This window comes from Vicugna pacos, chromosome 12, assembly GCF_048564905.1.
Source record: "Vicugna pacos chromosome 12, VicPac4, whole genome shotgun sequence".
Classification (NCBI taxonomy): domain Eukaryota; kingdom Metazoa; phylum Chordata; class Mammalia; order Artiodactyla; family Camelidae; genus Vicugna; species Vicugna pacos.
The window spans coordinates 24,977,509-25,097,502 of NC_132998.1; the positions used below are offsets into that span (position 1 = coordinate 24,977,509).

A 119,994-nucleotide genomic window follows, 5' to 3' on the forward strand; every position below is an offset into this window, starting at 1 on the left:
AAGGTTACAATAGGTTTTAAATAGTCAGAGATCAAAGCCTTTAATGTTTTTGTCATCTGCCATTATTACCCAGTCAAATTTCTATTTATAGTGTGGTAGTTTATGTCCCCTGGGAACACTGAGTTCAGAACAGGAAACTTACTGTCAGACTTTTGAGTGTGCAATGTGCTGGGCTTGGAGGAAAAGGGAGCAGTAAATGATAGAATAAACCCAGTCCCTGTTGGCAAGATGCTAATCTATTTGTTGGTGGTGGGAAAGGTCCAGGCAGAAAGTATCAAATGAGCAAAAATCTAATATCTCATATCTAACCGCAGAGAGTTCATGCTCCATTATCCCTGCTAATTCCATGTGGATAACAGTAAAAATTGTATTTTGCTTTAAAATGTATAGACTGTTTGATTTATATTTCTAGCTATTAGTTCTACTCAGGTCAGTGTTAGATTCTCTGAGCAAATCAGACAGTGATGGAAAACTACATGACTGGCAGGGAAAAAAAAGTCTTTTCATACTGGAAATGGAGCAAGATCAGATGGGTACAGTGTAGTGTGGATTGTTACCAGCAAACCACTGTATTGTTCTGAATGAGAGTAATATGGCTAAAGCAAAAGATTTTGACATCTGTGTGAAAGATAGCTTAGAAGATACAATGGTAGAGCTAGGATTAATCCAGCCAGTTCATAATAGCTGCTTGATTCTGTAAGCATGAAGTTATTAGGATTGGATCTGCAGTGAGGAGATCCCAAGAAGTTTTAAAAAGGAATAACTGGAGAATTGGTTAATGGCTTAGATATAAGGGCTGAAGGAAAGAGTGGAATACCAGATTATATTAGCAGAACCAGAGGGATTGAACACCAGTGATGATAAAATACAGAAGCCAGCAAGGAATTTTGGGTTTCAGTGCATGAGTGAAAACTTTTTGGTAAACAAAGTTTAAGTGAAGTATCTTAAAGAGTATCTTCTGGGAAAAGGTAGATTTTAAGTTAGACCTTGAAGTCTTTGACATACGAGAGGCAACTGAAACCATGAGTGTGAATCTAATTATTTTTATAAGGGTTAAGCATAGAGAAAGAAAAATAGGAAAGCCTGGCTCAAGTGGGATGGGAAGGAGAAAGATTAGAGTGTAAAGGATTGCTGTTACAAAGACAAGGGCAGAGAAGGCTGCAAATAGCCTTCTGTAGCCTGGCAGTGCAGCATCCTTGATGGCCAAGAGCAAGACAGTGTTCCCCTCTACTTGTCTTGTGCTGTGAGCTAGCAGTAATTCATTCTCTAGATGCATCATAATTTATATCTGTCTCTTCATAACTCCTTGGTGGAGAATTGGCTGCTAATCTAAGGAGATGGTAGGATAGTTTTGGAAAGACTATCCTCTAATTAGTACTAGGTCTATGGATGTCTGTGCAGCAACTACAGGCATACTTCGAATGAAAATACTGCAGGTTCAGGTCCAGACCATTGCAGTAAAGCAAATATTGCAATAAAGCGAGTCACAAACTTTTTTAGTTTCCCAGTGCATATAAAAGTTACATTTATACTATACTGTAATCTGTTAAGCATGCAGTAGCATTATGTCTAAAAAACACAATGTACATACCTTAATTTAAAAGCACTGTATTGCTAAAAAATGCTAATCATCCTCTGAGCCTTCAGAGAGTCATCATCTTTTTGCTGGTGGAGAGTGTTGCCTCAGTGTTGATGGCTGCTGACTGGTCTGGGTGATGATTGCTGAAGGTTGGGCTGGCTATGGCAGTTTCTTAAAATCAGACAACAGTGATATTTGCCACATTGATTGACTCTTCCTTTCATAAACAATTTCTCTGTAACATGCAATGCTGTTTGATCGCATTTTATCCACAGTAAAACTTCTTTGAAAAATGAAATCAGTCCTCTCTAGCCCTACTGCTTTTTATCAACTAAGTTTATGTAATGTTCTAAATCCTTTGTTGTTATTTCAACAGTCTTTACAGCATCTTCAGCGGGAGTAGATTCCATCTCAAGAAACCACTCTTTGTTGGTGCAAAGGAACAACTCCTCATCTCTTCAAGTTTTATTATGAGATTCCAGCAATTCAGTCACATCTTTGGGCTCCCACTTGTAATTCTTGTTCTCTTGCTGTTTCTACCACATCTGCAGTTACTTCCTCCACTGAAGTCTTGAACCCCTCAAAGTTATTCATGAGAGTTGGAATCAGGTTCTTCCATATTGCTGTTAATGTTGATATTTTGACCTCTTCTCATGCATCATGAATGTTCCTAATGGTATCTAGAATGGTGAATCCTTTCCAGAAGGTTTTCAAATTACTTTGCCCAGATCCACCAGAGGATTCACTATGTGTGGCGGCTATAGCCTTATAAAATGTTATTTCTTAGATAAGACTTGAAAGGCAAAATTACTTTTTAATCTGTGGGCTATAGAATGCATGTTATGTTAGCAGGCATGAAAACAACATAAATCTCATTGTACATCTCCATCAGTGCTCTTGGGTAACCAGGTGCATTGTCAATGGACAGTGCTGTTTTGAAAGGAATCTTTTTTTCTGAGCAGTAGGTCTCATCAATGGGCTGAAAATATTCAGTAAACCATGTTGTCAGCAGATGTGCTGTTATCCAGGCTTTGCTGTTCTATTTATAGAGCACAATCAGAGTAGATTTGGCATACTTCTTAAGGGCCCTAGGATTTTCAGAATGGTAAGTGACTATTGGTTTCAAGTCACCAGCTGCATTAGCCCCAAACAAGAGAGTCAGCTTGTCCTTTGAAGCTAGGCCTTGACTTCTCTCTAGCTGTGAAAGCACTAAATGTCATCTTCCTCCAATAGAAGACTGTTTTGTCTACATTGAAAATCTGTTGTTTGGTGTAGCCACCTTCATGAATTACCTGAGCTAGATCTTCTGGAGAACTTACTGCAGCTTCTGCATCAGCACTTGCTGCTTCACCCTGCACTTTGATGTTATGCAGACGGCTTCTTAAACCTCAGAAACCAACCTTTGCCAGCTTGATACTTTTCTTCTGCAGTTTCCTCACCTCAGCTTTCATAAAATTGAAGAGAGTTAGGGCTTTGCTCTGGATTAGGTTTTGGTTTAAGGAAATGTTATGGCTGGCTTGATCTTCTATCCAGACCACTACAACTTTCTCTATATCAACAATAAGTATGTTTTGCTTTCTTATTGTTTGTGTGTTCACTGGAGTAACTTTTAATTTCCTTTGAGAACTTCCCCTTTGCATTAACAGTTTGGCTAACTGACACAAGAGGCTTTTGACAAGCCTTCCACACTAAGCTTAATCATTTCTAGGTTTTGACTTAAAGTGAGAGATGTGCAGTTCTTTCTTTCCCTTGAACACTTAGAGGCCATTGTAGGGTTAATAAGTGGCCTAATTTCAATACTGTTGTGTCTCAGGGAATAGGGAGGCCTGAGGAGAGGGTGAAAAACAGGAATGACCAGTCAGTGGCACAGTCAGAACACATACATTTATTGATTAAGTTCAGGCCTATGGGCACAATTCATAGCTCTCCAAACAATTACAATAGTAACATCAAAGATCACCATAACAAATATAATAATAATGAAGAAGTTTGAAATACTGTAAGGATTACCAAAATGTGACACCAAGATAAAAAGTGAGCAAATGCTATTGGAAAAATGGTGCTAATAAACTTGGCTTTATATGGGGTTACCACAAACTTTCAATTTGTGAAAAAATACAATTTGTGAAAAAAAAAATGGGAAGTACAGTAAAGTGAGGTATGCCTGTATAAAGTCTTTCAGAGCCAGTGTTGACAAACTTCTTTTCAAATTCAGCTGCACGAAGTCCACAAGGCATCTTTCAAATATACGTCATTGAAATATTCCTTCACATACCTTTCTAATGATATAAATATTTTTGTTCCTCTTGTTTTTCTTAAATGGCAGTTTGGTGTTTTGCCCACAAAAATGTGTTAGAGAGGTAAATTACTGTTTTTTAATTGGGTTGTCATTTTGTTCCCCTGTTTCTATTATTTTCTAAAAAAAAAATACTGGTGTCCTAGCTAAACAGTATATGTTAGTTCCTAGGGCTGCTACAACATATTACCACAGATTTTGTGACATAAAGCAGCAGATACTTTTTGTCACAGTTCTGGAAGCCAAAAACCCAAAATCAAAGTGTTGGCAAGGCCTCACTCCCTCTAGCCGCTCCAAGAGAGAAGCCATTCCTTGATGCAGTATTCCTTGGCATTAGGCCACAATCACTCCTAACTGCCTCCATCTTCAAATCCCCTTTGTGTGCCTCTTCTCTCTATTTTAAGGACATTTGTGTTGGCATTTAGGGCCCACCTGGATAACCCAGGATAATCTCTTCTCAAGATCCTTAATCACATCTGCAAAGATCCTTTTTTCAAATATAACATTCACAGATTTGAGGGTCAGGATATGAAGTTATCTTTGGGAGCCATTATTAGCCTATCGCACAATTTTACTAACTTTGCAGTAACAACGACCAGCATTGATCTAGTCTAGGGTAAGCAAAAACATGCTGAATTGAATCAGCAGACCTAAGGGTCTCCTAGAGAGATCCTCACCTAGGAAAACCCCAGAATTAAACTACTCTGCAGAGGTTCTTCTAAGGGAAGCCTAGAATCAGATGAGACTTTCAGGAGTCAGTAAGAGGTCCGGTCTGGCTAGTTCATAATTCCAGAACCAATAGAGCATCTGTGAAATGTTGTTAACCATAATCCCACTGAATTATGTTCTGCTTGGGTTAGCATACATCTTGTCTACCTGACATATTTTATATTATTCAGTAATGGTGGAAAGTTCCTTCTTCCACTGATTTAGATTTAGGGGTGATATAACAGCAAACTTTACTTTCTCTGCTCTTCATTTTCAGACACATCAGAAAGGATTTTCCCTTTACCCCACCCCTCACCTTTAATCAGGTATGCATGATTCATAGTAGAAGAAAATGAGTGCTTCTCAGACCAGTGTTATGATTTAGAAGATTTTACTCAACTTCTGCACTGAACTGAGTGTTTTACTTACTCCTTGTTTGTTTTAAGAAACAAGAGTAATGGACATGCACAGGAATTCAAAGATTAAAAATTCATTTGGTTGGAATAAAGTACACTGAACATTCAAGCAAATTATGGATTCATTCCACCCAGTAGGATTTTGGAGTTTTGTATTTGTTAGTACATCCTGCATTAGGAGTGAGATTTCGGCCTGGGTAATCACTTTTAAAACTGAATTCGGACCTTTTCCAGATAGGCTTTATCTGTTAATTATTTCCGTTTACTACAACGGTACAAGGAGACAGTAACCATCTGTGTGATTTACATGTTCGAGATACAGATTTACAGTTTCCCAGAAATTGATTCAGTCTTCTACCAGAACTATTCTGGAAGAAAAAAAAAGATCTCCATTCACTCATTCCTTTGAATTTTCTGACTTCACTAAATCATGACGTGGATCATACAAGATTTTAACTGGAATCATAGTGTCTATTTTACTAGACTAAAAGACAGTAATGATTCCTGAAATAACATCTTGGGCTCCTTGTAGAAGATGGAGCAGCTGGTAATTACTATGTAGCAAACACCTAACAGCTAGCTCTTAATTGTTCAGAGACAGAAAGTTATCAGCCAATCGTACCACTAATTTTTTTCCACCAATGCTGTCATAGAGGATGGCACTAAAGAAGGAAGTGGCACCCAGCACCCCTCCCTTCATCCTTCTACTCCAAACCAGTACAGGATATTATGGTCAGGGCATTCTCCCCTTGGCAGGATGTGGGTGATGCTGGATACAGGATTGATTTTGTTGCCCTGGGACCCCTGCCAGGTTCTAGTTCACAGAGGGTAAAGAAGATAGGTCTCAGAATGTCATCTAAACAGGGTAGAAGTAAAATGTCAAACACGTCGGCCCTGGAAAGTGAAGGCAATTTACAATGCCACCTCCCCCACCACTGTCAGAAGAGAACTACATCCGCCCCAATAGTTTGTTTCCCTAAAGCTATTACATCATAAGGAAGGACTTTTCTTAGCTCAGTTACTTGTGAAACTCACTGAGAGGAACAGTAGAATTAATCACAATTGACTCAACTGCTCTATCTCACTTTAAAGAAGAAAGCCAACAGATTCTAGGAACTGAAAGATTTTGTGACAGGTCTCTAACCTGCACGCAATAAACTCAAACATCACATGAGATAAACCAAAATGTATTCATTATCTAGCGTTAAACCTAGTTTGACTATAACTTGTCTTTTTCAAAGAAAAATAGTCAGGAATAGTAATGATTCCTTAGATTGTTATGAAAGAGTAACAGCTGAATAATTATTATGTAATAATTTTTATTTATTAATCTGTTGTTATTACATAATGACAATCTCTGGAATCATCCCTATACATAGGCTATTTCTCTGCTCTCCTTTCCTGTCATCCTGTGAAGATGAGAGAATGACCAATAAAACTTTCAAGAAAGCTGTTAGCCAGGCTCCTCAAAACCAATTAAAGTGGAGAATGATGAAAGAATAAGAAAAAATGGCAAATAATAGTTGAATTCTTGTTCTTTGGCATGATGTTTCCATGAAAGATTTTGTTCATTTTTTAATCATGAAAAAATATGTTGCAACATAATATTTAGCATGTTAACCATTTTTCCCTTCCAGCTTTATTGAGGTATAATTGACATACAGCACTGTGTAAGCCTAAGGTGGACAGCATAATGATTTGACTGACATACATCATGAAATGATTGCCACAGTAAGTTCAGTGAACATCCATCATCTCATAAATATAGAATTAAAGAAACAGAAAAAAGATCTTTTCCTTGTGATGAGAACTCTTAGGATTTACTCTCTTAACAACTTTCCATGAAAGAGTTTAGATTGAAGAACTCACAAACTCTGACAGTTGAGAAGTAATAACAATGTTAGTTGTCATTTGTTGGACCCCCTACTATGTGCCACCCACTACTCTAACCTCTTTACAGGTATTTATCTTATTTAGCATTCAAAACAATGCTATGAAATGGGAATATTAATGTCACTTAATAGTGATAATGGGTACCTTAAGTCAATAGAATGAAACATTGATTATAAACACCAGAAAATGAAATTATTATAAATGAATGCCTCAGAAGCTCAAAATGTCTATTAGAATTATTCAGGAACTTGGAAATGTAGCTGGATACAAAGTAAATACGCCAAAAATCAATAGCTTTTTTTCTATATTTACAATAAGCACTTAGAAGTTGATATGAGGATAAATGTTTATGACAGACAAAAATTACAAATGTCTCAAAGAATAAAGCTAACAAGAAAGAGCTATTATAAAATCTTATTAAATAGAACATAAATCAAGATCTGAATCTGAACAAATTCTGTATTCTTGACTAGAAAGATTTTATATCAAAATATCAGTTCCCACAAATTAACAGTTTAATGTAGTACAATTCCAATTTGAATTTCAACTGGGAAGGTTTTGAAATTGAAATTAAACTAAATGATCATAAAGTTCAAGTGAAAGAAGCAACAACATTAATTAGTAGAATAGGATTGAGTCCAGAAGTAGATTCTAGTATATAACAAGGTAATATATGACAAAATTATATTTTAGTAAGAGAGAATATTACTTAGTAAATGCTGGCTGGCCCAACTAGCTAGCTATTTGAAGTAAATGAAAGTGCAACCCCTACGTCACACAAAAAGTAAATTCCAGATATTTTTAATTTTTCTGAGCTCTAAAACTAAACAAATCTAAGAGACTGGAAGTATAGTGTAGACACAGGGGAGACATTAGCCAATTCAAGAAATTTCAAAACTTTTAAAATTAAAATATTGTATGTTTAAATTAAAATAACGAAGTTAAAGAGTTTGTAAGTTTAAAACTTGTTTAGCAAGGTATATTACAAAGTCGGTAGATTTGGGAAAATAGAACAAATAAAATATGCAGAGTTAATATCTATAAAATACAAAAGGGTTCTTAGAAATTGAGAAGAAACAATCCAAAAGAAAAATGTGTGAAAGATACTCCTAAGCAGTTCAGAGAAGAGCAAATCCAGACTGCCCATAAATATAAAAAGGTGCTCAAAAAAAAGATGTTCACACCAACTAGTGGCAGAGAGTTACAAAGTACCGAAGAACCCAACACATGGGCAAAATTTGCAGAGATAGCAGTACAACCCCAGAAGGGAGGTTAGAGGGCAAGAAAGGAGTCATATATTGCTGATGGAAGGAAGTGTGCCGAGTAGCGCCTTTGGGTAAACCAAAATTTTAATTTGCTATCTGCTGTTACCTATTAAAATTCAAAATAGGTATGTTTGACCCAGCTACCCTAGTCCTGATAGCTACACAAAAGAAATAAGACTATATGTATGTATACATTTATACGCACAATACTATACGTGTGTGTGTGTGTATCTACACACAAGACTATTTACTACCACAATGTAGAAGGAAAAACAGAAATAGAGTGAATGACCATCAATAAAGAATGACAGAATAAATCATGATGCATTCATAACATAGAACATTTTGCAATCACTAGAAATGAGTCTGATGTTTAATGGTTAACTCAGAGGGATTTCTATGAGGTACTGAAAGTGAACAAAGAAGAATACAGAGAAGGAATGTGTGTGTGTATGTGTGCTACATGAGCCAGGAAGAGATACTGAGGAATACATACCAGGCTGTTAACATGGTCATAGAGGAGGGGAGGGGTGAGGAAGTTAGAACTGGGGGATCTGAGTAGGTAAGAGAAGAAAAGCAAAAATACAGCAGTGGGAAAGAAAAAACTGGAGTACAAAGGTACAGAGAATTCCTCATTATCAGTAGCAAGTAAGTAACAGTTTCTGAAATATAAATTTTAAAAGCTATATTAATCTCATTACTCTACATAAAGTATGAATCAACATGTAGGAGACAATGTTCAATAATAAAAATTACTGCCCTAGCAGTAGTAATATGGATGGCTTTTGAATTATTATTTCTTCTTTCCTAGCATTCTTATGCTATCTTTAAGTAAAAATAAATTTTTAAAAATTTAAGTAAGCCGTAACTTAACACCTAAATCAGAAAAAAAGTCATCTTTCAAAAGCCAAAGCTTAGCTTTCTTGCTTTCTTCTACTACCTGAAATGTAACCATTTTACATAGCTGAAGAACTTCAGTTGACTTTGTAAAGGACAAAAAAGCAGGAGTCCCCTAGGATGGCAATCAGTTTCCTAAAGATTCAACTCAATCATTTAAAAATTGCAAATAGGAAGCCAGGATAGATTCTGAAGCAGGGGTACCTAATGCCCTTTTGAGGCACAGACTCCAGCTTCCTAACAAGTTTCAAGGGCAATGTTCAAGACAGACACAGCTTTTTCTTGGCATATTGCACTGCTAAATACTTATATTATATCACTTCATGCTTTTAAATGCACTTGTATTTATAGAACCTGCATAGTTTGTTCTATAAATAGCTCAAAATATGCTCAAAGTATTTTAAAAGTAAATTCCTGCTCTTGACTTATGAACTACATATGCTACATTTTCAATCATTAAAATAATAAAATTTTGTTGTCATTAAAGAATAGATTGATAGCATCATGGATGCATGATGCATCCTCTTATGGATACATTTACATACAGTCCTCTAATTAGAAGATACTTATAGAAGATCACTGTGTAGATACGCTATCCATTCAAATTTTTTAATTATTTGTTACCTTTAGTAACATTTAGTCAGATAATGATGTGTGTTTGTTTTCCCTGTATTCTTTTAATCCCTCCCTGCCCTCTTCCACCTCACTTAGCAGGCAGCACCTGCCTCCCATCTTTCTGACATCTGTCAGACACTGAGGTCTGCACAATGACCTGCATTGAGTGAAGTGGACTGAAGGCTGAATGTCTTTATCTGTATTCCTAGCACCACAGAAACCACTCCATGAACTCTTACGCAAACCCCAGAGAAGAGGAAAGAACTCCCATAATGTGTGAGGTTGAATTTCCTGCCTTCAACCCACCAAACCAGGCAGGATGAGGGCTCAGTCAGAAAGAACATACAAGAAAAAAATTTAATGTGACTTTCTTAGCCAGTCAAATTTATGGAAGAACGTTCATGCTAGCTACCTTTTTGTAATAAAAGCTAAACAGAATATAAATCGTGTTGTTTAGAGAAAACAGAACAAAGCAATGCTCTCTTAAGGGCCCTAATAAATCATTCCTCAATAATGCAAATGTGTGTTTGATTTACAAGACTTCTATGCCAAGCAGAGAAGTATGTGAAAGCAGCACAGTAAAATGCATAAGCTGCAATAATAGTTTCATGGTTTAGCTGGAGAGTGTCCTGTATCAACAGAGAATAACGATTTTAGTTTTTCAGTTGCCCCCAAGATTATTTTCACTATTGATGACGCCTGAGATGTCTGTAGAGAAGCATCACTTCAATTGATTTATTTGTCTAGCAAACTTTTTGTCAGCAAATTCACCACTACCTTGAAAATGTCATTGACTGCTCAGTGCTTACGACACTAGAAGCACAAGCCGCAATGAAGCCTGTATTGAGCTAACTCTTCTGTCAGAATTCGAAGGAGCAATAACATATTTGTGATTGCATGTTCAAAATCTCCCCGACATCAATGTTTATATCACAATTCAGCAATAACAGTTACTTGAAATTACAGTTTTACATTCCACCAATTCTGTTTTCCTATTCACAACGAACACAATTTGAAAGAATTAAAAGGAGAAGCTACAATTTAAAATATTCATGTATGTAAAAGAGGAGAAGCTATAACAGATTATTTGAGGGTTCTTCCTGTTTTTAAGCTCCACGAGATTAAGATGATGAAGTCTTTCAAACTGGTAGAGAGTACTGTGAGATTTCTATATACGATAGAATATAAATAAAAGTGAAAATAAATTCAGTTTCACTGTACAAATGTAGATATTCTTATTATAATATTTGTTGAAGAATTGAATGCAATTGTATCAATTGGAAATGACAAATTGATTCAAAAAAAATTTGAGCACCTACAGAGTGACAACAGGTAGAGGTGAACAAAACAAATTACAATCCCTTCCTTAGAGCTGAACAAAAGAGCAAACACTGATACTGAATATTTACTATGTGTGGTGCATGATAATATTTGCCAATGTTGACTGAATGGTTATTATATACCAAACGCTCTTCTAAGTGATAATCTATGTAAACTCATTTAATCCTTATAATAAATCTCTGAGGCAGGTATTCTTATTTGTGTTATACAGAAGCAGAGAGGTAGTTTGTACAAGGCTCCACTGAATAGGTGGGGGAGCCAGGATTCAACCCAAGGAGTCTTTGTGTTCTGCACCACCTCTCAAATCGCTACCTAAATATTACTTAATCACCAGTACAAACTTTTGAGGACAATACTCTTATCTTAATTTTACAGAAGAGGAAACTGAAGTGTAAAGAGGTGAAATAGCTCATCAAATGTGAACTGACCAAGATCCTACCCACTACATTACACTATGTTGGCTGCTTTACTGAGAAGATAGACAAACAAGTGTCAACCGGGCTCCATGTTTAAACTTTGACCCCATTTGACCTCAAGGTAAAGCGTTTTCCTTCAAACCAGATACCACCACCATCACCACCACCATCACCACCCCCCCACACGCTCCCCCACAAAAAAAGAGTCGTATTTGAAAAGACATAATGTGCCCTGTAGAGAAGAGAAGTGATCTACAGTGTCAAATGCATCCAAGATGATGAGAAATGAAAAAAAAAAACCAAAAACTTTTACTGACAAAGAGATCATTAGCAACTTTGGAGCAGTTTTCATTTAGCAGTGAGGGTTGAAGTCAGACTGCGTTAAGTTGCATTGTCAATGTAAATAGAGACAAAAGGGAATGTTCTTTTTTCAAAATAGTTGGCAGAATGATGCAGAGGTGAAGGTATAGCTCACATGCTTAGCAAGCACAAGGTCCTGGTTTCAATCCCCATTATCTCCATTTTTTAAAAATTAAGGGGAAAAATGATGCAGATGAATAACATTTGATATGATGAGATGTTCATACAATTAAGTGAAAAAGCAGATTATAAAAGTGTTATAGTCTATTCCCACTTGTTCCAGTTATCTATTGCTACATCAAGCCACCCAAAAATGTAATGCTGGAAAACATTAACTTTCTTGGTTCTGTGGGTTAACTGGACTCAGCTAGGTGATTCCTGTTGAGGGTCTCTCATGTAGTTGTAGCCAGATGTAGTTAATGGAACCATAGAAATTTTAAATTTTCCTCCATTTGTCTCTGTCTATTTTCTTATCTTTCTCTAATAGTCACATCTACTGGATTTATAGTAAGAAAACCATGAAACAGCTATTTATAATTTACCAAAACAAGTTTGGCTGAGATGGGAAGGACACAGAAAAGATAACAGCTAGAAGGAGCACCAGGTGAAAGAATACTTTCGTTTGAGGGAGGAGGGAGTTTGGGCAGATTTTGAAAGAGCCAGTTGACCTCATGTGCCATCTGTTGTGACTGAGAAATACTCAGAAATACTTATGTAGTATTCCTGCACCTAGTCCCTTCAAATGTTTTTAAAACTAGGTTTTTTTAAGTGTTTATTTTATTGTAGTAAGTAGGAGAATGCCTTGTTCTTGATTTAGAAGATGCATTCTGAAGTATTTGGGGTGAAGGGTCAAGATATCTACAACTAAACTTTCAAATGGTTCAGGCAAAAAGCAAAAAAGAGAGCATCTGTGGGGAAATGTTAGCAATTGGTGATTCTAGGTGAAGAGTATATTAACGCTTATTTTACATCTCTTTCGTAGGTTTGAAATTTTTCAGTATAAAAAGTCAGGGAGCAGGGAAAACATGATGTTTGATTTCCTCAGCTGATGGGAGTGAGGGAGAGGAAAGGGTGCTCCAGGTTAGACACTTCAGGTCTGAGTGCTTTGGAGATGGCTACTTCCTGGTCTTTAGCTCCTGAGCAGCTGTACTTTCCCAAGCCTTTTCTCCAGCTTCTTAACAATTCCATGAGCTGCTGATAGGCTTCTGGTAAATTCTCCTTCTCTTAAGTTAGCCCTAGTGAATTTCAGTGATTGAAACTAAGAACCCTAAAAACAAGGCTAGAATGTATACAATATGCATCACACAGGAACTTATTCCAAACAGTTCTAAGGCAGTCAGATGAATATACTTTGAAATATTCAAGGTAGTATGGCGTTCATACCTACTAATCATTATGCCAAAATGAATCCCAGTGCATTTTTCAACAAGTGTTCTCTGCATATGAACTGAACATCGAGCTAATCCTTTGCCCATAACTGCGCTTCCTTTTTATTGTGTTCCTTATGGTCAACCACTTCAAGTACGTTGTATGAGTAAAACACGTTGGAATTCACTTGCTAAGGGACGCGTGGCAAGAACCTGAAACACTGTCTCATACTTTGAATATACCTGCCTCTGGCACGGACAAAAACCATTAAGACCACATTTCATTTCCCGTAAGAGAACAAGTGCTCTTTTTACAAGAAAATAGGAAGATGGGGAAAATGAGGAACCATCAGGATGGAACTCAAGTAGTCACTGAAGGAAGAGAAATTAACATTTCGATGACTACTGTGTGTAATGCACATTTGACATTTCATTTTAATCCTCCCAAGAATTCTGTGATAAAGGCGTTATCTCCATTCTACAGATGAGGAATCTGCAGTGCAGGGGTCTCGAGCTTAGATGGTTCCCAGAGACACGTTTTTTTTGAAACACTACGTTGTCTCAGCGAGAATTAGGTATGAAGAAGCCTTCCTGGAATGACGTTTCCCGGGATTAGAGCAGAATGCAAATGCCTAAGGCAAAACTTCGACTGATTCCTTCAGAGCCAGAATATACTGTATTTGCCTACCCGGCACTTGGAAATAGAGGACAGTACCACCATCTTTTATGCTTTTTAAGACAGGTGACCCTTTTCTGCTTAATAAGGAAAAATACCAAGTAAAGAACTAATAGCCGTTATGGAAAACAATTTTAAAAACTGTATGGGGGTTTACACTACAGTTCAAACAAGGTGAGTACAGTAAGAGAGGGACACCCGAGGTGTAAGGCAGTGCCTGCATGTCTGAATTCCAAATCCAGGCTGTTCCTCAGAGAATACCAGGAAATGACTTCACATTTTTCTAGACGATCAATATACGTCAAGTATCCCAGTAGGAGAACCTGGAGCCTGGACCACGCCCACAAATGCCAGTCAGGCCAAGTGGCGGCCGCCCATCACCGCTAAACCGGGTCATTGCCCCGCCCTCTGTCCCGCCCCTGGTTCTGCCCAGCCCGGCGCGGTCAGCCACTCGCATACCTTTGCGCCTGCGCAAACCAGACACGCTGCTGCATGCGGAAGTCGCGCATGCGTCTGTTGAGAGAGTTTTTTTCCCCTCTCCTCCCTCTCCTCTCCCTTTCTTTCTGCAGAGGCTTCTTGAGGACCTGCTTCCGGGTCGAAGGGTTTGCTTCCGGAGAGCGGGAAGGCTGAAACGCGGTGGCTAAACTGGAGCTGAGTTTGCAAGGTTCTCAGGGGAGAAGGCTGTAACCATGGACAGGTCAGTTCTGGTGGTGACTACTGAGCTCGGAGACTTGTCCCTCCCGCTTGTTGGAGGAACGAAATAGGTGAAACCCGACTTGCAGAGGAGGGCCCAGGTGCTGACCTTAGGACTCCTTTCCCGGTCCGGGAGACTGCAGCTGATGGAAGAAAGACCGCTTGGGTCGGGGAGCGATACGGATAATGATAGTCTGCTGCTTTCCCACGGCAGCCCGGCCGTCTGTGCGACTTTGGTGCGACATTTTCGCTTCTAGTATGGGCAGGGCAGGTGTTGGCCGGGCATTCGAGATGCTGAGTGACTTGCACGAAATCATAAAGCCAGTCAGTGACGGAACAGGGATCTTAGCCCAGATTTTCTGATTACAAGTTCTAGCATTAGATAGTTATTTAATGCCCTATGCTTGGCATTTGCGAAAAAAATGAGTTATTCAAAGTTCTTGGCCTTGGCCTCGGGGAAGGTGTAGTGGATGGGACAGCCGAGCAGTGCGAATTGATTGTTTTGTACTGCTCTGTGGGAAAAGAAATGAAGGAGCAATGAAATCTCCCTGTCATGGGAGTTGTCAGGAAGACCTCTCATAGAAAGTAACTTTCTTGTTGGTCTTTGAATAGTAACAGTAGCCTACATTGAGTACCTTAAATGCTTTAAACATATTATGAGCTAATTTAATCTTTCTGACAATCCTATGAGGATAGCTACTATGATCCTCTTTTCGTAGATAACATTGGAAGTAAAAGAGGTTAAGGAACTTGGTCAGTTCGGAAGCTAACAAATAGAACTAAGTTGCCAACCTGGATCCGGGTTTCTCTAGGCTCCAGGAGACCAGGAAGACTAATGAGGCAAATGTAGACCTCTGTAAAAGAAATAACATGTACAAAGGTGTAAAAATATTAAAGTGTAGCTAAGTAGTCACGTGCAGTATATGTTTATATGGGAGTGATGTTTGTGGCTGAATAGGAGGCAGAACTGGTTAAATTGGAGTTAGACTGTAAAAACCATGCTAGGAAATTTGGATTTGATTCTCTAGGCCGGAGACAGCTATCTGAAGATTTGAAGTGTGGAGAAAACGCGTATTAGTTTTTTGTCTTAACATACTGGTCTCTTAATTCAAAGAGTTAATTTTCTAGACTTTGGGCTGAGAATGACAGAGGCATTGTGACTACAATAGTGCTGGGACAGGAGACACCCTCAGTGTACTCTGGGGAAAAATAACTTGAAGGATCATTTCTCTCCAATTTACTAGAATTCTTTTTCACTTAGCCTTCCAATTCACCAGCTCAAGCAATATTACCTGTGGTTTGAAATATTTTGGAGACTACAGAAGATCCTTTTAAGAGAGAGTTCCTGTAATTTTAAGGACCTCCTGAGTCCAACGAGGAAAGATTTACCTTCATGAAGCAATTATCTAAAACAGTGTTATAAGGTAGATTTAGATTCCAAGTGTTAAAATAATTCCAAAGGAGAAAATAATAAGTGAATGCTAGAAAGTCAAAGAAGTTTTTGTGCAGGTAAAATCTGAGCAGGACTATGAGGGATAAGAAGGATTTGGAGCCAGAAGGGCATTGGCAACAAAAATATCAAAGACTTGGCTATTGGGTTGATCTACGCCATGACTGACTCAGGGTCCTTTAAAGCTCCAATCATGATGATTAATTTTCTTACAAATGCTACGTTCTCATTTCATTCACATGAGCTTGATTATGCTGTTTTAGGAGTGGCTTTGGAGAGATGTCATCCCCTGTGATCCGGGACGCGGAGGTGACTCGAACTGCACGCAAACAGAGTGCTCAAAAAAGAGTTTTAAGTATCCTTTGCATTTTAAGCATCCTCATAAAAATTGCAACATGTTTGGAATTAGGATTATAGAATTTTCTTTTTATAAGAGGTATTAAACACTAGCTATGATAATAAAATGCTGTGGAAATTAGTTTTTTTTTTTAACTCCCCAGATGTGTTATTTGGTAAATACAATACTGAAATTCAGTGAGATTCGTGTTTCCCTGAAAACAAAGATAATCCATTTTACTGTTAACTACCATATTGTGGTTGGCTTCTGCTGAGACTAGATTTTTTTTTTCTTAATTTGAAATCTGACTAAGAGCTCTTAGTCAGTGTGTAGTAACCTAAGACTGATAACTGAGAATTTAAAAGGGAGAGGGTGTTATTTACTCTTTACATAGAAAAAATGGTAGCTATAAAATTATTCTTGAAAAATGTTCATATATTTTGTGTAGTGTAAGTATGGTTCACTCTATCTTTAATGGTGTCTTTTCTACATGGAAAACTTTTCTTAACTTTTCCTGTAGTCCGGGCATCCCAAGATGAAACTTTTGCTAATACTACGCCAAGAAACCAGGTTATCCCCCGAACTCCCAGCTCATTTCGACCACCTTGTAAGATTTTTTTGTTTTGAAAGCATTTGTAATGATAATAATAATAGTAGTAACTAATACCTGTAATACACATAATAATTATAATATTTGCTTAGAGTAGCAGTAATTATGAACAAATAATAACAACTGCAGTTACTATTTGTTGAACTCTTATCATGTGTAAGGCACTGTATTTTATGTAAATACAGAATAACTATGACTTAGCTATCATTTTGCCAAAACTGAGAGGAGAATTAGAGAAGTCAATTAATGCAGATAACATAGCTAAGTATGTAAGTAATGGAACCAAAATTCAAACCATAATCTGCTTACTCCAAAACCCATGCCCTCTATACTATAATATACTTTATCAAATTAGACTATGACAAATTCATGGACTCGTTTATGTCTTTTTTTTTTTTCTCAGTTGTGTTATAATGAAAGCATCTCTGTGTGCAGTAAAATTTTTCCTCGTGGGCTCAGTAGTACCAAAACATATTGAGAAAAATTAAGTCAAATCTTCGTATCATGGAAGTATTAATATTGAAAGTATTTATTTGGTTAGAATCTAAGTGATTGAGAAGTGAAAAATATTCTTTATTGTTTGCTTGTTTTATTTTTATGATTGATGCTCATGCACTTTGAATTCTTTTTACTAACCTCTTGCTTGTAGTTACTCCCCCAAACAGAAGCTTCCTAAGGCAGCCAGATGTTTCCTGCATTCTTGGAACTGGAGGGAGGTCTCCCCGGCTTACACAGTCTTCAGGGTTCTTGGGAAATTTGTCAATGGTATGTAGAAAAATGGGGCTGAAATTTTCTTCCATTTTATAAAATTATGATATTTATTTAAAGGTTAGTATTGAAAGTATTTATATGATTAGAATCTAAGTAATTGAGTAATTTAAGTTAAAATCTTTTAATGAGAAGTGAAGTCTTTTTCATCATAAAAGTAACCAGGTTGTGTGGATTGAAATAATTTTAACCGTCTCCTGCTGTAGGTGGAAGATGTGACACCAGCAGCTGTTAGATGCAGGTAAAATGTGTTAATCTGACAGTTTCCTGCTCAGAATAAATGAAATCTGATTGGTTGCTGGTGGCTATAAAAGCTGAGTCCTGTTTTGAAGCATAGAAAAGAAGGAAGCCAAGAGTAATCAGTGAAGACTATTGTAAGGAAGAGAGCCAAAGCATTAAAGGAAAGAAAAGAGAAAATTTAGGGAGAAGTATATGAAACACTTTAGGAATCACTGTGGTACCAATAAATAGCAAAAGAAATGTCATGTAAACTGTGATACAGAATGACTTAATCTAGGTATTTAAAATATCCTGTAGAAAAAGAAGGAACTGTATCTCACTGAGAAGAGAACGGAAAAGTTTTGTTGGAGTAGGAGAGTATCATGGCCCATTTGCTTCCAAAAACAAGATAAAAATGGCTCTTTATTTGGCTCTCTGCTTATTAAAAAGGCACAGAGATTTTTACATACACTGAAATTGTCTAAATTATGTGTTTTCTGAGAAATGGTTTTGCATGTTAAACCTCTTCTTGTCTTAGAAGGTTAAATCAGTCTTTAAAATACATATATATAGTCTTAGAGATTTTTAGAGTGTTACTGTCTAACAGTGATTAAGTCATTGAACAGTTTTACTCTGCTTATGAAACTGGTTAATTTTTGGCAATGTTTATTCTTATTCTACTTAAAAACATGAGTGAATTGACTGCCTCTGGGTTTAAGCAAAGGAAAATGACTATTATTTACTGCTTCCAAACTACAAGATGAATAGTAAAATTGTTACTCTCTTAAAGGCCAGGATAGAGTAAATGTGCAGTGATTATTACAAAATGTTTGGAAATGACTTTGTAGTCAAAAGTATTTTCTTGGATTTGTTTTGCCAATTTTAATATCAGCTGTGGGAGGTGGTCTTGGGTACGTACGTTGCCCTGAAGGAAGTACAATTATTTGCTACGTTAATTTTACCATATGTCTACCTACCAAGATTTGATTATGGACCAAAGTATTTTTCTTAATGCAGAATGTCACTGCTGTGTAAGATTTTCAGTTTGATCTTTATGCTAATGATGATAAGTCACTTACAGGTACATTTTTATTGTTGCTCATACCTGGATTTTAAATAAAGGTGAATTTAAAAAAACTTTCTATTGATTTTTAAAATGTATCCAAAAATAGAATAGTAAAGTCACTCCTATGTGCTTTTTGTGCACTTTCAACAGTTATCAACATACGCCTGATCTTATTTCATCTATACCCACAAGCATTTCCCCCACATTACTTTACAGTTCCCAGATTTCATACCATTTTATCCATAAATACTTCAGTAGGTATCTCTGAGACATAAGGATGCTTTCTTTAACATAAACACAATATTGTTAACACATATAACCCCTCCCTACACACACATACACACACACACACACAGACACACAGACACACACAGACACACAGACACACAGAGTAATTCTTTCATCATTTCAAATAGCCATTTTATTTTTTTTTCTTTACAATACATATTTCATTAAGTGTTTTCATTTCCTCAGTTGTGTCAAATTTTTTAAGTTGGTTTCTTCAAATCAGGATCTAAACAAGCTCAACACATTGCATTTGCTCGGTGTTTCTCTAAAGTATTTTAATCTACAAGTTCCTCTGTCATCCTTTTTTTCATTATCATTTATCCATTGAAGAAACTGGTTTATTCATCCTGTTCTACTTCCCAAAGTTTAAAAAAATTGGTGTGAACTAGTCTTAGAGCAGTAGAACTTCCTTATTTTACTTATTAATAGCAACTTGAATATTACAAAATGCAACTTTATTGGCTTTTTTGTTTACAGTGTGGAGTAGTTCAGAGAAGAAAACAATCAAAAAAGCCATGATTTCCTTAACAAAATAGCTCTGTGGCTATCTTTTAAAAATGAGAAACACGTAAGGTTTTTAAAAATCTTAATAGTATTAGCCTTTATTCACTCAATGGTAATAACTCCATTGCTTTTCTGCATCTTCCCTTTTTTTTAAGGTAACTAACCTGGATGACACTAACTGGGCAGCTGCATTCTCGTCACAACGTGCAGGGCTCTTCACAAACACAGAGCCCCACAGTGTAACGGAGGACGTAACTCTCAGTGCCGTGATGTTACGTGAGGATGATCCTGGAGAAGCTGGTAAGATGGCCTTGAGCTGTGTTTGTGACACAGTAGCTTGCCATTTTACTGAGATCAAGGAAGTTATCTCCTATTCCTAAGCATCATTAAACAGTATTTTTGCTAAGCTAATTAGTGATGGTAATGGCTAAGCTATTTGAAGCAGTAGCTCTAGAACGTTGAGAACCTCACCTTAGTTCTCCGTTGGAGTAGCAGCTTGCCATTTTATCTTTCAGTGTGAATAGTAGCCTGTTAGGTTATTAGATAAGTCACTATGATTTTATTCTTTTCATATTTGTGCTGTGGAAAGAGCTGCTCTTTCTCTTTTGGTTGAAGTTTTGTCTGACACTGTTGACATGTTTTATTTTGGTCTGGATGCTAATGCTGTTTTTTTCCAAAGAGTGTTGTGACCATTCTAGCTTTAGGTTGATTATTACCATTCCCTTTTGGAAAAAAACATTTGCTTTTAGTGTGTCTGTACCTATACACTATGATATAGGTTCGTCATCATTCTATCCTAAGTTTACATATGTCAGTGCTAGTCAGTATGCTTACTACGGTGTGAACATTAACTCATTTCATGGCTATTAAATGGTTATAGTCATTATAGTTATAATAACTGTTCCCATTTTCATAGAAAGGAAACTGCTGCTCAAAAAGATTAAGTAACCTGCTTGAGTTCATCTGGCTAGGAAGTGATGGGCCCAGGATTTGAAACTAAGCAGTTCAATTCCAGAGCCCTTCTCTAAACATTGTGGTGACCACTGATTCTTTGTAGTGTACCAGTAAGAAGTACTCAGATTTTGAGGACTCCAAAATACTTTGTACTTAATTTATAAAATAAAAACATTTCATTTTTGGTATGAACAATGGCTGAGGCCTGAAATATATAGTACTGTAGCAGAGTGTATGCTTTTCCCCTGAGTAAAACATGTCGTTTTACTATCTGTCATAACTTTCTCAGCTATTTTGTACTTAAAATATAATTCAGATGTTTTAAAATTTGGCTCATGTTTTTATAGTAATTGTTGACAGACTAATGACCAATACATCTTTGGACTCTTTAAAGATTTATAGGTGACAAGAGAAAAAATAGATAAATTGGACTACATCAAAATTTAAAACTTCTCTGTGTCAAAAGATACAATCAATAAAGTGAAAAGGCAACCCATAGAGTGGGAGAATATATCTGCAAATCATATATCTGATACGGGGTTAATATCCAGAATGGAGAAAGAACTTCTACAACTCAACAATAACAGAAAACAAACAATCCAATTGAAAAAGGTCAAAGGACTTGAATAGATGTTTCTCCAAAGAAGATATAAATATAGCCAGCAGGCACATGAAAGGTTGCACAGCATCAGTGATCATTAAGGAAATGCAGATCAAAACCATAGTGAGATACCACCTCACACCCATTAGGATGGGTGCTATCAAAACAAAAACAAAAACAAAAAACCAAATAAGAAAATAACATGTTGGCAAGAATGTGGAGAAATTGGAGCTCTTGTACAGTGTTGGTACAGCACTATGATGAACAGTTTGATGTTCCTCAAAAAATTAAAAAATGGAATTATCATATAATTTAGCAATTCTACCTCTGGGTATATACCCAAAAGAATTGCAAACAGTATTTCAAAGAGATTTGTATACCCATGTTCATAGCCCCTTATTCATAATAGCCAAAAAGTCCATTGATGGATGAATGCATAAACAAAATGTGGTATATACTTACAGTGGGATATTATTCAGCCTTAAAAAGGAAAGAAATTCAGACACATGCTACAACATGAATGAACCTTGAAGACATTATGCTAAATGAAATACTAACATAAGGGATAAATACTGTGTGATTCCACTTGTATGAGGCACCAAGTAAAACTCAAAGGAGAATAATGGTTGCTAAGGTCTAGAGAAAGAGGGGAATGGAAATTATAGTTTTAGTTTAGTTTTTTTTTTTTTTTTAGATGAAATTGACATATAACATTCTTTAAGTTTTGGTGTACAACATACTGCCATACTGCTTTGATACATTTGCATATTGAAGTATGATTATTAGTGTTAGCGAACACCTCCATCATACCTTCACATCACATAATTACTGTTTCTTTTCTGTGGTGAGAACATTTAAGATCTAGTCTCTTAGCAACTGTGAACTATATCATACAGATTTTTTGGCTGTACTGAGTGCTGTGCATTACATTTCCAGAATTTACTCATCTTCTGACTGCAAGTTTGTACCCTTTAACCAGCATCTCTCATTTCCCCTACCCTCTAGCCCCTAGAAACTACCATTCTGCTCTCTGTTTCTATGAGTTTGGTTTTTTAGATTCCTCATAAAAGTGATATACAGTATTTGTGTCTATCAGATTTATCACACTTAATGCCTTCACGGTCTATCCATACTGTTGCAAATGGCAGGATCTCTTTCTTTCTCATGCCTGAATGGTACTCCATTGTGTATATACCATTTCTTTATCCATTCATCTGGTGAGGACACTTGGGTATTTACTCCTGTCTTTGCTATTGTGGATAATGCTGCAGTCAATGTGGGAGTACAGGTACCATTTTGATACCCTGTCTTCATTTCCTTTGAATATATATCCAGAAGTGATATTGGTGGATCGAATGGTAGTTCTGTTTTTTAATTTTTTGAGGAACCTCCATACTGATTTCCATAGTGGCTGAACCAATTTATATTCTTACCAACAGTGTATAAAGATTCCCTTTTCTCCACATCATCTCCAACACTTCTTATTTCTTCTCTTATTGATGATAGCCATTCTTTTTTTTTTTTCTTTTTCACTTTTTTCAAGTTGTTTTATTTACAGTGCCAACTTTTAAAAGTCACTAAAGTTAACTGGAGAATAACTAGGCAGAAATTGCTTTACAAAAAGAGGGAAAGCCCAAAATGCCACTTTCTATAGAGAACTCACAGTTCAATTTTATTCAGAGCAAAGAACAAAATAAACTTTTGATATACTAGAAGAAATTCAGCCATAGATTTGGAATCTGTACTCAAACTACACATGCGGTGAGGACAAAATTCTGCTGAAACAATTGATTTACTACTGCATTTGTCTACTGTTTTTCTAATATTAACGATTATAAACAGAGCAGTGCAGCTATTATTTGGAACAATCCTTACAGTGTTACAACATCAAGCACGAAAGTTCACTCTCCTCACACCACTCCTTGATGATAGCCATTCTTACTTCTTTTCTTTTTTTTTTCTAAATGGAGGTGCTGGGGATTGAACCCCGGACCTCGTGCATGCTAACATGCACTCTACCGCTGAGCTATTACTCTCTCCCCTCATGATAGCCATTCTTACAGGTGTGTGGTGACATTCATTGTGGTTTTGATTTATATTTCCCTGATGATTAGTGATGCTGAGCATGTTTTCATGTACCTGTTGGCCATTTGTATGTCTTTGGAGAAATGTCTGTTCAGTTCCTCTGCCCAGTTTTAAATCAGATTGTTTGTTTGTTATTGAGTTGTATGAGTTCTTTATATATTTTGGAGATTAACTTCTTAACAGATGTATGGTTTGTACATATTTTCTCTCATTCCATAGGTTTTGATTTCATTTTGTTGATTGTTTCTTTTGGTGTACAGAGCTTTTTAGTTTGATATAGTCCCACTTGTTGATTTTTGTTTTTGTAGCTTGTGCTTTTGGTGTTGTATCCAAAAATTGTTGCCAAGATCAGTGTCAAGGAGTTTTTTCCCTATATTTTTTTCTAGGAGTTTTATGATTTTCAGGTCTTGTTTAATCCATTTCAAGTTCATTTTTATGCATGGTTTAAGGTAGGGGTCCAATTTTGTTTTTCTTCATGGGTTTATCCAGTTTCCTCAGCACCATTTATTAAAGAGACTGTCCTTTCTCCATTCAGTGTTCTTGGCTCCCTTGTCAAATATTAGTTGACCATATATGTGAGAGTTTATTTCTGGACTCTCCATTCTGTTCCATTAGTTTATGTGTCTGTTTCTAAGCCAGTGAAGTGTGATGCCTCCAGCTTTGTTCTTATTTCTCAGGATTGCCTTGGCTATCCTGAGTCTTAGTTTTGTAAAATGAAAAGAGTTCTGTGGACGGATGGTGGGGATGGTAGCACAACATTGTGAAGGTACCTAATGCCACTGAACTATACACCTAAAAATGGTTAAGATGGTAAATTTTGTTATGTGTATTTTACCACAATTATAATTTTTTAAAAATACAGCAGTTTAAAAAAAAAAGAGGACTCGTAGCTATGTTTTTAAGTTTAAAAAAAACCAGAATTACCTAGAAGTATGTCATTTAACTTTCTATTTCTTTTTAATGTGTTCTAGCATCCGTGAGTATGTTTTCTGATTTTCTGCAGTCTTTTTTGAAGCACTCTTCAACTACAGTTTTTGACCTTGTAGAAGAGTATGAAAACATCTGTAGTAGTCAGGTAAGTTAATTTAATTCTATTGTTGGTCAAACTTCAGTACTCTTAGGTTTTTTTTTGAATAGCATCAGTTTGTAAATTTTCATACTGTATTTAAGGAAGATGTCTTAGGGGTGTAGTGGCAGGGGTGGCATGGTTAGCACGTCAGCCACAGCAGCTCTCCTTTTTACATGTTGAGAGTCCATATAAGATTTCTTTTGAGGACAAAAGGATTCTGCAACTTTGAAAAAGAAGATCTACAAATAATAAGTAAGTATATGAAAAGATCTTCAACATGGTACATCATTAGAGAATTGTAAATTAAAATAGGGAGATGCCACTAAAAACCTATTAGAATGACCACAATTTAAAACTCTAACAAAACCGATTGTTGGCAAGGGTATAGACCAGAAATTCTCATTCATTGCTGGTGGGAATGCAAAATGGTACAGCCACACTGGAAGACAGTTTCTCAGTTTCTTACAAAACTAAACATACTCTTACCATATAAACCAACATTCATACTCTGTGATATTTACCTAAAAGAGTTAAAAATTTAGGTCTACACAAAAGCCTGCACATAGATGTTTATGGCAGCTTTATTCATAATAGCCTAAATTTGGAAGCAACTCAGATGCCCTTTAGTAAGTGAATGGATTAGATTTTCATGAAACATCCAAAAATGATAAGAACTACTGTTCTAGAACAAGGAGGGATTTTGGTTAAGTTTTGGTTAGAAATGACAATACTTTGATACCAGTCTTCGGAAAATCTTTTTCTTGATTTTTCATATGGTATGAATTTTCAGATGTAATTTGAAGGTATCTTATTTTTAACTTTCATTGCTATTCTGTTGATTCGTGTTATGATTTTGTCAGATACAAGTTAGATTCATCTTATGTTCTGGGTTAATCTGCCGGGAGAAAAAAGTGTACTCAGGGCTGTTATTGTTGAATCTGAAATCTAGTGTATGTTAAACTTTACATATATATTCACATAAACACACCTTACTTCAAATTAAGGCCGTTTCTAGTGGAAGTATATTATGTTCAATTAAAAAAGAAAATATCTGGCAGGAAAATTTATAATATAAATGTATACATATATAAAATGTATATATGATTAGTTTTAGCACTGTGTACTTGAAGAATACAAAATTGTGACTCAAAATTATAGAAAACCTCTTTACATTTGTGTTTTTACTTCAGGTAAATATACTGAGTAAAATAGTGAGCCGAGCAACACCTGGACTTCAAAAATTTTCAAAAACAGCTAGTATGCTTTGGCTTCTTCAACAGGAGATGGTCACATGGAGGCTGCTGGCTTCTTTATATAGGTAATGTTGTACAGGACTCGTAAGAGAAATAAACATAAGGTAACAAACCAATTGGCGTATTAATTTAGAAGTTAGAGTAAGATGTGTTTGGAAATAGTTCTGCTATACTGAGATACTTGTCATTTCTAATGCCTTAGTTGTCGGACATGAGTTAGGAGGAAAGAGGGGAATCTAAAAACTGGTAGCTACTAAAAACTGGATATGTATAAAGAGTTAAGGAAAGTGCTAAAAATACTGGAATACTCAGTGAATAGATGAAGAGAAAGAAATGATGGATACACTTTATATAATGTATATAAGAGAAGATAACCAAATTTTTCTTCTCTCAGGTGCTCAGTGGTTTTGGCTCTCATTCTGTTGCTTTCTCATCCTAATGAGGAAAAATCTTGAGAGAAAATCGCATTCTTTCATTTTTGCCATGTGAAAACATTAAAAAGTTAGGGTGTGCATTACAGGTAGCCATTAAAGACTTTGCAATGTGTATTTTAGTAAATATCAATTTTGTTCAGATGTCAGTATTAGATTTAGAAGGCATTTACTATTTGTTTTTAAGCATGTTGGGCTAAGTTAATAGGAAACTCATTTGTTTACACTGGATGGAATGCAGATTTGTGCATGTATCTAGCTTAAAAGGTAATTTCATATTTCATGTGAAATAAGGCTTCTTCATTTTGTTACTTTCCCCCAGAGACAGAATACAGTCTGCATTAGAAGATGAAAATATGTTTGCAATTACTGTAAGTTTTATTTTAATTTTTTTCCTTTATAAATGCTTAAAATTTTAAATGTTTTTAGTAGTAGAATTTGATTTTTTACCCCATCTGAGTCTCTTCATTTTTAAAATTTTACAAGTGAAGGTGCAGTAAACGTATAATAATCAAATATTTATTTATACTGTAGACTACAAGGTAAAAGTCCTCTTCTGTCCCTCTTACCTTTCATTCTAACAATTTGGTATGTATCTTATAAGACATTTTTCTGTGCATCTCTATACATGTATATACACACACAAGTTTTGTTTTGTTTTAATGATCAGGTTGAGAATGTCACTGTAGTTAAACCTTGAAAAGATCAACCGAGGTGCTCTAGAGATCCCTTTCTTCAAACAAGGGGTCCCCTTGTTTGGCAATGATGGATTTGCCTAACGTTCCTCTCAATCAGACATTAGGCTTCTAGGAAATTTGAGGGCGATGTCCTTCAGGCCATTGAGCAGAAGTCTTTTTAAAATGCAACCTGGGTGAAGTGTTGCAGGATTCAGTGACTTGGCTCCTTGTAAAGGTATTAGTCAAGATGTTAAATTGTGCAGACTTCTTTGCTCTGGAATGCATTTTGTCTTCTAGAGACTTCAAACAGAGAGAAGATAGATCCTGAAGAGAATGAGTCTCCCAGCTCTGCCTCGTTCAATAAGTGGTCTTTCCATATTTTTCTTTTCCTCCCAGCAGACCCAGGGGAACTCAGCCACTTTGTTACCCTTCAAAACCCAGCACTTTATACAGTTGACCCTTGAACAACATGGGTTTGAACTGCATAGGTCCTCTTATATGCAAATTTTTTTTCACTAAATATATGCTACAGGACTACACGATCTGTAATTGGTTGAATCCTCAGTTGGTTGAATCCTCAGATGCAGAACCTCAGATTCAGAGGAACTGGTGATACCAAGAGCAGGCTGTATAGTTACATGTGGATTTTCAAGTGCAAGGAGGGTCGGTGCCCTAACCCTTGCATTGTTCAAGGGTTGGCTGTATTTCATTTCTTCTTTTAAAGGAAGATAATGCTCAAGCACCGTGACTCCACTCTGTCAAAAGTCAAACCTACTTTTGTCTTTGAGTGGATGGCACCATAGCCAGCTTTCCAAGGAACCTGAACATTCTCTAAGCCAGCACTTCTCAAACTTTACTGTGCATGTGAGTTACCTGGCGATCTTGTTAAAATGCAGATTCTGATTCAGTAGGCCTGGAGTGGGGCCTAAGATTCTGCATTTTTAACAAACTCCAGGTGCTACTGATACTGTTGGTCTGTCTACTACACTTCGAGTAGCAAGGGTCTAGACCTTGGTCTCTGTCTCATCTCAAAATTTAGTCCATCATCAGATCTTGTTGATTCTGTCTCTTCTGTTTCAACTTTGATCTCTCATCTCTGTTCCTGTTGCCACCATTTAAGTCAAAGCCTTCCTCATTTTTTGCAGGAATTATGGCATTAGTTTTCATCTAGTCTCCCTGGCTCTGTACACACACATAGTTTTGGGGGGTTTTTTTGTTTGTTTTTCTTTTTCACCATATAGTGTGATTTCATGTATAAATTATATTGAGAGTTTTTATTATTCATAAGTATTTCTTAGTTTTTTTCATGTCAATTCATATAAGTTTACCTTATTTTTTCATAGTATGCCGAAATATAAATGTACCATAATTTTTTTCAGATGTTCTTCTGGACATACTTAACTTGTTTTCACTGTTTTTGCTGTAGCAGTAATAATTCAATGAACATTCTTCTTCATACTCGCCTACATATTTGAGTATTTCCTACATTTCTAAAAGTGAAATTGTTGGGGAAGTTTCACAGAGATTGTCATGTTGCCCTACTAATGAAATGTACCAGTTTACACTCTTATTCTGTGAAAATGCTTACTCTGCTTTGTGTTTTATTTTTCCCTAAAACAACATCTGGGGAAATAGAACTTAAAAATTTCAAGTGTAGCCAAGAATTAAAATATCAAGTAAGAGCAGCTGTAAATTGATCTAGCAGTTTGTATTTTCTTTATAAAAATTTTTCAAAGGTGAATATTCAGATTTTACTAAATTTTTCAAAGGTGAATATTCAGATTATGGGGAATTAAATCTACTTATTTCGGATTCTCTTTTACCTTTCTGTCAAAATAATGTTCTATGAGCATCTTCTTTTCTTTCTTTCTTTCAAAAAAAAATTTTTTTTTAAATAGGCTCTTAATGCCAGTGAAAAAGCAGTTGTGGAAGCATTATTTCAGAGAGATTCACTTGTCCGACAAAGTCAGGTATGAGTAGAATTTTTACATTTTTTTCACAAACTTATGGAGAAAAGGCAAATGATGTAAAAGAAATGAAGTTTTTTGAGTTTAAAACTTTTTTCTTAATTTTTATCTTTTTGATCTTCTAATTCATAATTAAAAGTAATTAAGAACCTTATTCTTTGGTTTTCAAATAATAGCCCTATGATTTCCAGTAATAGCCTGCTAAAAGCTGTATTATTCCTATAAAAATTTTCATTCTCTTTTTGTAATATTTATATATCTTTTAAAAGTAAAAATAGGGATAGGAAAAATTGTTACTTGGCATTTTTGAATTAGAAACTTTTTTTAAAATTAATTGTAGGAATACTACTACTTCAAATAAAATACTTACAGATTTTACAGTTAATAATCTTTTCTCTCCCCCCACCCCTTTCCTAGCTGGTGGTAGATTGGTTAGAGAGCATTGCCAAAGACGAGATTGGAGATTTTTCTGATAATATTGAGTTTTATGCAAAATCAGTATATTGGTAAGTCACTTAACTTTTATTCTTTTTTTTTTTTGAACTGCCAACTATTTTATTTTAAAGGCAAAACCAAATTGTGCATATTAAACTCTATTATGCATGTGTTAGTGATATCTGGGGAGATGGTTGAAACATACCTCATTTTTTTGAATGGCTTCTCTTTAAAAATATGGAACGCTTCACGAATTTGCGTGTCATTCTTGCACAGGGGCCATGCTAATCTGCCCTGTATCGTTCCAATTTTAGTATATATGCTGCCGAAGCGAGCACACGAACCTTTCATTCTTGAAGTCACTTAATGTTGGTTTTGTTGATTCATCTCAAATATTTGTTCACTTCTTACTGAACTCAGACTGTGAGCAAAACAGATAAAAACCCTGCTTTTATGGAATTTATAATTGTATAGGAGAATTAGACAGCAAATAAATATATATCCCATTCAGCCTGAAGAGCTTTGAAAGAAAAAAAGAATCGGAGCTGATGGATAGAAGATAGTAACGGGTACTACTTTAAGTAGAAAAGGTGACCAGGGAAGGCCTGTCTAAGGAAGTAACGGGTAGTAAGAATGAAAGGCTTTTAAGAAATAAAGGAGGCAAGTCATGCAAAAATCTGAGGGACAAGCATTCTGGGCAAGAATAGAAACTGTGAAGACTGTAAGAAGGTAAAACATTTGCAGAGGGAGGCCTGAGCAAAGAAGAGAGTGATAGGAAGTGAGGCTGAAGAGAGCCAGCTGATATAGGACTTCTGCAGGCAGCCAGGGTATGGGTTTGGGACTTTATCCTAAATGTGACGGGAGACCTCAAGAATAAAAGAATGATATGGTCGGATTTGTGTTTTCAAAGAATCACTTTGCTCTGTTTTCTTAATAACCATGATTGGATCATCAAGAAGACACTTCTACCATGTTTCTAGTAGCTATTTGTGATTTTTTTTGTTTTAATTTCTTTTCCCTGCATCCTTCAATACTTCTAAGTTGTTATAGGACCTTGAAACCAGAAAGGACCCCTAGGATAAGGGACAATTTATTTCAAGACTTTAAAAAGTTCACATTGCCTTTAAATTCAGTAACATTACTTATGTACAAAATCTACAAGTCAATTTTTTTTCTCTGCATAAGTAGGAAATTAGTGCTACCAAATGTTTGTTAAAAATTAAATCTTGAGTAGTTGTGATTTTTCTGAGAGAGAGAAATTTTCATTTTCAGGAAAAAAAATGTTTTAAAGTTAAAATGTCCTGTTAATGTTTTTTGCAAGGTTTTTATCAGTTAGTCTCTCTCTCTCTCTTTTTATTTTAACCAATCAGTGGAAGAAAATAGAGAACCCCAAAACAGAGCCACCCTTATATGGTCATTTGATTTTCAACAAGGCATTAAAGCAATCCAGTGGGGAGAGGAATGTCTTTTCAACAAACCATACAGAAAACCTGCATATTCCTGTGAACAAAGATAAACCTCGGCATCTCCTCCACACCATACCCAACAGTTAATTCAAGATGGATCGTAGTCCCAAATGTAAAAGCTAGAACCATAAAGTTTTCAGAAGAAAATGTAAGAGGATATCTTTGTGGCTTGTAGCACAGGCGATTATTTCTTAGGTCACAGAAAGCAATAATCAGGGGAAAGAAATTTAAAACTTACCAAAATTTAAAACTTCTCATTAAAAGAAGTCATTGAAAAAATGAATTGACAGCAAGCCTCAGACTGGAAGAAACATAGAATCTGCAGTTCGTAAAGAACCACCACTCAGTAACAAAAAGGTAACCCAATGTAAAGAACAAAGATTTGAACAGACAGATGAATGGCCGATAAGCATGTAGAAGTGTTTAACATCATTAGTCATCTGAGCTAAAATGCCCTTTTATACTTAGCATTTTATATGTTTTTTTTTCCTGAGTTTGTACTCTCTTTTTCTTACTTTAACTTGATTTGATTTTTTAAATATGCCTGTTAAAATTACTCCTTTCAAAAAAGTTGTACTTATGTTTTCTTTCAGGGAAAATACTCTGCATACCTTGAAACAGCGGCAGCTATCCTCTTATATGGGAAGTGTCCGTCCTCTTGTCACCGAATTGGTAAGTGTTCTTTGAAATGAAAGTTGCCTTCAAAGTTGTGATTTTTTTCCCCTAAAGGCTGAGAATTTTTCTTTTGCTTCCTTGTCTCAAAAGATTGCATATGCTATTTAACTCTAAAAAGTACTAAGTTGTGTTTGAATTTGATGGCATATATTTGAACCCATCTGTGGCCTCTCGATTATAAGTTATAAAAGAAGATACAGAAAGTGTTCCTGATTTGCCAGCATTAAAACAAATTAATTTTGACCTTACAGCAAGATTTGACTCTTCAACTATAAGGTGGTAACCTGTGGAAGCTTTTGTATAGACAGCAGGGGAAAAAATAAAACTTTGTGAATTAGCTTGAGGTTAGAATGGTCATTTTAGGATATGAGTAATAGAGTAACAGTAGATTTGGAAAGAATAGGAGCCTATTGTAGAAATGAAGGGACAGAGCTTTGTGATAGATGGAGGCATGTGAATGTAATGTTTATAGTGAGTAGTGGGAGAAGTAAGTAACAACTGAAAAAATAGATAAAATTCCATTTGGTAACCAAGTGGGTTATGATGAAAATTATTTGGAAACTACTGGAAGAGCTTGTAATAAATTGTAGCAAAATTATCCTGTAGCAAGCAACTAAAAATCATTTACTCTTAACATGTGGAAAGTGGTGATTTCCTTTTGCCAGAAAGAGACCATGTTCCAAAACTGAATGTTTGTATCTGTCTGCAAGATGTTTGTGAAAGTAGCCAACTGACCTATTATGCATTCCATTTTCAGAATTGATATTCATATTACCATATAGTCAGTAACATTTGGGAAAAGAGTCACTTCCTTTCTTAAAATCACATTAAAATGTCTGAAATTCATCTTGTTGATCGTATGTGCTCTTTGCTGTAAAAGTGAGGACAGTATGTTATCCCAAATGTTTAAAAACACATTTCTTTCTATTCATGAAAGGTAGGTGGTAGGAATAACTTTTAAGGGGTGGAGGTATTTATTAGAAATCTGTTTTTAAAAAATTTTATTAGGCTTTGGTGTGTTTTATATAACATTAATCCCATACTGGGCTCTCTTCTCATAGGTTCTCAGAAAGAGCCGGCTGAGCACCTTCACAGAATACATTGTGATTCCTGTAGTTTCTCCTCTGTGCTCATTCTCCATCTAGGCCAAATTCTCTTTAGGATTAACTTAGCAATGTAGTTTCTACAACAGGGTAAAGCTCAAGTCATCTTGAATTATGAGTAGCATTTCTAGAGCTGCTGGGCTGGCTTAGTGGTGCTTCCATCTTGGAACACCTGTGACACTTTCATTCCCTTTGTTACTTAGCTAAATTAAATGACTTTATTTCAGTAAGTAAACTCAGGAGAGATTTATCATCTCTTGATTATTAAATTGTATGTGCGTATAAGGATTTATAGTTGATGATTTTGTTTGTTTATTTTTGTAGGATCCTGATGCTCCCATAAGACAGAAAATGCCCCTTGACGATCTGGATAGAGAAGATGAAGTCAGATTACTCAAATATCTTTTCACTCTAATTCGTGCTGGAATGACAGAAGAGGTAAATGATGTATATACCCTGCTTGTCCAATTTCAAAAAGTCATAGACTGTCAGGTGGAAGGGGTCTTTGTGACTACCTTGTATGTCTCCTCAATGCAGTAATCTCTTTCACAGAATTTCTGGATCTAATGCCTGTTTAAACTTTTCCAGCAAGAAAGAGCACATTGCTTCAGGAAGCAATGCACTTAAGTTTTGCACAACTCAGATAGAAAATTCTTTATAAGAAGGCAAATTTTGCCTTCCCATATTGTAGTGCATACCCTAGGCATAGCCCCATTATTTTCAGTTTGGATTTTTAAGAGTAGAGAGTAAGCCTGACCCTGGTTGCTCTTATAGGTGACACTATTCAGCCTTTGAGGACTATGATACCCTCAAACTTCCTTTTAACTTCACCTCTTTAAAATGTATCTTCCTTTATGACAGTTAAGATCTTGTACATAAAATGTTAAATATTTAATTAGATAGCTTACTGGATGGCTTGGTGGACTCCAGATGAGGCAGTCTGATGCATTGGAGATTCAAGCTTCAGATATTCTGTTGTACCTGTTTTATAGTACTCTTGGTGATGTTCCTTAGATAGAAATATACTAGTTCAAAGTGTTGTTTGTTACAAACCACTAGTATATGTTAAGTAATATAGTAGTAAGTCTTGGATTATTAAACATCATTCTTATTTTTTAATTAAGGAAAAATATACACATATTCATGTATTCAGAAAATATTTAAGTCCCAGCCACTCATTAAGTCCCAGGTGATGTGCAAGGAATCACAGTGGCAAAGAAGGATGTATTTTTAAAAATAGAAAACAAAAATACAATCACATTACTGAAAGGCTTGAAAACAAAAACTCTCAAGGTCCCACTACCTTAACATAATCACATACAGTGGAGTTGTTTAAATTTATTTACAACCCTTTTTATTTTGTACCTCTTTTAACATAATCATAATCATAGTATACGTTCAGGTTTTTTTTTTTAACATCTTTATTGAACTGTAATCCAAATACCATATAATTCACCCATTTAAAGTGAATAATTTACTTTCTTCAGCAAAATAATTTTTAAAACTATAAAATGAATAATTCAGTAGTTTTTGGAATATTACATTATTAACTTTTTATTGTGATAAAAGATACATAACAAAATTTGTCATTTTAACCATTTTCAAGTGTAAATTTCAGAGGCATTAATTACATTCAAGTGTTGTGCAATCATCACCACTGTCTGTTTCTAAAACTTTTTCATCACCCCACGTAGAAGCTCTCACCCTTATGCAGTAACTCCCCGTTTCCCCCTTCCCTGAGCATTTGGCAAGCTCTAAGCTACTTTCTGTGTCTGTGAATTTGCCTATGTTATGTAAGTGGAATCATACAATGTTTGTTCTTTTGTGTCTGGCTAATTTCACTTAGGAAAATGTTTTCAAGGTTCTGCATGCAGATTTTTGTTCTGCCTTTTTTAGATAGCATATCAAATACTTTAAAAATATTTTTCCATGTTGCTACATAGCTTTCACAGTTTTTAAAAGCCATAAGCCCAGAATGATGTTTGGGATATGACACTTTTTAACTGGTTGTATTAATCAGATTCTGTAAATTCAAATGACAGAAACTCAACTCAGATTACTGACAAGTAGGGGATTGATTGACTCATGGAACAGAGAAGTGTAGAGAGTTATATCTGATTGTTAACAGGATCCAGGGACTCAGAATATGTCTTTAGGACACAGTCTTCCAGGCTTTTGGCTCTGCCCCCTCTCTGTGGCTTCATTCTCAAGGAGCCACATGTGCCAATGATGGCCACAAGCAGCTCCAGGGTTACATCCTCCTACAAGCTTGCAATCCCAGCCAGTATCTCCAGCAAGAGTCCTGGGAGTTATTCTTGTTAGATCACATGCAACCTTGAAGTCCAGAAATGGAATCATATGACCTACTCAAACCATATCAACTAAATGAGGAAGAGATGGTTCCTAAAGAGATGATGGACCAACAAACATGTATCTATCTCACTAGTATATCAAGCTCATCTGGTCGTTTAACATAAATGTTGTCAGTGAGCTGAATGAGCAATAGCACCCTGTCATTATAGAGACAAATGAGAAGTGTTTGTAATACTTTTACATAAGTCTGTGGTCATCAACCCTTTTAGCCCATTTGTGCCCAGCAGAATTAAATGCTTGCTGGCACCATGGGCACCTAGTGGTAAACCCAGAATCAAAGAGCAAAGGGATTATTAGGGAAAGAAAGAAAGGCAGAGACCACAGAAAGACATGCATATGGGTGAAGTGAAATGCCATTGCTAAATGTCTACACCATCCTCTGTACCATCTGTGCCATAAGATACCTAATCCTATTATAAATTGCTTATACTTTCCCATAAGACACAGGTACTTTTACAGTACTGCATTGGTTATATGACTGTCTGCTCTTTTTTGTTTCTAAAGGCACAACGACTCTGCAAACGTTGTGGTCAGGCATGGAGAGCTGCAACTCTTGAAGGCTGGAAACTCTATCATGACCCCAATGTTAATGGAGGTATTTTAATTTTTATTCTGAGAGTCGGGGGTATATTTAGCTCTAACTGGGAATTTTGTGAAGTATAGCTTTTGTTTTTAGAAGTTATTGAAATAAAGGGATCTCATTCTAAACTATAAACTTAATTTCTTTTACTGTTTTATAGGAACAGAATTAGAACCTGTTGAAGGGAATCCATATAGATGCATTTGGAAAATAAGTTGCTGGAGAATGGCAGAAGATGTAAGATATACTACAAGATATACTGATACTCATTTCTATTCTTAATTTACTGAAGGCCTGCTGAAGATGCTCTGAAACGTTGAGAGTACTTTAAGACTAAACTTCCTGTTTTCAAAGAACTTCTGATCTAATTGAAGATTAGGGCAGGCTTAACTACTAATCAGAATTATTCAGAGACTAAAGTACTCAGAATTAAAAACTGAAATAAGGCCAAAAAAAGAAAAAGAATATAAAAAGGATACCAAATGAATTCACAGAATAAGCATTGGGCTGGTTTCCCAAGAGAGAGAAGTGAATTGAACTCTTATTAAAGTAGGATTTGAGTTGTTAGGCATGAAAAGCAGAGGAAGGAATTCTAGGCAGGATGCCTAGGTTGGGAAAACTCAAGGGAAAGTAGATCTGCCAGGTTGGAGCAGAATGCTCATGAAAGGAAATAGAATTAGTTCTGTTATGACACGACCTCTGCATTCCTAAAAATCACTACAGCATGAAAAATTGTGCAGAAAACCCATAGGGCTTTTAGGGAAAATGGAGTTAAGAGCACAATATTCAAAAATTATCAATGATATGGAAAAAGATAAAAACTTAATAAAAAGGTAGCACAGTTTCACACTGTTAAACGGCTAGGAAATACGTAAATACTGCAGTAAATACAGCACTTTACCTTGAAAAAGAACTAAGGTGTGTTTGTGGGATTGACTGTCAGAGGGTTGCAGCTTGTGAGTTATTTACAAATGATAGGAGAAGCAAACAAAATTGTAACACTTGCTGTAGGTGGATTTAGCTTATTGACACACCTGGAGAGCTCAAGTAGTGGGTAGATGTTTGAAGTGTGTCAGTTTTTGTGTTTCTAGGTTGCTTGGTGCAGCTAGGTGTAGTTTTCTGCATTCAACTAGTGTTTCTTGGGGACCAAATTGTGCGTAAGCAAGTGGAAAGTTTGTATTATGTTAAAATTGTTTCTTGATAGATCAATTGTATTGGAACAAATTCACATTTTCAAAATAAGCATTGTAGCAGAACTGACTGTAATAGGAAAGATGACTGAAAAAGGTAAATTAAGAGTGGTCCTCAAGTGCTCCTATAAGGAATGGGAACTTTATACCACAGATAGTGGTGAACCAGCAAATCTCCTGGGCACATGACAACAGTGCTTTAAGAGGATTAACCTGACAGTGGAAAATAGGCTTAAAATTGAATGGACTAAAGGCTGAGAAACTAGTTAGGAGCCTGTCAGAATTATTCAGACACTAAGTAATAAGGGCCTGTCCTAGTTTAATATTGAGGGTAGAAAATGGAACAAATTGGTCAGCACCAGTGTTTGAAAACAGAGGGCAGAGGAGGACTGTTACATAGTGAGAATTTCTGAAGTCACTTGTTTAGATGATGAGAAAACTGGAAATGCCATTACTAGAATCCAGGAGCAAAATGGGATGATTTGATGAATATAATTAATTCTGCTTAGGAATTTGATGTAAACTGAAGCATGACAGGTTCCAAGTGCCTTTGATGTTGTTCTTAAGAGTCAGTATCAGGTAGTATTAGGTGTTTAGAAACTTTGTAGAGGAAAACACCTTCACAGATTCTATCTGGAATAAAATTTGACTGTAATAAATAATCAAAGCGCACATTAGAGTTGGATCTGCTTTTGCCCTATATTTGAAATTTAAATGTTTGACTTTTCCTGAAGGGTTCAGCATTGACTATCAAACTAAGAGGTCCTTCCTTCTTATTACCCGACTAGATCTTTTACTAAAGTTTAGAAACTGTCAGGTGAATAAAAAGTTCAGTTTAGAAGATAATGCAAAATTCTAGATTGTGAAAAAAGTTGACATACTATGAAAAACAATAGTTCAATTTTATTTATATTCATTGTATTTCAGGAACTTTTTAATAGATATGAGAGAGCAATTTATGCAGCTCTAAGTGGGAATCTCAAGCAGGTATGCAATCTATTTTAATTTTTTTTTCCTATGAAATGAAATCAGGTATATAAAATATTCTAATATAGTAACCATATATAATTGTGTCAGCTTAAGCTACTTTCTAAGAATAACAATGATAGAGATAATCATGAAATAGTGACTTGAGCTGCTTAATTTGATGTATCTCATATACCAAATGATGTTTTAATACACAAAATCAGACTTCAGTTTCTAAGAATTGTAAATTTAACTGCAATACACATTTATTGATGACTTACGGTACCCATAGCTTCATCCAGGAGTGTACTGCAAAGTCACAGTGACTGGATTGTTTTACATACATGTGTGCTTCTTACAACTCCTCCCACTCCTACATTTTATAGGTGTTGTGAGGGATGTTATAATTAGTTGAAGCAGCACCTTACGTCAGCATGAAAAATTTATGCTGTTTTGAACTCATGATGGAAAAAAATCTTAATAGTTTAAACTTCTTTGAAGATGTGGTTTGGAGGGTGGAGTGGGGAGGTTATTTGGTGTGATACTTTACAATCTGTAGTGTTTTATGTCATTATGGTGGCTTTGTAGTCCGTATCAATGGGTGCATGCAACTGCTTTTCTTTTTATTTTGGTGACTGTGTCTCCATGTTTCTGTTTTGCAATGGGGGGAAGCTGCTTCCTGTCTGTGACACCTGGGAAGACACAGTGTGGGCTTACTTTCGGGTGATGGTGGACAGTCTGGTAGAACAGGAGATCCGGACATCAGTAATGACTCTGGATGAAACTGAAGAACTCCCTAGAGAATATTTGGAAGCAAAGTGAGTTGATTGGTTTGTTTTCCATTATGAGGATTTGTAGTGTGTTCTGTGAAGCTTCATTTTGTATCCCTTGTTCATATTATTAATGTTATTTTATCCCTTGTTCTTTCTTTCAAAGTTGGACCTTAGAAAAGGTTTTTGAAGAACTTCAAGCTACTGATAAAAAGGTAAATATTAATATTTTAGGATAACTGGAATAGGAAACAAAATGTTACATTGTTGTGCACTGTAGCTGAAAGGCAATAAAGTATGTGAAATCTTGTTATATTCTCTTTCTTTCTTCACCTCTTATTCAAATGAGAGATATTCTTTAAAAGGAAAACACTAAATTGCATATTTAAATGATACATCATTTCTGTTTCTTTGGTTTAGGATTGGTTTCATCTAAATATAATGTATGCACGCAAGCTAATTTATACCTTTCCTTTTGAAAAATTAAAATATATAGTGGGAAATTAGTAAGACTTTCTTTTCCTAGATCTCAAAATAATCTAATTTTTTAAACTAGTGTTCTATGAAAATTTTGTAAATAACCAAAGTATATACTTTTAACAAAAGTATATACTCCCCTGGCAACTTACTCTTTTTAATAGGTATATAATGTTCAATACAGTGATGTATCCTTATTTTTAGTCTTTCCTCTTTTGGTGATATTTGGGTTGTTTCTAGCACTGTAGTGAACATTCTTGTTGATGCTTATCTACTAGTCCTGTTTCTTTAGGATAAGTTTCCTGAAAGCAGGGTTGCTAAGTTAAAGGGTATATGTATATTTAAGTTAATTCCCTGTTGTAGTAGTTAATTCATACTCCTACATGTGATTTATTAATGTGGGCATTTCCCTGCATTCTCACCAGTTCCTAAAGTCACATTTTTAATTTTTGCCAGTCCATCAGATTAGGTGGGAAACAGGAGCTCACTGTTCTTACATTTCCTTGTCTATTTATAAGGCTGAGCAAGTTTTCTTATGTTTATTGACCATTTGAATTTCCTCTTTCGATCTTTCATCTATTTTTCTGTGGATTTTATCTTTTCCTTATTGTATAAGAGCTCCTTGTATAGTAAAGAAATTAATGCTTTCTTTACCAAGTGTTTTTTACCAATCTGTTATTTTGGAGATTCCAGTGAATTAAAATAAAACAAGAAAGACAAGGAATAGATATCAATATTAGAAACAGGGGAACATTTATTTATATATGTGATAAAAATATAAGCCTAGAAATTCATGACTCAGTAAGTTAACTAGAATTAATAGAATTTTTAAAGTATCTAAATGTAAGACAAAGTTACAAAACAAACATAGCCTTTCTGTACATGTTCAGCTAGGTAGAAAAGGATTTAGCTCCCCCAAAAAGTCCCATTTGAATTACTGACCAAAAACTATTAGATGCCTAGGAATAAAGTTAACCAAAAATTTGAGGACCTCCATAAAGAGAACTATAGAATCTTACTGAAAGACACAAATAAATAGATAAACCACATTCCTGGATGAGATGATTTGATGTTAAGTATCAGTCATTCCAAAATTAACATAGAAACCTAATGCTTTGGGGGTATTATTTCTCAACAGAAAATTTCCAAGTAGAAGAATAAGTGAGAAGCAAGAAAATTTGGAAAAGAACAGTAGTTATGGGTTACTTGTCTTACTCAATAATAAAACAATATAAAGATACAACAAAACATTATGGAATTGGCACAGGAATAAATAGATCACTAGAACCAAAAGTTTGTATTAGATCCAAGTATTTATGAGAACTTAATAGATGACAGAGATGATCTTTCAAAGGAAAAGGGATGATTTATTTACATACACGGTATGGGCATAATTGACTTTCCATCTGGAAGAAAACAAAGCTAGATCTCTACTTCATGCCATATTTAAAATCAATTCCAGATGTAGCAAATATTTGAATGTAAAAAAGAATAAAGGCTGAAAGAAAATGTAGACAACTAAATAAAAATTAAAATATGTTTGACAAAAATATGTGAATTATTTGCTTCCAAAAAAATCCAACAGCAGATAACTGGTAAGTGGTTTTTTCTGCTCTGTGCCTAATTACTATTTTGATCGGTTTTGTTATTCTTAGTACCATTTGCAGAAGTGAATACCCAAAGAATGCTTTCAAGAACCACTGTTTATGTTGAAGGAAATCTTATTGTTTATTTTGCTTAGGTCACATGTGCCCTTCTTTTCTGGTTCACCATGGACTGCCAGGGAAAACAGTAGTAAAATATAAAAAAATAAGTAAAAGTTTTATAACATTCACAGAAATTAAAGTGTTTTACCACAGTTCTCTGCTTTCAAAGAGAATGTTCGACCTTCAGTATATATTCCAAGGGCAATATCCTTGGAATATTTTATTTTTGTCTCAAGACCCTTCATTTCCAGTTTTTTCTTTATATATGTTCCTTCAAAAGTTGGCGTCTTTAGCTTACCAATCAGTACATACTACACAATGACCATAGTAGATTTACAGAAAATGTAAAAATTTTTTCAGAGAGTTCTGGAGGAGAATCAAGAACATTATCATACAGTTCAAAAATTCCTTATCCTGGGAGACATTGATGGTAAGATATATTTTATTTTACTTTGTATGAGTTCTTTTTTCTTACAGTAAATTTGTAAAAAGCTATCAAAACAATGCATATGACTTGCCACGTCTTGTAATTATGAATATCAGCCTATTTGAATGCAGCTATTTACTTAATAGTCAGTGAGTCTGAATTGACAGTGCTATAGGAATACAGTAAATGTCCTTGGGAAGTGTTTATATCTCTTTGATTTTTATACCTTTCATTGAATCTTTGCTTTGCTGACTTATAGGTTTGATGGATGAATTTAGCAAATGGCTCTCCAAAAGCAGAAACAATCTACCTGGACACCTCCTCCGCTTCATGACTCACCTCATTTTGTTTTTCCGCACTCTGGGACTACAGACCAAAGTAAATAAAAATGAGCCATATACCCTCTGCAAGGCTGATGCTGTACACCTGTCATCATGAAAATATGCTACGTTTTTGCTGTTATTTTCTAGAAACAGTAATAAGGGTGCATATAATCTCATGGTCACTCAGTGATAACTCAACTGTGGGTGACCTGTTAGGGTTCTAATCTGGGGCTCCAGAGTGCTGTTGGTTACCTGGTTTTTGGACAGTTTGTAACTTTTAACTCTCATCAGTACCCAAATCTAAATCAACCAGCTGAGCTAACTGAACCAGAATGAGTTCTCTGTGAGATTTTAAACCTTTGTTTTCTTTTTTTTTTTTTCTCCTGTCTTAAATAATTGGTAACTTTTGGTCAGAATACATGTAGAAAGCAGAATGATACAGGAGTTGAATGCTTGGGTTTTGGACTAAGAATCCTGACCTCACATTCTTACTCAGCAGCTCCTAGCTGCATAATTCTAGGTAAATAAAACCTTCGTAGGTCTTAATTTCTTCCTCTGTAAAATGTGAACATAATAGTAACTACTCATAGAGAGTTATGGTAAGGTTAAATCAGGCAATACATGAACTTTGCTAAGCACTTAGCCTGGCATGTAGTTACTGTTCAGTAGATATTAAAAACCATTAAATCATTATAGCAGAATTTTTATTGGGTATATTGCTGGTGCACATAAGCAGTTGTTTTATCATTTAATTATGTCTTTTTTTTCCTGTGAAGGAAGAAGTTTCTATTGAAGTTTTAAAGACATACATACAGGTAAACTTGAGAATCCATAATTTGATTCTTTTTTCCTTACCATTTTAATGAAAACAAAAATCAGAATGATAATATCCAGTGGCAGGAAAGTCATCAAACTCCATAAGAGATCTTTTAAATATCATAAGTACTTTCTCTTGGAATTTAAAATTAATTCTGTTTAGCAGCACAAAGCTGTGTCCGTATGAATCTCTCCTGAATATGTTTGAAATTTTAAAGTGAACTTTTTCAAAAGTACTGCTGATCCTAAAACTTGTTTTATTATTGACACACTTTGATCCTTTTCTGTTTTTTAGCTTTTAATAAATGAGAAACATACAAATCTCATAGCATTTTATACCTGTCATTTGCCTCAAGACCTGGCTGTTGCTCAATATGCATTATTTTTGGAAGGTGTTACAGAATTTGAACAGCGCCACCAATGCCTGGAGCTGGCTAAAGAAGCAGGTAAAAATGGTTGAGAATTTTATCTGTTGGTCTTTGTAGGCAGGTATCATTTTGGCTCTAGTAACATTTATCCTTCTAGTTTTAATTTTTTTTTTTTTGAGAAGGGAAAAAGGAAGAATGAGATGTTCAATGAAATTCTGTTTTAGGAATGAAATAACTTACACTGTAACTCGTGTAAAATATCCTTTAATTTTGGCATTTTTTAAGTAATGTGTTTCATATTTTATATGTTACATTTTTAAAGAATTGTCCCAAATTTACCAAATCTTTGTGACTGTTTAGAGAATATTAGTGCGAGTGATTAATTTTTGTTTTTCTCTCTTCAAAAAATTCTTTAGATTTGGATATTGCAACTATAACAAAAACCGTAGTTGAGAATATTCGAAAGAAAGATAATGGTGAATTCAGTCATCATGACCTGGCCCCAGCCCTAGATACTGGCACTACTGAGGTAGTTTGAGGGGTGGGGGAGGTGTGGTATGTAACTCCTAATAATCCCTCATGTTGTGGTTTTGTGAACTTCTATCTTAAAATACTCTGGCTTCTTTCCTTTTTTAAGAATTTTTCTTTGTCAGCCAAGCTGTAAAAGTTGGCAGCAAACTTACGGTCTTATGTAAAGTTTTGCGTTAAAGGAAGCTTCTTTAATAGAAAAGACCTGAGCATTGGATTTTTGCTCATTAGATTGTTCTAGATACCTGATCAATCACTAACTTTTATGTAGCTTACTTATTCCTGTTTTCAGAGAATAGAAAGTTTTATCTAGGAAAGAAAAAAACTTTAGAGGAGCACTTAAAGGAATCACATGATTAAGTTGGTGGGACATCGAATATATAATTCCAGATTCACAGTCCAGTAAGTTTTTTCTATAATTTAACAGAGAGCTATTAAACGTGAAAATAAACTAGGAAAAGCTATATTCTTTCACAATTTTGTAACTTGAGTGAAAATATTCACTAGAAGTACAGATGTAAGTTAACTCTACTAATTTGCAGAGTATCTTAGAAAAAAACAAAACTGACTTTTATTTTTTTCCAATTAAATGAATAGGAGGACCGTTTAAAAATTGATGTAATTGACTGGTTGGTATTTGACCCAGCACAGAGGGCAGAAGCACTAAAACAAGGCAATGCGATAATGAGGAAATTCTTGGGTATGCTGAATTTTTATATTCTTTTTAAAAGTTTTTGTTTTGTTCTTGAACTTTGTTTTTTTTTTTAACCCTTTCAGTAGGATAAGATATGAAACAGCCACTCATATATTAAACATGGTATTATGAAACGAAACATATTTAACAGTGAATTTTCATGTCCTCAATTTTGCATATAATCTCAAGGCTTTGAAAAATGTAATTGCTTTTTTTTAAGACACAGAAAAGTATGTACAGGTAAGTGCATTTAATGAATCCTTTTGTGACTGTCACACTGAAATAAGTAAAAAGCCCAGCCCTTAGGTAGAAAGATCACCCAGACCTTTAACAGAAGTACCTTGGAACCTGAAATGGTTACAGCTCAATGTGAAAGTTGCAAACCAATAATTTGACTCCTTTAGAAACCATTACACAGAAATCCATGTATTTTGAAAAGTTGTATATCTTTTTTACAGCATTAAAAAAGCACGAAGCTGCAAAAGAAGTATTTGTGAAAATTCCTCAGGATTCAATAGCAGAAATCTATAACCAGTGGGAGGAACAAGGAATGGAAAGCCCACTTCCTGCCGAAGATGATAACGCTATCCGAGAACATTTGTGCATCAGAGCTTACTTGGTGAGACTGCAAAGAAAACCACAAGTGTGCCTTTCCTTATGATGAGTTTTCTGATTCACTCAGAGTTTTAACTGTTTTTCCTGACGTGGTGGTTGGCTCATTATCGTACCTCCATTGTGCTGTGGTACTGAACTAGACATATCCACAAGGACTTTGCAGTCATGACCTGGTCCTCATTGGCATAAGCCTCTAATCAGTGCTGACCGATCAAGAACGTCTCACATGGTAGATAGTAAAACATGTTTTCTTAAGATTCTCTGAAAGCTTATCTCAACTTTCACGTTTATGCTTTTGGCAATAGCTGAGAAAAGCAAGATAATCTATATTATGACTAAAATAAAAACATATTCATTCAAAATTCAACAATGAAATGATTACATTGGGCTGGGTTCTAGGACTAAGTCTGGATGGCTTTCTATCCTTGCCCTCTAGAATCTAACGGGCTAGTCAGGAAGACAGACAGGTAAACATGAGAACATCACAAACAAAACACTTATTCACCATGATTTTTCTTTTTTTGGCGTAAAAAAGAAATGTTAAACAATTTTATTTCTTGATGCTGCAAAATTATTTCTAAGAACCAAATTTTTAAAAGCTTTGATGAACATATGTGAAAAGTTTTCTTTTTTTGTATTTTTCTATTTTTATTTTACATTTTAGGAAGCCCATGAAACCTTTAATGAGTGGTTTAAGCATATGAATTCAGCTCCACAAAAACCTACTTTGATACCTCAAGCAACTTTTACTGAGAAAGTGGCTCATGAACACAAAGAAAAGAGATATGAAGTAAGTTGAATATAGATGAGACATGTCTATTGCATCTTGAAAATACATGTCATATATTTAAAGAGATCCTGACAACTGAACTTACTTGCAAAATGGAAACAGACTCAGACTTAGAGAATAAGCTTGTGGTTGCCTGGGGCTGGGGGACGGGGGGATAAATTGGGAGTTAGAGATTTTCAGATACTAACTGATTTATATAGAAGAGAGAAGTAAGTTCATGCTGTATAGCACAGGGAACTATATTCGCTATCTTGTAGTAACTCAGTTGTGAAAAAGAATATGAAAATGAACATGTGCATGTTCATGTATGACTGAAGCACTATGCTGTACATCAGAAGTTGACACAACATTGTAAACTGACTATACTTCAATGAAAGTATATATATACAGAAAAATATTTAAAGCAATCCTTTCCTCAGCAGTTATATTCCTATTATAACAGGTGATCGTCCTTATTACTGTTCTGCTTTGAAAAAAGCCATCTGTTTGGTTTCACTTCTGTAGATAATTAACCAAACATGAAACATACCTTCAGGTGACAGTAGTGTTCATTTACATAGTTAATAATTTAGTGTTTTATTTAACTGCAGTCTGTTGATGTGTATTATATATTTGGCTCACTGAATGTCAGCTCTTTAGAATGATATTCCATATATGTATATTCCTGTCTGTACTTTATAAATGTATATTTATTGGTTTCAGTCCGTTATATATCTGACTTGTGTTTGTTTTGCAGATGGATTATGGTATTTGGAAAGGGCATTTGGATGCCCTAACGGCTGATGTCAAGGAGAAAATGTACAATGTCTTGTTGTTTGTTGATGGAGGGTGGATGGTGGATGTTAGAGAGGTAAGCTGTGTGCACTGTTTATAGCTAAAAACACAAACAAACTATGTCTTTTAAAAGTTATTTTCTGAGTAGGAGCATCTGCAGATCTTGTATAACCTTGGTACTCATAACTGAACATCCCATAATTTAAGCTTAAGCTGAAATACTAGCTAGGGAATATAAGAACGTTTGGCTCTTGTGTAAACTATTTCTTCATATTTAATGTTTGCTCAGGATACTAAAGTCTAATTTTTTTAAATTCTGGACCTAAAAATGTAATTATACACGTATTCAACTCAATTTACAGATATGAAGATAAATCTAGTGTAGTATGAGTTAGAGATATATAAGGCAATCGCTCTCACTTCTGAGCTGTCCATTTAAATGACCTGGAGAACTTTTCAAAAATACTGGGTTCCGCTAGCAATTACCAGTGGGGAGGGGGAGGGAGGGACAATATAGGGGTGGGTGAGTTTGAGGTACAAACTATTGAGTGTAAGACATGCTCAAGGACATAGTGTACAACACAGGGAATATAGCCAGTATTTTGTAAATGGAGTGTAACCTTTAAAAATTGTGCTGTAAATAAAAAAAACCTTTTGAAGAGTCCCCAAAACACATGAAAATTAAATGCAGTATGTGGTCCTAAACTGGATCCTCCACTGAGGAAGAAGATGCTATAATGGACACTCTTGAGTCAGTGAGTATTACATCAGTGTTAAATTTCCTGAAATAGTGAACAGCATTGTGATTATATATTAGAAAAAAATCTCTTTATTTAGAAATAAACACTGAAGCATTTAGAGATAAGGAAACATGATGTATGCAGCCTGACTTCAAAGGGTGAAAAAAATGTGTGTTTATAGACACACACACGGGTGCAGATCATAAAACTAACAGGGCAAAGACTGAACAAAGCAGGGTACAGTGTATTGAGATATTCTTTATAGTATTGTAATTTAATTGGTTTGAAATTATTTCCAAATAAAATATATTTTTAAATACAAAACAAAACACTGGGTTCCACCCCCAGAGGTTCTGATTTAATTGGTCTGAGGTAGGACTAGACTTTTTTTAAATAATCTGAAGAGGTTTAACATGTAGCCTGGCTTGAGAACCAGTTACAGAAGTACTGAATGCCATAAGAAAGGCATAGAGGAGGCATTTTGTGAGCTCAGGAAAAGAAGAGGTTGCTTCTGCCTGGAAGAGATCTGGACAGGATGCCTGAATGGTATAGCATTTGACTGAACCTTGAACAAAGGGGTAGAATTTGGATGAGCTGAGGTAGGGGAAAGGAAGGATACTTACTGCAGGCGATAATCATGTGAGGGAAAGACACTGAGGCCTGCTCCTGGGGCAGAAACAGAACAGTGAGTAACTCAACTGTACCTCCGCAGACCGATGCTCTGTCCAAGGATTGTAAATGCCAGGTTCTTGGATAATAGGTTTGTTATTTTGAACAGAAAAAACCATAGGAGTGTTGTTGGTATCTTTCCTTCTCCCATTCCCTGAATCCTAATATAGTTGCCTCCTTTTTTTGGTTTTGTTTTAGTTTTTCCTACTATATTTTTCTAGCTCCTCTGGCTTCCTTTTCTGACCAGAAGCAAAAACATTAGAGACAGAAGACTAGATTTGAGCCCCTGTTTGCTACTATTCCTTATACAGTAATTATCTTAAATTCTCCACTTCTTATATTAAAAGCTGACTTCATAAAAAGTTTTGAACTTTAGCAGATTCCTTATGCTAAAGTTGTCTCTTCTGATTCATGCTGGTTCTCATGAAGATAAAATTTCAGTGTTGTGAAATGCTAATTAAATGGTATTTAAATTTTGAGAAGACTTGGTGCCTTATATTTATACATAAACCTTTGTTATTCTCAGTATTAATCTTAGTAGATTGGACAGTGAAAGCCACAGAACAGTTTGGACTATTATAAAAATGGAGTTGGAATGGAAGGCAATGAATGATACCATTTTTTAAAATCAGACATTCAAAAATCAATATTCAGTCTCAATGACTCCTTCAAATCTAATCTAGACAAGAGGAGATTTCTTGAACAATCAGATGATAAGTAATGATATTTTGAATCACCTTGGTTGAGTTTAGCTTAATACTCTTACATATTCAGCGAAGCGAGAAATTACTCAGGGCTCTTGCCGGCACATGCATCACTCCTATAAGAATTATCTCTTACACAGATAGATTGCAGGCCAGATGCACATGACCTGTAGAATGGAGCACCAGTTAGATTTCAGCACCCACTGACTCACAGCACCATTGTGCAAGGCACAACTGTTCAACAAAGCCATGGCCTTATATGCTAATCCCTACATCTGCACCTCACTTTTTACATAACTGCAGAATGGTCGGAGACTAGTGGCACACAGACCACACAGGGGAGCAGGCAGGTCAGATTTGCCTACTTTTTGCCATCTCCACCTCTACCACATTCAGTTGAAGCCTCAGCTGTCTTTCCCTTGCTTCTACTCTTTCTTATACAGTCTACTTCTCATATAGATCAGCTAGTAATCCTTTTAAAATGAAAGAGATGTCACTCTCCTACTTAGAACCTGATGGCTACTCATTACACTTTGAATAAAACCGAAAGTTTTTTACTTGACTGCCAAGAACACATGTACCCTGGACCTTGGCTGCTTTCCCAATCTTGTATCCCACTGCTCTCCCTCACTATAATCTTTTTTTGTTTATATATTTAGAGGATTTTTCAAACCTTTTGTTCATTCAGTTGAGAAAAATATAGGTTGTAGCAGAGCAGTTTATTCCCCTTTCCTTGTGGCAAATTGCTGGGCCCATCATGGATGATTCTGGATGGTTGATAGCAGCCAGTCTGCTGGTAAGGGAATCTGTTCACAGTCAGCAGAAGAGATGACACCCTGATATTTGGCAGCAACAGGATTTAGGAGGGGCAGGTGCCAGAATCCAGCCTGTGAGATGAGTGCATCAGTAAGCCTGCGGTTACTTTCAGGTATTAAAGAGCCTAGGATCTGGGGGTACTTTTCTTCTTTAGCGTAGGGAGAAAAAGTGCATTGGAGCACATTTGGAATGGCCCAGGAAGAAGTGGTCCTCTCATTCTCAATGGCTCCAAGTAGGAATCACTAATATGAATTATGATTAAGACCTTGAGGTGTTTTAAATCCACCTCTGAAAGTAGTGAGTGCCTATTTGAGAAAAGAAATGAAGGTCCTTTTCCTTTTAAAGCTAACAAAATGCAAAGCATGCATTTTACTATTTGCTTCTCTGTATCCATAACTCAAAACAGGACAAAAAGGTTGATAGTAACTTTTCCTGTGTGTGGAAACCTGACCTGTGACACTAAGTTGTAATGGTTACTCCTTGATATAATTTCCAGGTTACATTGTGTTGCTTCATACCTTCACTTATATCTACCGTGAAAAATGTTTTAGCAATTTAATATTATAGCCTCTCATACGAAGAAATTTTTAGTGATTAATATAATTGTCATAAGAAAAAATTTTTTTAAATTCATTAGGTATCTTATTAGGCTTTTAAAAGAGCCAGTTACTATTTTAGTTTGTCCTGTTTTTGTTTTGTTTTACACTATGAGTACTATGGATTTCCTTCCAGCTTTTAAGATTATTTCAGAAATTTTATTGTGGTTGGGTACCTTTTTATTATTTTAATTAATTATTTTAGTTTTCAACTTTGTTGTAAGAAAATGCAGTGGGCATAAAAGGGCTGTTCTTTTTTCTGCACTCTTAGTGTCCCACAAAACCTTTTAGAAAGATCCATGTATACTTAGAAAGAAATGCTCTTTGTTTTCTCTGCAGTAAGTTTTCCTCATGTATCTGTTAGCTGTCTCATTCATTGAATTATTCAGATCTTTAGAATCTTCCAGTTTTTCTATTTTTAAAAAATTATACAAAAGCATCTTAAATTCATTCTTTGTTTAAAAAACGAAACATTTGCAGTGAAGTTGTCATCCCTGCACACCTCTCCCCTCAGCCTGAGCCTTTTTCCCAGCAGGAATGACTGCTATGGATCTGGAATGTCCTCATAGACTTCCCAATATCTGTCTGTATTTCCATCTGTATATAATCAGGGGAGTGGTGAATATTTTCTGTTCTGATTTTTGTTCTGGTCTCTAACTCTTTTCCTTTTATGCATGTTTTTATTCAAGACATAGTAAATACAGGTTCAGAAGCATTTTGTTTTCATTAACAGACTTATAGCTCCTCTGAAGTATATTTTGTTCATCTTTGTGTTTTTTTTTTTTTTGCCAAAAACTCATGTCTACTAGATACCATGATTGAAACCCTGCCTTGTTTTATTTTTAATGGGCATGATAAGATTTATAGAAACTGTTTAGCTTCTACCTGTTGCATTTTGATTTGATTCATTGACTTTTTTGTAAGAGTATTTAGCTTACTGTTATTAAAATGACTACTTGATGTCTGTCTGTAGGATGCTGAGGAAGACCATGAAAGGACACATCAAATGGCTTTACTGAGAAAGCTCTGTCTGCCAATGTTGTGTTTTCTGCTCCACACCATATTGCATAGTACTGGTCAGTATCAGGAATGCCTGCAGTTAGCAGATATGGTATCCTCTGAGCGCCACAAGCTGTATCTGGTAAGTTCTAGAGCATTTGCACTTTTACATTTTAGTGATTTGGTAAACTCTGTAGTAATATTTAACTTTGTGAGATGTGTTTATATTTTTTTAGCTGTTCTTAGATTTAATGGTCCAATTTTAATGTTTGCGCCTTTTTATCTAAAATGTGTATACATTTCTGAGCAGTTAGAAGTATATAGACTGGCTCAGAAAAATAGGTTTGAAGTTCCTGAGCTGTGCTAATATACTGGCCCTTGGCTACATAAGTCTTAAAGAGGAGTTTCTTCTGGTATTAAGCTAATCAGGTTGATTAGATGGCTATAAATTCACATTCTTCCTTTTTCTAATTCTTAACTCTTTTCTCTCATTTTAAAAAATCAGGTATTTTCTAAGGAAGAACTAAGGAAATTGCTACAGAAGTTAAGGGAATCCTCTTTAATGCTCCTAGACCAGGGACTTGATCCACTAGGATATGAAATCATCCAGTCTTTGTAATCTCAATAATTTCCATGATAAATGGAGTTTTTTTGTAAAATACATGTATTTGTAATTAGTGGGTTTTTTTTTTCTTTTGCATTATCATGGGGAAAATATTTGTAAAATTCAGACATTTGAATTTTGTACTTTTAAGAATACTGTGGTGACACTTTGAAAACTTAATGTATTATATCACTATTTCCCTGTTTATTAATAAAATCATATAAAAATTTAAAATTTCTACTCTTACAAACTCCAGGATTGTCTCTGTATTGTGTAATAAGAAATGATGTTTCCTATTATCCTACTTTTCCCCTGTGATCATAAGGACTGTGTTATCTTAAAATTATAAACAGGATGGAAAACAGATGAATTTTTAAGCTGGGTTTGTAATTCCTCATAAAATTTAGTATTTTTAAAATATCACACTGAGTTAGATGAACATAGGAAAAATGTTTTCTAAAGATTGTTTTCTTTATTTTGAAGACATTTCTAGTTTATTAGCTCTCATTCAACAAATCTGCTCCAAAATAAGTTGGGAGCATGTAAAGACTTAACATAGTGTCTGGCACACAGCACTGAATAAACTGGGAATACAAAATGAGTAAGATCTAATCCAGCCCTTGTAGTCTGGGAAATGCAATAAATATATTTTTTTAAATGCCATTAAAAATACAAGTAATCTGTTGGCAGAGTATAAATTAAGAGTATGGGATTAACAGATACAAACTACTATACATAAAACAGATAAACAAGAACATACTATATAGTACAGGGAACTATGTTCAATATCTTACAATAACCTATAATGGAATATAATCTGAAAAAAATACATACATATATATATATATATATATATATATATATATATATATAAAACCAAATCACTTTTCTGTACACCTGAAACTAACACAGTATTGTAAATCAACTATACTTCAATTTTTAAAATGAGAAAAGTCAGCCAGCTTCCTAATGAAGCTAAGGGAAAAAGAAGTACAAGTAAGCTGAGCAGGAGGAAACTATTTCTAGTTAAAAGGTTTCTGAGGAAGTAGCATTTGAGCTGGGGTTTGAGTAATGCACTGAATTTGGATAGACAGAGAAAGCACAAAAGTGAGGCACTGAAGATTAGGAAATTGGTCTGGGCAAGGCCTACAAATGGTAAATGCTTGTTTATGAATCAGCAAATATACCAAACTGACTCGAGTGTAGAACTCACAAATGAGATGACTGAAAGAGAAGGTGACACTAAGAGAAACCTGATGCAGATTAACAACTCCCAAAGCTAGCTGATCATCTGGGTCACATGATGAATTTGTTAAATGTATTTACGGACGCTACCCCTAGAGCTGCCTGGCTCAGGAGCCTAGGATAGGGTCATAGAATTTGTATTTTTAAATATGGTAGGCCATAGGTGATTCTAGTTAGCTAGGTTCAAGACATTCTGGCTTAAATCAGAGATGAGTATTGGTCCTCCTCCTGTACCCAAGACAAAACGGCAGTAGTTGATCTTAACACTGTCCTCCTGGCATTATTTGGGAAGAGGTAGAGGTAACGGACTCTGCCTAAAGTTTTGATTTATGCTGAATAAAGTGATCCAAAGATGAAATGTTTACTTCTCAAAACCTCTTCAATTCTTACCCCTTACTACGCATCCATTTAAAAAATGAGGTAGAAGTATGAATTGATGTGAAAATATAACTTTAACAAAACATGTACCAAATTTGTATGCTGAAAACTACAAAATGCTAATGAAAGAAAACAAAGGAACAAAATAAGTGGAGAGACACACCGTGTTCATTCTTTGGAAGACTCAACATAGTAAAAATTTCAATTGTCCCCAAATTGATATATGGGTTTTACACAATTTCTATTAAAATTCTAGTGTAAAATAGTTGTAAATTAGTTGGTATGGTAGAATTAATATTCTTAGGTTTGATAATGGTATTGTGGCTAGGTAGGAGAGTGTCCTTACTCTAAGGAGATGCATACTGAAATACTTAGAAATAAAAGGTCATGAAGTCTGCACTTTACTTTGAAATGGTTTAGCTTTAAAATAATACTATATAGATAAAGCAAATATGGCAAAAATGTTAATTAGTGAATCTATGTGAAAGACACAGGTGTCTTTATTATACAACAACTTTTCTGCAGATGTAAAAATTTTCAAAATAAAAGATTTGGGTAGAGTTCAGTAAATTGTGAGGGAACCACTGAATATCCATATGGAAAATAATGAACCTTGACCCCTACTTTATACTGTACACAAAAATTAGAGATGGATTGTAACCTGAATATAAAAGCTAAAACTATAAAGCTTTTAAGAAAAATAGAGAATATCTTTATGACCTGAGAGTAGGTAAAGATTTCCTATACAAGAGACAGAAAGCAGTTACCATTAAGGAAAAAAATTCATCAATATATACAACTTCTGCTCATCAAAGACATCATTAAGAAAATAAGCCATAGTCTGGTAGAAAATATTTGCAGAAATATATCTGGCCCAAAAAACTCATGTCCAGAATAGATAAAGAACTCCTACAATTTCATGATAAGAAAAAGGCCAAAAAAAAAAAAAATCTAAAGAGTGGGCAAAACATTAGAATACATGATTCAGAAAGGAAGACAATACATAAACAATGTGCCCATGAAAAGTGTTCAAATCAATGGTGAATGTACATTAAAACCACGATCTATCACTACACATCCATCAGAATGGCTAATATCAAAAAGACTAACAACCAGTGTTTGCCAAGGATGTGGAGAAACTGTGACTTGGACACACTGCTGGGCGGAATGCAAACTTGTAGAATCTTCAGGAAAAGTTTTGACTATTTCTTATAAACAATCACCTACCTTTCAACCCAGAAATTTCACTCTTACATATTTACATAAGAGAAATGAAAATAAATTCCACAAAGATACCTGTACAAAATATTCATATCAGCATTATTTATAATAGCCAAAACCCGGAAATGACCCATATGCCCTTCAATGGGAGAATGCTAAACAAATTGTGCCGTGTTTATACAAAACAGTACTACCCAACATGAAAACGAAAGAGCTGATCAAGTCAACAAAACCTAGCCACAAAAGAATACATACTGTATGATCCATTAATATGAAATTCCAGGGCAGTTAAAACTAATCTATGGTGAAAAAAAATTAGAACAGTGGTTTCCTCTTGGGGGTGGGGTGGGGACTCTCTTGGGAATTTTGTGGGTGTTGGAAATGTTCTGTATCTTTACAGGGGTATGCATTACTAAGTGCATCCATTTGTCAAAAAGTGTACAAAGTTTGGACATTTCACTGAATGTAAATTTACCATTTAAAAATTAAATGGGGTGGGGTGGGGAGTAGGGATACCTGAAACAAAAATGGCAGTTGGTGAAGCCAGGTCTGTTGGACAGAATTGATTACCGTGGGGTGGGTATAGCTAAGTGGTAGAGTGCTTGCTTAGCATGCATAAGGTCCTGAGTTCAATCCCTAGTACCTCCACTAAAATAAAAAAATTAAAAAAGGATTGACCACCACAGCATTTTAATCTTGTTTGGAATTTTTCATAATAAAAAAAGGTAAAATGGACCAGGAGCCAGAGAAATTTGGGTTTGAATCTTATCCCATTCTAGCTGCAAGATTAACACCCATGACATCTCTTTTCAACCTCTGTTAGTGATAATAATACTCACACTTCAGGACAAGCAAGGATAAAGGCCCCTGTGCTTTTGGTGAGGAAGGCAGAGAAAGCCACTTAATCAACTGAATCAGACTGGGGAGGTACACATTCTGGAAGGGTGGGAAATTGAATGAATGTCACAGGTGGGGTTAGGCTCATGAAGGCCTTGAATGGCAGGATTAGTAAACCTAACCCAATAAGCATTTGGAATCTGCTAAATATTTTTATATTTTAGCCCAAATTTCAGAGTTCATATTTTAACTATTTAACAAATAGTTAACAAATTTCAGTTAATAATTTAACATATTTTCAAATATTATAAAGAGAAATAGAGGAATGATAAAAATATAATTTATCATTCATGCTTAGATTAGCAGTCTAAATCTGTAACCACAAGGAGAAAATGAACTGGGTAGACTAAATGAAGATAAGCTAATTAAGAGCTAGGCCGTTTCTCGGGGAGCAGGTGAGGGTAAACGTCTGATAAGTCACTGACCAGTAAGGGTTCTGTGGATCCAAACTGGACGAGAGGGTGGCAATATAAACACACAACTGAGAAGGTGCACAGTACAGAAGGAATTGGTAGTTTGGTGGCATGACAGGATAGAAAAGCTTATCAGGAAGACAGTTTTAGGAAAGCTAGACTTCAGACTTTGCGTAATTAACTTCTCATTCTCAAATCTTCATATGAGTCATTTTCTTGGGGAACCCCTTGACCACATCTCCCTTGGCAAGTTTAGATCAGGTTCTTATTACACATTCAAAGGATTATATTTTGTTGCTTCAGAACATTCACTTCTCATGGTTTACGATTGTTTAGTGTCAATTATAATTGTCTAGTAACATGTGTGAGAAAGGGTCTGGTCTGATTTTACTTGCCATTACCTCCCAAGTGCCAAATACAGTGCCTGGCACAGAGCAGATGCTCAATATTTGAATAATTCTTAAAGAGGCAATTGAAACTGTCCTACTACTTAGGAGTTAAAGACAGAGAGACTACTACATTGTTCTGGAGACTGTGGGCAGGCTAGGCTAATCTCGGGGAAATTCACAGCCTTCAATCTTTTTAAATAAAAATAAATGAACTGACCATTCCATTCAAGAAAAAAGAAAAAAGAGTGAAAAAAATGAAACAAAATCAGTGTAAGCTATCTTTGAAAAGGCCAATAAAATACACAGTTACGCACAAGGCTAATCAAAGGAGAAAGGAAACCCACATGCATGTTTAGAGTAAGTAAAATGATGTAACAACCGATGAAATTAATTTAAAATACAGCAGAATACTATATCCGACTCTGACCAAGCATATTAGAATAGTAAAGTAAAATGGGCACTTTTCTAGGACAGTGAAAAACCAAACATTGATTCAAAAAGAAGAAAATCTGAATAATTTACTAACCATGATGAGTATTTGACGGCTCATCGTACTGTCCGTATACTCCTCTATATGTTTGAATTTTTTAAATAAAATGTTTAAAAATATGCTTTCAAGAAGTAATGCTTTCCTCTCTCTGGGGAAGGCTAAATTTATTCAGCACCAATACTGTCCAGCAAGTTGACCCAACTGACACAGGAAATGTCAAACATCAAGAAAGGAGTCCCGGATCGGCCCAGCGAGGGTTCGCCAATACCGGAGGTAAGGGACTTAGAGCTCAGCTCGCCACACCCAGAGCCCAACGCGCCTGCGCAGGCAGAAGCCGCTCGGCCAACAGGTCCAGCCCGGAAGCGCGGGCGCCCCGCGTCACGTGGTCGCGGACGGAAAGGGGCGGGGCGCGCGGGACGTGCTGCCGCGTAGTCGCCGGCTGAATGGGCGGCGGCTGAGCATGTGTGTACCGCTGAGGCTGCTGCGCGCCTAAGACCCGAAGGTTGCATGCCTGTCCCTGGCCCGACGGTGAAGCCGGCGGCTGCAGGGACGTAGAGGAGGAGGAGAGAAACGGCAGCCAGACACAGGTCGGGTGCCCCTTCCGGAGGCTGCTAGGCCCTGGCTTCGTGGGGGTCATGGCAAGCCTGACGGACCGAGTGCGGGGCAACGGGCGCATCGCCGCCGGACTCCTGCTCAACCTGCTGGCGTCCATCTGCATCGTGTTCCTCAACAAATGGATCTATGTGCACTATGGCTTCCCTAACATGAGCCTGACCCTGGTGCACTTCGTGGTCACTTGGCTGGGTTTGTATGTCTGCCAGAAGCTGGACATCTTTGCCCCCAAAAGTCTGCCGCCTTCCAAGCTCCTCCTCCTAGCCCTCAGCTTCTGTGGCTTCGTGGTCTTCACCAATTTATCTCTGCAGAACAACACCATAGGCACCTATCAGCTGGCCAAGGCCATGACCACGCCGGTGATCATAGTCATCCAGACCCTCTGCTACAAGAAAACCTTCTCTATCAAAATACAGCTCACACTGGTGAGTAGCTTCAGCTTGACGAGGCGCCCCTCCAACCACCCACCTCCTGGACCGTCTTTCCCCCCCGGGAAATTTGAATGGTTAACCTTGCACTAATTCTCTTTCCCATAATCTTGAAATCCACACACATGAGTCATCTGTGAGCATGTGAACTTCAGGCTTATTTGGGAAAGGTGGAAAAAAGCCATTTTGGCACTCTGTTGAGCTTTTAGCCCAATAGCGTTGCTTGTGTGAGTTTTAATAACTACGATTTGATGGAAATGAAATGCTATGATCAGTAAGAAAAGAAAACTGTATTGGGTGATGCAAGTCAGTGTATCAGATTAAGTGCAAAATCTCAAACTGTAAAACGATTATGATCAACGCTAAAAGTTTAGCATAAAATATGTCTCAGGATATGCCTGTGCCGACTTACTGCAGAGGTTTCTGCATCTTTAAATTAAAGAAAATGGACTAAAGTATTTTTGACACTTCATAACTTACAATATTCAAAATCGTAATGCTTTTGTTATACATTTTTGTTTATATATTGTTGAGACACTAGGTTTGGGGGTCCATTTACACCTATGTGCATACATGTGATATTTTTTCTTGCAAAGTGAAATACATTGACTCATTATTTTACCCAGAATTTTAAACAGAATTAAATGTGAGCATAAATATAGAATTATCATTTCACTTTGAAGAACAGGATTAACAGTGTATCTTTTCCGAATGGAAAAAAGTATTTGTGGAGATTTGTTGTTTCCTAGTGATGTTTTTATGATTAACCTTGCAAGACACTGTGAAAGGAATACTAATTTTGTCTCGTGAATTTAATCTGAACAACATTTACCTCTTTTTCTTTACAGATTCCTATAACTTTAGGTGTAATCCTAAATTCTTATTACGATGTGAAGTTTAATTTCCTTGGAATGGTGTTTGCTGCTCTTGGTGTTTTAGTTACATCCCTTTATCAAGTGGTTGGTAATTTTTTTTTTTCTTTATGTGCCTTTTTAGCAGATTGCATAAATTTTGAAGCTGTGTCCCAAGGTTTAGAAAATACAGTATAGAGACAATAGACTGTTGGAAAGAAAGCATAAGTGCATAAATTGTCTGACTCAAGGTGAAGAGAAGAAAGGAGACAGAGACACGTGGGTGTATGATGCTCACCAAATACCTCCCTACCTGTTTGTAAGTGTATAATACCCATGCTTAACAGTCTGAGTTTGGGGTGATGTTATATTATTTTCTGGGAAATCTTTACAAAATGAGTAGTAAGGCTTTTTACTTGAGGATTGAGTTCACTGGTTATATTTATCATTTACTCTTTAATTATGACATCATTTTGAAGGAGTGAGTACAGGTCCAAAAATTTGAACACAAAAGGAAAATTTCAGATTTATAGATCCTTGCCCCCTCAAAACATACCACAGTTACAGCTTATATATTGACCTCTGGTAATTTGTCTGTGTCAGTACTTTATAGCAGTGGGTATTTTACTTCTTGCACTAGCGCTGTGCTTTGCCTGTAGCAGGCATTTATTAGAAATTTGTTCATTCACTTACTTCGTTACCATAAAATCTCAGCAAATACAGGTTTTTGTTTGTTTCGTATATAGTGGGGAGAAGAATAACGAATGGTATAGGGTACAGTGAAACAGTATTTTCTCTATACTGAAAACCTTGGACTGGAAATTCTGGGTGTGCCTGCATGGGGAATCAGAGCCAAAATGTGTGACCAATTTTACTTTTTTCGCAAATGTTCGCTGGTTATCAACTAAGGCATTCTTGTTAAGAATGTTAGGAGTTTAATGATACAGCCTTAGCATCTTAAATTTTCTAGTACTGGTCATTTCAGAAACATTGTTATGTGAAAATTCTGGGGTTGAATACGTTTTTTAAGTGGCACAGAAGCAGTTTAAATGAAAGAACAGTGACATGAAAGGATGGGGCACCCACTCAGTCTTGTCCCTTGCCTCTAAGATATTCTTTTATTACAGAGAGGTCAGAGGAAGCTCAGGTTTGTGCTTTAAGAAAACTACATTTGGGTGTATTTCAGTGAGTTTAAATTTTTTTTATTAGATCCAGTGAATGAATGTTCCTATTTATCTTTTTTGTTAAATGGACTTTTTTTTTTGGCCTAGTATGGATTAATTATTGAATATAGCAAGTTTAATTGTTGAACATTAGAATTTCTTGATTTTCTCATCAATAACTTCAATTCACGTTACTCCCCGTCTATGCCAATATGACCATTTTTGTTCACATAAGTCTTAAAATTGCTTTAGATTGGAATCGAAGGGTCCTGTATATTTATCCTCAGGTAGCCATCTGAAATGAGGTTCATCAAGGAATGATTGTCTACTAACTCATGGACAGAGTCTTTGAGTACTAGTAAATGATAAAAGTACTGTTACAGAATAGGTACATTCCCCCCAAAATTCATTTTAAAGAAAGTCGTATTTTTCCATCATATCCTGGTGTAATTTCTGTGTTATTTCTTCTTATACTGCTAGAGCATTGAAAGGAGTTAAAAGATGCATGATCAGCTGTTAGCTTTAGTAATAGATAGACAGTTGACTCCTTCGTTCATTCAGCAGACGTTTCTTCTGCTCAGCTTGCTACAGAGATGAAAAGCAGCTATAATCCAGTGTAGCACAAACACATGGAGACAGGTGATCACAATTAGTATAGCTGAGGGTGTGAGGAAAGTTCTGAGGAACACCAGGAAAGAAGGGGCAGTTCTGCAAGAGGGTGGGGAAGTAAGATGTTATGGGAAAGTTAATTTAAATTGAAGGACACATAGGATAGGAATTTGCTTAGCGAAGAAGTATAGCAGAGGTCTTTCTTGGCAGTGATGTGTGAAGTACGGAGCATTTTTGGAGAACTTGGTTTGTTTGGTGAGACTAGACTTTGTGGAAACTTGTGCACTGTGAAAAGACAAGGCTAAGGGGTGGGTGAGACCACATGGTGGAGTACTGAGTATCTCTAGGAGGAAGTATGCTCTTTATCCTGCGGGCATCAGGAGAGGAGTTCAGCTGGGGGAGTGACTTGATCACTCCCTGTTTTAGAAACTTAACTCTGGTGGCAGTGAAGGGAGAGGAGGAGAAGAAAGGCAGAGTGACAGACAGAGCAGTTGGGAAGCTCTCCAGGGCTCAAGGGGCAGGCGGGCAGGACCTGAACAAGGACAGTGGTACTGGGCGTGGAGGTAAAACTCCAGGGCCCTTTTGGAAAAAGAATTAGTGGGACCTGACTGAATGTGAGAGTGAGGAAAGTAAGGAGCCCGAGCCTTGGAGATTATTATATCTTCATTATCCGACCCACCCAGGAGGAGCTACTCTGGGAAAGGAAGGAAGGAGCTTCACCGTAAACAAGTTCCTGCATATTATCTAATGAAGCCAGCCAGTAAGCTGTGGAAGGTGTGATGTTCAGGAGGCTCAGGGAAGGAGGTCAGAACTGCAGGTGTCAGCGGAGAGTAAAAGAGATCAATTGGGGAGAATGAAGAAGGCCAGTCTCCTTTACAGATAGTAGGCGGAGGGAGAGGTGAGTGAAGAGGGTGTGCAAACTGAAGTCAGGTTCTTTCAAGAGCATCTGCAGGTTGTACACGGAGCTCCAGCAGGAAGAGGGCCTAGGAGGGGTCTGTGGATGTGGCTGTGGAGGGGAGGGTGCCCTCTGGGGGAGCAGCTTCTTGAAAGGGATGGCAGCTGGAAGCCAGGCTGCACTGCAGTGTGGACATGTGGAGGCCTGAGGTCCCCACTGTCCCAGGCTGTTCTGTGTTGGACACGCGGCTGCCCAGAGAGGCTGCTGCAGCCACGCGGGGCCAGCAGATCCCTGGTGCCTTCATTACTGCTCCCTGCGTGCCCTGCGCCAGAGAATCGACTCTTTGTCCTTCACAGGCACAGAGAACTCTTAGCAAGGCTGGCAGGAGTCCGCTTCAGATTTCCTGCTATATTTGTCCTGGTGGATTTCTATAGACGAGACTTTATGTAACGGGATACCCAGATCTACAGGAAAAAGAATTACGGAGGAGCGGTGATTCAAAAGCACGACTGTTCCTGCCAGATCGCACTCACACAGTCCTGTGGAGCATTCTTTAAAGCCACCTTTTCAGTTATATTTGTGAGGCATTTTGAGGACTGATGGGATTTGAGGCTTTGAGGCATTGGTTCTACTGAATGATGGTCTTTGAGGGTTTGTGATTATTGAGTTTATTGAGGTGTCCTGGTGGGGGGTTACCCACAGAACAGTCAGCCGTGAAGGGGAAAGTTCTTTCTACCATTGATCGGGTTTTCTGAAGTGAATGAAAAGACCTCACATGCCTTTGTAGCCACACACCTTGGCAGCCACCTGGGATAGCTGAGGTTGCGGTCCGTCTCCAATTAGAGTCCGCCCTGCCCCCTCGTCTTCTCTTTGAGGGGCCATTTTTGGAAAGAAATGAAGTCTGACTGTGCATTTGTATTCCTGCTTATCCTGCTTGTAAATATTATCCTGCTTATTCCTGCTTATAACTTTCCTTTCCTGCCTAATTTTCCCAAGATCTCTAATGTCTGTGAGGCCCTGGATGCAGAGACTTTCCCCATTTACTAGGATCAGGAGGGAAGAGAAGACTGTTTTTTTCTCCTTTACAATCGAGAAGAAAATAGATCATTAAATTTATAAAGCTCCTTTCATCCAAGGTTCTTAAAGGATATGCATGTATATTATTGATCTTTGGAATCTTATAAGATCATTAGGCATTTCCTCTTCCCCTAGCTCTGCCCCACATTCCCATCTTTGTGGCTAGAGTTGCATATTAAGTGATGCTATTTTTTTTTCATTTCTGCCTCACTTGTTTTCTCTCTCAATTTTCAGTGGGTGGGAGCCAAGCAGCATGAATTACAAGTGAACTCGATGCAGCTGCTCTACTACCAGGCGCCGATGTCGTCTGCCATGTTGCTGGTCGCCGTGCCCTTCTTTGAGCCAGTGTTTGGAGAAGGAGGAATATTTGGTCCCTGGTCAGTTTCTGCTTTGGTAAGTTCTAATTGTTTTGATGTCTAAGAAACAAGACAGTAATAATTTCTCCTTTATTAATGCAATTTTTAGTTTTCAGAGCACTGTCTCAGATCCATTTTCACATTTAATATTCAAAATTACCCTGTAAGGGAGGCAAGCAAGCTAAGGATTATTCTTCAGATGAAGAAACTGAGGCACAGAAAGATTAAGGGACTTGATTAAGGTCAAACAGCTAGTCAGCAGCAAGCTCAGGACTAGAATTCAGGTCTTCTGATGCCTGGCTACTATCCTGACCATGCCAAGCTATAGCCCACAAATACTGTCTGGATTTTATTAACTTTTTTATAATGAAAGTATAGCTTTGTTGATTGTATTATAATAATACAAGTAGTACATGCTCATTGTATAGATTTTTGAACATACATAAAAATATAGAGTGAAGGTCTCTCAGAATCCTGCCACACTGAGGTAATTACCTTTACCACTTTGGTAATCTTTTCACAGATCTCTTTTTCATATACACAGACACAGGTATGTGTGTGTGTTTGTTCAATTTTATTTACATGGAACAAAATTTATATGCTCTTCTTGTCATGGATTCCTTTTCCCCAGCCCTCCTACTCACACACACTTCAGCATCCCGTTTCCCCACCCCTGCTTGTTGAAGTAGGTCATGTTCACATTCTAGTGTTTGTTCTCCATATTTTTCTCTGTGCTGTACATGCCCACATATAAACACACACAACATCCACAGGCACGGAAACACGTGTGTATACATAGATTAAATGTTTGTTTCTCTTACAAAAGTGGGGCCGTATTACACATGATTTTCTGTGTCTTGCTTTTCTCACTGAACAATATCTCTTGAAAGTCTCTTCAAATTATTCTTTTGAGTGTCTGTATAATAGCTGCAATTCTTAACCACTGTGAACAGTATTACAGTAAACATCCTTGTACATGTGTCCTCGTGAACTGGGACTTTGTGTTCTATGGAATAGAGTCTTAGAGTGGAATTGCCAAATCAAAGGGGTATGCATGCTGGGGACATTCTAATATAGTTAGAAAGTATAATCCCCTACTGAGGAAAGGAACTTCTGCTTCTCATACTTTTAACACAGTCTGTGGGAGTGTCTTTTTTGTTGGTGACATTAATTTCTCAAACATGCATAGCCCTCAGTCTGTTCCAGGCACTATTCTAAGCACTTCGCAAATATTAATTTATTGGATCCTCGTAACAACTTTATTAGGTGGGTACTATTATTATCCCTGTTTACTGTTGAAGCTGAGAGGTAGAGTTAAGTAACTGACTTAAGATCCAATAGCAGAGCCAGAGTTTGAATCCACACATTCTGGATACAGAGTCCACACTCTTAACCACTCACTAGGCTACCTATGAGCAGATTGGTAGTTGTTTCAAATTTGTGTACTTTGGCCATAGGGCCTTTTTTCCAAAGTAGAAATCAACCGACTGCTCTCAGATAATATTTCCTCTTACTTTTACTGAAGTTCTAGCCAACTTGGTCATCTGGTCTCCTAACCACTGCGGCTCAGGCACCTTAGACTAGAAAGGGAGAGGTTTCCTGTGACTGGCCCTCCAACAGATTTGAAAATGAAGAACTCAGCTGAAAAGCCATCAGAAAGGTCAAAGAAACAAGAGCACAGCAGTCTGAGGCCATTGAATAAGGGAAAGTCTCTTTCATTCCTCTAGAGGACATCATTGCCTCAAAAGTAGAGTATGTAATTGTGTTTTTGATGATGTGCCAGGTCATTAAGAAATAGGTCTGTGACTTCCTGTGAACTCAGTAAAATCAACAGTGATACATTTCTAGAAACAATTTCTAAAGTCTTTAAAGAGCAAGTTTGTCTTGGTTGAAAATTGAACGAACCTCACTGTTGGCAAACAAATGAGGTGTTCCTGTTTCTACCTAAATAGGCAGTACATCGGGCTCCCCTGGTCCCCTTATAACTGCACTGATTTAAAAGCTGAAAGGAGGTAGGGTATAGCTCAGTGGTAGACTGTGTGCTTAGCATGCACAAGGTCCTTGGTTCAATCCCCAGGACCTCTGTTAAAGTACTACTACTACTACTACTACTACTACTAAATAACTAACCCCCCCCCCAAAAATGAATAAAAATAAAAACTGAGAAAACCTACATGAGACAGAAAGAATCTTCAAATATGACATGTTTTCTTTGGAACTGAAACTTCTTAGTAATTCAAATCACAATTAATACTTGCTTTAAATTCTCTTATTTCAGAAATAGAAAATGATTTTATAACTTTTACAGTAATGCTGTGGGATGGGCTTGAACAGAATGTTGTGTGTCTCCAGTGGTGCAGCCACTTTGTCCGCCGTCCTCAGTCATGTTGGTGTACTCACTGTTCTAGGCACATGCCTGTGACACCCATGCTTTCGTGCCTCTGTGCTCTGAACCATACTGTTTCCTCTGCTTGAAATCCTACCCCTCTTAATTCTGTCTCTAATCTAAACATACATTTGAAATCCAAAGACTTTTCTTGCTTTCTCAGCCCAAAATGCCATCTCCAGCCTAGAGAGTCCTGTAGAACCTGTTGTCTCTTTGCTCAATGATGAGGCAGAGCTCAGGACTCATTTTCTTTCATTGAGCTGTGCATCTTGTATTGCTCGCTCTCTTCCACATAGTTATGAGGTAGCATAGCATAGTGAGTTAGGAGCCAGGACTCCAGAACCAGACTCCTCTGGGTGTAGATCTCAGCACTTCCACTTACTAGCTGTGTATCTTAGGCAAGTTGCTTTACCTCTCTGTGTTCTGTTTTCTTGTCTGTGAAAATGGGAGATATTTTACTTCCTTACGGCTGTTTGTAAGGATTAAATGAGCTTGTATGTGTAAAACATTTAGAACAATTCTTGGCATATAATGAGTACTATGTGAGTATAAGCTATGATAATTAAGAGTTTTATTATGTCCTCAGGTGGTTTCTAAGATCTTTGAGGGCAAGAGCCCATTGTGTTCCTTACAAGGCCTGGCCTAGTTTTGTAGATACCCAGTGAATGCCTACTGAATAAGTTTAAATAAGAATGAGTATGAGCAGTTCAATGGATAAAAGATCTGGAAGGATATATACCAAGGTATTAACAGCAGTGAGTGGTTGACATTATAAGAATTCCTTACAAGAGCTCTCATCACATGAGAAAGTAATTTTGTTTTTCCTATTTAATTTTGTATACATGTGAGATGATGGATGTTCTCTAAACTTACTGTGGTAATCGTTTCATCAGTCAAATCATGCTGTCCACCTTAAACAGTACGCAGTGCTGTATGTCAATTACACCTCAATAAAACTGGAAGAAAAAAGAATTCTTTATATTCCTTTTGCTCATCTTTATTTTCTGACTCTTCTATAATGAATATATACTACTTTTATAATAAGAAATTATTACAAAATACTTTTTTTTTGGATGGATAAGAAAAATGAACCTGGAAATTCACATTAAGAAGCAGGATATTATTGGAGCATTTTCCCATTACATTTTATAGACAAAATTACATTTCTGAATAATTTTCATTCTGCTCTTTTACCCTTAGTTCTTGCTGTTTCCCAACTTGATTCTCTCTTTTTTAAAAATCTTTTTTTTTTTTTAATGGAGGTACCAGGGATTGAACCCAGGAGTACATTCTAGGCAGGCACTCTACCACTGAGCTATACATATACCCCACCCCCCACTAAAAATCTTATTCTTAAGGTTGATGGAAATTCCTGACGAAGTGTGTTTTTACTTGATGATGGTAATGATTGCAGCAGCTTTGCATTAATGATTCTTTTGGTTTATTTGTAGCTTATGGTCCTGCTATCTGGAGTAATAGCTTTCATGGTGAACTTATCGATTTATTGGATCATTGGGAACACTTCACCAGTCACGTATCCTTTTCCTAGTAACTTACAAGTGCCTAGTCTTTTGTACTCTCCAAAACCCTGTCATCTTCATTTTGTTATTTCAGTCTACATTTCCTATTGCATGGCCTCAGTTGAATAGAGTGAATTCTTTTTTGTTTTTTTAGTGTGTATCTTTTCACACTAGAGTCCTTGGAAATGTAAAGAAATATGTACTAGAGAAATGGGTTAATTTTCTGTACCATAAATGCTGTTGAATTTTCTTAAGTAAGAGCTGCCCTTTTCCCCTACCAAAACTAACATAGATCACCATTCCTTGCACATAGTGGAGTTAAATAAGTATTTGTTGAGCAACTAATGAAGTGGATACTCTGGTTTTCCATCACTTTTCAGTTATTAATAGTAATAGCTAGGTGTGGTTAATCCAAATAACGGAAATAATTGCAGACCAGTCACTCTGACTTTTGAATTTGTTTTTGTATTTATTTGGACATTGGTGTGCCCATGTTCTCAATATTTAAGAAATGAAGTCATGACTTGAAGGTCTGAATCAAACTCAATTGCCCATTTTTAACATTTTGCTTTTAATGAGTGAACACTGAGATGTCAACAAAGTAAAAAAAAGCAGCGTATTTGCCAATTATCAATAAATAACAGCAATGATAATAATAATATTTTTAAAAAACAACACTTAGTAAGTGTTTATTTTGTGCCAGGGACTGTTTGAAACACCTTATGCGTATTAAGCATTTCATTTTTGAGCAGTTTGTTGAGATAAATTCTGTTATCGTACTCTACAGAGGAGGAAGTGGAGGTGCAGAGGGGTTGGATAACTCAGCATCATCCAGTTGAAAAGCTCAGCGTCCAGATTTGAGCCCCTGAGGTCTTGCCCCAGAACTTGTGCACCGTGCTGCCAAATCATGACATCTAAGTTTGTGCCCTGATGAAGAACATCCATTCATTCAACAAATATTTATTGAGCACCCAGTGTAAACCACTCCTTGACTTAATAAGTATTCTCATACTGAATAGCTACTGTATATCGGGCACTGGAGATACAGTAGTGAACCAAAGAGACAAAACTCTTTGCTCTCACAGCCTTAAATTCTGGAGCAGTAGACAGGCTAGAAATGAGAAAAATAAGAAATATACGTATACAGTGTTGGATAATGTTAAGTGACAAGGAGAAAAAATTAAGCAGGAAAGGGAATATGGAATGTCGGGGATAGAGGGCCGTCGGGAAGGCCTCCACAGGAAGGGGACTTCCAAGTAAAGACCTGAAGCAAGTGAGGTTACTCCGAGCAGATGGGCATGGGTGGCATTCCAGGCAGAGAGAACAGCCAGGGAGGGGCCGAAGGGACAAGAGGCCTGTGTGCTGGAGCTGGAGGAACAGAGGGCAGGGGTAGTAGGACTCTGAGAGTAACAGGGAGCCAGACTGAGCAGAGCTTTCATATGAAGGATTGTTTTCTGAGTGCGAGGGGAGGCCATTGGAGTTTTGAGCGAGAAATGATGTGGTTTTATGAATGTTCTCATAGGACCCCTCTGGGCTGCTGGGTTGAGACTAGACAAAGCAGGGCTTTTCAGCCTCAGTGCTGTTGACCTTCTGGACCAGACAGCTGCTCGTTGCAGAGGCCTGTCCTATACACGGGAGGATGGATGTTCAGCCGCATCTCTGGCCTCTACCCACTAGAAGCCGGTAGCACCCCCCTCCCCAATTATGAAAACCGAAAGTGTGTCCAGACCTTGCCCACATGACAGAATCAGCCCTCGCTGAGAACCACTGTACTGAAAGGGCCAAGAGAAGAAGGGAAGCCATCAGGAGGCCACTGCAGGGTGCTGTTTCAGAGACCACAGTAGTTTGGTACTAGGATGGTCACAGCAGCTGTAGTGAAAAGTCACTGGATTCTTCATATATGTTCAAGGAGTGCCAACAGGTTTTACAGGCAGATTGGAAGTGGAGAATGAGAAAGGAAACAAGGTTGACTCACCCAGTTTTGACCTGAGCACCTGGTAGAGCAGGTTGGTAGAGCACCTGGTAGAGTTGCTGTTGACTGAAATAGAGACAGCAGTGCTGTGTGCTTGGTGATCAGTGTTCCTCCCTCCCCTTTCCCCGGTTCCCTCCTAAACTTATGCACAGCGGATGTGTTGACCTTGAGGCAGCTCTCTGGTGCCTTACACTACACATCTCACCTCATTAGCCAGGAGAGGTTTATTAGAAATGGCTCTATGAAACAGCATCACAAAGTGCTCTGCAAAATATCTTCTCTGTACCTTGTTTTGAATCTCTTTCCCAACCTCATATTATAGTCCCCTTTCTCTTCTTTGGCAAGGTCAATGGGGAGAGTTGAGGCAATCTCCTATCACTGATTAATTGCTGAAACCTACTTGAAGAAACTAGGATCAGCCCCACATCTCACTGAAGCTCTCTTGTTCTTTGGATGGGGGCTGCTGTTCAGTCTGTTTCATGCACTTCTTTCCAGCCACAGGAAGCTTTGCTCTGTGTGTGTGAATATAGCATCTATCTTGTTATTTTTTATCCTTATCCTAAAACCTCAGCTATAACATGTTTGGACACTTCAAGTTCTGCATTACTTTATTTGGAGGATATGTTTTATTTAAGGACCCGCTGTCCGTTAATCAGGGTCTTGGCATGTTATGTACATTATTTGGCATTCTCGCTTACACCCATTTTAAACTCAGTGAACAGGAAGGAAGTAAGAGTAAATTGGTACAACGTCCTTAATTGGGTTTTTGTGGAGAAAAGAAAGTCACCCCAAGAAGATTTTTTCTTAAGTATTAAGTGTGCAAGTTAGTTTCAAAGAAGAAAAAAAATAATATTGCAAAATTCATCAAATGATGTTTGTAAGAAGTAACTCAAATGAAATTTTATTCATAGATACTTATTTCTCTTTTAGAGTACCTTTAAAAAAAAAACCTCGTTCTCTAAAACATAGCTCATGCTTCTTTCCAAAGATGATTATGTGAGGTGTATAGGATGGTTTGATTATAACAAATGAAGTACATGAGATTAAAGTTTTATAATAGGGGCAAAGGAATTTAAACCACTGTGCTACAAATGTACAGTGGTTTTTAAGGAAGGACACATAGGACTCTTCTGCTTGCTTATAGGTGGTCCCCCGATGCTCTTTTATAATTTAGGCCAAAGTCAGAATTTAAAGCTAGCATTTCTGTTTTAGTATAACTTCCTGCTTTTTTAATTTATAGAAATGAACTCTCATTTATCAAAAGCAAAGTGTTGGAAAGATGTTAAGACAGAACCCAATTCTAACAGTACCATTTCTCTAGTAGAAAATTGATACAGGAAATTAGGTGTTTTCGAAAAACTGCAGTGCCTATAGGTATTATCTTATTTTTGAGCTCTTAGTGAACTCTAGAAACTATATGTGAAGTTAACAAACAAAATAGCTCCATGTTTAAATGGCCCAAAGAAAAGGCTGTAGGAGGAATTGAGCCGATTTCTTCTTTTCTGGTGGTGGTTCTCCTGGCCTCTGTGAGCATTTCAGGTTGGTGATTTCTTAATACTACCTCCCTGCTATCACTCCCTACCCCTCACTTTGAGGCGCCCTCGGAGCTTTCTTTGGCATTGAAAGATTTGGAGTGAACTAGGTCAGCTTTTCTAAGGTGGCTGGGGAAAATTCTTGAGCAGCAAGTCAAAGCAAATGTTATCAAAGACTAAGCAGAAACTTGATGAAAATATGAGGAAAGATTTGAAAGAGAAGCAGAGAAATAATCAGTATTTAACAAGTTCCCTGAATTTTTTTAAAGGATACTTAAAAATAAGTTATAGGGGAGATACATGATTTCTACTTAAAGAAATGATAGTCCCACATACTGAATTACAAAATGTATTTCTGCCGACTTCTGACAGTTGAGTTTTCAAAGCAGTTTTTCATAACCTCTCACCATAAATTGACTGAGGAAGATAATGCCTCTTGTAATAAATAATTCTTTTTTTCTAAATATTATTTAGAAACCTTAAATGAGAAAACAACTCTTAAGTGGATAGAGAGCCACGTGTATAAAATACACCTTTTAGGATGTTTTTTTTCCCTGGCCTGTTTGAAATGAAAAGCCTCACTGAAAATCTGTTTTGATAGAATTTCAATGTATCCGTCAATCTGTTGTGTGATCCGTGTGTGTTATTTTCTTTGTTTTAAATGCTCTTTGGTTCTTCTCAGTTTCCAAAGATACATTTTATTGTGCTAAGAGGTACAAAGCAATTTGTCTCACCAGATGAGCCTCAGGCATTATGTTTGCCCAAGAAATATTCCCTGTGTATGTTTAAATTAACATGTAATTATTCCCCAAAAGCTGGAGAAAAGTATTTCAGCACAGTGAGTATTATGTGACCTCTGTGCACTAACAGCTGAGTTAATTTGTGCCATGTACAAATACGTCTTAACTGTAAATAGAACTTGGGAGGGGTGATTTTTAATCAATGTTGGGGGAACGTTATAATAAATGACCAACGTCAATAGGAATGCAAGGAAGATTGGAGCGAGCTAGGGTCAGGGTACATATTGATAAGTAAATAAAACATGTACTGCTGGAACTGAAGTCTGATAAACATTTTTTGCCCTGAGGACCATCTTCCCATTGAAAAGAAAGTTCCTGGGGAAAAAATGCATCAGCTGACACGGACCAACCCCAGAGACAAACCCGAAACGCAGTGTATGGGAGAATGCACGTGAACTCTCCCTTTGTTACAGTTGTAACTGCACCTGTTTTTTATCCTATGTTCGATGGCTCAACTTCAGTTTTTCCTGTTACAAATAAAGAGAACCTGATGTTTTTACTTTAGAATTGCATGTTGGAACTGGCGGAAGAAGGATGGCATGTGTGTGTGCAAGTTGTCTTATCAGACGAGCCTCAGGCATTATGTTTGCCTAAGAAATGTTCTCTGTGTGTGTTTAAATTAACATGTAATTTCTACATGCGTGTGCAGGGGTGACGCTCCCACGTGTGTAGCATCTAATGAAGCAAAATCCTCATCTCCCTTTCAAAAGAGTGTAAGAGAAATCTTTCCCTGTGAAATGAAGTAAGCTTTCTCCTGTTTCATTTTTTGAAATACTTTTTAAACCTTGTTTAAACCTTGCTAGTTTCAAATCATTAGTTGTCAATTTCACTTAAAAGCGACAGCGTTCACCAAGCAGTTCACATTGACTCCAACCATGAACATTTGTTGGGTGAATGAATACACAGAATGGCCAAAGGAGAAAGTTTGGTTAAAAGAATGGAGACCAGATTTATTAGATAAATTGTTTTGCATTTGTTTTCACACTTGAACTGGTTTATACTTGCTAACATCAGGAATACAATGCTCATTTCATTCACTCAGCAAGGATTTATTGAACATGGCTGTGCAAAGACAATCCTATGTTCCCTGTGATCTTAAGAAACATTGTTCTAGCAGAAAAGATAGACACTAATTCAGTAAAAACATCAGTTTATTATAATAAACTTACATCCTAAAAGGAGCATGGTTCTCTGGAGGCTATAACAAAAGAATCTGGCTCAGAATGGACTGTCAGTGAGAGTGTCCGTGAGGAAAGGACAATTGAGCTGAAATCTGATGGGCATATAGAAGTTAGCTGAGTAGAGAGGAAGGGGAATAGCACATAGGCCTATTGGAGGAATTTAGGATGAGTTTAAAGAACTGCAAAAAGGATGGAGGGGAGAGAGTACCTTTAGGGAAGGGGAGATGTGAGACTGGAAAAGAAGGCCAGCCTCAGACCATAGAATACCTTGTAGGCTATGTTAGGACGAGCAAGAGGGCGTATTCCAAGCGTTGTCACAGTCAACTCCTTTGTTTTGAAACACAAGGATGAGAACCAGAGATGCTAGGAGAGCAGTTCGGAGATGACTGCAGGGAGATGAGATAGCTTAGAGGAGTGGTGGTGAGATGACAGAAGTGGGTAGATCAAGAGGATTTAGTCGATGAAATCAAGTGGACTTCGATTGGGCACTGGAGAAGGTGCAGTTGAGAATCACACGTGTTTGGAGGGGGCGGGTAATGACTCAGTGGTAGAGAGTGTGCTTGGCATGCGCTGATTCCTGGGTTCTGTCCTCGGTACCTCTGTTTTAAAAAATTAATAATCACACATGTTTGATATGCGCAGCTTGGTAGAGTCTGTTACTACTCTTTGAGATAGGAAACAAAAGAAGAGGGCTGGGTTGGGAAGGACAGAGACTGAGTTCATACAGGGCCATCTGGATTTTGAGGCATCTTTGAGAAATCCAGTTGAAGTTATTAATTAAACAACCATATAGGTTTAGAACTCAAGTGTTTTCTTTTTAATTAAGGTACAGTTAATTTACAATATTAGTTTCAGGTGTACAGCATACTGAGTCAGTATTTTTACAACTGAGCCTTGAAGAACTCCAGCCTGTGCTGGTAGAGGAAGGTAATTCTGAAAAGGAAGAGTCAGAGAGATAGGAGAAAAACAAGGATGATGCTGTGATGGTAGAGAGGGTGGCCAAAGGTGACAGTATTGCTCAGAGGTCGAGGTAGACTTGCACAGAAAAATAACCATTGCATTTATTGGCAGTTTATTGTGGATCTTAGTAAGGCTGTTTCAGTGGAGTGCTGGTGGCAAAAAGCAGTTTGGAGGAGAGTGAATGGTCAGTGTGTGAGAGGTCAGGATGTGGATCCAAGAATATAGACAGCTCTATTGCTACTGCAACATACAGCATTGCACGCGGTGTTGCATGTTGCTTGACATGAATGGGGGCTTCTTGTGTGTGAGTCTAAGACTTTTATCGCAATGCTAATTTATTATTACAGGGTTAAAATTGTAAAGCACCAGATACCCTGTAAGAAGTGCACATACTTCTGTCACAGGATGATCTTTTGTTCTGAAAAGTAGTTTTATTTTTGGCCTCTGAATGTATTCTTGAAATGTGGGTTGCTGTTAATAAAATCAACAGTTACTTTTGCCAACTGCCAGCAGACTTTGAAAAAACAATTTTGCAAGCCCACTAAGGGATGATCAGTTATACAATCTCTTGTCCATATTACTGCTAAGGTTAAAAAAGGGCAAAGAAATCTGCCAAGAGAGAGACCACTCTGTTTAGGGGGCTAGTGTGGCACATGGCGCATGGCTGGCTTGGATATCAGGATTGTGGCTTCCAGTCCAGACTCTGCCATTGACAAGGATAGCCTTCGGGTTTGGGCAAGTCCAAATCCTCAGTTTCTTTGTGTATAAAACAAGGGCTTGGATCCAGATGATTTCCAAGAGACCTTCCATCTCCAAAATCCCCTGATTTGCTTTTTCAGATTAAAATTACAATTTCTCATTTGCTTATATTGAGAGCAGATTGGATTAAATTAATAAGAAAGATATTGTTTGGTCCTTCTGAGAACTTGTTACTAGGTACTTCTTTACTCATAGAGTCTGTTTTTAGTATATGCAAACATTAAATGTAGTTTATTTTCATATTTGTTATATTAGAAGACATGATTTATCAGAGCTGCTTTACACTTCACATGAAATCATTGGGAGGTGAATTATTGCCAATTCAACCAGTTATTTATGGGTATTTGGAGGATATATTTTGCTATGCTGTTTTTAACTTGGAAAATAGCACATCACCTACACCATAGTTATTCACATTTTTCTATTTAACTAAAAATATTTCATAACTACTATTTAGCATTATTATACATGCCACAAGAGCAAGCCTGCAGATTTCTTTAACCAGCCAGGACTGTGCATTTTTTAAAAGGACTTAATTTTTTAGAGCAGTTTTAAATTCTTATGCATTTCTAAATTTTGAACTTTTTGTTATCCATATGAGGTTATTTTTTTCTTTTAAAATCAAATGATCTATATCAACCACATGTCTTCATTTTTTTTCCTGTTTGTCCGTACACTTCCCCAGAAAAGTCAGTTTCCTGTTTTTTCAATTCCCCTCTTCTCAACTTAAAATGAGAGTCAGCCGTTTGGTGCAGGAGACAGATGGGTGGGCTTTGACCCAGGAGGTGGGAGACGCTAAGTCAGTCAGTCTGTTGAGGAGATCTGGGATCTCCAAAATTTGTGATTTACTGCAGGAATGAGCAGACTCTCCATGCCTTTCTCTGCCTGGAGTTTGGAGACAAGACTAACCTTAGAGAATTATGGAGTGATTCCTTGGCCATATTTGCTAGAATCAGAATGTTTTATACAGTATGTATAACTGAATTACTATGCTATACACCAGAAATGAATACAACATTGTAAATTTTTTAAATGTCAAAAAAATTTTAAAGTGTAAGTATAAAGAACAAAAAAAGAGAATGTTTTATGCAATTTAGCAAACCATTATACAGAAAAAAAAGGCAAAAATGCTGTGAAAGACACAGTTGGTTTCCTAACCAAATACTCATTCCTATCCTGTTCACCTTCACTCAAGAGGCTAGAAATGCTGAGTTCTCTTTTTGCTGTGTTGCCATATCCTCAGAATGTGGGTGTCTAGAATTGTGCTAATTGGTAAAGAAGAGGTGAAGAGAACCTGACCCAGAAGTGCTGAGCTGCTTAAGCAATGCCTTCAGCTGCCTGTCTCCCATCTTCTTGTTCTAGATGGAAAGTAAACCCTGGTTTGTTGAAGCCACTTTTAATTGCTACTTGCAGCTAAAAGTGTACCAGTGTTCTATAGCAGTTTGGTACTGCTGTGACAGCCAGGCATTGGATTTTGTATTTTACAAAATTCTCACTCTTACCGTGGATCAGAATTCAAAAGCTGGTCTTCAGACAATTGGTGCAGGTGTGCTCCCATCCGCGTGGGGAGGATGTGAAGGAGATGGCTGGAGTTTGGGCCATGAGGTGAGCTGATTATGAGGAGCTTTGTGGTTGACTCAGCCTGGCCTCTTGGTTACTTGGCCTCAAGCAGGTCTTCTCTTAGGGGCTTTGAATTCCCAGACCTCCCTATTCCACTAGAGGCTTAGAGGGACAGGAAGAGTGTATGGGGCAGTCAGATTGGGGCATCTCATATACAACTCATTAATCCGATGGGCTCCTCAGCATCTCCACTGGGCAGTCTGCTGGAATCTCAGACTGACACCCCTAAACCTGAGCTGATCTCTCCCGACCCCCAAACCCACTCCTCCTGTGGCATTCTCTGACCGTGGGCTCAGATGAAAAATCTCAGAGGCAGTCTTGACATTTCTCTTCTTCTCACCTTCCTACCCAGTCTGGCAGACTGGTTGGATCTACCTTCCTAACATATCCAGAATCCAGCCTCTTCAAACCATCTCCACTGCTATTGCAATGGCCCCTAAATGGTCTCCCTTTCACCCTCACTCCCTACGGTTCCATGGCTTGTTTTCTCCAGCATCTGCCTCTTAGAGCACTGATTCAGGGGGAACAGCCAGCCTCAGACTCTGGGCGAACCTGAAATGAATGCACAGGCACAGACTTAGACAGGAGAAAGCAGGAAAGTCTTGTTTAAACTGTGGTTGCCGCCATTGTCTTTGGGGAAGGAAAATCCAGGTTGAGTTTATTAAGAGCATTATTTTTTCAAGTATAAAGATTTGTGACTACAATATAAACAAGTCATTTGAGAAATGAATACAACAATGTTTGTGACACAGGGATGAAAAATGGTCACTCTCACTTTCAGTTTGACAAAGTGTAATTAGGGATATCTGCTGTATTGCCACTTGCCCATTAATTCTGGATGTTTTCATGTTGAAAATTTTCTGGATGAGCAAGGATTCTCTATTAAAGGGGAAAAAATTAAGATCCTTTAAAATTGTATTAGTGTAAGTAGAATCTCATTTTGCTGAACAGAACCTTTACAGTTACAGTTATAAGGAGACTGTTTCTCCATTTGGCTTGTAGCCCATAACCGCTCTGCTTTGCTAGTAATAAACACTACTGCTTCGCAGAGATGTTTCTTTAATCAGTGTGTTTCCTAAGTGGTTTCCTGCTGACCTCTCTTTTTCCTCTCTCCTAGGTTCAAATATTTAGCAAACCTCCATCCTGACTTCTACTCTTTCTTCTCTTAGAAGCTCCTTGAGAGCAGGAAACTTGTCTGTGGCTAGAACAGTGTCAGGGACTCATTAGACATTGTCTTTCACTATCAGCTCTAAGCCGGTAATTCTCAAAACTACATCTTGAAGAGAGAGGCAATAGCTCAGTGGTAGAGTGTGTGCTTAACATGCACTGGGTTTGATCCCCAGTGCCTCCATTAAAGTAAGTAAGTAATAAACAAACAAACAAACAAATACCCAATTACCCCGCCCCCATAAAAAAGATTTATAAAAAGAAAATTTAAAAATACAAAACAAAACAAAAACACCCACAACTTTAGTTCTGTGCTCCCATCCCCAGCTCATTGTTGCTCTGTCAAGTAGAAATGGTATCCCATGAAGAATGCAGTTTTCTCCAGCTCCCAGCTCAGTCTGGAAGTAACTGGTGTACACACTTCGGTGTCCAGCAGGAGTGTTTCATCCTCCCGCTTTATCATATAGAATCCTGAAAAGTCATGTCCTTGAGGGTCAAGACCAAAATTCATATTTTTGACTGCTTCTTCAAAGACATTCTTGCATGACTTTTAAGTGAAACTGTTTTTTTTTTTCCACTGTGAGTCCAGAGGGGTGAGGAATGATACAGCGACTGCTGGTACAGCTGGTGTCGTGACCTTGATTTCATGCCAGCAGCATTAGCCACCATTGCCTTTGCACATTGGGGCAAAAGTCGACATGGTGAAAAAACAAATGAAGTGTTAGTATTATTAGGAAAGGAATGTTGATCTTACATGACCCTTCCGGAGGGTCCACGGACCACACTTTGAGAACTTCTGCCCTAGGCCTGCAGGATGCCATGGTAAACAAGACAACAACATCGCTGCCCCTGTGGAGCTCAAGTTCAGTGATGGAAGACACTGGACAAGTAGAGAGTAAACAGGATGATTTCAGAAAAACCGGGTGAGGGACCCCGTGAAGAGAACAAACAAGGAGCATGTGACAGAGAGGCACCAGGGGTGGAGGCAGGGCTGGTATTGAGAAGGCACCTCTGAGGGGGTGGTGCCTGAGCCCAGAGCTCCAGGAGGAACGGGTCCACTGCGAAAGACCGGGGAAGAGTTTCCTGAAAAGATGAAACAGCAATGGCCAAAGCCCTGAGGCAGGAAAGAGCTTGGCATCTGAGAGAGATAAGAAAGAAGGCAGTCAGGTCCAAATAACAGCAGTATTTTTTATGGCCCTTAAAATTCTTTCAGCGGGATTCCACATTATTATCATTACAAATGGTAACAGTATATGTATGAACTTATTCAGTCCTTGCAATAATCCTGTTATCCCCATTTTACAGATGAGGAAACTGTGGCATGCAGAGATTAGAAAAGTTGATGTCAGAGCTAGAACTTCAGTTTGACCACAGAACCTACACTCATAATCTTTAGAGCCCCTTTTTGAGAAAAGAATCTCAATTAGTAAAAACTTCCTTGTAAATGCACATAAAAGCATAATGTGTGTGTAATATATCTGATTCATCCCTCTTTACTTTGGGTTTGGAGAACTGGAAGCTCTCAAAGCCACCTACATAGGAATCTTATCACTCAAGGAAGGAACTGTAGCCATCAGCTCTGTGGAAAGGAGTTTCTCTGAATAATTCCCCTGAAAAGTTTCTCTCAGTGTGAGCAGCCACAGATGCATTGATAGATTCGTTATGAAGCCTTTGTCTTATCCTAAATGTGATAAAAACAAAGAGCAATGAGCTGTGAAGCTGAGCAGTCTACTGTGTGCAGGTGGGAGATTGAGTGACTAGTCTAACCTCCGTGGTGGTCCCATAGGGAGCTTACAAAAGTACAGTGCCCTCCTGTCAAATCTATGCAGAGAAGCTGGAAGGTTGTAATTCCCTCTCCAGGAGCAAACCTCGCCTGAGTCACCCCTTCATCCCACCCCCATACACACTGCCCCTAGTAAGAGGACCTAACTGTCAGCCTTGATGGGAAAGGGCAGCCTTCCCCTAGACGAAGGCAGTGAGACCACCCATGTCACGTTCTTGTGATGTTTGTACTGATCTAGCAGCATCTCTTTAATCCTCTCCTTGTGGAATCTTCTCTGCTTTGCTTCCTCTCCGCCCACCCTGCCCCAATCTGCAGGCGCTGGGTGAAGGATTGAACCTAGCTCCAAAAGTCGCTGTCACTTGAAATCAGACTTACTCCTTGGTTATGGGCTCTCTGTGATCTGGATTGCAACAGAACTGTGTTTCTTACTAAGAGGTAACTTCAGTCCAGGGTTTCGCCATCTGTACCTTAGCCCTGATAAAGTAGATTCTGGCTTCTGCACAGCAAGGAGTGCTGCTCTGGGCTTCTGGAAATGATGTGGTTAAACCAAGGTGCAGACCTATGCCTAGTCTCTCCTGACAATAAAGAAAATATAGTATGTGCTTGATCACTTTTCTGCCCCTGACTTTTGTAGTAGTTAGACCATAAGCTCCATGAGGGCAGGGTCTTGTCTGTTTCTGCTCACTTTGGTGCCCCCAGCCCTGGCACAATGCCTGGCACACCGTGCTCATTGATTATCTGTGGAATGACTGAATGATTGAATAAGTGGTTTCACTGGATACATGGAAATAGACGTATGAATGTAGTGGAAAATGTATTCATTCACTTGGTCTTTGATTCACTATTCCACAAATATTTATTGACTATTGAATATGGCAGGCATTCTGTTAGATGCTATGAATGCTGAAATCCATGGGTGAAGCCGTCTAACCAAGGGGCCTTTCCCAGCTAGGTAGACTCAAAGAAATTGTCCTGTGTTCAGTAGGGAATGTGGGTCGAGTCCTCTGTGTGCAGCACATGGTGCTTAAACCAGAAGAGTGGAAAGAAATGGAAGACATCTCCTGTCATCATAGAGCTCTCAATTTAAAGGCAGAGAACATGACCCTAGGCAAAATACTAAAATGTTGTGTACTGACACATATGTGAACAAGAAAATATTAACATAGCACCAGCTGTCCCAAAATGCTGCAGCTCTGAGTAATCGAGTGATCATTACTCATGATGTCTCTCGTCGGAGTTTCTGACTCCTGTAAAGCTCTCCCCACCCTCTACTTGGCTAATGAAGATCTCAGGGAGGCTGTGTCTACATCTGTGTCCAGATGTCCCGTTAGTCTCTTTTAAGAACCCAGTTCTTTCCCTTCTAATGCTTCATCCCAGTTTGCAATTATATATTCATTTGTTTGTTTCTACCTTTCTCCTTCACTGCACAGCAGGCTCCAAAAAGGCAGGGGCTTTGTATGTTTCGATGAGGCTCTCTTTCAAATGCCTTGCACTATGCCAATAAATATTTATTTAGAACATGAGTTAAGGATCACACCCAAATTCCTGCTTAAAGTCTTTTGATACCTGGCTGAAAGGATTGCAGATGTAATTCAAGAAACTCCTGATGTGACTGGTCACACAGGATTTATCTTTCCATATTATTGCTAAATGGCTGTGCTGGACAATGTTCTTATCTAGATCCTTGTTTCTTTTTTTTTTTTACCTTATTTATTTATTCTTAATTGTGATAGGGACTCTAGTTTACTTTTTTTAAAATTGGTATTTAAATTTTAAGAGATTTCCACAATTTAATACTGGTTTTGTTGAAATTTTAGAAGTTTTTAAACATCCACTGATTTAGGAAGGAACATATCACAAATCAAGTAAATTGATACTGTAAGAGATGACATGAGTGGAGAAACTTAAAATAGAGCTGGATAAACAACAAGATCCTCTTGTAGAGCACAGGGAACTATATTCAATACCTTGTAATGGCCTATAATGAAAAAGAATATGAAAGGGAATATGTGTGTGTGTGTGTGTGTGTGTGTGTGTGTGTGTGTGTATAAATGAATCACTATGCTATACACCAGAAATTAACATAACATTGTAAATAGACTATACTTCAATTTAAAAAAAAGAATCTCTGTAATTACCTCCCCTCAAAAAAAAAATCCAAACAAAAAAAGAAAACAGCAGCAGCAACAACAGCAAAAAACCAAAAAGCTTAAAAAAAAAAAGAATCTGGAAACATAAAATAGGGCTGGAGCAGCCATTCCAGAGGAACAGCCTGTTTTCTATACTTTTGATCTGGACCAAACTGTCAACAAGCCAAGAAGTCAGCAAAGAAACCAACTAAAAATTGGCACTTGCCACCTGCCTCTACAAGGATTGGCTCACACTCGCACTTGTCTGCTACCTCTGCTTGGATTAAATCACGAGCCGCTGCAGTCGCTGAGCTCCAATACTCCCTGAAGGAGTTCCAGGTGGAGATCAGGAGTGGGGCACTCTGTGCTCTGGGAAAACTGGCAGAACAGGCCTTCAGATAGATATTTTCAGAAGATTTTAATAGCCCTAATTCTTGGATCTCCTCATGTATAGAAAGGCACTGAAATCATTAACAGTGACATCTGCTCCTCGTGACTAGCAGCAAGCCTCTGCCTAAATGTGACCCTAACTGCACATACCCCCTTCACTATATCATATGTAATATTGAGTTCCCCCCTACCTCTTCCAAGCACTTACTCAGAGCTATCTGAAGTGCTGTCTCCCAGGCTATAGTCCTCATTTACCCCAAATAAAGCTTCACTCACAATTCTCACATTGTGTGATTTTATTTCAGTCGACTCTATGTACCCCAAACTGCAATTCTTTGATCCCAAATAATACTTTTCCTCTTGAACTGGATTCTTGTTTTTTTTTTAATTTTTTTTAAATTTTTTGACATTTTTTATTGATTTATAATCATTTTACAATGTTGTGTCAAATTCCAGTGTTCAGCACAATTTTTCAGTCATTCATGGACATATACACACTCATTGTCACATTTTTTTCTCTGTGATTTATCATAACATCTTGTGTATATTTCCCTGTGCTATACAGTGTAATCTTGTTTATCTATTCTACAATTTTGAAATCCCAGTCTATCCCTTCCCACCCTCTACCCCCCTGGTAACCACAAGTCTGTATTCTCTGTCCATGAGTCTTTAGATTCCACATATGAGCAATCTCATATGGTATTTTTCTTTCTCTTTCTGGCTTACTTCACTTACAATGACATTCTCTAGGAGCATCCATGTTGCTGCAAATGGCGTTATGTTGTCGGTTTTTATGGCTGAGTAGTATTCCATTGTATAAATATACCACATCTTCTTTATCCAGTCACCTATTGATGGACATTTAGGCTGTTTCCATGTTTTGGCTATTGTAAATAGTGCTGCTATGAACATTGGAGTGCAGGTGTCATCCTGAAGTAGATTTCCTTCTGGATACAAGCCCAGGAGTGGGATTCCTGGGTCATATGGTAAGTCTATTCCTAGTCTTTTGAGGAATCTCCACACTGTTTTCCATAGTGGCTGCACCAAACTGCATTCCCACCAGCAGTGTAGGAGGGTTCCCCTTTCTCCACAGCCTCTCCAGCATTTGTCATTTTTGGATTTTTGAATGACGGCCATTCTGACTGGTGTGAGGTGATACCTCATTGTAGTTTTGATTTGCATTTCTCTGATAATTAGTGATATTGAGCATTTTTTCATGTGCTTTTTGATCATTTGTATGTCTTCCTTGGAGAATTGCTTGTTTAGGTCTTCTGCCCATTTTTGGATTGGGTTGTTTATTTTTTTCTTATTGAGTCGTATGAGCTGCTTATATATTTTGGAGATCAAGCCTTTGTCGGTTTCACTTGCAAAAATTTTCTCCCATTCCGTAGGTTTTCTTCTTGTTTTATTTCTGGTTTCCTTTGCTCTGCAGAAGCTTGTAAGTTTCATTAGGTCCCATTTGTTTATTCTTGCTTTTATTTCTTCTAGGAGAAAATTTTTGAAATGTATGTCAGATAATGTTTTGCCTATGTTTTCCTCTAGGAGGTTTATTGTATCTTGTCTTATGTTTAAGTCTTTAATGGATTCTTGTTTTTTAAGTTGACAATACTCTGTTAAATAGATATCCATTAGTCTACCTTATGTTTTGTTTGTTTGTTTGGGGTTTTTTTTAACTTGCTTTTAATTTTTATTTTTATTGGATATAATTGACATATAAAACTGTGTCAGTTTAAGGTACAGTGTGTTGATTTGATACATATATTGCAGTATGATTACCACCATAGCACTAGCTAATACCTCCATCACCTCACATAATTATCAATTTTTTATGGTGAGAACATTCAAGATCTATATATAATACATAAATACGTAATATAGTATTGTTAATTATAATCACAATGCTGTGCATTAGATCCTCAGAAACTACTCATTTTCTAACTGCAACATCTCCCCAAGTCCCCCACTCCAGCCTTACTTTTTAAAAATAGAAAATTATTTACTTTTTAAATTACTCTATTAATTTTTGTTCCTATTTTTATGTGGCATGTTTGGATTTATGTCTCTGACTAACTTGAAATTGATGAGGACACTAAATAAGTTGATGAAAGATAGGAAACAATTAGACCAACTGAGATTTTTAAAACAAATGACAGTTTCAGAGCTTGAAAACAGTATCATAGTTAGGTTGTGGCATTTTCTGGTCAGTAGAGGGAACCCTTGCTACTGTTGGCTTTCTAAATCTTAAACACTCACAGAGAAAAGTCCTCTTCTGTTATCTTAAAACCAAAAACCGCTGAAAAGTATTTAAATTGAATTTTAGCCCAGTGAGTGCCCTTAAATAGGAACCTACCTAAAAGGTAGAAGGAAATAAGTAGTCAGCTGATTTACACTTCAACACTCAGAAATGCTGCTGATTAGAATTTGAATTCATTCTCAGATTTTTTGGAGAGGTTTGAAGGGCCCTGCTGTGTTTATTAACAACACAATGACCAGTTAGAAAACTAGGGAGGGAACTGTTTACAAGGAAGGAATGACTAACGTTGGAAGGTCAGAGTCCTAGAGCCCTGGTGACTTAACAAATCACAACCCATGGATTTTCCTTTTAAAAAAAATTCTGTGCTGATTTCTCATTTTGGCCCCCGTAATGACTTCTCAGCCTATAATTATGCTTGCTCTTTCATCTCCTCCTCTACTGATAAAAGAAGCTGCAATCACCAAATGTTTGAACGGAAGACATCAGACAGGGCGACTACATGAGAAAATGGACAAGCTCAGGCAGAGCATGTAGGGGCAGGAGTCGTCTTCTCATGCCTCCACCGTTCCCTTTCTCACTCTTGTTCTTTTCATCTCCATTTCCTATCATACTACATTTTCTTCTTAACTTTTCCACTTTTTCCCTTCTGCTACACCTCGACTTAAAACCCTGAAAGAGCACTTCTGCTCTGACTCAGGAATATCTATACAAGCCGACAAGACCCCTGAAGTCATTGCAGTATAATGGAACACAAATTCCTTTTTGTACAAATGTAACAGACAAGTCTTTCTAACTGATTAAAATAGTTTTGAAATGACAAGTTAAGTGGACATTTTAACATATAAAATTTACAAACATTTTATTTTCATTTTTGTAGAGACCTAGAAATCCGTATTTTTCCAAACTGAGTATATGCAGGGGTATGGGAAAACAAGTACCCGCTTATATCGCTCATAAAACTGTAAATTGGCATAGCCTTTCTTTAACCCAATGAATCCACTTCAGGAGATGATCCTAAGGAAGTTAAAATGTGTACAAGGATTTTTGTCCAGGGAAGTTAATCACAATATTACTGATAATGGCAAAAAATTGGAAAGCACCTAAATGTCCAACAGTTCTTGGTCCACTAATCTGTGTGATTCCCCAGGCTTCTGGAAAGCCCTGGGTTTTTAAACTTTATACTTGACACATGAACCTCAGTTGGATGACTGGGACCCTGGAGGTCCATGGACCTCTCCAGTTAATGATCACTAACTAGTCTTCTCTCATCTCTGAGTGCGAGTAGCATGGTTTCCCCACCGTTTTCAACCTGCTGCTTAGAGCTTCCATCTGCTTCCAGTTGCAACCCCCTCTACCTTCCACTCTGGTTAAATACAAGAACTGTCGTCTTAAAAAAAAAAGTTATTGTTACTGTATTTCCCAGAGCTTAGCACCATGGTTAATAGGTACTTAGTGAATTTGTACTGAATGAGTGAACAAATGAATGAGGTATTTGTGGTCTGCCTTGAATGTGATTAGCTCTACTTCAAGCTGGAGGCCTGTATCCTTTTGCAGAAATAAATCATTTACACAGACAGTAATACTATGCAGGGAAAATGACGGTGATTCATAGCATTTCAAATGTTAACCTAACCAAGTAACAGTGATGGTTTTAGCCATCCATTCGCTCAACAAATGTACTGAGTACTTTCTATACACCAGACACTATGCAGGCACTGGAGATAAAATGACAGAATTAGAATTTCAGAAAACTGTATGGCTAGAGCTGCTTAAACTACACAAGTAACGTCTCTTAAGGGACCGATTTGTACACCAGAATATCAATGTTTTAGTTCAGAAAGATAGATTTACCTGAAATACTCCTTTTTTATAGGCATCCCTTCCTTTTGTATCAAGGTGCCTATGAAACTGGATAAGCTAGCCCAAAGTTTTTTAATGGGCATATAATCAGAGATAAGGGAGTAGACCAATGTAAAAAGCTATTTCTTTCAAGCCATGGAAAGGCCTGGAAGATTTTATTATCTAGTGAATTGGTCAAATTCTTACATTTATTTCTCCTTTTTATATACTTCCTGTATATAAATATAATCCTCCTTTAATATATACAGTTGACCCTCTGTATTCACAGGTTCTGCATCTGAGGATTCAGCCAACCTCAGATGGGAAATATTAAGAGAAAAAATAACCCAGACAGCTCCAAAAAGCAAAACTTGAATTTGCCGTGCACTGGCAACTCTTTACATAGCATTCAGATTGTATTTACAACTATTTATCCAGCATTTATATTATGTTAAGTATTTTAAGTAATCTAAAGATGATTTAATGTTATATGGGAGGATGTACATAGATTATAGGCAAATACCACACCATTTTATATAAGGGACTTGAACATCCATGGATTTGGTATGGGGGATCCTGAAACCAATCCCCCATGGATACCGAGGGACAACTGTATTATTCCAGACAGGCTCTAAAATAACTAAGTTACAATTCTCATTTTAAGGACACATTCTGCTCACTTAGAGAAGTCTAGGGTATTTGCCTAGTTTCAGCAGCCAATGTGTAAGCCTTTCCTTAGTGTGGGTTATGCCTGCAGATGGGTAGTTCACCTGAGTTAGAGTGATATGTATAGTAAGAGTGGAAACACGTTTCATTGGGCGAAGTACTAACAATTCAGCAAGTGGCTTTAGGACAGTTGATCGTTTGTTTTGATAAAGTTAGATTCCCCACTTGACACCATTCATGAAAATAAATTCCAGAGGGACTAAAGATCCAAAGAAACAAAATCCTAAATATAGCAGAAAAAAATATAGGAGACTATGTTTATGAATTTGGTAAACTAGAAGTCCTTTTAAACCAGACACTAAATAAAAAAGATGTAAAGGAATAAATTGATATGTTTGACTGCATTAAGACTGATAAATTTGAACAGCATGTAAAAGTTCTCTACTACAAAAGGCCTTGAATGACATGTGCACCATGTTTAAGCAAAGTTAAAAGACAAGCAACAGATTAGGAGACAGTATTTGCCCTGCGCATAACACAGAAAAGATAAACATTTAGATCCATAAGATACTCCTACAAAAAAGGAAAACTTAAATAAACCAGTGGGAACATGGAAAAATCATAGGATAAGTAATCTATAGAAAAAGAAATACAGTTGGCCACTGAACAGATAAGTAGAAACTGAACCTCACCACTATCAAGAAAAATTTATTTTATTTAGGAGGGAGGGTATAGCTCAGTGGTAGAGTGCATGCTTTGCGTGCACGAGGCCCTGGGTTTAATCCCCAGTACCTCCATTAAAAAGTTGTTTTTTAACTTTAAAAAAGAAAAATGGAATACATTTAGAATATTGAGATAATTTTCAACTATTATATTGCACAAATTAGATCCATTACTAAAATGTATTACATGGGTGTGGGAAAACATATACACACTGCTAATGGGAATATAGAACTGATACAGCCACACTGAAAGGCAGTTTGGCAATATTGAATAAAATAGAAATACATGTATGCTATAAGCCAGCAATTCCAGATATTAGTGTCTATTTTTGAAAAAAACACTGGCACTTGTGCTCAAGAAAACATGTACAAACATGTCCATTGCAGAGTTCCTCATAGGGAAAAACAGGAAACACTGAAGCATGCATAGAAGAATGGCTAATAAAGTGTACACTCAAACTGTATATGCAGTCGTTTGAGGCCGTTAAAGGGTGTGGTATATCTGTGCCAACCTGGATAGCTGTCCAAGGCATGCAATTGGGTAGTAAAGCAAGTTACAGATGTATTTCTGTGAGGGACAGGGATGTGGATGGGACTAGAAGGGAAATTATCTATAATGTTGCCCCCCTTTTTTAACAAGAATAATTTACGTATTATTTATTTTAATTTTACTTGTAAAAATTAAGTCCATTTTCTGGTATAACTGATGTAGATGAAATATGTTTACTCCCTTTAAACATTTAGAAATGCTGCATAAAACATCAGATAAAATTTAAATACGTATATATATATACATATAGCATAACTTGAAATCAAGAAAGAGCTGTTTTCTTTTGTACCGGAAATATAAAGGGACCCCCCCCAAACTAAATAGTGAGTGAGTGCTAAAGCCAAGGAGCTCACAAAGCAAGAGAATGGGATGGGACATTTTTAGTAGGGATGGGGCTTTAACCTCTAGATTGTGGTGTCAGAAGCTAAGGGACTGGAGTAACCACATCGACAAAGGATATCATCAGGCTGGAAAGCTGTGGGTTTGAACAGAACTGACACAGAACAGCTCATGTCCAGGATCTGCTCCCCCTACACCCCGCCACCCTAATACTAGAATACCAATTTAGAAATGCATGGGGTTAGGGAAATCTAAAAGACAGATGAGCATTTCTATTTATCTATCTACCTACCTATTTATTTTTTAAAACCAGAGCATTTATTGCATGACTAATCATTGAAATTCTTAAGATAAATTGTGAAATACTACAAGCACCTATGAACATTTCTATTTAAAAGAGACTGGACACTGTTTAAATGATCAGCTCCAACCAGATTTAAATAATGTTGGACATTTAATTAGCTTTCCTATTATAAACTCCAAGGACAGCCTCAGGAATAACTGTAGACAAAATTAAAGTGTTCTCTTTAATTTGCCTGTTTGAGTTGTAGTGAGTTAAATGTGCAACCCCACTGCTTATATAATAATCCATTACAATATTGTTTACAGATCTATTTCCCCTCATGTTTTCAGCAATGGGTATGGTCACAGCCAATTAGAGCTGGGAAGGCAGGTGTCCTGTTTGCTCCAGCCAATGAGAGTAAGTGTACTATGCTGCCAAGTTTCTCAGCCAATGAGAGTAGCCTGAGTTATCAGCATGCTGCAAGGTGAGTCATTTGTGCTGCTTTGGTGTAACTTGCTGCTGTTTATTCTGGATTCTAGGGAACAGTTTGATCCAAAATGTGTGTAATCTATGTAAGTGATAGTGTTGGCTCACAATAAAGAAACAAAGAATATCATGCATGGCATTTAAAAAAGAAGAAAACAAGTATTAGGGTGACCCAAATTAGGAGACAGACAAATAGAAATTGGCTTCCCCTTCTAGATTTGGCCGCATTAGAAAAAACTTGAAGATCCATCAACCTGTGAGGCAGCTCCTCATTATGGAGAAGGCACAGTGCCTTTTTAAACGCTTTGAAGATCAACAGCTGAAACACCTAGAGCCAGTTGTAGTGGTCAGACAATGCCAAACACCTCAGCGACCAGCAACACTATCAAACTGAGTGATCAGGTAGAGACTGCCGACCTCCAGGGCAGGAATTCTGACCCACTCAAGGCATCTGCTGCGCGTGGCAACAACCACCCCAACTTGCCTTGGGAAGAAGATTTTAATGTCACCAGACTACTCTACAGTCCTGCAAGGCAGTACTGCTTTTGTGAGATTTTAATTTGAAGTCCATGTGGACCTGCCATTCAAAGACACCATCTCCACCTAAACCAGATTTTCCAGTTCTGGGTTGTATCATGATTATTCACTCCATACAAAATTATATTAGTCATGGGGGAGGGTATAGCTCAGTGGTAGAGTGCTGCTTAGCATGCATGAGGTCCTGGGTTCAATCCTCAGGACCTCCTTTAAAAAAATTTACATATATACACATATATATAAGTATATAAATACACATATATATAAGTATATAAATACACATATATAAGTAAATAAACTTAATTATCTCCCCCCAAAACAAAAACAAACAAAAATTTAAAAATGATACGTCACGCTTCTCAGCCGTATACATCAGAAACTAACTGTATTAGTTTGCAATGGCTGTCTTAGCAAAGGGACACAAACTGGGTGTTCTCAGAACAACAGTGATTTATTATCTCACAGTTCTGGAGGCCAGAAGTCTGAAATCAAGGTGTCAGCAGGGCCATGATTATGTTCCATCACATGGCAAAAGTGAGATTGTCTGAGTTGGCCAGTTCTAATCACAGGAGCCTTTAAACTCAGTTTTCTCTGGTTGGTAGCAGAGGGGTGAGTCAGAGTTTCAAAGCACAGGCATATCTCTTAAATAATTGTATTTCTTAAATAATAAGACTTGAAAGTCAAAATTACTCCTTGATCTTTGGGCTGCAGAATGAATGTTGCATTAGCAGGCATGAAAACAACATGAATTTCACAGTATGCACATCTCCACCAAAGCTCTTGGGTGACCAGGTACATTGGCAATAAGCAATAATGTTTTGAAAGGAATCTTTTTTTTCTGAGCACCAAGTGTCAACAGTGGGCTGAAAGTATTCAGTAAACCACGTTGTCAGCAGATGTGCTGTCGTCCAACCTTTGTTGGTCCATTTATAGAGCACAGGCAGAGCAGATTAGTATAATTCTTAAAGGCTCTAGGATTTTCAGGTGGCAAATTTCAGAATGGTAAATGAGCACTGGCTTCAACTTAAAGTTACCAGCTGCATTAGCTTTTAACAAGAGAATCAGCCTGTCCTTTGAAGCTTTGTAGCCAGACATTAACTCTTTGCCTCTAGTTATGAAAGTCCTAGCTGGCATCTTCTTCCAGTAGAAGGCTGTTTTGTCTATACTGAAAATCTGTTGTTTCATTAATTATCTTAGCTAGATCTTCTGGATAACTTGCTGCAGCTTCTACTCAATATTGTTGTGTCTCAGGGAATAGCGACATCCAAGGAGGGAGAGATGGGGGAATGGCCAGTCAGTGGAGCAGTCGGAACACATACAACATTTCTCAGTTAAGTTCACTGTTGTATATAGGGACAATTTATGGTGTCACAAAACAATGACAATAGTAACATCAAAGATCGTGAATCACACATCACCATAATAAATATAATAATGATGAAAAAGTTTAAAATATTGTGAGAATTACAAAAATGTGATGCAGAGATATGAAATGAGCAAATGCTGTTGGAAAAATGGTGCTGATAGACTTGCTTAATGCAGGATTGCCACAAACCTTTAATTTGTTAAAAAAAAAAAAAGCAATCTGTGAGGTGCAATAAAGGAAATCACAAGAAAACAAGGTATGCCTGTGTAAGGGGAACTCAACACACTATTGCTGGGGGGGTGGCTTGAGGATAAAGGGAACCACATGCTAAGGAAGGCAGGTAGCCGTCAGGGGCTGTGAGCTGTCCCCACTGACAGTCATCAAGGTAAAGGGGGTCACAGTTCTACAATCACCACAAGCCGAATTTGGCCAATAATCTGAATGAACTAGAGAGGATGTTCTTTTCTAGAGCCTCCATATAAGATCCCAAAATGGCCAGTCTTGAGTTTGACTTTGTGAGACCTAGAGCAAAGAAACCCAGTTGAGCTCACTCAGACTTCTAATACATAGATCTGTAAGCTAATACATTTGTGCTACTTTAAGCTGCTACGTTTCTGGTGATTTGTTACATGATGCATTATAACTAAGTAGAGTTTATATGAGTAAATACAAGCATGGATTAATTTTAGCAAATCTATCACTGTTAGCTTACTGTATTAACAGATTAAGGGGAAAAAAACCACATGACCGTCTGAAGATGCATAAATAAGCATTAGGTAAAACTGAACACTTATTCATATTTAAAAAAATTTAAAAACCTGTGAATAGAAGGAAACTTTTATAATGTAATACAGGGCATCTACCTAAAACTTACAGCAAATATCAAACTTTAAAAGCATTTTTATTAAAGTCAGGAATAAGACAAGGATGCCCAGTATTACTACTACTATTCCCCAAAGTAATAATTGTTCTAATGCTTTTAAGACAAGAAAATGAAGTAAGATATAAGAAAGGAAGAGATAAATTGGTGATTTTTACAGATGATACTGTTACTTACATACAAAGTTCAAGAGCATCTACTGAAAAACTAGTTGTATTTATAATAACAAAATGCAGCAGTATTGCTGGCTATAAGATCAAAACACAAAAATCAATCATTGTCCCATATGTCAGAAATAACCAACTAGAAATAAAATAGAAGAAATGGAAAAGCATCTGAAAAAAAGTATGTGTATATATAACTGAATCACTTTGCTGTATGCCTGCAACATTATAAATCAACTACACTTCAATAAAAAACAAAATTAAAACAAGAAATAAAATAGAAGAAAGATATAATTTACGATAGCAATAAAAATTATAAATTACCTCAAAAAAAAATAGCCAAAGATACCAGAGGCTTAAGGAGAAAATGACAAGACATTATTAAAGGATATAAAGGGAGGTCTGAAAAAAACAGAATAGGTCATGTTCTCAACTGGGAAGAATCCATACTGAAAAGACGTCAATGTAATCTACTAAGTCAATGCAATTTGGATCAAAATCCCAATAAGATTCTTTTTTATGAATTAGACAAGCAGATTATAAAAGTAACATTCCAGAAGAGCCAAAACAATACTGAGAAAGATAAGGACAGCTGTCCCTGTTAGATGTTAAAAGTTACCATGCAGTGTATACCCTGTGGCCCAGCGATTCCTTTTACGTGTATGAATATAAGCTATTGTACTTACTGTTAATGGATTCATGCGTTTATCATCAATGTATAAAAACAGGGTAAACATCAAGTTGATAATTATGATTGCCTCAAGGGAGGGAGGGGAATGATTAAGAATGAGAATAGGGTTTTTTTTTACTGAATATATATCATTATGTGTATGTATCAACTTTTTTTGATGTTCCATTTTAAAAATATATCTGAAGCAGAAATGACAAATGTGAATTCTAGGCAGTGGTTACATTGGATATTAATTGTTTTGTGACTATTTCTGCATATTTTAATCCTGTTAAAATAGAAAGTTAGTTATGAATTCTCAAAATAGAAATAAAAAGCCTGTATTTATAGCCACCATTTGCTGGGATTTTGCTCTTTAACACTGTTTACCTCCAGATGTTTGCAAATATATGTGGAATTTGAACTACTGTAATTTTAGATGATGTCATAAATACTGCTCAACTTTCAGCATTTTAAACATTGTTTCTGAGAGAAATCTTGTCTGTTTTTCACCATTCTTTAACAATTTGTCAGTTGTCATTAATAAATGCAAGTATGAAGTGGCACTTGGACCGTGATAAAAGTGTACACATTGTGGATATGCTTGCTGAGTTTAGGTGCCAAAGAATATAAAGATGCTCAAGTTATCTCCATCTCTTGGAACACAGGAGGGGGTCAAGAACAATGCTACTAAAAATTTACCAGAAGGTGCCCCTAGAGAAGCCTCCAGTAAGCACAGCGAGGGCAGAGCGACACAGGACAACCGTGGAATGCAGGAGAACAGCATCAACTGGTCTGCATTTTTTCCTTAATGGTAAAGTCACACAACAGGGGCTGTTTTGCAAGTGAGCAGATCCAGTATGTCTTCTCATTCCTCATTTTCTTTGACTCCTGCAGTATACAGTACCATTGCTTGGCTCCTCTGGTTTTTGAGACATCACCACATAGCCCTGTGTTGGCCAGCCTTCTGGTCACTCTTTGCTGTCTGTTCCCCTGCTGCCTCAGCCCAGTCTTAGTCCCTTATCTCCTTTGAGGAACTTATCAGGTCTTAAGGGTGGAGCCAACCATTGCCTGATAGCTCTGTCTCCAGCCAGAGCTTCAGTTCCACATTTTCTACCACAGAACTCTTCATTCTGTGGTGCGTCATCCAAAACTCAACAACTCAAATTTTCATTTCCTCCAGACTTTTGCTCAGTAGTGTCATTATTCTCTTTGGGTGGAAATTTAGAGTCATCCTGCTAGGCTGTGTGACAACAGGGAGTATGACTATCTTGTTCACCACCAGGGGCCTTGGGTAGTGCTTGGTACACTCAGTAAATTTTCAGTATCAATTCCTCTAAAGGTAGATTGCTAGCCTCATAGGTCTCTCTCCCCAACACTCTAAATCCTATTGCTTCTTCCTTCATTCCTTCTCTTCTTTTCTGGTTTCATTAGAAAAGGACTAATCCTATCAGTTCTGCCCTTTGTTTCTGGTCTACTAATTCGGCTAAGATTTTTAAACCAAAGAGAAAAGCCAAAGAGAAGAGGGAAAGTTGGTTTAGAGGAGGCTGGCCAGACATCTCATGAATTTGCTCATGGTGGTACTGTTAAAAACAGCTTTAAGCAATTCACCTGTTTCCATTCTTCCGTTGTCCACTGCTTATCCTGTTCAAAGCCCAAATTCCTTTGCTTAGCATTTAAGGAACCTTCAAATTCTTAAAACTTTTTCTTGGTTTTTATGCAAGCCAAACTTACTGTTTCTCAAACAGTCCTTTACATTTTCACTTCAGGACTTTGGGGTAGTATTTTTCTTGTGCCCAGAATATTCTCCTTTGTCTTAATTTAAAATCTTACCTTTACATTTTCACTTCAGGACTTTGGGGTAGTATTTTTCTTGTGCCCAGAATATTCTCCTTTGTCTTAATTTAAAATCTTACCATCCTTCAAGGCACCAGATGTTTCTGATCCTCTCTGAGGCCTTTGTGAACTGCCTGGGTATTCACTGAGCCAGCAATCCTTTGAACACTTCTAGCACATACCTGTCCCTTCACTTGGCATCAACGGATGCCAATTTGTATAATATATGTTTATGCTATTTTCTGCATCTCATGAGATCTTCTTTTATCCGGTGTCAAGCATACGCTTTTACAACCAGAAACCTTACTATATTTGATCTGATAAAGATGAGACTTTTTTTTTTAAAAAACCAAACCAAATCCCCAATGATTTAACTTAGCAATTAAATCAATTGAGTGACCACTGTTTAAGAAAGATTCCTTTCTAGCAGGCTAGCATGGGAGAAGGGAAAGGTATAACTTTATTAAAAAGTTCCTTGTTCACAAGGAACTAATTGCTTCCTGTCCAAGCAAGAAGCTGTTCTTTACAATGACTGCGTTTTTTGGCTTGAACCAACTCAATTCTCGTGTCCTGGCTCATTTTTGAGACTGTTACGCCAACGTGCCAAAAGAGGCAAGTAGGTGAGTCTTTCAACATTGTGTGCCTAATATATAAACAGGTATTTTTAATGGGAATGACGGCATACATCACATAAACTAACCCAAACATTCTTTTTTTTTTAAGATTTATTTATTTATTTACTTACTTATTTTTAAAGGAGGTAGTGAGGATTGAACCCAGGACCTTGTGCATGCTAAGCATGCACTCTACCACTGAGCTAGACCCTCCCCCCAAACCCAAACATTCTTAAGGCACAAAATGTAAAGTAACCGGTTTTCTCTATCCCCCCCACTCTAACGGTAACCACCAGCTTTTTATTCCTCCAACTAGAATATTGTATGCATCCCTGAGCAAGCCCATACTGTGCTATTTTTAATCGTACTTTTTAAAAAAGTCTTGAAATAACTCATTTGTATACAAAGACAGCGGCTGGCAGTGCGGGCTTAATATATCGCACAGCTGTTCATTTTGGTTTCTTTTTCGATAGCGGCACTTCCATTCGCATCTGCCTGCCGTTTCCACCGCGGTCGGGAGGTGTAAACACACAAAATACAAAAATAGCACAAGGGATAAACAAATCTACCCCAGAGAATGTTTGGCGCAAGCCAGCCGGGCGGGCTAGCCCAGCGCCCAGTTCCCACCTGCCGGTCCGCGCGCCGAGCTCAGACCCCGCCCACTCCGTCGAGGCGGCCGGGCCCCGCCCCGTCCCCCAATTGGCGGAGGCGGTGGGGCCTGGGCGCGCGCGCGCGCGCACAAAAGCCCGGATGGGCCGCGGCTTCCGGTCCGCTGCATTCGCACGATAGGGGGCGCGCATCCGGCGCACTTCGGCCAGCTCGGCACCTTCTGGGGCCTGTGCGGCCCGGTGTGACTGAAAGGAAAATGGAGCAAGAAGCCTAGCTTGAGGGGTACCCTAACCCCTCTGACGGAGGTCCTGCTGCTTTTGCCGCCAGGAGCCTCTTTCTTCTCCAGACCTAGTACGTTCGAGCGCCCGAGTGGCCTGGGCCTCTCGAGTGGAATGGTCGCCGAGGCCCAGGGCGTCGGGCTTCCGCGCGTGCCGTGAAGGGAACTGGGGAGCCTCGGGGACCCACCCAGACTCCAGGGGCGGAAAATCCCGCTCAGTGACCAGCAGGTATCGTCCAGGAAGTGCGTGGGCTGTTCTGGGTTTGCTCTGTGACTTGGGTCTCCCCGCTCGCTCTCGTCCTCAGCGTCTGCCCCGCACGCGGCCTTTGTGCTTTTCGTGGTGGGGGGCGTCGGGCACGTGAGTTCGTGAGATTGTGTTGGAAAGAAGCGAGGTGGTTGCCGCCTGGGAGAGGGCGGGGTTCTGGGCCCGCGCTCCCAGGGGGCTGGGCGTTGGGAGGGGGCTCCGCGGGCGTCCGGGATAAAGGTCACGTGCGCTGGGGGCGCCGCGGGGCCGCGGGCAGCCTCCTGGCCGGAGTTCGAAATCATGACAGGTGCTTGTTCGGTAGCTTGTAGGAACCGAGTGTTGAGTCCGGGCAAGATTGGGCTGGTTCTCTGGGCAGGTTGACTCAGCTTTTCCTGTTGGGCTGGTCAAGTTCGGACACGTTCTGAGTCTGCAGAAGAAGGAGCTAAGCCCTGACTTGTCTCTAGCTGGGGCTATTTAAACCATGCCTTTCGCCAGCTGTATCCACTTGTTAGAGATACCTCTGGTCACCGACGTATAGCACTTGCTTTATGCTGAACAAGGTAAGGACCCACTTGCTAATGAGTTTAATAAAGGCGTAATTTATCTCCTTTTGTATAATTTTTGTCTTTTTTCACAGGTGTTTCATTTCAAGTTTTTATCGTGTGTTTTTTTGTTTTTTCCTACTCTTAGGCAAATGTGCAATACCAACATGTCTGTGTCTACTGAGGGTGCTGTAAGCACCTCACAGATTCCACCTTCGGAACAAGAGACCCTGGTTGGTATTTTTGTCTCCAGTGTAACTTTAAAAAGAATTTATTTTATAAGGTGATCAGCTAAATTCTGTAGACCCCAATTAAAGCATGGCTCTTTAAATGAAATTGTGTGTAGCTTAAATTCTGCCACTCGGGTGTAACTGTGGAGCAAAAGTTAACTGTAAGAATTCTTACTTCCTTGGCTTTTTACCACTCTGTATTTAAAAGTCAGCTTCATTACATTTTTAAACTTGGATGCTGAAGTTTTATTTATTATGTGACTGATTTTTTCCCCCTGTTTTGACCCGTCAGTATTTTAACTTTTTAAAATGGTTTCGGAAAGTCACGGAAATAATTCATGCTTGTTTTAAAGATTTTAGGCATTACAGAAAAAGTATAAAGTAAAAGCTGAAAATTCCAATCTTCTCTTTTGACCTTGCTTCCTTTTTAGATATTTTCCTTTGTGCATACCTACATAAATACCCAACGTGTGAATTTTAATCCATGTTGTTGCCCTTTTTGTTTTACTACAATAGGATTATACTTGAGGTATTTAGCAAATACTGTGTCAATAAATAAAATCTACAGTATTCTTTAACAACTGCATGATAATCCACAGCATTAGTATACTATTTTTAAAATGTGTGCCTTTACTGATAGATTTTTGTTTCAAATTGCCTTTAGTTTTTGATTATCACTAATAGTGCTGCTTTGCACATGTATCCTAACACAAGTGTTGTGAATATTTCTGTAAGAAAAACTTGATAGAAGTAGAACTCCTGGGTCCTGAACTATACAGGTTTGATTGCTTACTGATAACATGCTAAGAAGATTGTAACAGTTTTCCCCTCTGCCAGAACTGAGTATTATCACTTTATTATTTTGCCCCCTTTTTTGGTGGGGGGGTAAATTTATATTTGCCCAGTCTCTAGTGAGGTCTCGCATCTTGTCATTCGTTAAATTATTTTTCTTCTAGGATTTCTTTGGTCTTATTTGTATACTTTTCTTTTAGGCTTATTGTATTTTTCTCAACAATTTGTAGTACTCTGTTTCAAGTGTATTTAATTCTTAGCATTTACGAATGTTACAATTAACTCTATGTGGTCTTTTTCTCATTGAGAACATTTTTATAGAGTCTAATTTAACTTTTGTTGACTTTTTTGAATTTCTACTATGCTTTGGAAGAACTCTCTCATCCTAAGATATTCCTATATTTTCTTCTAGTGTTTTTTATTTAACATCTGGATCTTCTCTCATCTGAAATTTATCTTTTTGTTCTTAAATGTAAGATTAAGAATGGTATTGTCTTTCATAGTAGTTTTCTTATTAATGTGTGTCTTTTATGTCCTAATAAAAAGCTAATGGCTTCCCAGTGCAGAGTTTTACGTAGTTGGAAGTTAATACAGCATATATAGAATTTGAAGGGGGAGTAACTTTTTGTTTTCTAGGAGAACTCATTCTTTAAATAGCCTGAAAGTAAAGTGCATATGTAAGCATATAAGGAAAAAAGTGTGAGCAGAACAATTAGTGATTCAGTACTACATTTATTGTGTATTTTAAGTTTTTCAGTTATTAAATAATATTGTTAATTAGCTGGAAGTAGGTAGTTCTTGAAAATCTAGTTTTGACAGTTACATTCCAAACTGGGTTCAAAGTTAGACAGGGCAGGAGTGTATTAAAGGGAGATGTAGAGGCCCCAGTTTCTGTAGAGGTGGCAAGCTGTAAAGATACTTGAGTTTTGAAGATTTTGATAACAGCAACAGATAGGGAGACAGAGCATAAACACATTACATCCCTGCCCCCTTGCCGGTTATTTTCTCAATACAACTTGCAAGGCCTCTTGATCAGATTCAGGCAAACTACAGCCTATGGGCCAAATTTGGCCTGCTGCCTACTTTTGTAAATGACGTTTTATTTCAGTGCAGCCAGACCCATTGGTTTACATATTTATGCTTCTGAGTCATACCATCTGGCAAGAAAAGCTTTAAAACATTTACTCTCTGGCTCTTTACACACAAAAAAAATGATCCCTGATATAGTTGGCTGACTCCCTGAATACAGGTCATATGTCTTTTTTGTCATTGTTTTGTGTGTACAATATCCAGCACTGTGTGGTGCTTGGCAGAGGCTCCATAAATGTTTGTCAAGTAGATATTTGGAATGTAGACCAACTGAAAGGCAGCATCGATATTACAGTAGGAAGAAGATGCTGGCTTGCAGTTGAGGGATGTGAGCTGCAGTCTCAGATCTGCTCTTAATTATCCTTGTCAGCTTGGGTTAGTTAAAAGTTCCCCAGCCTTCAGGAACCCAATTTGTAGAAAGAAAAGACTGATAAAAGGGCCTACCTTTAAGATTTATTCTTTTCTCTCAAATTTTGTATCTTAGCTTATAGTAAGATCACTGGGATATTCCATTTACGGTTGCATTTCTAAGATAATAAGCAGATGATAGAAATAGCTGGAGGAAAAAGGTTAATTTTCACTGCCTTAACATGGGTAGTGTCAGTTATTGCAGCTGACAGTGCTTGAGGCTTCTGATTAGTTGCATAATTAGATCCCAGCATTTTTTTCCCAAACACCCTTGACAGTCTGTGGTATTGAGTTTACATAGTCTGTGACATTTAGTGAAAACATTATGACTTATTTTCTGAGGTCTAACCTTGTGAGATTGTTATACATTGTGTTTGCTACCTTTATTGAAGTTCTTCATGAGTAAGTTTCCTACAGGGCTTATAGTTCTGGAATAATTTGGAAGCATAATAGCAACTCTTTGTTCTTTACAGGTTAGACCAAAGCCATTGCTTTTGAAGTTGTTAAGGTCTGTTGGTGCACAGAAAGACACTTACACTATGAAAGAGGTAAGCTGTACTAAGAGTTAAGATAACTTAATGTCTTACTAGTTACATATACCATGGGGAGAAATCAGCCATAAAGAGAAACTTTCAGCAATATGAAGTATTGAGGTCATATGGACTATAATTTGAAGCTGAAAATTCTATTTACATTTGAATTTCATTTCTCAGCCAGGAACTCAAAGGGAAGCTCTATAGGAGTTCTTAGCCTTTTTGTGCTGTGAACCCGCTTGGTGCACTGGTAAAATCTTAGACTGATAATTCTTTCTTAGAATCATGTTTTAAATGCATGAAATAAAATATATAATATTACAGTGGGAAAACTTACATTAAAATATAGTTAACAAAATAGTAAACAAGTTTGTGATACATGTGCTTTTTTACGAACACATTAATAAGATTCAGCAGATCTAATAAATAATTTGGAAGTAGTGAGGAGTATAACTGGTATTTTGAGATGTTTAAGCATAGTATGGTAGGAAAAATGCTTGCCATTTTTATTGGTGACAGTCACAGTTATCATTAATACTTGGTGATTTGTTTCCTATATTCATAATTGAAGGAAAAGCTAAATTTTAGTTAAAAGTTAGTGAAAATAAACATAGAAATTTTTTTCCATCCAAATTAATGGACCCCCTGAATTCTATCCAAGGACTTCTTGGGCATCCATGGATCCCAGGTTAAGAACTTCTGCAATAGAGATACATGAGTACAGTATACTGATCTTTCTGGGATAGAGGTGAGCTGATTCATGAACATATGTTCTGTTTAATGGACACATTTCAATGTATTGTTCCCTAGCTTTAAATCTGTGCACAGAAGCATGCTTTTCCGTAAGAGACAGGGCCATCTTGGGCAAAATTTCGATGTGAATGAGATGTGCCTCTTCCCTATCTCTCGCACTTAGTTTATGGGGCTCAGATTGCTTGAAACACTGAAGTACCTTACCTACATCAGGGTAGTGGACAGGAAGAGATTCCAGACCCTTTTCCTTTATAGCCACACTTGGAAATTTCCTTACAGGTTGTTTGGTAGGAGTCTAGGTTCTCTTCCTTCTTCCTTTCCCACTGTCTCCCATCTTCAACCCATAGTCATGTATTCGTTTAAGTCTGAAGCCTGCTTAGCCAGTTAAGTCTATAGGCAGTACTTACAGGGAAGTGTCGAGGTAAATGATGTTTTTAGGACTCTTGGGTTTGACTTTATATTATCATTATATAATTGGTTAAGAAAACAAAAAAGTATAAGTTTAGTAGTAGATAGGAATAAGGAGAAAGTTGATCAAGTCCATCACAAAGACTTAGAATGTTTGTGCCAAACCATGTAACAGTAATGTATATATTATCTAATACAGTGTTCAGTTGTAGAATCTTTGTTCTGTGGTATATGAGATAGTGATGAAAGCTGGTATGGGCTAGTAGAAAGAACACTATACTAGGAGTCAGAAGACCAGGTCAATTTCCTTATTTCTCATATGTTGTTAACAATTCTATGAAATGTCAGAAGAACGAGACAGTGCTTATAAAAGTACATTGTAAACTATATAACACCTTAAGTATTTAGGTGGTTATTAGTAGGTTTGTATGTAAATGTCTTAAAATATTTTGCCTACTTTGTCTTAATGGAGCACACAATATAAATTAAATGTATCTACATGATTCAGGGTCCATCATTTTGATTATTTATTGTATAGATTATATTGATCTCTCTTTTTTTTTTTTAATGTATTCGCCTTTTTTTTTAATTGAAGTACTGTTAGTTACAATGTGTCAATTTCTGGTGTACAGCACAGTGTCCCAGTCATGCATATACATACATATTGTATTCACTTTAAATCCTAGATAGTTATCCCCTCCTTGCCAAGGTAGGTGTGAGTCAGATGGTGATACGTGGTTGGCTTTGCTGTCAACCAAAAGGTGCTCTGAGCCATCCTTCAGGGCGTGGTCAGGGCAGGTCACTCAGATGTCCATCTGGCTTCTCTTGAGGTAGTCTTTTATACATTGATCTCTTTGAGGGCTTATTTCGTTTACTGAATTCTCCCAAACTGTTGTGTAGATGTAATTGGTCATTATCTTGCGTTTCTCATCTGTGATGACCTCAGAGGCAGTTGAGGTATATCGTGTCCGGGACTATTTACTGAATGACTCCAGGTCACTGCTGTGTTTTAGTTGATGTTTTTGATTCTGCAACTTTTTATTGTTATTAATGGTGCTGCATTTTGCTGCCTTTTCCTTTCTTCCTAATAAGTAGTACTTAGGTATCTCAGCAGAGTTAGTCTGCCCTCCCCTCGCCCAAAAGACACATTTTAAGCTTTATGTAAGGAAATCAGAAGCAGTATCTCTGCTTCCATCAGATTAAAGGAAAAGACATAAAGTCAGCTTTTTTTTTTGTTTTAAAGAGTACAGAATGGTAGTCAATTCTTTTTTTTTTTTTTTTTTTAAGAATGGTTTTTACTCTAGATGGTTATCAGTGTGGTTGGTGGTGGTTTAACCCTCTTCAGATAAATGAGATATTACTAAATGTATTTGAAACTAACATTTAATTTTGTTTAGTGCTCAAAAGTCATATTTCTATTTCAGGTTATATTTTATCTTGGCCAGTATATTATGACTAAACGATTATATGATGAAAAACAACAGCATATTGTGTATTGTTCAAATGATCTTCTAGGGGATTTGTTTGGAGTGCCAAGCTTCTCTGTGAAAGAGCACAGGTAAGTTCCTTCGTCTGTTGTAAAATGCCACCTGGGCAAACATTTGAGCTCACTTTCATATTCACTCCCTTCTGTCAGAGAAAAGTTATAATGTCTATATATAAAAGATGCTGAAATTTTATTTCTTAGTGATATAGCACATAGCTTGAGAAACTTGAGTTCTGGAATCTTACAAACCTGGGTTTGAGACTTAGTCATTTACTAGCTGTGCGACTGGGTAAATTCACTTACCCTCTAAACCTTAAGTTTCCTCTGAATGTGAAGTAGGAATAGTATAAGTACCTTATATGGAGGTTTAAAGAGGCATTATGTAAAATACATAGTGTTTGATACATGGAAAGCATTTAAATATTAGCTACAGTTACTGCATATTAAAATATTATTGTAGTCACTTTCAAAGACAATCTTTATAATAGTCTGTGGTAGAGGCTGAAATTTGAGCCCTAGTTACTTTGGAGATAATTTTCTTTGTTACATACCATTGTGGCACTTAATCAGCTGAATTTAACCCAGATGACATTTCTAGAATTATTCTGCTGGGAACTGAAGAGTCTTTTTTCACTCATTCTTACTTTACATTTGGAATTCCTTGTTTCATTTGCTTTAGCACAGTTAGTCTGTTTGTAGTGTACCTTAATAAATGTGATGAATACTTTTCACATGAAACAACTAGATTCCACTAATACTTAATGCTCAATAATATAGCTAAAAGATGATTACTAGGTAGGATATTTATAACATTAAAACAACTTCATTATTGTAAGTATATATTCATTATTGAACATTAGGAAAAGTCAGAAAGCTAAGAATAAGGAAAAAATGACTATGGTTTGTCATCAAAAGGTATTTTTAACTCATCATTTTTATATTTTGCACCGATGTGTTTTAACCCAGTTGTGAACATACTATATTTAATTTCATCCTGCTTCTTAATTTAACTGAGAAGCATCTTTCCATTGACAAACCATTTCTATTTAATATTTATATTTTAATTGGCCTTGGGATATAAGATTTAATTTTGTAAATTTAAGAAATAATATTGATGATTTTGCACCATCTGGTATTGAATCTTTATGTTTGGAGGTGTAGTTTCTGGGACTGAAAGCACAAATTTAAAATTATCTTTGATTTAAATTCTATTATGTTGAGAGATTAAACACTGGGGAAGCTACTGACTAGGAGAAAGGATATGAATAGGAATATTGATTTTTGTGAGTTTAGGAGCTATATATCTGTCCCAAGGGTGAAAAAAATTTAGTTGGGATTGACATTTTCCTCTTAACCTTGAGAAGTAGGAATGATACCTTGTGACCAATAAACATTCTCTAAAATCACTAGTTAATAGAAAGAAATATGTACCATGACTTCAGTGAATACTGGTGTAAGTCAACTGTTTCCTTATGCTCCATGAGGGCAGGGATTTGTTTTTATTTCATTCTTTGTTTTCCCCAGTTTCTAGAATAGTGACTGGTACTCAGAGCAGTATAGTCATTTAATACAGCCTATCTTTTAATAAATTTTCAGATCAAGAAAGGAAATCCATTAGATGATTAGTCCAAGTTTAATGAAAGTCAAAACTATAATCAAGCTCCTATATAGAGGGTTTTGCATAACCTAATACTTTTTTAGGCAGTTTACTGCTATGTACAGAGCTAGATAATTTCTTTTCTTTTGAAAACAGCCTGTCTCCTGTGTTCACACCAGTTCTCTGAGGACTTTTGGTAAAGTCTAAACATGGCATGTTTCAGGAGATGGAGATATTTTATCTTTGAGCTAGGGAGACTTAGTGGTTGTTAATAACGGCTGTATATAATCATTGTGCAACTAATTATGGTGCTTTTTGGGGTCTAGAAGCTTGTCAATATTTGAATGTAGTGATTTAAAATTTGGGTTGTAATGGGATAGTTTATGCTTATATACATTTGAAAGGCTTGTTAAGTCTAGCTTAATACACTTATTTTAAAATGTGTATCTTTTTCTTTCACAAGGAAAATATATACAATGATCTACAGAAACTTGGTAGTAGTCAATCAGCAGGGTAAGTTAATTTTGAATGCCATCAATATATACTATAAAAATATTTCTAAGATGTTTTATGGATGTGCAGTCATTTTATAATTGTGATTCTCTTCAAAAGTTGCTCTAATTGTATATTTAATTACAGTAAGGGTGTGATAAATTTTAACAGGAAGAGATACATATGAACTAAAACAACAGAATACTAAGGTTTTTATGCAGATTTGCGGTATGTGAAGTTAAATATCCTGTTACATCCATTTAAGTCTTGGGATATTAGGTTGGAATTTGTTTTGAAAGGTAAGTAGTTTCAAAAGCTTCTGCACAGTAAAGAAATGATCAAACCTTGAAACATGTATTCAAAGGCTTTGGAAAGTAACACAGATACCTTGGTAGGACCATTTGAATGGATGGGGTCTTTGTTTTTTTTATAATAGACAAAGCTTTAACTAGTTTGTTCAGGTGAGTGACATTTAACTTCCCTTCCTTTTGACTTGCAGTTCTTAACTGGTTATTTTTGAGTCACATATCCCTTTGATAATCTGATAAAAGCACTAGGTTCTTACTCCAGAAAAATACGCCTAAGCATGTACAGTGATAATGCTGATAAATGTTTAACAACCCACTCTCCAGGGTAAGAGCCTTGATTGGTGGTTACTGGTTTCTATGGTGTAAATACTCTCACCATGACCATTCTCATCTGCAAACATGGAATTGGGAGGAGATGTACACAGTCTGCCTGGAAGTGCTGTAGGAGCTGGCTCCAGTATACCACAGGCTTCTTAAAGTCCATCCTTGAACTACAATTAAGAACTGTTCTCAGAAGCTTAGCAAACTGACGACTTCTTTGTGCTCCTATTAATTCCGTTTTTTGATTTTATTGTTACATTGTTTTGTTACACTAACTTGACTACATATCTATTTCCTGTGTCCTGTTCAGGTTTGCGTTTTGTATGACACAATACAGTATTTGAATACTTTTCCAAAGTTAGGATTTAAGACCCAGAAAGAGCATCACCATCTTATCCTAGAGTAGAAGTAACTATTAGGCTGGTGACTTGGCATTTTGTTTTTCAAAGCGCTTTATGAAATCAAATGAAGGCAAGTAAAGTAAACTACAGTATCTGATAGTACTTTCAGTTTTCTGAAGTATTAATCCCTGATGTATTAATTGATTCATTTAAATAATGGAAAATCAATGAACTAGTAACCTGTTGATCTCTTATGTTATTTCCATTTTGAGTTTGTTTCAGGTTTTAGTTTAATGTTAACTTCAGAACACCTATATCAGGGTTCTCGATCTTGTCACACCTAGTGCTTCCTTTTTATTACGTCTGTTTTGTAACATCTCATATATCATACTGACACAAAATATAACCTGTCTATGTGACAGCTTAAAAATCAGTAACTTACCTTATCCATAATATAAAGAAGAAATAAACTATTACGATAATTCATATAATTTCAAAACGTTAATGCTCAGGCCTAACTTCATTGTTAAGATGAAGATGTTTCCAAGGGACTAGTAAAGGGTATTTGATTATAATATTTGGTGATTGTGTATATCCCTTATCTGAAATTTTGACTTTTTTTTTTTTTTTAACTCGAGGTACTGGAGATTGAACCCAGGACCTCATGCATATTAAGCACACACTCTACCACTCAGCTATTACCCTCCCTGAAATTTTGACTTTTGAGCTCCATGTCTGTACCTCCAAGTACAAATTAAACCTATCTCCCTGGAAGATAGGTTTAGTTCATTATCTTTTCATCCATATCTGTTCATCATCTGAAGTTTCTCTCTTGGTGACTGGTACTACCCATTTATCCATCCAGAGTAAAATCTTGGACTCCTCCTTGACTCATTTTTCCCTTGCCTTGTGTATTAGATACACCAGGTTCTTACTGGTTTTTACCTTTTAAATTTCTCTGGAATCGATCTTTTTTCCATGTCTTAGTTTAGGCTTTAATGCTTTTCATTTGTGTTATTGCAGTTACTAATACTGGTTTCCCTGCTTCTGTTCTCTTTTTCTTCTATTTTGGCAGAGTTCTCACTCCTGCTTAAAATGACTATTTAAGGGTTCCTTACTGGGATTTCATTTGGATAAAATACTTACTATGAACAATTTTCTCTCTTAGATTAAACCTTTTTAATGGTAAGCAGCTGACCAATGCTTTAGGGAGGACTATGAAATTAGCTGGGAAGGATGCAGTGATATGAGATTGATGGTATGAGTGCTGCTTTTTGACAGCCTTGTGCTGTTTAGCAGGATACACAGGATCTTTTATGATCCTGCTTACATTCACATAATAATGAAGCACCTGTAGTTCCCTGCAACACGCTGGTAGTTCACTTCTGGATGCTTTTTCACACAGTGTTCCTTCCCTCAGGCTAGAATGACCTTTCCCAGTCCTGCTTCCACATATTCTGCTATGAAACTTCCTGATTCCTTGTTACTCAGACCTTGCCCTGCCTTTACCATATAATCATTGCTCCATTTTCTCCATTGACTTCTCTTACAATACTTTTTTTAGTGTGTTTATTGTATTTTATGATTATTTTTATCTTCTAAAGTTATCTAGCCTAAGGATATAATCAGAAATTAAAACATTTAAAGTAGAAATATTAATTGTAGCATTATTCATAGTTGAAAACATATATGATGCTAGAGAATGTCATCATTCTAGTCCAGGCCGTTGTCTTCTCTTACCTGAACCACTGCAGCAGCTTCTGATTTTTTTCTGTTTCTACTTAGTTGGTCTTTCTGTCCTTTCCCACAGTACCAGAAGGGACTGTAAAAGATAAATTGAGTTATCTATTTATATCTTTAGTATCTAGCACAAAATGGCACTTGGGAGACTACACGTTCAGTTTTTGTTAAAAGGTTAAATTGTATAAGGAGTTGGTCCTGGACTAACATCTATTGAGTAGCCCTTGCTTTCCTAGTTTGTGATTCTTTGTTTTTATTTTCTGTCAGAACCATCGGATTCAGGCACACCTGTGAGTGAAAGAAGGTGTCACCCCGAAGGTGGTAGTGATCAAAAGGTAATCTTGAGATGAACTCATTCTACCATAATGTTTCTTGAAAATTGGAAAGGTTATTTAAAACAATGAGTTTTTAGTTTCATGGTGTTGTAAGTTAAGTTTTTGGGTTTTCTTTTTTCTCCGTTGAATGCTTAGGACCTTGTGCAAGAGCTACAGGAAGAGAAACCTTCATCTTCAGATTTGGTTTCCAGACCATCTACCTCATCTAGAAGGCGAACTGTTAGTGAGACAGGTATATGTGAATATTTAATTGGCACTTTCAGACAGCTTTTCAGTGTTCATTCTTTATTGAAATCAGTGCATCTAGGTTTAATGAACTTGTGCTTTTTTGGTTTGGATGAATGACTTTCTGAGTTTCTTATTTTTATATAATGTAATTGGCTTAAAAATTGCTTTCTTAGTAACACTTCTCTGGTTGACTGTAGCAGGTACAGTTTACTGTGTGTGTCCTGATGGATTTTATAGTTAGCCAGCTCTCTGCTATTGAAAATAATAGAGGACAAAAATACAAACTCTTTTTTGTCATTATTCTTTGTCACCTTAGCAGTTATGATTTATTAAAAACAAATATTTTATCAGTGAGTTTAACAACAGAGGAAGTAAATAGAAAACAAGATAAAATAGCTGAGAGCATTTTTAACAGAAAAGAGTAGAGAAGGAGGCTATTGGCTGATGAAAATCATCATAACTAAAACAATGATTCAGGTGAAAAAAAGAGTTCAGCAGATCAGTGACATAGATAAACCTAAAGTAAGAATTTTGTACTTGAAGGCAAAGGGCAGCAGGGGCAGAGGATGTCTTATTAAATACCTGGGACTAGACCAAATGAGTTTAAAAGATAAATAAAAAAATTCCAACGTATTGAAATAGATTCACTTTAAATGTGATAGTGTTAATATCCTTGTTATATAAAAAGTTTCCCAAAATTAATAAGAAAAATACTAAAAATCCAAATTGCCAAAAAAAGTTTTTCAGAGTAAATACAAATGACAAATATGTGGAGGGGGATGTAGTTTAATGATTAAATTTTACAGATAAAAAATGCAGCAGTGTTTTTGTGGTCTTTCAAATTGGTGAAGATAAGATTTTTTACTTGTGTGTGTTGGCACTGATAGACCATTGGTGTATCAGTTGATATAAATTGGTTAACCTTTATGAATTATAAAAAGCCTTGGAGTTCTTACCATTATCTCAGTAACTCCATTTCTAGGAATCTAGCCTGAGAATGTAATCAGAAATTAAAACATTTAATGTAGAGATATTAATTGTAGCATTATTCATAGTTGAAAACATGATGGTGGAGAATATCATCACTCTAGTCCAGGCTGTTGTCACCTCTTACCTGGATCACTGCAGCAGCTTCTGGTTTTTCCTCTGTTTCTGCTTACTTGGTCTTTCTGTCTTTCACCACAGTACCAAAAGTTACTGTAAAAGATAAGTTGGATTGTTCACTTCCCCACTTAGCTATTTTGGTCATTTACCATTGACCTTCAAATAAAAGCCATACTTTTACCTTGGTTTACAAGGCCCTGGTCTACCTTTAATCTGGTTTTTGGCCTTTTGCCCCACCTTCATTGTATTTCAGCTGCACTGATTGGTTCCATGAACAAGTCAAAACTCTTCCCTGCTTTAAGGCTGTTTGCACAGTTTTTTCCTGCCAGGAGTTCTTCTGCCTACCTCAGCCTTGCAAGACCAGCTTCTCATTTTTCTATTTTTGCTCAAGTATTCCTTTCTCAGAGAAGCTGTTCTTAACCACCCAGAAAAGTAAATCCCTTCTTGTTCCTTTCCTTAGCACCTTGTTTGTTTCCTTCATAAGCACTCATTATAGCTTGTAAGTGATTATATTTTGGTTGCCTTGATGTTTAAATGTAAGCTTCCTCTGGTGGTAGGGATGAAGGCTGACTTCATTTTTGTATACCCACTGTCTAGCACTGTGCCCGTTGGGAAGCACGTGCTCAGATTTGCAGACTAAATGGTTCAATAATGATGAAGAGCATATGAACCTGTATCGTGGACACCATATTCTTCAGTCATTAAAAGTAATGTAAAAGAACATGTAAGAAAACAACCCCAAATTGTACATATAGTGTGATTTAAATGTTTTTTTAAAAAGGAAATTTTTAAAATAAAAATTGGAAAATTATCACACCAAAATTTAATAGTAGTTATCTGAATGGTAACATTGTAGATGATTTACATTAAAAATTTTTTCCCCTGTGTTTTAGAGATTTCTGTAGTGAGTAATAATTATCAGAAAAAAGCCCCAAATATTATTTTTAAGAGTTAAAAAATAGGGATCGACAGCATGGTTTTAGGCTTCTAGCCCACATCTTTCAACCAAGATCACCTCTTCTTATAAAGAATACAAACATGATTAAGAACTTAGATCAAGAACTTGGAATCTTGTTGTGGAGATATAAATTTACTTAATATTTACTTAAGATACAAAATTACTTAAAGTAGAGGAGCTTACATCACTTATAAACACTTTTATAGTGTTTTGGGAATTCAGAGGAAGAAGAGATGACTTCTGATCTGAAAGATCAAGAGAGGGAAATGGAGTGAGCAAAGGTGTGAGTTAGAACTGTTTCAGGCATATGGAGGCACATTTCACTTAATCTCATAACCCTGTTAGATACTTAAATATTATTTAAGACTGCAGTGTGCACCCTTGCACATATATCCTTAAATGATTATGCAGGTATTTGTATGTGTATTTGTGTAGGTAAAATATTACACTATTTTACATTTCTAGTAATAGTGTATAAAAATCTGCCAAATCTCCAAGACACTCTCTCATTTTAATTTTTGTCATTCTCATGGGTGAAAACTTGTGTTTCATTTCAACTTACATTTCCTTAATCACTAGGAGGTAAGCCACTTTTTCATGTTTATTGGTCATTTGTATTTTATAAATTGCTCTTTCATATCTTTGACTTTTTAAAGTCAAGTTTGTCTTTTGCTTGATTGGTAGGAGGACTTCGTATAAAATGGATATTAATCATTTTCTGTTATGATGTTACAGATACTTTGTTTTAGTCTGCCATTTGCCTTTTAACTTTGTAGTATTTTATTTTGCCAGGTAAACCTTAATTAACATAACCTCATCTTGTTAGTCTTTTCTTGAGGGCTTTGCAGTGTTACATCATGCTTTCCCCACCCCAGTATATTCTCTTATATAAGTAGTTGGGTGGTTTTGTTCTTTGTGTTTGGTTCTTTAGTACACCTGGAATTAATTTTTATAAATAGTCTGGTATAAGGTAGGACTCTAATTTATGTTCCTGACAGATTTGGTAACATTCTGACTTTGTCAGAGATAATTTCTTATTTAAAATAAAATGAATCAGTTTTACTGGTTTTGATTCTTGTTGAAAATACTGGATACTGAGGAAATGGAAACATTAAGTATACCTTGTAGTAAATTAAATGTTTTGGGTTCTTTCCAGGGGATAAAAAGTGAAATCTTACATCCTAAAGTTTGCCTTTGACAGAAAAATGCTAGACTGGCTAATAAAAGCTCTAGATGTACTGTATTAATCGTGACTTAATTTTTTTAAGCTTATTTCTGAACTTTATTTTTTTTTTTAATTGAAGTACCATCAGTTACATTGTGTCAATTTCTGGTGTACAGCACAGTGTCCCAGTCATGAATATACATACAGATAGTCACTTCCATATTTTAAAAAGCTTTTAAAAATGAAGTGTTCTGCTATAACTCTCAGATCCAGTAAAAGTACTGACTTAGTGAAACAGTAATGCACTAGTTTTCGCTGTTTAATTTCATTGAAACAGTTTTAATACAAATAGGTACTCAAGACAGCTCAATTTCTAAATTACAGTATAGCAATTTAATTAACTTGTTTTTCTTTACATATTCAGAAGAAAATTCAGATGAATTACCTGGTGAACGACAAAGAAAGCGCCACAAATCTGATAACATTTCCCTTTCCTTTGATGAAAGCCTTGCTCTGTGTGTAATAAGGGAGATATGTTGCGAAAGAAGCAGTAGCAGTGAATCTACAGGGACTCCATCGAATCCGGTAATCTCATTTTAAATAAAACAAGACTTATTTTTAAATTCTGGTTCTGGCAGTCCTAACAAACATTCAGATAGAATGCACACATATGGTATGTGACTGCTGCTATACACTTTATAAATTTTTCTTTCAGATGAAACTGTGGTTCTTCTCTGCCCCTAACCACAGGGATGGTTATCTCCAGAAGATAGTGGAGTTGCACTGGAGTGTGTTGGTGAAATTAGTACTAATATTAATAGTTATTAATGTCACTGTATATATTGGAGAATCTTTATGGGTCACTGCACCAATAGTAAATTCAAATAAATTGGAGTGTGTAGAGTAGCCTGAAAATCTAGAAGTTTTACTATTTAAAGGATAAGGAGACAGAAATGAAAATTTAGTTGGTTAGCTGTCTTAGGATTCTAAGGCAGTTTTATCCTGACTATTTAGAGTAAAAATATCTTATTACAGCTATCTGCAAGTAAGTGAGCGTAGCCTGATCCTCACATTTGCCATATGTAGATCTAGACATCAGGGAAGGTCTGTTTACTAAGGCCATAAAATTATGGATATATTACTGCATGGATGATGGTAGACTATCAGTACATTTTGATAATTGATACAGAATTCCCAAGTATTAGCCCATCATTAAAGTTCTTAAGAGTTAACATTGAAGGAAGTTTTGTAAAGAAGTTTTTGCTAACAAGAATGCTTGACAAATGAATGTTTTCTTGTCATTAAACATTTGTGTTTAAAATGTTACTAAAATTGGAATCATTTGTGATATGGCAGTGTCTCATGGCCATTATTCTGGATATTAGTGATCATTTTTATAGTTCTCTAGAAAATGTAAAGGACTGAACAAATTGTGATAGTAACCATATTCTTTTTTTGTATTTTTGTACTTATAGTATCTTTACATCTTTTTCTTCCAAAGCAGTGGTTTTTATGGATACAGATGTGCCCTCTAGAGTTAGTATTTAATAGAGCTGTTACTTGTGTAGCCCTCTAGGTGGCTTGATGAGATCCTCCAAGAGCAAGTTCTTCTTTCAGTAGTATTTGTGTATTTTCTATGCCAGGTTCCATTTGGCATTGGAGACACAGTGGTAGTCAGGGTAGATATGGTCCCTGCCTTCATTGGGAGATAGAGTAGTCAAACAGGTAATTAAGGCAGTCAGTAAATGCTATGAAAAAAATAAAAGTTCTTGAGAGCAAAGTTTATGTGTGATCTAAAAATTGAATCTAATCAAAGAAAACTTGATGTGTCAAGAACTTCATGTTTGGATAATTTTATTCCTTATAAATTGTTTAAATACAACTATTGTGCCCCATTAAACTTATAGTCTTTGTTAAGGTTATTTTAGAATTGTAACTAAATGATATTAAAAGTCCTTACTCTTTCTACCTGGGACACTGCCTTGTTATCAGAGCAATGTAGAGGGTATTTCTACTTTCTTTTTGTTAGTCCTATCATGCACTCTTTTCTGAAAATCCTCTCTGTTAAAAATCTGTTGTATTTCAGGCAGAGTCCCTAGTTGTGAAAACTTTTTGGCAGGGCCAATTTTTTCCCTTCTTTTTAGCTTACCTCACATAAATATATTACACTTACTACTTGATATTGTCATTCACCAGTCAGTGAAGGGAGTTAAAGGAAAGTGCATTTGCCTCCCACCTTGTCTTTCTTTTTGGCTTAATAAATTGGGGAACTAAGGCTATATTCTAGGCTCTATACCAGCCATGATATTTCCATTTACAGATGGAAAACTAAGACTTGGGAATTTCAAATAACTTGTTTAAGATCACATAACTAATAATCGTCACAATTGGAATTTAGAAAAACTAGGGATTTTAAGATCTTTCCAGATCAAGCTTGTCTGATGCTTTTTTTTTTAATTTTCATTTTTTAATGGGGGGAGGTAATTAGGTTTGTTTATTTAGATATGCAGTATTCAAAAGTTCCTAGGTTATTCTTTTTTGAACATTAGCTAAAAGTTTTGAAAACTACTTTTAATACTGCTTTCTTCATAGTACTTCAGAATAGGGGTGGGCAGGCTTTTTCTGTAAAGGGATAGTAATTATTTTGGGCTTTGCAGGCCATACAGTCTCTGTTCCAGCTACTTAACTCTAGGCTGTAAGGCAAAAGCAGCCATAGACAACAAGTAAACAGATGGGCGTGGCTGAGTTCAGTAAAATTCTGTTTATAAAAGTAGTTTGATGATGAGCCTCAGTTTGTTGACTCCTGCCATAGAAGATGCCTTCTGAGACTTAATTTTTATTGTGATTTTTACCCCCTTATTCTAAACATAGTACACTAGACTAGTTAATTGAAGCATCCAGTTTGTTAGGTTACTTTATTAGAGACGTTATATTCTAGCTTGACTTGTGTTTTCATTTGATTGTTCCCTTTTTAGGAATTAACAACTGCAGTTTGATGAACGTTGCTTTTACTACTACTTTCCTAACATCACTGTAAAAAAGTCTTTTGACCTCAGTGGTTATAAGATAATATACTTTGTTTTTGTTTTTATAAATGTTGGAAATTTTAGAGATTATTTAATCCAAACTCTTTCATAGATGAAATAGCTGTGGTCTTTAAAGCTAAGTATGTCTAAGGTTAAAAGCTACTTAATGGCAAATCCAGAATAAGAATGTATGTATCTTGACTATTAGACCAATGTATTTTTTTCTAGTTTTAGCCTTCTGCTTCTGTGTATGTGGCCACTCTTAGCCACTGATGGCAAATATTATGGGACTGAAGGTCTTCTTAGGTTCTTATGCTATTATCAGAGTTTTAAAATATGGAATCACATGAGCAAATACAGAATTTTAAAAATAAATTTAAAAAATTATATCTGAAAGCTCTTCCAAAGAAATTATTCTCAGTTAATTAAAAAATGTAAATCATTATATTGTATGTGTTGTATCTATTAGCATTCTACCAGTCTGAAGATATAAAGATAATTAAGACATGATCTTAACTCTTGAAGTATGTATAATTCAGATTAAAAAATGCATGCAGAATTATGTTTGCATAATTTGCGTGTGGAAATACATAATGCTCAATAATGTCATAAGTAGTAAAGATAATTAAAAGTAGAAGAGCTGTTCTAGTTATAGTGTTGACAAAGGCTTTGGCAAAAAAGGGTGAGCAGAATTTTTAAACTGCTGAGTTACATCAGTTAGAGAGGGAAAGTGTGGAAGTTGAGGTGCCAAGTTTGCTTTAGGGAACAATCTGGATCTAGCTAATTGTTTGTAGTTTTGGGGGTTGGGGAGCATCTGGTTGGAGATAATATGAAGGTGTTAGTGTAGTCATACTGTATGTACCTTGAATGCCAAAGGGATTTGGCCTTTCCTTTTATGTAATGGGATCTTAAACAGACAAAATATTAATCTAGTCATAACCCAGAAGCTTAACCTAGTGTCAGTGTGCAGGATGGAACTGAGGGGGGATTAGGTTCACAGGGATGCATTAGAAAGCTGTTACAGGGCAACAGGTAATGTATGTTAAGTCACTTTTTTTTCTCTTTGATTTTAGGATCTTGATGCTGGTGTAAGTGAACATTCAGGTGACTGGTTCGATCAGGATTCAGTTTCAGATCAATTCAGTGTAGAATTTGAAGTTGAGTCCCTTGATTCAGAAGATTATAGCCTTAGTGAAGAAGGACAAGAACTCTCAGATGAAGATGATGAGGTAGTTTTTTTTTTCTGATTATATTCTGAAGTTGTTAAATACTTTCCTTATTCATTGATGAGTTTGAAATAATGTATTCAGATTTCACATCATAGTGTGACTCTTGATTTGTTCAAATTAGAATATTGGTTTGTGGGCTTGAGGCTTTGTAGTTGCTTATTGTCTGATGTTAAAAATATGTCAGAAAGTCAGTAGGCCTTAATGAGCATTCTTATAAGAGTACTCACATTTTAAAATATTTAATTCAATTCTCTTTTACTATTAATTTACTTAAAATTTGTTTTTTTTATTGTAGAGGTAATTAGGTTTGTTTATTTTCTTAATGGAGGTATTGGGGATTGAACAGGACCTTGTGCATGCTATTCATGTACTCTACCACTGAGCTATAACATTCCCTCCTACTTTTTATGAAAATAAAACATGCATGCAGTTAAAGTCACATAGTACCACCAGATCTGTTTCCTGGAAGTGACCAGCTTTAACATTTCTAGCTGTTTTCACTGTGACTTAATACCTCTATTTTTATAAAACAAATGCTTGTACTGAATTTTTTCCTTTTTCATTTTAAACAGCCTATGTGTTGACTTTTTATCAGGGGTGAGGATTTTATTATCCTCTATTTCTCCCCCTTTATACGCACTCAGTCCATTTGACCCTTATCTCAGGTTGCTCGTATGTAACACAGTTGGACCTCCGTATCCACAGGTTCCACATCCATGGATTCAGCAAAGCCCTGATTGGAAATACGCAAATAAAAAAAATTTCCAGAAAGTTCCAAAATGCAGAACTTGAATTTGCTGTGGGCCATCAACTATTTACATAGCATTTACATTGTATTTACAACTATTTGCATAGCATTTATATTGTATTAGGTATTATAAGTAACCTAGAGATGATTTGAAGTATAGGTGAGGGTGTGCACAAGTTGTATGCAGATACTGCCATTTTACTAAGGGACTTGAGCATCCGCAGATGCTGGTATCCTTGGGAGTCTTGGAACCAGCTTTCTCACAGATACAGAGGGACGACCATAGTATACATGTTATTTGTTTAGGACTGACCCCTAAGAAGCCTTACTGGCTGAAGAAAAAAGGTGATGAACTGATGCTAATGTTTTTGTTGTTGTTGTTTTTCTTTTTCTTTTCTTTTCTTTTTTTTTTTTTTTTAGGTGTATCGAGTTACTGTGTATCAGGCAGGGGAGAGTGATACAGATTCATTTGAAGAAGATCCTGAAATTTCCTTAGCTGTAAGTATGCATTTACTTTTTTGAGGAATCAAAAAGTAACACTGAGGTCAAGATTAGAAAAATATGTCTAGTCTACTTCCTGACGTGAGGTAATTTTTATAAAGTTAAAAATGTTTTAAAGTTTTAATGATTTAGAGTATTTTTGTTCTTTTATTGGGTGGGGAATCTGTTGATACTTTTTAGGTTTTTTGTGCTGAAATTTGAACTTTTGAAGAACTTTATTATGGAAAGTATGTACAGCATAGAGAATAGTATAATGTATGTCCTTTGTGCTTAACACCTAGCTCTAACAGTTAACCAACATTTTGCCACTCTTATCAAATATAAATACTTTTCATATTGATTTGTATTAGAGAATGTGGTAGGATTTGCTCTTAAATCAGGACTTAAACATTAACATTTCATACTTCACAGGGTTCCTGAGATACTGTTCTTTTTTAAGTTAAATATTACTGCTTTAATTTTTGTTCTTAATACTGCCTTTTATTATATTTGAATAGGAAATCTCATTTTTCTCTTTTCTGAGACAGAAATAACAATTATCCAAATAACAATTATCCAAATTTTAAAATTTTAAGAAAATATTTTGCTATATTAGAAAACAACTAACTAGTTGATTCATTTGAAATCAGGTTGAGTGAAATATTTTAAACGTAGGTCTTGAAATTTATTGCTTTCCTCCCATATTACAAGATCTTTGTCTTTGGTTTTTATCAGTGGAGACCTACTTTTCCAGCTTGAAGGAACCAATGTGGGAGAATGAATGGTCTCCACCCTTATTGCTAATATCTTATATCATTTGTCAGGCAACTTAAAATGATTACATTATTCATGGCAAGATAAGAAGGACCTCTTACGGCAAGTTTACATGTACAGTATCCTCAGGCAAGGACCATGCTTCTTTTAAGGAAGAAAGATCTGTTCAGTAAAGAGGCTGGGGATGTGGGGGGGTTTGTTATCCAAATTGCATAGTGGGTGGAAAGGTTTGGGAAATAAGTTGGGATAAGGATGAAGCAATGAGCAGTTACAGAGATGAGAGCACAGAAAAGGATAGAGAAGTAAGGTGCATATGTTTTGAATAGTGACAGGGATGGCAGAGTTTAGCTGGAAGTGATTTGCTGAGAAGAATGTTTTAGCATTTCCTTTGTGGATGAAGTTAGGGAACACCCAGTTGAGCCCTGGTTTTAGAACCCTTCTAAGGGAGTCTTAATCAATGGCAGATTGTATGGTTGTTTTGTCTAGTGATTTGGTGGACTCTGGGCACGGTATCAGAGTGGGTCCCTGATACTTGAACAGAATGGAGTGGGTCCAGGCCTCATTACAGAGAAGGATCTCATAGCAGTTGCTTCAACTAAATGAACTTACTGTGTCTTTGTCCCTGAACAGGTAACTTTATAGGTATTTGGTTAAGGTTATGGTGAATACTTTTTTTGTTCTAGAATTCTTCAGCATGGTTTGGCTGGGAAAAAAAGTATAATCTCATGCTTGAGGAAAGACTGTTAAATGTTGAGTGTTTTATAAAAAATGAAATGCTGAAAATTGAGCTGCATAACACATTTTACCTTAGACATACTGAACAAGTTGCTAGCATTGGTATGACTAGTCATTGAAGGGTTACAGAAACTAACTGTCTTGTTTCATTGAAGGACTATTGGAAGTGTACTTCCTGCAGTGAAATGAATCCTCCCCTTCCACCTCATTGCAACAGATGTTGGGCCCTTCGTGAAAATTGGCTTCCTGAAGATAAAGGGAAAGATAAAGAGAAAATGCCTGAGAAAGCCAAACAAGAAAACTCAACACAAGTAGAAGAGGGCTTTGATGTCCCTGACTGTAAGAAATCTACAGTGAATGATTCCAGAGAATCATGTGTTGAGGAAAAAGAAGATAAGATCACACAAGCCTCCCTGTCCCAAGAAAGTGAGGACTATTCTCAGCCGTCAACTTCTAATAGCATTATCTATAGTAGCCAAGAAGATGTCAAAGAGTTTGAGAGGGAAGAAACACAAGACAAAGAAGAAAGTGTGGAATCTAGTTTTCCCCTTAATGCCATTGAACCATGTGTGATTTGCCAAGGTCGACCTAAAAATGGTTGCATCGTCCATGGCAAGACAGGACATCTTATGGCTTGCTTTACATGTGCAAAGAAGCTAAAGAAAAGGAATAAGCCCTGCCCAGTATGTAGACAACCAATTCAAATGATTGTGCTAACTTATTTCCCCTAGTTGAACTATCTATAAAAGTAGAATTATATATTTCTAACTGTATAACCCTAAAAATTTAGACAACATGAAATTTATTCCTATTTTTTTACCTGTAGCAAAACAAGAAAATAATAGGCATGTAGATTTCATTATAGTGTAATTTACCTACTATATGAGAAAGGTGAATATTCCTTTTATGAAAATGTCCTTTCTGTTAATATTTTATATTTTGATTTTAATATAGTTTGAATTGGGTATACAGTTCATCCTTTACCCCACTACCCTTCATATTTTAAATAATTTCCACTTACACGTATCTCTTACCATACCAAAGAGACTGGAGGATGAGAAGTACATTTTCACTAATAGCACCAAACATAACTACCTGTCTTTATCTAGAAAGAGTATCTTAAGAGGCTCTGAAAGACCAGAGAAACTAAGGTTTGGAAGTTCTTAAGAGTATTTAATTTTTAAGTATTAACTCTTTCACACAGACTTCCTCCTTACATGAAAGATCCTAAATAAGTTACTTTTAAATGTCCCACTTACATATGCTCTAAAAGATCAGAATAGGAATGTAGAGATCAGTGAAGTCACAAAGGCTAATTCAGAAGTGTAACTAACAGAAGTACTATTTTTATGCTAGCTGGAAATGTCATAAATACTCTTTAATTGTCCAAAAATTATACAGCACTTGCCTTTAAGAGTGGTGATGTCAGAATATAAAATTCTAAAATAATTCTCAAACTGCATAGATTAGCATCTTGATTTATATTAAATCTTCAACAGAATAGTGAGAATGACAATTTTGACGTAAGGTCTGTGTTTTTCTCCCATGTATGACAGTTGCACCTACTCCAATGAAGATAATAAAATCAGCTGAACTGTAGGTTTAGAAGTGAGGGATAATTGCGCACAGCAAGTTTGTGTACCAGTTACAGAACGTATTAAACTTTAAAAACAAATAGCACACATACACATATGACTTACCATGTATAGATAAGTAGGTAATGGCTGAAGGGATCAGTACCTTAGCCAGAGTGGTCCTCAAATACAGCAAAGCTTTATTAATTTGGGATTTATAATACTTGAACTAAGTAGAATTGATCCTCTCTGAAGAGAGAAATAAAATGAGATTCTAAACACTACGGTCAACCCTTCCTGTTAGTTCTGCATCCATGCATTCAGCCAACCATGGTTTGGAAGTATTTTTTTAAAAAACAGAATTTCAGAAGGTTCCAAAAAGAAAACTCGAATTTGCTGTGCACTGGCAACTATTTATGTAGCGTTTGCATTGTATAAGGTATTACAAGAAATCTAGAGATTAAAGTATATGAGAGGGTGTGCATAGGTTGTATGCAAATACTAGTACCATTTTATACAAGGGCCTTGAATATCCACAGATTTTGGTATCCTGGGGGTCGGGGGACATCCTGAAACCAATCTCCCATGGATACTAAGGGACAGCTACATTTACATTATATTATGCAGTGATTATGCTATTTACAGAGCATTGAAATTGGTGCAAATAGTCTCATCCATCTAGGCATTACTAATGTATTCTTGCTTGTCTAAATTTTTAGGTGTAGCTTATTTATTGATTTACAAATAAAAGATCTATTCAATGTTTAAGAATTGTTTCAAAATGTGATTATTATTGGATCTCATGAACAATTTTCCCATAATAATGAGTTTTTTCTTCCAGCTTTATTGAGATAGAAGCAACATGCAGCAAGCACTGTAGGTTTAAAGCATACAGCATGATTTGACTTAAGTATAGTGAACATTCGTTATCTCATAAATACAAAATTAAAGACAGAAAAAAATGTTCTTTGTGATGAGAACTCTGAGAATTTACTCTTAACAACCTTCATACATAACATACAGCAATGTTAATTATATGTATCATGTTATATATTACATCTATCATACTTGTTAGTCTTAACTGGAAGTTTGTACCTTTTGACTGCCTTCGTCCAATTCCCCGTACCCATTCCCCACCTTTGGTAACCATAAATCTGATCTCTTTTTCTATGAGTTTGTTTTGTTTTTGTTTTTTGAAGTATAATTGAGTTAAAATGCTGTTGGTTTGTGTTTTATAACAATGATTTTTGTATTTCTATACATTTTTAAATGATCACTTCAGTAAGTCTAGTTATGGTATGTTATTGTACAAAGATATTACATAGTTATTGCCTGTAATCCACACTTATGTATGTTTCATACCCATGACTCATACTTTGGAACCGAAGGTTTTTATTTAATCTTCCTCACTTATTTCATTCCTCTCCCCAACTCCCTTTTCTTGGGCAACCGCCTGTTTTTTCTCTGTATCTGTAACTCTTGTTTTGTTGTGTTCCTTTGTTTTTTAGATTGCTTATATAAGTGAAATCATACAGTGTTTGTCTTTCTCTGTCTGATTTATTTCACTTAGCATAATACTCTCTAGGCCCATCCATATTTTTGCAGATGGCAAGATCTTGTTCTTTCTTATGGCTGAGCAATATTCCATTTTGTGTGTATGTGTATGTATACGCCGTTTTCTTTATTCATTTTTTGATGGACACTTGGGTTGCTTTCCCATATCTTGGCTGTTGTAAATAGTACTGCCATGAACATTGGGGTTGATCTATCTTTCTAAATTAGTGGTTTTGTTTTTTTCCGGATGTATACCCAGAGTGGAATTGATGGATCATATGGTAGCTCTCTCTACTTTTACTTCTTTGAGGAATCTCCATATTGTTTTCTGTACTGGCTGCACCAATTTACACGCCCACCAACAGTGTACAACGGTTCCCCTTTTCTCCACATCTTCACAAACACTTGTTAATTGTTGTCTTGATAATAGCCATTCTGACAGGTGTAAGGTGATACCTTGTGGTTTTGATTTGCATTTCTCTG

At 36.7% G+C, this 119,994-nt stretch overlaps 3 protein-coding genes and 2 non-coding genes across 12 annotated transcripts; 4 read left to right on the plus strand and 1 right to left on the minus strand.

Annotated features, from left to right (window-relative positions):
* Positions 1 to 14,377: 14,377 nt before the first annotated feature.
* On the plus strand, positions 14,378 to 51,260 carry NUP107 (nucleoporin 107). Its single transcript, XM_006205844.3, has 28 exons — positions 14,378 to 14,526; positions 16,236 to 16,327; positions 16,830 to 16,916; positions 17,569 to 17,684; positions 19,920 to 20,064; positions 24,376 to 24,479; positions 25,664 to 25,791; positions 26,480 to 26,528; positions 28,733 to 28,804; positions 29,219 to 29,307; positions 31,296 to 31,374; positions 32,805 to 32,918; positions 35,358 to 35,448; positions 35,594 to 35,670; positions 37,551 to 37,610; positions 38,262 to 38,407; positions 38,526 to 38,574; positions 40,903 to 40,972; positions 41,229 to 41,347; positions 42,069 to 42,107; positions 42,404 to 42,554; positions 42,893 to 43,005; positions 43,602 to 43,704; positions 44,157 to 44,317; positions 44,978 to 45,103; positions 45,840 to 45,953; positions 50,376 to 50,543; positions 50,907 to 51,260. Exons 1-28 carry the CDS (start codon positions 14,519 to 14,521, stop codon positions 51,018 to 51,020), a joined length of 2,784 nt encoding a protein of 927 aa, XP_006205906.1. The 5' UTR covers positions 14,378 to 14,518; the 3' UTR covers positions 51,021 to 51,260.
* Positions 29,468 to 29,574, minus strand: LOC116282722 (U6 spliceosomal RNA). The gene has a single exon (XR_004192304.1). It is a non-coding gene; the product is annotated as a U6 spliceosomal RNA (small nuclear RNA).
* Positions 51,261 to 56,432: 5,172 nt separating the features above from the next.
* SLC35E3 (solute carrier family 35 member E3) lies at positions 56,433 to 91,905 on the plus strand. 5 transcript variants are annotated; one of them, XM_072973046.1, is made up of 5 exons: positions 56,433 to 57,075; positions 57,927 to 58,037; positions 61,908 to 62,066; positions 87,232 to 87,365; positions 91,650 to 91,903. In XM_072973046.1, the coding sequence occupies exons 1-5, from the start codon at positions 56,674 to 56,676 to the stop codon at positions 91,828 to 91,830; spliced, it is 987 nt and encodes a 328-aa protein (XP_072829147.1). In that variant the 5' UTR covers positions 56,433 to 56,673; the 3' UTR covers positions 91,831 to 91,903. The 5 variants fall into 5 exon arrangements, with proteins under 5 accessions (XP_072829147.1, XP_031538991.1, XP_006205907.1 ...); XM_031683131.2 differs by lacking the exon at positions 87,232 to 87,365 and adding an exon at positions 65,867 to 65,949 and having other exon boundaries at positions 91,378 to 91,752; XM_006205845.4 differs by lacking the exons at positions 87,232 to 87,365; positions 91,650 to 91,903 and adding exons at positions 65,867 to 65,949; positions 68,479 to 71,037.
* TRNAA-UGC (transfer RNA alanine (anticodon UGC)) lies at positions 85,712 to 85,784 on the plus strand. The gene has a single exon. It is a non-coding gene; the product is annotated as a tRNA-Ala (tRNA).
* Positions 91,906 to 93,661: 1,756 nt separating the features above from the next.
* MDM2 (MDM2 proto-oncogene) lies at positions 93,662 to 119,130 on the plus strand. 4 transcript variants are annotated; one of them, XM_015240607.3, is made up of 12 exons: positions 93,663 to 94,546; positions 94,884 to 95,121; positions 95,252 to 95,336; positions 98,096 to 98,170; positions 100,741 to 100,874; positions 102,863 to 102,912; positions 105,869 to 105,936; positions 106,072 to 106,168; positions 109,816 to 109,976; positions 113,491 to 113,646; positions 114,815 to 114,892; positions 116,539 to 119,130. In XM_015240607.3, the coding sequence occupies exons 3-12, from the start codon at positions 95,256 to 95,258 to the stop codon at positions 117,112 to 117,114; spliced, it is 1,476 nt and encodes a 491-aa protein (XP_015096093.1). In that variant the 5' UTR covers positions 93,663 to 94,546; positions 94,884 to 95,121; positions 95,252 to 95,255; the 3' UTR covers positions 117,115 to 119,130. The 4 variants fall into 4 exon arrangements, with proteins under 4 accessions (XP_031538992.1, XP_015096093.1, XP_015096094.1 ...); XM_015240608.3 differs by having other exon boundaries at positions 94,938 to 95,121; XM_031683132.2 differs by lacking the exon at positions 95,252 to 95,336 and having other exon boundaries at positions 93,662 to 94,546.
* The last annotated feature ends 864 nt before the right edge of the window (positions 119,131 to 119,994 follow it).

Coding starts and splice junctions, on each gene's coding strand:
- MDM2 (XM_015240607.3), top strand. CDS start 95,256: ATGTGCAATACCAACATGTCTGTGTCTACTGAGGGTGCTGTAAGCACC. Junction 106,169..109,815: donor GCGAACTGTTAGTGAGACAG/GTATATGTGAAT, acceptor TTACATATTCAG/AAGAAAATTCAGATGAATTA. Junction 109,977..113,490: donor CAGGGACTCCATCGAATCCG/GTAATCTCATTT, acceptor CTTTGATTTTAG/GATCTTGATGCTGGTGTAAG.
- NUP107 (XM_006205844.3), top strand. Junction 17,685..19,919: donor TCTTGGGAAATTTGTCAATG/GTATGTAGAAAA, acceptor CTTTTTTTTAAG/GTAACTAACCTGGATGACAC. Junction 42,555..42,892: donor GGAGCTGGCTAAAGAAGCAG/GTAAAAATGGTT, acceptor AAAATTCTTTAG/ATTTGGATATTGCAACTATA.
- SLC35E3 (XM_072973046.1), top strand. CDS start 56,674: ATGGCAAGCCTGACGGACCGAGTGCGGGGCAACGGGCGCATCGCCGCC. Junction 58,038..61,907: donor TTACATCCCTTTATCAAGTG/GTTGGTAATTTT, acceptor CTCAATTTTCAG/TGGGTGGGAGCCAAGCAGCA. Junction 87,366..91,649: donor AGTTATCAGCATGCTGCAAG/GTGAGTCATTTG, acceptor CTTGGAACACAG/GAGGGGGTCAAGAACAATGC.